Source organism: Bombina bombina, chromosome 4, assembly GCF_027579735.1.
Source record: "Bombina bombina isolate aBomBom1 chromosome 4, aBomBom1.pri, whole genome shotgun sequence".
NCBI lineage: Eukaryota > Metazoa > Chordata > Amphibia > Anura > Bombinatoridae > Bombina > Bombina bombina.
In genome coordinates this window covers 878235689-878379867 of record NC_069502.1, presented here as the reverse complement: position 1 = coordinate 878379867, position 144179 = coordinate 878235689, and the positions used below count along the sequence as shown (strand labels likewise).

At 38.6% G+C, this 144179-nt stretch overlaps 2 protein-coding genes across 4 annotated transcripts; one reads left to right on the top strand and one right to left on the bottom strand.

Moving 5' to 3' along the window:
- Positions 1-35827: 35827 nt before the first annotated feature.
- Positions 35828-75064, bottom strand: LOC128657410 (zinc finger protein OZF-like). 2 transcript variants are annotated; one of them, XM_053711749.1, is made up of 7 exons: positions 75003-75064; positions 71773-71933; positions 60329-60436; positions 59927-60031; positions 57244-57354; positions 41532-41615; positions 35828-37606 (listed from the first exon to the last, which is right to left on the bottom strand). In XM_053711749.1, the coding sequence occupies exons 2-7, from the start codon at positions 71822-71824 to the stop codon at positions 36687-36689; spliced, it is 1380 nt and encodes a 459-aa protein (XP_053567724.1). In that variant the 5' UTR covers positions 71825-71933; positions 75003-75064; the 3' UTR covers positions 35828-36686. The 2 variants fall into 2 exon arrangements, with proteins under 2 accessions (XP_053567724.1, XP_053567725.1); XM_053711750.1 differs by having other exon boundaries at positions 75007-75063.
- An 82-nt stretch (positions 75065-75146) lies between these two features.
- LOC128657408 (gastrula zinc finger protein XlCGF26.1-like) lies at positions 75147-138327 on the top strand. 2 transcript variants are annotated; one of them, XM_053711747.1, is made up of 5 exons: positions 75147-75238; positions 91350-91496; positions 91733-91859; positions 92930-93013; positions 136245-138327. In XM_053711747.1, exons 2-5 carry the CDS (start codon positions 91482-91484, stop codon positions 137945-137947), a joined length of 1929 nt encoding a protein of 642 aa, XP_053567722.1. In that variant the 5' UTR covers positions 75147-75238; positions 91350-91481; the 3' UTR covers positions 137948-138327. The 2 variants fall into 2 exon arrangements, with proteins under 2 accessions (XP_053567722.1, XP_053567721.1); XM_053711746.1 differs by having other exon boundaries at positions 75151-75234.
- The last annotated feature ends 5852 nt before the right edge of the window (positions 138328-144179 follow it).

Genomic DNA, 144179 nt, shown 5'->3' with positions numbered 1-144179 from the left:
AGAGTCCATGAGCTAGTGACGTATGGGATATACATTCCTACCAGGAGGGGCAAAGTTTCCCAAACCTTAAAATGCCTATAAATACACCCCTCACCACACCCACAATTCAGTTTTTACAAACTTTGCCTCTGATGGAGGTGGTGAAGTAAGTTTGTGCTAGATTCTACGTTGATATGCGCTCCGCAGCAAGTTGGAGCCCGGTTTTCCTCTCAGCGTGCAGTGAATGTCAGAGGGATGTGAGGAGAGTATTGCCTATTTGAATGCAGTGATCTCCTTCTACGGGGTCTATTTCATAGGTTCTCTGTTATCGGTCGTAGAGATTCATCTCTTACCTCCCTTTTCAGATCGACGATATACTCTTATATATACCATTACCTCTGCTGATTCTCGTTTCAGTACTGGTTTGGCTTTCTACAAACATGTAGATGAGTGTCCTGGGGTAAGTAAATCTTATTTTCTGTGACACTCTAAGCTATGGTTGGGCACTTTGTTTATAAAGTTCTAAATATATGTATTCAAACATTTATTTGCCTTGACTCAGAATGTTCAACATTCCTTATTTTTCAGACAGTCAGTTTCATATTTGGGATAAATGCATTTGTTTCAATCATTTTTTCTTACCTTAAAAAATTTGACTTTTTCCCTGTGGGCTGTTAGGCTCGCGGGGGCAGAAAATGCTTCATTTTATTGCGTCATTCTTGGCGCGGACTTTTTTGGCGCAAAAATTTTTTTCTGTTTCCGGCGTCATACGTGTCGCCGGAAGTTGCTTCATTTTTTTGACGTTTTTTTGTGTCAAAAATGTCGGCGTTCCGGATGTGGCGTCATTTTTGGTGCCATAAGCATTTAGGCGCCAAATAATGTGGGCGTCTTTTTTGGCGCTAAAAAATATGGGCGTCATTTTTGTCTCCACATTATTTAAGTCTCATTATTTATTGATTCTGGTTGCTAGAAGCTTGTTCACTCGCATTTTTTTCCCATTCCTGAAACTGTCATTTAAGGAATTTGATCAATTTTGCTTTATATGTTGTTTTTTTCTTTTACATATTGCAAGATGTTCCACGTTGCAACTGAGTCAGAAGATACTTCAGGAAAATCACTGCCCAGTGCTGGAGCTACCAAGCTAAGTGTATCTGCTATAAACTTTTGGTATCTGTTTCTCCAGCTGTTGTTTGTATTGCATGTCATGTCAAACTTATTAATGCAGATAAAATTTCCTTTAGTACTGTTACATTACCTGTTGCTGTTCCGTCAACATCTAATTTTCAGAGTGTTCCTGATAACATAAGAGATTTTATTTTTTTAAATCCATTAAGAAGGCTATGTCTGTTATTTCTCCTTCTAGTATACATAAAAGTCTTTTAAAACTTCTCTTTTTTCAGATGAATTTTTAAATGAACATCATCATTCTGATACTGATAATGGTTCTTCTGGTTCAGAGGTTTCTGTCTCAGAGGTTGATGCTGATAAATCTTTGTATTTGTTCAAGATGGAATTTATTCGTTCTTTACTTAAAGAAGTATTATTTGCATTAGAAATAGAGGATTCTGGTCCTCTTGATACTAAATGTAAACGTTTAAATAAGGTTTTAAATCTCCTGTAGTTATTCCAGAAGTGTTTAATCTCCCTGATGCTATTCTGAAGTAATTTCCAGGGAATGGAATAATTTGGGTAATTCATTTACTCCTTCTAAACGTTTAAGCAATTATATCCTGTGCCATCTGACAGATTAGAGTTTTTTGGGACAAAAATCCCTAAGGTTATGGGGCTGTCTCTACTCCTGCTAATGTACTACTATTCCTATGGCAGATAGTACTTCATTTAAGGATCCTTTAGATAGGAAAATTGAATCTTTTCTAAGAAAAGCTTACTTATGTTCAGGTAATCTTCTTAGACCTGCTATATTTTTAGCGGATGTTGCTGCAGCTTCAACTTTTTGGTTAGAAGCTTTAGCGCAACAAGTAACAGATCATAATTTTATAGCATTATTATTATTCTATAACATGCTAATAATTTTATTGGTGATACCATCTTTTGATATCATTAGAGTTGATATCAGGTATATGTCTCTAGCTATTTTAGCTAGAAAAGCTTTATGGATTAAACTTGGAATGCTGATATGTCTTCTAAGTTAACTTTGCTTTCCCTTTCTTTCCAGGGTAAATAATCATTTTCGTTCCTTTCCTCGCAATAAGGAACAAAAGCCTGATCCTTCATCCTCAGGAGCGGTATCAGTTTGGAAACTATTTCCAGTTTGGAATATATCCAAGCCTTATAGAAACCTATAGCCAGCTCCTAAGTACCTATGAAGGTGCGGCCTTTATTCCAGCTCAGCTGGTATGGGGCAGATTACGTTTTCTTCAAAGAAATTTGGATCAATTCCGTTCTCAATCTCTGGTTTCAGAACATTGTTTCAGAAAGGTACAGAATTGGCTTCAAGTTAAGGCCTCCTGCTAAGAGATTTTTTTCTTTCCCGTGTCCCAGGTAACACAGCAAAGGCTCAGCATTTCTGAAATGTGTTTCAGATCTAGAGTTGGCTGGAGTAATTATGCCAGTTCCAGTTCTGGAACAGGGGCTGGGGTTTTATTTTATCTCTTCATTGTACCAAAGAAGGTCAATTCCTTCAGACCAGTTCCGGATCTATCAATATTGAATCGTTATGTTAGGATACCAACATTCAAGATGGTTACTGTAGGACTATCCTGCCTTTTGTTTAGCAAGGGCATTATATGTCTACAATAGATTTACAGGATGTGTATCTGCATATTCCGATTCATCCAGATCACTTTTAGTGTCTGAGATTCTCTTTTTAGACAAGCATTACCAGTTTTGTGGCTCTACCGTTTGGCCTAGCCTCAGTTCCAAGAATTTTTTTCAAAGGTTCTCGGTGCCCTTCTTTCTGTAATCAGAGAACAGGGTTTTGGTATTTCCTTATTTGGATGATATCTTGGTACTTGCTCAGTCTTCTCATTTTCGAAGAATCTCATACGAATCGACTTGTGTTGTTTCTTCAAGTTCATGGTTGGAGGATCAATTTACCATTCAGTTCATTGATTCCTCAGACAAGGGTAACCTTTTTAGGTTTCTAGATAGATTCAGTGTCTATGACTCCTTGTCAGACAAGAGAAGTTTAACATTGATATCAGCTTGTCAAAACCTTCAGTCACAATCATTCCCTTTGGTAGCCTTATGCATGGAAATGTTAGGTCTTAGGACTGCCGCATCAGATGCGATCTCCTTTGCTCGTTTTCACATGCGACCTCTTCAGCTCTATATGCTGAACCAATGGTGCAGGGATTACTCAAAGATATCTCAATTAATATCTTTAAACCGATTTTACGACACTCTCTGACATGGTGGACAGATCACCATCGTTTAGTTCAGGGGGCTTCTTTGTTCTTCCGACCTGGACTATAATCTCAACAGATGCAAGTCTTACAGGTTGGGGAGCTGTGTGGGGGTATCTGACGGCACAAGGGGTTTGGGAATCTCAGGAGGTGAGATTTCCGATCAATATTTTGGAACTCCGTGCAATTTTCAGAGCTCTTCAGTCTTGGCCTCTTCTGAAGAGAGAGTTGTTCATTTGTTTTCAGATAGACAATGTCACAACTGTGGCATACATCAATCATCAAGGAGGGACTCACAGTCCTCTGGCTATGAAAGAAGTATCTCGAATTTTGGTTTGGGCGGAATCCAGCTCCTGTCTAATCTCTGCGGTTCATATCCCAGGTATGGACAATTGGAAAGCGGATTATCTCAGTCGCCAAACGTTGCACCTGGGCGAATGGTCTCTTCACCCAGAGGTATTTCCTCAGATTGTTCAAATGTGGGAATTCCCAGAAATAGATCTGATGGCTTCTCATTTAAACAAGAAACTTCCCAGGTATCTGTCCGGATCCCGGGATCCTCGGGCGGAGGCAGTGGATGCATTATCACTTCCTTGGAAGTATCATCCTGCCTATATCTTTCCGCCTCTAGTTTTTCTTCCAAGAGTAATCTCCAAGATTCTGGAGGAATGCTCGTTTGTTCTGCTGGTAGCTCCGGCATGGCCTCACAGGTTTTGGTATGCGGATCTGGTCCGGATGGCCTCTTGCCAACCGTGGACTCTTCCGTTAAGACCAGACCTTCTGTCGCAAGGTCCTTTTTTCCATTAGGATCTGAAATCCTTAAATTTAAAGGTATGGAGATTGAACGCTTGATTCTTGGTCAAAGAGGTTTCTCTGACTCTGTGATTAATACTATGTTACAGGCGCGTAAATCTGTATCTAGAGAGATATATTATAGAAAGAATGCGGTTCTAGCACTCACTGTCTTAACCTCATATGCGGCGTTAACTTCCAGAGTATAAAACTTAACTTTTATTTATTTAACTAAAATAATTGGAGAAGGGGGGAAGACAAGGGGGAAAAAACATAAACAGTTAAAAGCCTAGGATAAAGTAGTCCTGTATAGATTTTATTATATGTAATAATGTGTCTAAATAGGCCTTTGGGGTATGATAGCCCAGATAATAATATTACAATATAATCTATACAGAAATCAATGTGGCACACCGGCTCAATTAAATAAAGCTATGTTGATGTGGTGTAGATTGTTATACCGATACCCAGTGTGGGATTATTTCAGATCAACTGAGTTAAGGATTCTAAATTATAAGCCGTAGCCTGGATGTCTTATGCAATAAGTGGTCAGTTTAATGCTGGTATAATATGTTTATGTGTACATATTGCTGTCATCCATACTCTAAGGCTGTTATTCCTTTACAGTGATCTGTTACATATAGGATAATCTACACAAGAGATGTTGGTTTTATATTGGTTGTCCAGTGGGGGAAACTGAACTTATATTAAAGTGCTGGGCTAATTCTGTTCTCTAAGGTATATGAGATAAGACAGCTGCCAGTTTTGTCTTTCAGTTATTCACTGTTGTATCAATATAAATCACTTGATAGTGATATTGTTGTTACTGCTGTTATCTATCCATTCACTCACTTTTGTATTCACTTATCGTAGGGTTAATGTTAAATAGATTGGTTTGTATGCATTATACTATCCCAATACCACTTATATATTTGTGTTTGATCCTCTGGTCTGGGATGATTTTATGTAGAGAATCAGCTAGGGTATTATATAATCAAGCTGTTATTCTTTCAAGTTTAAGTGTAACTTGTTCAATCTGTATTCTTATTGTATTTCCTAATAGCTTAGTATGTATTGGAAAAGCCCTAGATATTCTGTATTCCCATGTAGTAATAGTAGTGTGGTATTAAACATACAGAGGTAACTTTATTTTAGTGCAGCAGTGATTTTATTACTGTATTGTTCTTATGTAGGTCCCAGTAAAATGTTAAATACTATTACTGATTATTGGTCTGATTAAATCAGAGTATTCTAGTGCAGTAATGCCACTGCACAGTATTAAGTATTCAGGTATTAGTTTGTACACCAGTTATGCACCTATGATGAGTATTATAGTGAGTTATGATTGTTGAGTTTGATTTCACTGAGCAAGGGTAGTATCACTTTAATGCAATCTCGGTTATTATTTCAAATATAAAATTGTGTTCCACAGGTAAACCGTAATATGGTTCTTTTTGATGTTTTGAACAACAGTAGTGTGCCTGCAGGGAGATCGCTACATGTAACTCGATAACCTCTTAGTGTTTGCCCTTTGGCACGCTTTTGTAGTATAGTAAGATTTTTATTGTGAATACTATTTTCTTATACACAGAAAAATATCAAGCTGCCAGCATGCAGTTTGTTATAATACTCTGCTGTTGTGAATCTAACTCCTGATTGTTAGTCTGGATTAGCAGTAATTTGCGCTGTAACTGGTTTAGCTTATACTCTAAGTTGGCTTAGTTACCCATGTAAATATCCCATACCGGTTATAGCCTTATTGTAATGGTTAATCGTAACCTTATTACTGGTTATGCCATACAGGAGTTATAAATATAGGTTACTGGTATAAGCGATATTAGTCAGTGGGTGTCCCTCTAAGGAGTTTCCTAAAATAGTGTACCGCGCTGACACCCTATTGATGCCGGTGAGCCATAGTCTAACGTAACCGACTACTTTATCCTAATTTTTTAAAAAAAGAGCTTAACAATGCTCTGTCTCTACACCTAACGCGTTTCGCCCGTATAGGGCTTTATCAAAGGCGGCGGGCCGCCCGTCTCTGAGAAATTTAAACCCGGTATGAACCGGAAGTTCCGCCTTAGAAATTTTCTGGTTGGGCAAATCTATATGTCAATCTAGGTTCCTGTGTTTTCATGTTGTGGGTCCCGGATGTTGTTAAGGAGGATTTTAACTTATTCACTTAAGGTGGAATGTATGTAAATAAAGTCTATTGGGTGTCTATTTATTATTATGTGTATACACAGATTTGACATTACATTCCAGTATGATGTCCTCCATGGCAAATTTGTTAAGTTATATTTTGGATAATTTAAATTACTTATATTATTGCAATGTAATAATATGTATATATTCTCTTTGTTGAGCTATATGTACTAAGTTTGAGATAAGGTCTTTGGATCGTATATCTTTTCCCATGTTTATAGTATTTTGATGAGGGTACTATTTCAAAAGTTGACTCGTTTAGTGATATGCCATCCTGAAATATGTCCTAAAATAATCGTATCTATATTGATTGTTTGCCTATTTGTGAGTCCACAGGATTCTTCTAAAACTAGGTATGTAGGTATGTAGATATAGAGATCTTGGGTGGCTAGTCAGATGATGATTTTAACTTTAAAATCAACTGTTCGTATTTGTGGTATTCTCATACTTGCCTCCGGTGTTCTGAAAGATTTATATCAGGAAATTAATTATTAAAATGGAGTCGGAGCAAGTGACAAGAGAAACTATGTTAGAATAGGAGAATCAATGGTGTTTTATGTTGTTTTATTGTTGTATTTTTTTGTTTTTTATTCATTATTTATTTCCCTTATTCTATGAGGACATTTAACTGCTGATTTAATGAAACGTAATAAATTATAAGAGATGTAGTGACTATGCGTGCTATTAATAACCTAATGTTATGTGGTTGGGTGTAAATTGTGAACAGTGTAATGTGTCTTAAACTCTAAAAAGTCACAAAAAGAAAACTTGGGTCCCATGTGCCCACAGAGGGAACCCTCAAAATAACAAAAAACAATTTCTAAGTGAAAAGTGAGGTAAGTGAGAGTATTCTGTTAAGAATTATTTTCTTTTATTATTCAAAAAAAATTTTTATGTTTTTTTGTGTTTTATACTAGTGAAGTGTAGCGTGTTTCGACGTGTTGTGACAAATGTCTGTATTCTGTGGTTAGTGAATGATATAGTGATATGAAGTGATAAAAAGATTTTTATATTGTTCTCCAATTCTTATTTTGAGAAGAGAGAAGGTGAAAATCCTATACTTGTGTAGCATAAGTTAAAGTGATAATGAATTAATATACACAATGTTCCCTTATTGGTGGTTACTTCTAAGGAAATTAACGGTTGGGTGTTAGTGGTGGTTTAGTGCATAATGTGACAATACTCAGTTTGTTGTCATTGTAGTAAAAAGGTTTTTATTCTCATAGAGTGTCTTGTGTAAATTTTTATCGAATCCTTCTAGCATGATAACTCTCATTTTAGTTTCCTTCCAGATAGTTTGTTTATTTATATTAATGTATCTTGTAATCTCGACATAGTTGTGGTTTGTTTTGGAAAAATGATAACTTTTTATCATTTCTGTGTAGTTTGTTTTATGGATATTTCACCATTGTTGATTAGATTGCAGTTTTTCAGAAGATATTTGCCTAAGATAGTTTTTGGCAATAAAAAATTTTTTGTTCATCTCTCCATATCTATAAAAATGTGAAATAATTATTTTGTTCATTAAGGCCTATTGGATATATTGAGTTGAGTAAGTATATCCATCTACTCTCTGCTCTTAATAGGGCAGTTTCAAGATCTCCTCCTCTTATCCCTAGGCTCACTTTTTCTATTCCCCAGCAAACCAAATCTTCTTGTCTTGAGTTGTGGTGTTCCAAAAAGTGTGTTGCTACACTGGTGATGGCTTTACCATCCAATTTATCTTTTCCTGCATTTTTGATGTTCCTTAGGTGTTCCATTAATCTGGTTCTTAGTTTTCTAGTCGACATGCCGACGTAGTATTTGTCACATGTGCATCGAAGTACATAGATTATGCCTTCACTTTGGCAGCTGATATATCTCCTAATTTTATGTATTGTGCCAAAACGGTCCGTGATGTTCGTGGTTTTCTTGATGTATTTACAAGTGCTGCAGTTTCCACATTTGTGACATCCTGGATTAAATGCAGTTTTTGTTTTCTTTGGTTGGAAATGACTGCTGGTTAGTAAATCTTTTAGATTTTTAGTTCGTCTGTAACTTATAGCAGGTCTATTTCCTAAGCATCTTTTCAGTGTGGGATCAGTCATTAGAATATCCCAGTGTTTTGATATGATTTGTACAACCTCAGAGGTTTGTGAATTATATGTGAGAACCAGCCTAGGTTTATTGTCATTGGTTTTCGTCTTTTTATGTAATAGATCTTGTCTTTTGGTTCTCTGGGCTCTATATTTGGCTTGTTTGATCTTCCTTTTACTGTAGCCTCTTTCTATTAGCCGGGAGGATACTTGTTTCGCTCGTATTTGAAATGTCGCATCTTCCGAGCAGTTCCTTCTAGTTCTGAGGAATTCACCTGTTGGTAAACCTCGGATGGTACCTGGTGCATGCGCACTTGTACTATGTAGGATGCTGTTGGTTGCTGTATGTTTTCTGTACAGATCTGTTTGAATGTTGCCTTCAGAATCTTTTTTAATAGTCAGGTCTAAGAAATTTATTTCACTTTGACTTGCTTCATGCGTGAGTTTTATATTTAAGTTGTTCCTGTTCAATATGTTTAAAAATGTCAGAAGTTCCTCTTGGGTTCCCTCCCAGATGAAAAAGATGTCATCTATGTACCTTATCCACATGGGTATAAGGTCTGTGTATATGTTGTTTGTATCAGAGAACACTTCTTCTGCCTCCCACCATCCTAAAAAGAGATTGGCATAGGTCGGGGCACAGGCTGTGCCCATGGCAGTGCCCCGGACCTGTAGATAGTGTTGGTTGTCAAAGATGAATGTGTTGTTGGTTAGTACAAATTCCAGTAGGCTAAGGATGAAATCATCATGAGGTCTTCCCTCTCCAGATTTTTGTTCTAAGAAGTAGCGAACTGCTTGTAAACCATCTTTATGTTGGATTGATGTATATAATGACTCAACATCCGTTGTTACCAGCCACGTTGATTTGTTCAAAGAGATATTGTTGAGTCTTTGAAGAACCTGCATGGTGTCTTGAACGTATGAGGGGAGCTCTGCAACATACTCTCTTAAGCGGAAATCTATATATTCGCTTGCTCTTTCAGTAAGGCAGCCTATTCCGGAGACAATGGGTCTTCCTGGTGGAGTTTCTTGATTCTTGTGGATCTTCGGTATTAGATAGAATGTTGCAGTCTTTGGTTTTGTTACGTTGAGGTATTTTTTCTCTTTTTCATTGATAATTCCTTCATATGCAGCTTCCGTAATCAGCTTATTATATTTCTTGTGGATGTTAGTTATTGGGTTGTTAAACAGTTTCACATAGCAACTTGTATCTTTTAGTTGTTTGTATACTTCTTTTAAGTATAATGTGAGGGGCCAAATTACGATGTTGCCGCCCTTGTCTGAATTTCTAATGACTACTTCATCCCAATTTTGCATCTCTTGCAGTGCTTGTCTCTCCTTGTAGGTTAGATTATTGATTTTAGGAGGTATATTCAAACTGGTAATTTCATTGCAGACCATCTCATTGAATATGTCCAATTGTGGGGCATTTACGTTTTGCGGTACAAAGGTAGATTTGTTATGGATTTTATTTCTCCATTTTTTGTTCATACTTGGATCATTTTCATCCAATAAGCTCTGTAAATCTTGAATTGTTTGTATTTCTTCTGAGTTCCAGCCCCATTCTGGTTCTTTGTCTGTAAAGAATTTTTTTAGGAGCAGTTTCCGTATGTATAGTTGAATGTCTTTTATGACTTCAAATTTGTCTATTGTTTGTGATGGACAAAATGAGAGTCCCTTTGATAATAAACAGATATGGCTTTCTGAGAGTTGGATGTCAGACAGATTGATAATTCTTAGTGATTCAGACGTATTTGGGAGAATGGACTGGGGGTCCTCTTGTATTGATTCCCATTCTTCTGATGGTTCGATTGTTGAAATGTCCTCCCTCTGGCTGGCTTTTTGTTTTTTCCTCCCCCCTCTTCTGGTTTGTCTTCTTCCCCGCCTGATTCTAAAAAATCCTTCCTCTTATTACGACTGGATGATCTTGGGGCTAATGTTGTTGTTCTGTTGGGGATCGGAGTAGCTGTACCAGAGCTGCCTTCCTCTCCATCTGTGTCTGATACGTCACTCTCTACAATGGTTACCTTTGGATTTTTGTTTGGCTGTCTGTAAAACGATCTATTACGCCATTTATATACTCTGTTGTTGCTGAAGTCATTGATGTCTCTATTCAATTTACCTTGTTTGGTATTTTTTAGTTCTAATTCATATTTGTCCAGTTCTTTCTGGTAGGCTTTATATGATTTTTCAAATTCTGAGTTGTCTTGGAATTGTTTCAGTATTTCATTTTGTTCTTTTATTTTAGCTTCCAATAGGTCATATTCTGATTGGTCATTTTTCATGAGTATTTTCATTAGTTTTGTGGTTATAGCCTTATTGTAATGGTTAATCGTAACCTTATTACTGGTTATGCCATACAGGAGTTATAAATATAGGTTACTGGTATAAGCGATATTAGTCAGTGGGTGTCCCTCTAAGGAGTTTCCTAAAATAGTGTACCGCGCTGACACCCTATTGATGCCGGTGAGCCATAGTCTAACGTAACCGACTACTTTATCCTAATTTTTTAAAAAAAGAGCTTAACAATGCTCTGTCTCTACACCTAACGCGTTTCGCCCGTATAGGGCTTTATCAAAGTGAATACAAAAGTGAGTGAATGGATAGATAACAGCAGTAACAACAATATCACTATCAAGTGATTTATATTGATACAACAGTGAATAACTGAAAGACAAAACTGGCAGCTGTCTTATCTCATATACCTTAGAGAACAGAATTAGCCCAGCACTTTAATATAAGTTCAGTTTCCCCCACTGGACAACCAATATAAAACCAACATCTCTTGTGTAGATTATCCTATATGTAACAGATCACTGTAAAGGAATAACAGCCTTAGAGTATGGATGACAGCAATATGTACACATAAACATATTATACCAGCATTAAACTGACCACTTATTGCATAAGACATCCAGGCTACGGCTTATAATTTAGAATCCTTAACTCAGTTGATCTGAAATAATCCCACACTGGGTATCGGTATAACAATCTACACCACATCAACATAGCTTTATTTAATTGAGCCGGTGTGCCACATTGATTTCTGTATAGATTATATTGTAATATTATTATCTGGGCTATCATACCCCAAAGGCCTATTTAGACACATTATTACATATAATAAAATCTATACAGGACTACTTTATCCTAGGCTTTTAACTGTTTATGTTTTTTCCCCCTTGTCTTCCCCCCTTCTCCAATTATTTTAGTTAAATAAATAAAAGTTAAGTTTTATACTCTGGAAGTTAACGCCGCATATGAGGTTAAGACAGTGAGTGCTAGAACCGCATTCTTTCGTGGAAGTGACTTTATCACCTCCACTCTTTGTGTGAATGCTATTGTTGTGCGGTAGCACCCCTCCCTTTAACAGCATAGATTGATTACACAATAACCAACTAACATTGACCACTATAGAGATACTGGGGAGCGTGTCGAAGTGTAGTGCCATTGCTCAAATTCGTTTCTAATAATCTTAGCTATCTGGGTTATCCAGAAATCTCGAGCAATAGAGCACACAGACCTCTATAGAAATAATCAGGAACATGGCATTCCCGTGGGACCTAGATAGACAAAATAGACAGCAGAAAAGAGCAGCTGATCTAGAAGAAATCTTTGAGGATGGCAATATCTCTAAACCACACAATACAGTAACCTCACTGGATGGGGCCCTCAGAGAATTACATAAGACCATGTTTAAACAAGATAAAGTATGGTGGAACCGTCATTTTTTCGAAAAATATATTCAAAAGAAACTTATACCCAGAGGTCTAAGAATTCAGTTGTTCCCGGCATATGAATTTAAAAATCAACAACTGAGCATAGAATGGGAGGAAGCACTCTCAGAATGTTCCACAAAACTAATGAAAATACTCATGAAAAATGACCAATCAGAATATGACCTATTGGAAGCTAAAATAAAAGAACAAAATGAAATACTGAAACAATTCCAAGACAACTCAGAATTTGAAAAATCATATAAAGCCTACCAGAAAGAACTGGACAAATATGAATTAGAACTAAAAAATACCAAACAAGGTAAATTGAATAGAGACATCAATGACTTCAGCAACAACAGAGTATATAAATGGCGTAATAGATCGTTTTACAGACAGCCAAACAAAAATCCAAAGGTAACCATTGTAGAGAGTGACGTATCAGACACAGATGGAGAGGAAGGCAGCTCTGGTACAGCTACTCCGATCCCCAACAGAACAACAACATTAGCCCCAAGATCATCCAGTCGTAATAAGAGGAAGGATTTTTTAGAATCAGGCGGGGAAGAAGACAAACCAGAAGAGGGGGGAGGAAAAAACAAAAAGCCAGCCAGAGGGAGGACATTTCAACAATCGAACCATCAGAAGAATGGGAATCAATACAAGAGGACCCCCAGTCCATTCTCCCAAATACGTCTGAATCACTAAGAATTATCAATCTGTCTGACATCCAACTCTCAGAAAGCCATATCTGTTTATTATCAAAGGGACTCTCATTTTGTCCATCACAAACAATAGACAAATTTGAAGTCATAAAAGACATTCAACTATACATACGGAAACTGCTCCTAAAAAAATTCTTTACAGACAAAGAACCAGAATGGGGCTGGAACTCAGAAGAAATACAAACAATTCAAGATTTACAGAGCTTATTGGATGAAAATGATCCAAGTATGAACAAAAAATGGAGAAATAAAATCCATAACAAATCTACCTTTGTACCGCAAAACGTAAATGCCCCACAATTGGACATATTCAATGAGATGGTCTGCAATGAAATTACCAGTTTGAATATACCTCCTAAAATCAATAATCTAACCTACAAGGAGAGACAAGCACTGCAAGAGATGCAAAATTGGGATGAAGTAGTCATTAGAAATTCAGACAAGGGCGGCAACATCGTAATTTGGCCCCTCACATTATACTTAAAAGAAGTATACAAACAACTAAAAGATACAAGTTGCTATGTGAAACTGTTTAACAACCCAATAACTAACATCCACAAGAAATATAATAAGCTGATTACGGAAGCTGCATATGAAGGAATTATCAATGAAAAAGAGAAAAAATACCTCAACGTAACAAAACCAAAGACTGCAACATTCTATCTAATACCGAAGATCCACAAGAATCAAGAAACTCCACCAGGAAGACCCATTGTCTCCGGAATAGGCTGCCTTACTGAAAGAGCAAGCGAATATATAGATTTCCGCTTAAGAGAGTATGTTGCAGAGCTCCCCTCATACGTTCAAGACACCATGCAGGTTCTTCAAAGACTCAACAATATCTCTTTGAACAAATCAACGTGGCTGGTAACAACGGATGTTGAGTCATTATATACATCAATCCAACATAAAGATGGTTTACAAGCAGTTCGCTACTTCTTAGAACAAAAATCTGGAGAGGGAAGACCTCATGATGATTTCATCCTTAGCCTACTGGAATTTGTACTAACCAACAACACATTCATCTTTGACAACCAACACTATCTACAGGTCCGGGGCACTGCCATGGGCACAGCCTGTGCCCCGACCTATGCCAATCTCTTTTTAGGATGGTGGGAGGCAGAAGAAGTGTTCTCTGATACAAACAACATATACACAGACCTTATACCCATGTGGATAAGGTACATAGATGACATCTTTTTCATCTGGGAGGGAACCCAAGAGGAACTTCTGACATTTTTAAACATATTGAACAGGAACAACTTAAATATAAAACTCACGCATGAAGCAAGTCAAAGTGAAATAAATTTCTTAGACCTGACTATTAAAAAAGATTCTGAAGGCAACATTCAAACAGATCTGTACAGAAAACATACAGCAACCAACAGCATCCTACATAGTACAAGTGCGCATGCACCAGGTACCATCCGAGGTTTACCAACAGGTGAATTCCTCAGAACTAGAAGGAACTGCTCGGAAGATGCGACATTTCAAATACGAGCGAAACAAGTATCCTCCCGGCTAATAGAAAGAGGCTACAGTAAAAGGAAGATCAAACAAGCCAAATATAGAGCCCAGAGAACCAAAAGACAAGATCTATTACATAAAAAGACGAAAACCAATGACAATAAACCTAGGCTGGTTCTCACATATAATTCACAAACCTCTGAGGTTGTACAAATCATATCAAAACACTGGGATATTCTAATGACTGATCCCACACTGAAAAGATGCTTAGGAAATAGACCTGCTATAAGTTACAGACGAACTAAAAATCTAAAAGATTTACTAACCAGCAGTCATTTCCAACCAAAGAAAACAAAAACTGCATTTAATCCAGGATGTCACAAATGTGGAAACTGCAGCACTTGTAAATACATCAAGAAAACCACGAACATCACGGACCGTTTTGGCACAATACATAAAATTAGGAGATATATCAGCTGCCAAAGTGAAGGCATAATCTATGTACTTCGATGCACATGTGACAAATACTACGTCGGCATGTCGACTAGAAAACTAAGAACCAGATTAATGGAACACCTAAGGAACATCAAAAATGCAGGAAAAGATAAATTGGATGGTAAAGCCATCACCAGTGTAGCAACACACTTTTTGGAACACCACAACTCAAGACAAGAAGATTTGGTTTGCTGGGGAATAGAAAAAGTGAGCCTAGGGATAAGAGGAGGAGATCTTGAAACTGCCCTATTAAGAGCAGAGAGTAGATGGATATACTTACTCAACTCAATATATCCAATAGGCCTTAATGAACAAAATAATTATTTCACATTTTTATAGATATGGAGAGATGAACAAAAAATTTTTTATTGCCAAAAACTATCTTAGGCAAATATCTTCTGAAAAACTGCAATCTAATCAACAATGGTGAAATATCCATAAAACAAACTACACAGAAATGATAAAAAGTTATCATTTTTCCAAAACAAACCACAACTATGTCGAGATTACAAGATACATTAATATAAATAAACAAACTATCTGGAAGGAAACTAAAATGAGAGTTATCATGCTAGAAGGATTCGATAAAAATTTACACAAGACACTCTATGAGAATAAAAACCTTTTTACTACAATGACAACAAACTGAGTATTGTCACATTATGCACTAAACCACCACTAACACCCAACCGTTAATTTCCTTAGAAGTAACCACCAATAAGGGAACATTGTGTATATTAATTCATTATCACTTTAACTTATGCTACACAAGTATAGGATTTTCACCTTCTCTCTTCTCAAAATAAGAATTGGAGAACAATATAAAAATCTTTTTATCACTTCATATCACTATATCATTCACTAACCACAGAATACAGACATTTGTCACAACACGTCGAAACACGCTACACTTCACTAGTATAAAACACAAAAAAACATAAAAAATTTTTTTGAATAATAAAAGAAAATAATTCTTAACAGAATACTCTCACTTACCTCACTTTTCACTTAGAAATTGTTTTTTGTTATTTTGAGGGTTCCCTCTGTGGGCACATGGGACCCAAGTTTTCTTTTTGTGACTTTTTAGAGTTTAAGACACATTACACTGTTCACAATTTACACCCAACCACATAACATTAGGTTATTAATAGCACGCATAGTCACTACATCTCTTATAATTTATTACGTTTCATTAAATCAGCAGTTAAATGTCCTCATAGAATAAGGGAAATAAATAATGAATAAAAAACAAAAAAATACAACAATAAAACAACATAAAACACCATTGATTCTCCTATTCTAACATAGTTTCTCTTGTCACTTGCTCCGACTCCATTTTAATAATTAATTTCCTGATATAAATCTTTCAGAACACCGGAGGCAAGTATGAGAATACCACAAATACGAACAGTTGATTTTAAAGTTAAAATCATCATCTGACTAGCCACCCAAGATCTCTATATCTACATACCTACATACCTAGTTTTAGAAGAATCCTGTGGACTCACAAATAGGCAAACAATCAATATAGATACGATTATTTTAGGACATATTTCAGGATGGCATATCACTAAACGAGTCAACTTTTGAAATAGTACCCTCATCAAAATACTATAAACATGGGAAAAGATATACGATCCAAAGACCTTATCTCAAACTTAGTACATATAGCTCAACAAAGAGAATATATACATATTATTACATTGCAATAATATAAGTAATTTAAATTATCCAAAATATAACTTAACAAATTTGCCATGGAGGACATCATACTGGAATGTAATGTCAAATCTGTGTATACACATAATAATAAATAGACACCCAATAGACTTTATTTACATACATTCCACCTTAAGTGAATAAGTTAAAATCCTCCTTAACAACATCCGGGACCCACAACATGAAAACACAGGAACCTAGATTGACATATAGATTTGCCCAACCAGAAAATTTCTAAGGCGGAACTTCCGGTTCATACCGGGTTTAAATTTCTCAGAGACGGGCGGCCCGCCGCCTTTGATAAAGCCCTATACGGGCGAAACGCGTTAGGTGTAGAGACAGAGCATTGTTAAGCTCTTTTTTTAAAAAATTAGGATAAAGTAGTCGGTTACGTTAGACTATGGCTCACCGGCATCAATAGGGTGTCAGCGCGGTACACTATTTTAGGAAACTCCTTAGAGGGACACCCACTGACTAATATCGCTTATACCAGTAACCTATATTTATAACTCCTGTATGGCATAACCAGTAATAAGGTTACGATTAACCATTACAATAAGGCTATAACCGGTATGGGATATTTACATGGGTAACTAAGCCAACTTAGAGTATAAGCTAAACCAGTTACAGCGCAAATTACTGCTAATCCAGACTAACAATCAGGAGTTAGATTCACAACAGCAGAGTAATATAACAAACTGCATGCTGGCAGCTTGATATTTTTCTGTGTATAAGAAAATAGTATTCACAATAAAAATCTTACTATACTACAAAAGCGTGCCAAAGGGCAAACACTAAGAGGTTATCGAGTTACATGTAGCGATCTCCCTGCAGGCACACTACTGTTGTTCAAAACATCAAAAAGAACCATATTACGGTTTACCTGTGGAACACAATTTTATATTTGAAATAATAACCGAGATTGCATTAAAGTGATACTACCCTTGCTCAGTGAAATCAAACTCAACAATCATAACTCACTATAATACTCATCATAGGTGCATAACTGGTGTACAAACTAATACCTGAATACTTAATACTGTGCAGTGGCATTACTGCACTAGAATACTCTGATTTAATCAGACCAATAATCAGTAATAGTATTTAACATTTTACTGGGACCTACATAAGAACAATACAGTAATAAAATCACTGCTGCACTAAAATAAAGTTACCTCTGTATGTTTAATACCACACTACTATTACTACATGGGAATACAGAATATCTAGGGCTTTTCCAATACATACTAAGCTATTAGGAAATACAATAAGAATACAGATTGAACAAGTTACACTTAAACTTGAAAGAATAACAGCTTGATTATATAATACCCTAGCTGATTCTCTACATAAAATCATCCCAGACCAGAGGATCAAACACAAATATATAAGTGGTATTGGGATAGTATAATGCATACAAACCAATCTATTTAACATTAACCCTACGATAAGTGAATACAAAAGTGAGTGAATGGATAGATAACAGCAGTAACAACAATATCACTATCAAGTGATTTATATTGATACAACAGTGAATAACTGAAAGACAAAACTGGCAGCTGTCTTATCTCATATACCTTAGAGAACAGAATTAGCCCAGCACTTTAATATAAGTTCAGTTTCCCCCACTGGACAACCAATATAAAACCAACATCTCTTGTGTAGATTATCCTATATGTAACAGATCACTGTAAAGGAATAACAGCCTTAGAGTATGGATGACAGCAATATGTACACATAAACATATTATACCAGCATTAAACTGACCACTTATTGCATAAGACATCCAGGCTACGGCTTATAATTTAGAATCCTTAACTCAGTTGATCTGAAATAATCCCACACTGGGTATCGGTATAACAATCTACACCACATCAACATAGCTTTATTTAATTGAGCCGGTGTGCCACATTGATTTCTGTATAGATTATATTGTAATATTATTATCTGGGCTATCATACCCCAAAGGCCTATTTAGACACATTATTACATATAATAAAATCTATACAGGACTACTTTATCCTAGGCTTTTAACTGTTTATGTTTTTTCCCCCTTGTCTTCCCCCCTTCTCCAATTATTTTAGTTAAATAAATAAAAGTTAAGTTTTATACTCTGGAAGTTAACGCCGCATATGAGGTTAAGACAGTGAGTGCTAGAACCGCATTCTTTCGTGGAAGTGACTTTATCACCTCCACTCTTTGTGTGAATGCTATTGTTGTGCGGTAGCACCCCTCCCTTTAACAGCATAGATTGATTACACAATAACCAACTAACATTGACCACTATAGAGATACTGGGGAGCGTGTCGAAGTGTAGTGCCATTGCTCAAATTCGTTTCTAAAGATATATTATAGAGTCTGGAAGACTTATATTTCTTGGTGTCTTTCTCATCATTTTTTGGCATTCTTTTAGAATACCGAGAATTTTACAGTTTCTTCAGGATGGTTTAGATAAGGGTTGTCCGCAAGTTCCTTGAAAGGTCAAATCTCTGCTCTTTCTGTTCTTTTTCATAGAAAGATTGCTATTCTTCCTGATATTCATTGTTTTGTACAAGCTTTGGTTCGTATAAAACCTGTCATTAAGTAAATTTCTCCTCTTTGGAGTTTGAATTTGGTTCTGGGGGCTCTTCAAGCTCCTCCGTTTGAACCTATGCATTCATTGGACATTAAATTACTTTCTTGGAAAGTTTTGTTCCTTTTGGCAATCTCTTCTGCCAGAAGAGTTTCTGAATTATCTGCTCTTTCTTGTGAGTCTTCTTTTCTGATTTTTCATCAGGATAAGGCGGTGTTGCGAACTTCTTTTGATTTTTTACCTAAAGTTGTGAATTCCAACAACATTAGTAGAGAAATTGTGGTTCCTTCATTATGTCCTAATCCTAAGAATTCTAGGGAGAAATCGTTGCATTCTTTGGATGTTGTTAGAGCTTTGAAATATTATGTTGAAGCTACTAAGTCTTTCCGTAAGACTTCTAGTTTATTTGTTATCTTTTCCGGTTCTAGAAAAGGCCAGAAAGCTTCTGCCATTTCTTTGGCATCTTGGTTGAAATCTTTATTTCATCATGCTTATGTCGAGTCGGGTAAAACTCCACCTCTAAGGATTACAGTTCATTCTACTAGTTCAGTTTCTACTTCCTGGGCGTTTAGGAATGAAGCTTCGATTGATCAGATTTGCAAAGCAGCAACTTGGTCCTCTTTGCATACTTTTACTAAATTCTACCATTTTGATGTATTTTCTTCTTCTGAAGCAGTTTTTGGTAGAAAAGTACTTCTGGCAGTGGTTTCAGTTTGAATCTTCTGCTTATGTTTTTCATTAAACTTTATTTTGGGTGTGGATTATTTTCAGCAGGAATTGGCTGTCTTTATTTTATCCCTCCCTCTCTAGTGACTCTTGTGTGGAAAGATCCACATCTTGGGTAGTCATTATCCCATACGTCAGTAGCTCATGGACTCTTGCTAATTACATGAAAGAAACTTTATGTAAGAACTTACCTGATAAATTCATTTCTTTCATATTAGCAAGAGTCCATGAGGCCCGCCCTTTTTTGTGGTGGTTATGATTTTTTTGTATAAAGCACAATTATTCCAATTCCTTATTTTATATGCTTTCGCACTTTTTTCTTATCACCCCACTTCTTGGCTATTCGTTAAACTGAATTGTGGGTGTGGTGAGGGGTGTATTTATAGGCATTTTAAGGTTTGGGAAACTTTGCCCCTCCTGGTAGGAATGTATATCCCATACGTCACTAGCTCATGGACTCTTGCTAATATGAAAGAAATGAATTTATCAGGTAAGTTCTTACATAAATTATGTTTTTTAAAAGCCCATGTGGAAGCCACCGCTCTAGTAGAGTGAGCTGTAATTCGTTCATGAGGCTGCTGTCCAGCAGTCTCGTATGCCAAACGGATGATGTTTTTCAGCCAAAAAGAAAGAGAGGTAGCCATAGCTTTTTGACCTCTACGCTTTCCAGAATAGACAACAAACAGAGAAGATGTTTGACGGAAATCTTTGGTCGCTTGCAAGTAAAAATTCAAAGCACGAACCACGTCCAAGTTGTGATACAGACGCTCCTTCTTAGAGGAAGGATTAGGACACAGGGAAGGAACAACAATTTCCTGATTAATGTTCTTATTAGTAACAACCTTAGGAAGGAATCCAGGTTTGGTATGCAAAACCACCTTATCAGAATGGAAAACAAGATAAGGCGAGTCGCATTGCAATGCAGATAGTTCAGAAACTCTTTGAGCCGAAGAGATAGCAACTAAAAATAGAACTTTCCAAGATAGAAGCTTAATATCTATGGAATGCATAGGTTCAAACGGGACCCCTTGAAGAACTTTAAGAACTAAATTTAAACTCCATGGCGGAGCAACAGGTTTAAACACAGGCTTAATTCTAACCAAAGCCTGACAAAACGACTGAACGTCTGGAACATCTGCCAGATGCTTGTGCAGCAAAATTTACAAAGCACATATCTGTCCCTTTAAGGAACTAGCTGATAACCCTTTCTCCAATCCTTCTTGGAGAAAGGAAAAATCCTAGGAATCCTGATCTTACTCCATGAGTAGCCTTTGGATTCACACCAATAAAGATATTTACGCCATATCTTATGGTAAATCTTCCTAGTGAAAGGCTTTCGAGCCTGAATCAAGGTATCTATGACAGAGAAACTAGATTTGGATGCTGGAATGGACCTTGAATGAGAAGGTCCTGTCTCTGTGGCAGTGTCCACGGTGGTAGAGATGACATTTCCACCAGGTCTGCATACCAAGTCCTGCGTGGCCACGCAGGTGCTATCAAAATCACCAAAGCCCTCTCCTGTTTGATTCTAGCGATCTGACGAGGAAGGAGAGGAAATGGTGGAAACACATAAGCCAGGTTGAACGACCAAGGTACTGCTAGAGCATCTATCAGTACTGCTTGGGGATCCCTTGATCTGGACCCGTAACAAGGAAGTTTGGCATTCTGATGAGATGCCATCAGATCCAATTCTGGTGTGCCCCATTGATGAATCAATTGTGCAAACACCTCCGGATGGAGCTCCCACTCCCCCGGATGAAAAGTCTGACGACTTAGAAAATCCGCTTCCCAGTTCTCCACTCCTGGGATATAGATTGCTGATAGATGGCAAGAGTGAGTCTCTGGCCATCGAATTATTTTGGAAACCTCTATCATCGCTAGAGAACTCTTTGTTCCCCCTTGATAATTGATATATGCCACAGTTGTGATATTGTCAGACTGGAATCTTATGAATCTGGCTGAAGCCAGCTGAGGCCACGCCTGAAGCGCGTTGAATATCGCTCTCAGTTCTAGAATATTTATTGGAAGGAGAGCCTCCTCCTGAGTCCACACACCCTGTGCTTTCAGGGAATTCCAGACTGCACCCCAGCCCAATAGGCTGGCGTCCGTCGTCACTATGACTCATGCTGACCTGCGGAAACACATTCCCTGGGACAGATGATCCTGTGACAACCACCAAAGAAGAGAGTCTCTGGTCTCTTGATCCAGATTTATGTGAGGAGATAAATTTGCATAGTCCCCATTCCACTGTCTGAGCATGCATAGTTGCAGTGGTCTGAGATGCAAGTGAGCAAACGGAACTATGTCCATTGCCGCTACCATTAGTCCAATTACCTCCATACACTGAGCCACTGACGGCTGAGGAATGAAGTGCTCAGCAGGTGGTTAAAATATTTGATTTTCTGACCTCCGTCAGGAAAATTTTCATGTCTACCGAGTCTATTAGAGTTCCCAGGAATGGAACTCTTGTGAGAGGGATAAGTGAACTCTTCTTTATGTTCACCTTCCACCCGTGAGATCTTAGAAAAGCCAACACGATTTGGCTAGTTAGTAAGTTGACGCCTGAATTAAGATATCATCCAGATAAGGCACCACTGCTATGCCCCGAGGCCTTAGAACCGCCAAAAGGGAGCACTTTTGTGAAAATTCTGGGAGCTGTGGCTAACCCGAAGGGAAGAGCCACAAACTGGTAATGCTTGTCCAGGAAGGCGAACCTGAGGAACTGGTGATGATCTTTGTGGATAGGAACGCATCCTTCAAATCCACGGTGGTCATATATTGACCCTCCTGGATCATTGGTAAAATAGTTCGAATGGTCTCCATCTTGAAGGACAGGAAAATTTGTTTAGGATCTTGAGATCTTAAATCGGTCTGAATGTTCCCTCTTTTTTGGGAACCACGAACAGATTGGAGTAAAACCCCTGCCCCTGTTCTGCTTTTGGAATTGGGCAGATTACTCCCATAGTATATAGGTCTTCTACACAGCGTAAGAACGCCTCTCTTTTTGTCTGGTTTACAGACAACCGTGAAAGGTGAAAGATGAAATCTCCCCCTTGGAGAAGAATCTTTGAATTCTAGAAGATACCCCTGGGTAGCGATTTCTAAATCCCAGGAGTCCTGAACGTCTCTTGCCCAAGCCTGAGCAAAGAGAGAAAGTCTGAACCCTACTAGATCCAGTCCCGGATCGGGGCTGCCTCTTCATGCTGTCTTGGTGGCAGCAGCGGGCTTCTTGGCCTGTTTACCCTTATTCCAAGTCTGGTTAGGTCTCCAGACTGACTTGGATTGAGCAAAATTCCCCTCCTGCTTTGCGGCAGAGGAGGAGGTAGGGGGACCACCTTTGAAGTTTCAAAAGGAACGAAAATTATTATGTTTGGTCCTCATATTATTTGTCTTATCCTGAGGAAGGGCATGGCCTTTTCCTCCAGTGATGTCGGAAATTATCTCTTTCAGTTCAGGTCCGAATAGGGTCTTACCCTTGAAAGGAATAGCTAAAAGCTTAGATTTTGATGACACATCAGCAGACCAGGACTTAAGCCATAACGCTCTACGCGCTAAAATGGCAAAACCTGAATTCTTTGCCGCTAATTTAGCCAGTTGAAAAGCGGCATCTGTAATGAAAGAATTAGCTAGCTTGAGAGCCTTAATTCTGTCCAGAATATCATCTAATGGGGTCTCAACCTTAAGAGCCTCCTTTAGAGCCTCGAACCAAAAAGCAGCTGCAGTAGTTACAGGAACAATGCATGCTATAGGTTGCAGAAGAAAACCCTGATGAATAAATATTTTCTTTAGAAGACCCTCTAATTTTTTATCCATAGGATCTTTGAAAGCCCAACTGTCCTCAATAGGTATAGTTGTATGCTTAGCCAGGGTAGAAATAGCTCCCTCCACCTTAGGGACCGTTTGCCACGAATCCCGAATGGTGTCAGATATGGGAAACATTTTCTTAAAAGTAGGAGGGGGAGAGAACGGAATACCTGGTCTATCCCACTCCTTAGTAACAATGTCCGAAATCCTCTTAGGGACCGGAAAAACATTAGTGTAAGTAGGAACCTCTAGATATCTATCCATTTTACACAATACGATCGTCTGGGGTTGTCATGTTCCTTGTTCAGAGGAGAATTGCCTGGTATTTCGGGGCTGGACTGACCTTACTTGGCAGGATCAGACTGATATACTTCAGGAAAGTTTTCTTCTGTGAAAAGCACACTGGTCTAAAAGAGGCTGCTTCCGGGTGGTTAATCGCCATAGAACAAGCCACTGAGCTGTTGTTCGTTCCTGGTAGAGCGCTTCTCTCTTTGTATGCAAATTATTATGACCCTGGGGAAGTCTCCCTATGGGTGATGGGGGAAACCAGACGTGGACTCCTTGCCCAGTGTGCTTAGAGGAATGTGGCTGCACCTCACTGACGAGGCCCATAGAAGGCCGTAACGATCATCTGGGGTTGTCATGTTCCTTGTTCAGAGGAGAATTGCCTGGTATTTCGGGGCTGGACTGACCTTACTTGGCGGGATCAGACTGATATACTTCAGGAAAGTTTTCTTCTGTGAAAAGCACACTGGTCTAAAAGAGGCTGCTTCCGGGTGGTAAATCGCCATAGAACAAGCCACTGAGCTGTTGTTCGTTCCTGGTAGAGTGCTTCTCTCTTTGTATGCACATTTTACACAATATCTCTGGTGGAACTACAATAGGGTCACAATCATCCAGAGTCGCCAAAACCTCCCTGAGCAACAAGCGGAGGTGTTCTAGCTTAAACTTAAAAGCCGTCATATCTGAGTCTGTTTGAGGGAACATCTTTCCTGAATCAGAAAGCTCTCCCTCAGACAGCAATTCCCTCACCCCCAACTCAGAACATTGTGAGGGTACATCGGAGATGGCTAATAAAGCGTCAGAGGGCTCAGCATTTACTCTCACACCGGACCTACTGCGCTTCCCCTGCAACCCAGGCAGTTTAGATAAAACCTCTGTGAGGGTAGTAGACATAACTGTGGCCATATCTTGCAGGGTGAAAGAATTAGACGCACTAGTATTTGGCATCGCTTGTGCGGGCATTAACGGTTGTGACACTTGGGGAGAATTAGATGGCATAACCTGATTCTCTTCTGACTGAGAATCATCCTGCAACATACTTTTATCAGCTAAAATATGTTCTTTGCAATTTAAGGCCCTTTCAGTACATGAGGGACACATTTTAAGTGGGGTTTCCACAATGGCTTCTAAACACATGGAACATTGGCTTTCCTCAATGTCAGACATGTTAAACAGGCTAGTAATGACCACAAACTGGCTTGAAAACACTTTATTTAGTGAAAAAATAACAATCTTAAAAAACGGTACTGCGTCTTTAAGAGAAAAAAAAAGCATACAAGTTTTGCAAAACTGCTTTAAAACAATCAAATCTTTTCAATTTTATGATATAAGCATCCAAACTATGCAGCTAAGTTTGCCCCACAAGGAAAGGAACACTTAACCCTTACTAGAAAAAACGGATAATTAATAAACATTTAAATCAAGAAAAAACACCCCCTGCACCTCGCCACAGCCCTGCTGTGGCGCCTACCTGCCCTCAGGGGTCTGTAAAACCGGGTTAAAGCTTCGATTTGGCCCAATACAGCTCACAAGGGCCCACCGGAGTTGGAGCTTGCTGCTTGCCTGTCAAAAACAACTGCGCAACTGAGGCGCAAAAATAGGCCCCGCCCATCTCACTCGATGTCTCTCAGCCCAAATGAACCGCACCAGAGCGGTCTAAAACTAGCCATGTGGGTTCCTAAACCCAAAAAGAAGCCATGTGTACCCTCTCATTAAGCATGAAAAACGTTCCTCATAAAAACGTTAGCCCATATATGCAAGCTTAGTAATACCCCTCTATATCTTTTAGGATTACTGCTTACCCTTTCCCTCATGGGGATACTGTCAGCTAATTCTGAAATACCACAGTCTCTCCAGAAAAAAATGACTGAACATACCTCACTGCTTATATGAAAAACGTTCCTCACACTGAAGTTTCTTAAGTACTCTTCAACCATTCTGTGGGAACTGCTCTGGATCTTAGTGACAACTGCTAAGATCATCAGCCTCCAGGCAGAAGTCTTTATCCATCTGCTGCCTGAGGGAAAATAGTACACACCGGTACCATTTAAAATAAAAAGTAGGCGAAGAGAATGACTGGGGGGTGGAGTCAAGGGAGGGGCTATATAGACAGCTCTGCTGTGGTGCTCTTTGCCACTTCCTGTTAGCAGGAGGATCATATCCCACAAGTAAAGGATGAATCCGTGGACTTGTACAAGTCTATTGGCGAGAATGCAGTATGTGGCTGAGCCTATTTCCAGTTATAAGTATAGCTGCCATTGGCGGATTATACTGTATGTTTAGTAAAAAATAATACCAATCTGCCTAGGATGTGAGAAGGTAGGGGTAGGAAAACAGAGAGGGCCATATTTAGGGGTTTCTGTAAGGCATAGTTATCCTTATGTCAAACTAGGTCCTCCATATTGTATTTGTGGGAGCTGAGTAGAATCTGTGTTTAAGTGATAGGTATTTGATAAAAGATATAATATTAGGGTACAGCCAACATCCTTTTTAAAATACTTTTCCCAAGCCGCTTTTGCTAGGCCCACATCCTTATGTCGGATACAAGGTATATCCTACTTATGTCTGCCTCCCAACCTCGGCCGCAGGCCACAAGGGAGATGTCAGTGTTATGGCGGTGTATATATGATTGTGTAGGTGTCAAATTACAAAATGTGCTGCCCTTATCAAAAGCATCCCCCCTTCAGGGGCCCCCACTTACCCCCAACATGGTCACCCAGGCAAAAGGGGGCAACATTGGTACATCACTAGTGCCTACAATATGAAGATTGGCAATTGGATAAGAATAGCAGCTGCACAGTCTATATATTATGGTAAGAGAGAGCTTTGGAAAATTAGTGTAGCTCAGTCACTAGGCTTATAATGAAATATTAAACATATATTCTCTCTCAAACGAACCATCTAACATATAAAAACAAAGCTATGGTGAATATCACCTACAAAGTTAATAAAGGTGTTGGTATTCTGTTCATAAATGTAGTCGATACGCTGCCTTAATTAAACAGATATCCAGAAGGGCCCCCCACAAACCCCACACGAAGCCTTGAAATAAATGAAAAGACAGCAAATGTATCATATAGCCCACATTCTGACTAGCATAGATACTGCAATATATAAAATCAATGGCGAGATTATAAGTAGAGGTCTGATGAACGGAGAGTAGGCTTAAACAGGGTATAGATTTTGACAATGGTTCTCTCATGATATGACCGAATCTGGCAGTCTCTATGGGGGTAAAATTGCACCGAGAAAATATAATCTTATATAGCCATAAAGAAACTGTTAGTTGTAGGAGTTTTTGACAGGGTATTTTGTGTATACAAATTGCCTATGCGGTGCTAGGGCTTCAACCGATACCGGTCTTGTTGCAGTGACTCACTTGAGAGGTATTAGACAGTTCCTTTATGCCGTGAAAGATACCAATAGGGGAAACATAATGATCCGCCATTACACTGGATCGCCACACTGACAGTTCAGAGGACCAGTTCTGAGCCATAAAAAGACCATTTAGGACCAGTTGTTTCTGTCTCATACCATAATGCTCTATCACTTAAAGTATAAAGTTGTCGCCAGACCAGTGTACCTTTGCCGGTATAGATCGGTCTTCTGAAGATAGTCGTATTCTTCCAGGATTATCTCTCTGATTCTCCCCGGTTCTGAGACATCGAACTCAATACAACCCATTCGACACCCCATATCCAAACCAATATAGCACCAGTCGCTTGAAACATTGGAAAGTCAATTTTTTAAAATAGCAGTTTCCATGTTGAACCTAGACCCATGATTTACAGATAGGTACTGATTAGGGGACCTAGTCCCTAGGCTTAAAGTATATAGGTATATACTTTCCAAAGCGACCGAGAAGGTCGGATCCCACAAACAGTACAAAAGCGACACAACGAATCCCCTTCCCGATCTACGACCCACCTACTACTAATCGATAGCACAGATTAGGTAACAGTTTGACATAACCCACTAAGGCACTAGCCACGCTATTCTAAACCTTATCTACGCCTCTGGGCGACGACTTTAGTTCGTCCATGCATCTGACGTTGTTAAGTCATCAAATAATACCTTAGGCTCACATCTATTAACACCCTTTAGACAACCTGGGTTTTAAGCATACAATGAGCAGTGTAAGCCGCACACTGGACACCCTAACGACAGACTGCTCTATATGCTCTGTGCCAACCACCAGTTTGGATTAATATTTTATTAATATTAATATTTTATCCGACTACTATTAGTTAACTACTTTTTATGTAACATCTCCGTCTACCCACCCCTGTGATTTTGATACAACTCCTAATTGTCCATAATAAGACCTAGATCCTCATTTTATTCACACTAAGACTTTGCATTAGTGTTTACACGTCTGACGAATTTGGCCACCTTTCGTACACAACACACTAATCATGTTTATGAATAAGATGACAATTGCCCACAAGAACTTTAGAAAGGTATCCCAAAAGTATTCCAGAAAGGTATGCACCAAGCGCATTACCGGCTAGAGCGGAATTAGCTGCGACAATATAGACACCGGATGTTTACGACATCAACTTCCGGTAATAACGAAACCGGAAGTGATGTAGATGAAACCGGATGTGATACAGATCAGAATATTACTAGCCAATAACCCCTAGACCCGGAAGTGGGGCAAAAACCGGAAAACAAATAATATTATAATCATGCCACAAGCGTACAAATAAAGAAAGAAATAAAATTGATAAACACAACATGTACTATATATATATTAAACACGGCTAAAACTATTATCTGATCATGTAAAATAAGAACTAAGATTGGTAGCAGTCATTTTCCCAGGCACCAATGGGCTAAACAGGAAAGGGCGGATCCAATATTTTTGGCGCCAAAACTGACCCAATCATCACAGTGACCACACTATAAAAGCTCCCAGAGAATCACTAACAGTATAGTCTTGATAAAGGCCAGGAAGGCCGAAACGCGTTGACATACTGGTGAGCTTAATTCTTATCACTATTTGGATTGTAAAAACGTTATTGCACCATTATTTCTCTTGTTTTCACAGGTTTTGAAGATATTTTTTGACCCTTTTTTGGAACTGTTTTGGATCTTGCTTTTATCATTGATCATGGTTTCTCCATAAACGTTTTTCTACATTTCTTCACATATTTTTTGCTTCTAAGGAACTGTTTTTTGGTACCACACGTTTATTATCCACACTGGATACATGTAATTTGGAACTTTGATTGGACACTTATTTTTGACATCCACCTATATATATATTTTTTCCTTTTTCATTTTTTCACTTGTTCACCACACCATATTTTTTCACTCTTTCACTACACCATTTGTTAAGTTTTCCACGTGTAATCATACACACGTTGTAACACTTGTCTATATTATATCCTACCTATGTGATCAGCGCCCATCCAACGAAAGTTGATGGATTTGTGACTGTATTCATTCATTTTTTATTGTGTCATTCTTATTGTGTCATTTTTTATATTGTGATAATTTACGCCGTTCTGAACGCACATTGTATTTTTGTATGTTGCTATATGTTCTACATGGATCCATGCTTATTTTAGAACTGTTTTTACTGTATTCCTGTATTATTATATTGTTATAATACCTGTATTAAATTGCTTTTTTACTCATCCCACCCCAATTGCTTTTTTACTCATCCCACCCCATAGACTACTTAGCCTTTTAAGCTGTAAGCGCTCACTCACTCAGTCCAGTAAATCTTTCTTCCCAAGCCCACTAGGGGGCTCTTGCCAGTGAGCTTAAGGCACCGTATTACTAGCGCTCAGTCTACAACATCTGATTTTTCTCCCCGGTTCTGAGTTTGTTGCAATTCTCCACTATGGAGTTAGGCATTTGAAGTGTACAGGAATTCTCTCCTTTAGTGTTCACTAGATCTGCAGTATGGTTTGCATCTGCTATCGGTGTAGATTTAGAGTTGAACAGGTTCTTATCGATAGCTGTACAGACATTCTGGGACTCCATGGGCTGTTGCTTGACTTCACCAGCTGTATTATAGTGCAATTGCATAGGTACAAGAAGACAGCTTTACAAGCTGTTATACCCGGGTTCGCCCGGGGGGGTGTTAGATGAAGGTACGGCTCTTTCTAGGCTGTTACTGCGTACCTCCTCGTTCCAAATGTTCAGCAGAATCTGTGGTTGAAAAATATATCCCACACGATCATATATGGTGCTATAGTCAAGCTATATGCAGCAGAAATATAAGCCCAACTCCTCAGCCTCTAAAATAAGCGACCATCATGGCCGCCACCCGGAAGCACCTCCCGGGTGAATTGAATTTTGAAATTACTTTTTTTTTTTTGCATCTTCCATACTGTCCCAACTTTTTTAGAATTGGGGTTGTATATATTTATATATATATATATATATATATATATATATACACACACACACACACACAGTATCTCACAAAAGTTCACTCCCCACATTTTTGTAAATATTTTATTATAACTTTTCATGTGACAACACTGAAGAAATGACACTTTGATACAATGTAAAGTAGTGAGTGTACAGCCTGTATAACAGTGTACATTTGCTGTCCCCTCAAAATAACATAACACACAGCCATTAATGTTTTAACCGTTAGCAACAAAAGTGAGTACACCACTAAGTGGAAATGTCCAAATTGGGCCCAATTAGCCATTTTCCCTCCTTGGTGTCAGGTGACTTGTTAGTGTTACAAGGTCTCAGGTGTGAATGGGGAGCAGGTGTGTTAAATTTGGTGTTATCGCTCTCACACTGGTTACTGGAAGTTCAACATGGCACCTCATGGCAAAGAAATCTCTGAGGATCTGAAAAAAAGAATTGTTGCTCTACATAAAGATGACCTAGGCTATAAGAAGATTGCCAAGACCCTGAAACTGAGCTGCAGCACGGTGAGCAAGACCATACAGCGGTTTCACAGGACAGGTTCCACTCAGAACAGGCCTCGCCATGGTCGACCAAAGAAGTTGAGTGCATATGCTCAGCGTCATATCTAGAGGATGTATTTGGGAAATAGACGTATGAGTGCTGCCAGCATTGCTGCAGAGGTTGAAGGGGTGGAGGGTCAGCCTTTCAGTGCTCAGGCCATATGCCCCACACTGCATCAAATTGGTCTGCATGACTGTCGTCCCAGAAGGAAACCTCTTCTTAAGATGATGCACAAGAAAGCCCGCAAACAGTTTGCTGAAGACAATCAGACTTAGGACATGGATTACTGGAACCATGTCCTGTGGTCCGATGAGACCAAGATAAACTTATTTGGTTCAGATGGTGTCAAGCGTGTGTGGTGGCAACCAGGTGAGGAGTACAAAGACAAGTGTGTCTTGTATACAGTCAAGCATTGTGGTGGGAGTGTCATGGTCTGGGCCTGCATGAGTGCTGCCGGCACTGGGGAGCTACAGTTCATTGAGAATGCCAACATGTACTGTAACATACTGAAGCAGAGCATGATCCCCTCCCTTTGGAGACTGGGCCGCAGAGCAGTATTCTAACATGATAACTACCCCATACACACCTCAAGACGACCACTGCCTTGCTAATGAAGCGGAGGGTAAAGGTGATGGACTGGCCAAGCATGTCTCCAGACCTAAACCCAACTTCTATATAGACCTAAACTATACCGACAAAGTCACAGGTGAAGGACTCATGTGCAAACAATGTCTTTATACAATTGGCGACTGTTTATTCTAAGAACTTGTCATAGAACATTAAATGCCTAACACCTTATGAGTTTTTGTGCCTTATGAGTTATATATAAAAGTTTAGATATTTCTGTTTTAGTTTCACTTTTATTATATATTTGTAATCATAACTGTCTTTCCTGTATTGTTACCTTTCCTATTAAAGCTTAATGAAATAACTCCTGGCAGATTGATTGGAAGCTCATGTGGTTAGTGAAACTGTATTGTCCCTCCTCGAGTAGTAGGTTGAATTGTTCAACATATTTTCCATTTTATTTAAAGGGACACTGAACCCAATTTTTTTCTTTCGTGATTCAGATAGAGCATGCAATTTCCATCTAAATGGGAGAAGAGTCCACGGCTTCATTCATTACTGTTGGGAATAAAGAACCTGGCCTCAAGGAGGAGGCAAAGACACCCCAGCCAAAAGCTTAAATACATCCCCCGCTTCCCTCATCCCCCAGTCATTCTTTGCCTTTCGTCACAGGAGGATGGCAGAGGAGTGCCGGAGTTTTCGGAGTAGTCTGTTATGGAGGGTAGTACTCTTCGCAGTGGGACTGGAGTTTTAAGTAGTCCTGTCAGCCTCTCAGTGAGAGCTTGGGCAAAAGTTAGAGTCCGGAGATGCAGGGAGAGTCTTTCTGCAAAAGAATCCTGACTCAGGTCCATAACCAATCAGCGTTGACGAGTTTTGCTGCCTGCTTTCTTCACTCAAGTCCATGTCAGGAGTGAGGCTACTAACCTGTCACACTTGAAGGGCCGTGTTCCTGTTCCACGGTGTAGATTCTGGTAAGATTGTTTAAATTTTATTAATAATAATAACATAAAAAGACAGGGTCATAGTGTGGCGCCTTTTTATCTTTACAGAATCAAGGGTTAATATTCCTGGAAGGGGGATTATTGAACAGGGAGGGTTTATACATGATATTGTTTATTGTATCATTGCTGCGTTATGTGTGAGATGAGGCTCTGGCAATTTGTGGAACTTTCAGGTTACTGGTGGAAACTTTGCGTGGCCATTTTTTGGCACGTTTTCCCTAGTGCAGGGGCGGTCCTGCCAGGCATTACATGTGACTGGGTGTGGCTATCTATCCTTTCCTGTTGATCTGTGGCGCAGGAGACGTAGCGGTTTCTGTAGTCCGGGTCCTAGGAGGTGGTGAGTGCCCCGGCCATTGGTGGTATAAAGGTGCCCTTTTAATAAATAAAGTTAGTCTAACCAAACTCGCAAGCAAGGTTTTAGCGATTCACATTCTGGGTGTGGACAACTGGGAAGCGGACTTTCTCAGTAGACAGTCCTTCCATCCGGGGGAATGGTCTCCTCACCCTGAAGTGTTTGCAGAGATTTGTCACAGATGGGGAACGCCGAAGATAGATCTCATGGTGTCCAGACTCAATTGCAAACTACCTCGATATGGGTCGAGGTCCAGGGATCCCCAGGCAGAGCTGATATATGCCTTAGTGGTTCCTTGGGGATTCAGCCTAGCTTACTTTTTTTACCTCCGTTACCACTTCTACCTTGCATAGTGGCATGCATCAAACAGGAGGGGGCCTCGGCCATTCTGATTGCTCCTTCGTGGCCGCGGAGGACGTGGTTTGCGGATCTGGTGGGGATGTCATCCTCTCCGCCGTGGAGGTTAGATTCTCTGAGGTTGACTGCGTGGAGATTGAACACCTAGTCTTGGCCAAGAGAGGCTTTTCTGAAAGGGTGATTGATACACTAATTCAGGCAAGGAAGCTAGTCACTCGCCGCATCTACCATAAGGTGTGGAGGACTTACTTGTCCTGGTGTGAGAAGCATGGATATCCTTGGCATAAGGTGAAGGTATCCAGGATTCTGTCCTTTCTCCAAGATGGTTTGAAGAAGGGTCTTGCCGCTAGTTCCTTAAAAGGATAGATTTCGGCATTATCAGTCTTGTTGCATAGGAGGCTCACTGAGCTCCCTGACATCCAATCATTTATTCAGGCTCTGTCTAGAATCAGACCTGTCTTTAGGCAGTTGCCTCCGCCTTGGAGCTTGAACCCAATTTTTTTCTTTTGTGATTCAGATAGAGCATGCAATTTTAAGCAACTTTCTAATTTACTCCTATTATCAATTTTTCTTCGTTCACTTGCTATCTTTATTTGAAAAAGAAGGCATCTAAGCTTCTTTTTTGTTTAAGAACTCTGGACAGCACTTTTTATTGGTGGATGAATTTATCCACCAATTAGCAAGAATAACCCAGGTTATTCACCAAAAATGGGCCGGCATCTACACTTACATTCTTGCATTTCAAATAAAGATACCAAGAGAAGGAAGAAAATTTGATAATAGGAGTAAATTAGAAAGTTGCTTAAAATTGCATGCTCTATCTAAATCCCGAAAGAAAAAATTTGGGTTCAGTGTCCCTTTAAGGTTTTGCAGAGGGTTCTGTTTGAACCTATGCATTCCATAGACATTAAGATTTTGTCCTGGAAGGTTCTCTTCCTGTTGGCTATTGCATCGGCACACAGAGTATCTGAGCTAGCTGCCTTGCAAGGTGACCCTCCTTATCTGGTGTTTCATGCGGATAAGGCTGTACTGCGCACTGGGTTGGGGTTTCTCCCCAAGGTGGTGTCTAACCGTAACATCAATAAGGAAATAATTGTTCCTTCTTTGTGTCCTAACCCTTCTTCTTCTTCAAAGGAGAGGTTACTTCATAACCTGGATGTGGCTCGTGCCTTGAAGTTTTCAGGCTACCAAGGTTTTCAGACAGTCTACCTCTCTTTTTGTGGTGTATACTGGGAAGTGCAAGGGGCAAAGGGCCTCTGCTACTTCCTTGTCTTTTTGGTTGAAGAGTATGGTTCGCTTGGCTTATGAGACAGCGGGACATAAGCCTCCTCAGAGGATTACGGCTCATTCAACTAGAGCTGTGGCTTCCTCTTGGGCCTTCAAGAATGAGGCCTATATGGAGCAAATTTGTAAGGCGGCTACCTGGTCCTCCTTACACACTTTTACAAAGATTTACAAGTTTGACATTTTTGCTTCTGCAGAAGCTGTTTTTGGGAGAAAGGTTTTGCAGGCTGTGGTGCCCTCTGATTAGGGTCTGCCTTTTTACCCTCCCGGTTTCATTCAGTGTCCTCTAGAGCTTGGGTATTGGTTCCCAACAGTAATGAATGAAGCCGTGGACTCTCCTCCCCTTTAGATGGAAAACATAAATTATGCTTACCTGATAATTTAATTTCCATCGAGGGAGAAGAGTCCACGGCTCCCGCCCATATCTCCGATGGGCGGACCTAAATGTAATACTCTTCTGGCACCATTTATACCCTGATATTTCTCCTACTGTTCCTGGTTCCCTCGGCAGAATGACTGGGGGATGAGGGAAGTGGGAGAGGTATTTAAGCCTTAGGCTGGGGTGTCTTTGCCTCCTCCTGGTGGCCAGGTTCTTAATTCCCAACAGTAATGAATGAAGCCGTGGACTCTCCTCCCCTCAATGGAAATTAAATTGTCAGGTAAGCATAATTTATGTTTTTAAGCAACTTTCTAATTTACTCTTATCAATTTTTCTTCGTTCTCTTGCTATCTTTATTTGAAAAAGGCATCTAAGCTAAGAAGCCAGACAATTTTGGTTCAGTACCATGGACAGCACTTGTTTTTTGGTGGGTGAATTTATCCACCAATCAGCAAGAACCCAGGTTTTTCACCAAAAATTGGCCGGCATCTAAACTTACATTCTTGCCTTTTAAATAAAGATACCAAGAGAATGAAGAAAATTTGATGAGTAAATTAGAAAGTTGCTTAAAATTGCATCCTCTATCTGAATCACGAAAGAAAAAATTTGGGTTCAGTGTCCCTTTAAGTAAATATTATTATCAGAGGGGAAAAGAACACAGTCCATCACACACATGTTTTGCATTATGCTGATGTATCATATGTTTGCTAATGGCTCATTTATTACCATAATTATTGTATTATAACTAATTTCATTTTTTCTATCCTTTCTATTATTGGTTAAGTATTAATAAATTATATTTTCACTTGTAATTTATGACTGTACCTGATAATATTTTTGTAGTACAAACCAGCTCAGGAAGATTTCTATTCAGAGTGTTGTTTAGAATGCGCAGATACGGGTAGCGCTCAGTTTACACCGGGGTTAGGTTCCAGGAGGAATGGTTGTAAATCGAAACCGTTGTAAATTGAAACCCAGTTTATAATGTAAACATCACCTAATAAAATAATTACACAACAGACTGCCTCATCATCAAACTAAGTTTAATGAACAAAAACGTTTTTTTACTTGCATTTTTCTGCAATCAGTTCTCTGCATTGTTAGCATGCTAGATAATATTGGATCTGCACCTATTCTATGCATTTCAATCTGCAGTGATTAATAAGCAGTTAGGCACCCTCACCTCAGGCTGCTGGACAGGAAGATAATATTGAAGTGCCTGCTAAATTTTGCTCGATAGATCTGGTCTGATCTGTGTACACAGATCAATTTAAGGCTGTTAAGTTGCATAACTTTGCTGCAAAACAAGCGGGCAGCTCCACCTCCTGGCTATTTTAATTAGTGTACTTTGCTTTCCAAAGCTTTTCAATAGCAGTCACATGACTAAAAAAAAGGTTGTTATTCTGAAACGTCGCAAATTGAACTGGCGTAAACCGAGGGCCACCTGTATATGTTTTTCTCATTAAAAATTATTTCTATGTTGTGGACTTTTAATACCCTAATAAAATTATTGTATTGTTTGTGCAATCATGTTATGTACAAACATATCTAACTGTGTCAGTATAGTATAAAATTGTAATAAAGTACGCTAGTTTGGCCCTATTTAAATCCATCAGACTTTATGTACATAGCGCCTCAAATTACTTTTTGCAGGTATATCAAATACATAAGCATCCAAATCAATATTAATACTCCACTATAACCAACTTCCCACAAAGGTTTTCTAATGCTTTCATAAAGCAATAACATCCCCTATATCTTACAAGAGGATAAATGGATAGCAGCCATTACAAAACAACTTTGAAACAGATTTTTAATAAGTGAACGTTTCAAAAGTCATTTTGGATTTCTTCAGTCTTTCACATCTGGGATTTTTTTCTGGAGCTCAAAATGATTTCTTTCCTATATGAAGTTTCTGATGTCTAATAAGATGCGATTTCTGACTAAAACAGCTCCCACATTCAGAACACGAAAATGCTTTCTCTCCTGTATGGATTTTCTGGTGTCTTATAAGATGGGATTTCAGAGTAAAACATTTCCCACATTCAGTACACGAAAATGTTTTCTCTCCTGTATGACTTGCCTGATGAGTAATAAGATGTGATTTTCGAGTAAAACATTTTCCACATTCAGAACAAGAAAATTTTCTCTCTCCTGTATGAATTTTCTGATGAGTAATAAGTTGTGATTTTTGAGTAAAGCATTTCCCACATTCAGAACATGTAAAACCTTTCTCTCCTGTGTGAATTTTCTGATGTCCAATAAGACTTGATTTCTGAGTAAAACACTTCCCACATTCAGAACAAGAAAATGCTTTCTCTCCTGTATGACTTGTCAGATGTCTAAGAAGATGAAATTTCTGAGTAAAACATTTTCCACATTCAGAACAAGAAAATTGTTTCTCTCCTGAATGAATTGTCTGATGTACAATAAGATAGGATTTCAGACTAAAACATTTCCCACATTCCAAACATGAAAATTCTTTCTCTTCTGTATGAATCTTCTTATGCCTAATGAGATCTGATTTCCGAGTAAAACATTTTCCACATTTAGAACATAAAAATACTTTCTCTCCTGTATGAATTTTCAGATGAGTAATAAGATTTGATTTCCGAGTAAAACATTTACCACAGTCAGAACAGGAAAATGCTTTCTCTCCTGTATGAATGTGCTGATGCCTCATAAGATCTGATTTCAGAGTAAAACATTTTCCACATTCAGAACATACATTTTTCACATGATTTCTTTGATTTGGAAAAAGTCTTAAATAAGTATCTGCACTCTGGTCACAGTCTCTGAATGTACCTGTTGGAAAGAAACACAATAGGAGCAATGTTAATTATCAATGTCGCAAATGTTTTTTAAACATTTTAACTGGTCTCTCTAACTGGAGTAAGTAAGAAAAAATACAGCAATAACTTTTTTAATTAAGTGTCTACTACAAGAGAAGGGACTATGACCCATACTCCTTTTCCTAGCCACCATGCTAAGGCTTAAGGGCAAATTACTGGCCAAAGGAGGTTTCTTAAGGACTCTTTGGCATCTCATAATTGTTAATCAGTAAAATAACAATAATATTGTACAGTTGCAAGAAAAAGTTTGTGAACCCTTTTAATTTACCTGGATTTCTGCATTGATTATTCACAAAATGTGGTCTGATCTTCATTTGTCACAATTATAGACAAACACAATCTGACAAAGCTAAAAACACACAGTTGTACTTTTTTATTGAAGACAATAATTATTCACAGTGCAGGCTGGAAAAAGTAAGTGAATCTCAGTGTTGACAACTTCACTAAAAGCTGAACTTTTAATGGGGACATCAAATAGTAATTGTATCATTTATTGTAACCATGGGAAGGGGAATAGTGAAATGGGTGTTAGAAAAAGTTACCAGGGAAGGCAGGAGCTGCAACACTAATAAAACAGAAAGTCCCCTAAATCTCCTGGTATTTTTGCATTAAGAGCATGTGGGGATTAACAAGAATCTGCAGCCAGGCAAACTCAAAGTTAAACTTCATAGGAAATAGGCACTCCTCTGGCCGGGATACATACATTTGATTGGTTTTGTTCTAGCCATTCAGGAGTAAAGTTAATAACCAATCAGAAGCTGTTGCAGTAGACTTTCTATTATTAGCTGGCTTACTATCAGACTGCGAGTTGATCAATGCATAAGAAAAGGGGAGTTTTTATTGTTTTATGCCATCTTGAGTTTGCTCAATTTAACAGACTTCCCAGAATAAAAGTTTTGGCTGTGTCACTGGGGCGAATGGGCTAATATCACAATGTCTGCCTGAGCTACTAACATATAAGGATCCTGGTACATTGAGAAGGCTGTGACCCACAGGTCTGTGCTACAGACCCTGTCCCCTGGAGTGGTGCAGAAGATTGCTGGAGTCTACTTGCTGGAAGCTGGTTCTTTTCAGGACCCAAGAAGGACATTCTGACTGCAAGACTGACCCCTCCTCCCTCCAGTAACAGCCACCCCATTAAAGTCTGCAAATTTAGGATTATTGCTACTCCTCCTAGGAGTAGGCGCCCTGCAAAGATCACTTCAACAGCACAAGGATAAATTCTGAAAGCGGTAAAAAGAACCCCAAGGGTAACTGCAAAAGACCTCTAGAAATCTCAAACTGTGTAAATCTTTGTTCATTTGTCCACTATCAGAAAAATGCTACAAATGTGTCCCAGTTGCCTCTATTTGGCCTTTTTCTATAGTTAACCATTATAGCAATATGTTTATGCTGATGCCATAGGGGGGTCTTTGGTTAGGTATTAGTTAAGCCCCTATAAAGATTAAACTGCTAGTCTATATTCTCACTGGTTGTGTTAAAGTGTCACATAAGGGTTAAATATGTCATCTAAACTTTAAGATGTTCTTTTAAGCATTAACTGAAAACAGGAAAGATTATAGACATAAGGCTGACACCCTGACAGAGGGGTGCTGAGAGGTGAGCTAACCACAAGAGCTGCAGAGATATGGGGCATGATAAGCGTTTTACCAATGTATGAGTGTTTTTCCATTTCTTTTTTTTTGCAATTAGTAAATGTTTCTGTTAGCAAAATAATAATATTGTTCACGTCTATCTTTGCTATATTATATATTGTGATGTAAGCAGACAGACGGGGGTTAAGATTTCTATCAGATTGAAAAACTGGCAGTGTCCTAAAACTGGATTAATCCATTGTTATTAATACATTTAAATACAGATATATCAGTATAGTTACCTTTACTTTGGGGAATAAAAGCCAGAAACCACATTTATTTTGTAATTCTACTGTCTGTGTTTAAAGTGATAGTAAACTTTCCCCTTTGTATAAATAGATTTGGAATGTAAGCAATATTTTAAATGGAGTTGAATTAATCAGTTGTAATGAAGATGTGCTATAAATTACTTTTTAATGTAGCGTTGAAATTCCAATTCTCCCGCTGCCCACTTCAAAAGTAATTTTTTGTTGAACTAACGGTTTGAAATATTCTCCAATCAGCACTTTAGCCATATGGAGAATATTTCAAACTATTGGTTCAACAAAAAAAAAAAACTACTTTTGAAGTAGGCGGCACGAGCGTAGGGTATTTAAAATCTCAGCGCTATATTAAAAAGTAAGTTATAGCGCATCTTCATAACAACTGATGAATTAAAGGGACAGTAAAAATACAAAATAATGTTATATAATTCTGTGCATAGTGCAGAATTACATAACATTATCTTAGTGGCACCTTTATACATCTAAAGCATTTCCTGATTTTTTTATCCCAAAGTTGGACTTCGCTCAAGGTTCTACTGAGCGGGTCTTGTTTTTAAAATGTGCTTTGTGGGCGTGCTGTCTAGTCACAGCGGGCCCGATCGTGCCATTAAAGTGAATGTAGCTTGCTCCCGCTCTGATCTGGTAGCGGAAACGTGCTACATTCACTTCAATGGCACAAACGGGCGCGCTGTGATTAGACAGCGCGCCCACGAAGTGCATTTGAAAAACAAGACCCGCTCAGTAGAACCTTGAGCAGAGTCCAACTTTGGGATAAAAAAATCAGGAAATGCTTTAAATGTATAAAGGTGATGCTAAGATAATGCTATATAATTCTGCACTATGTGCAGAATTATATATAATTATTTTGAATGTGTACTGTCCCTTTAAATGCCATCTAAAATATCACTAACATTCCAGACCTGTTTAGACAAAGGGGAACGTTTACCATCACTTTAAGGGTCCTTTAATGTGCTATAAGAAAGCTATTCTTTTAAAGGAACATGAGCATTAAAATATTGTGGTCTGTAATGATAAATTGCTACATTTTGACAAACGAGATCCTGATCAGTTAAAACAGTGTGCTCAGGTATTTATCAGCCACAGTCTTTCCAAAAATATGACCACAAATAACCCATTAGATGTGGATGACACCCCATTTTCATTATGTCCATCTATTCTCTAGTATGGATAACGACCACTTATCATCCTGGGGGCCCCCCTTCCATTCCAAATCCTGAAGAGTCTCTTTCAAATGCATCAACATAGTAATAATATACAGCAGCCTTCAAAAGTCCCCATATCAACCCCTGTTTGTGCTAAAGGGAAAGTGACCAATAATTTGAAATTGAAAACTCTCTCAAATGAGGGGTCCCTTATCTCTCTAACAAAAACATGGAGGGATAAGGTCACCCACCTTTAGTACTTTAAATGCGCTGAAAGTTATTGCTATTTTATAGCCGGATTATGCCCTTAAAAACACGGAGTCTCTTGTACCTGTAAGTGGTCTGTTGGCTGGGATATGGGCTTTTAACGCCCTCCCCACAGCCACACACTAACAAGGAAATATCTACATCTGCAGGGATTTTCCTGTTACCTATGACGTTATCATGGACACATTTCATGACATCACAGATAGCTAATGGAAAAAAAAGAAAAAAAGATGATGCTATCCTTTGTTGAAAAGCATACCTAAGTAGACTCAGGAGCAGCAATGCACTACTGTAAGCTAGCTGTTGATTGGTGGCTGCACATATTTGCTTGTTATCATTGACTCACCAGATGTGTTCAGCTAGCTCCCAGTAGTGAATTGCTGCTCCTTCAGCAAAGGAAACAAAGAGAATGAAGCCAATTTGATAATAGAAGTAGATTGGAAATGTGTTAAAAAGTGTATGCTCTGTCTGAATCATGAAAGATCAATGTTGGGTTTCATGTACCTTTAAGACCTACTGCTATAAAATATATTTATTATTACATTACTTACCATCGGCAACTGGAAAACCGTACACATGTGGCTCTTCGTTCCACTCAGTCTTTGTAAAAAGTGAAGGTTTAACATTGATATATCCTGTGTGGACATGAATGACTGGTTATGTGAGAAAGATACCTTAATAGCTGGTGACTCATGTCAGTTATATGCAGACACACAGTATTATGAATACAAGGTGTGATTATTTCTTTTAAACACATAGACAAAATTTGTATTTTGAAATCTTATAATTATCTCTCAGGAAAAGGGAACATTTATGTTTATTTTGAGAAAAAACTTAAAGGGACAGTTTACTCAAAAAATATTCTCTCCTTTAATTTGTTCCCAATAAGTCACTTTACCTGTTGAAGTATATTAAATTGTATACAAGTTTTTCCATTACCCTTATATTGGCATTTGAAATAGTTGATTTAGCCTGTGGTATCCCCACCTATCCTGAAAGTTTTTGGCCTTAAGGCCAAGCTGTGTAAACACAGCCAGCAGAAAAAATTACACTCCCAGTGGGTTATAGAAGAGATAAGGTAATAAGATTTTAATTTTCCATTGTTCTCTCCAAGTATTGCTCTTTGGTTTACGGACAGATATAAGATAAAGAAGCATGTATATGTACACAATGTGATAAAGTAATGAGATCTGATTAGATCTACAAGCTCAACCCATTTTATTAGGTTGTGGCTTCAAAACACAAAACAAGCTAATTAATATACACAAATAAACCTTAAAAAGCAAATCTCATACATTTTATACTCTACAGCTGGTAAAAAAAGTAATTGGAAACACATTAAGGGAAAAACAATTTTAAAGTATACTCTCCCTTTAAGCCTATACTGGTCTAAGATACACACAAGAAACAGATAATCACTGGGAGTAACGGATTCATTTAATTAGATTTATACATAAATAAATATGTGTGTGTGTTGGTCTAGATTTGCATATAGAGGATTCTGGTTGGTTATTTCAAAAAAATAAAAAGGGTTTAGAGGTACAAATATATAATTATAGGTAGGACAACTGACATGAATTACAATGTGTGCATAATGTAGTTAAAGGGACAGTTTACCCAACAAATGTATTCACTTTAAAGTGTTCCCAATAATCCATTTACCTGCTGGAGTGTATTCAATTGTTTACAAGTAAATCCTTTACTCCGGATTTAGCCTGTGGTATCCCCACCTATACTGAAAGTTTCTATTCTGAAGTCTAGGCTATTGACAAGCCTATGTAAACACAGCCAGCAGAAGAAATTACACTCCCAGTGGGATGCAGGATAGTAATAAGCTGTTGATTTTCCAGCTTTGGTTTACTGACAAATATAAGTTAGGAAACAAGTGTGTGTACAGAGAGTGATAACATAATGAGATCTGATATTACCTGCAAACTCATTGTACCCATTGTAATAGGCTGTGGTTTAAAAGCACAAAACAGATAATTCATATATACAAATAAACCTAAAAATGTCATTTCTTTCTAATTACACGGTGAGTCCACGGATCATCTAATTACTATTGGGAATATCACTCCTGCCCAGCAGGAGGCGACAAAGAGCAAAACAGCAAATCTGTTAAATATCACCTCCCTTCCTTCCCACCCCAGTCATTCACTTTGCCTACGTTAGAGCAAGGAAGTCTGGAAGATTCTTCAAATCAAGATTTTTTATTTTTTTTTAACAGTACAATCTTGTGCTGTTTTTCTACTAGGGTATAGCCGTAATTCACATCAGTCTCTTCAGTAGAGCAGTGGTGGCTTTTAAGCAATGGGAACTTGTGGGGTACAATCCTCACTGCGCCTCCCATGTAGTTAATGCTGCCCTAATATTAAAAGCCTGAGTAAGATTACTCAGTCTTTATCTCTGTTTCCACAGGTCCATGTGAGGGAGAGGACCTCTCAAACCTAGTGAGCTGCGTTGCTGCCAGGCAGACTCTATTAAGGTAAGTGCTATTTTTATTTTTTCTGGTGCTGCTTCAGGAAAAAGATGCAACTTTACTATTCATTTTAACGGGACACTGAATATGGCTCATAGCGAGTTAATGGGCTTATTTTAGGCAGTGGTGCAGGCACTGGGGACGAGGAGATGGGCTCAGTTTTATGGTGGTTGTTTTTACTTGCTCCCGGCTGTGTTTTTACCTCGGTGTAATCATACCGATCGGGAGATAAGTTCATTACGCTCACGATGGGCGGGGCTAGCTGACGCGCTAAAAATTTCCTTTTCGCTCTCTTTTCTGCTCTTCCTGTGTACGGAGGTGAGAAATTTCACTGCGGTTACAGTCCTGTGTCTTACAAGTGACGGACCTTATGTACAATGCTCCAGTTTGAGTCTGGAATCCATCGGAGATCTATTGGCTCCAGTTTTCCAGCAGGGCAGGTAGGCACCTCAGCAAGAGCTACCTGAGGTGTAGAGGCTGTCCGGGTTATTAAAGTATTTTTGCTACAACAGTAGACTAAAGTTTTTGCTGTAAAAATAAAGCAGTTTCCTTTTTTATATTTAAAGAAACAGTAACTTTTTTTGTGTGTGATCTTGTGATTAAAAATGTAGTACTTTTATTTTTAATTCTGGGTAAAGATGGACCAGGAGGCTTTACAAGATGTTACATGTTCTTTATGTTTGGATGCTAATGTTGAACAACCAATCCCTTTTTGTTCCTCATGTATTGAGAGAACATTAAATTAAAGGGATAGACTTTTTGATTCTGAGCCAACATTGTCTAGGAAGGATGCTGTTCAGGAGTCTTCTGACAATGTTCAAGATATGCCGCAGCTTTCTCCTCAGGTGTCCCAAATACTATCGTCCACACATACAGTGCCCTGCGCTTCCTCTCAAGCTCCACCTGGAGTGACCTTGCAAGACATCGCTTCCCTCATATATTCTGCGGTATCTGATGCGTTGTCTGCTTTTCGCATGCTGCAGGGAAAGCGCAAGAGGAAATGTAAAGAATCAGTGCATAAGGTTTTTGACACGGTCGTGGCTATTCCAAATGTTCCCTCCCAAAAATCTGAGGAGGAGAATACTTTGGTAGCATCTGAGGGTGAAATCTCAGACTCAGACAGTGTAGTTCCTTCTTCTGATGCTGAAGTTGTATCCTTCAAGTTTAAGCTGGAACACCTCCGTTTACTACTTAAGGAGGTTTTGGCTACCTTGGATGACTCTGACACTACTGTCGTAGTCAAACCTAAGAAGTCTAGTAAACTTAACAAGTATTTTGATGTACCTTCCATGGTGGAGGTTTTTCCCGTACCAGATCGGGCTACAGAGATTATTGCTAGGGAATGGGAAAGACCGGGTATCCCTTTTTCTCCATCCCCTATTTTTAAGAAGAGGTTTCCTATTGCTTACTCTATCAAGGAGTCCTGACAGACAGTCCCCAAGGTGGAAGGGGCAATTTCCACCTTAGCTAAGAGAACCACTATTCCCATAGAGGATAGCTGTTCTTTTAAATATCCTATGGATAAGAAGTTGGAGTGGTTGCTCAAAAAGATGTATGTACAGCAGGGCTAACAATGGCAACCTGCGGTGTGTATTGCTACCGTCACTAGTGTGGCGGCATACTGGTTTGATGCGTTGTCTGATTCTTTTCAGACAGACACTCCTCTTGAAGAGATCCAGGATAGGATCAAAGCCCTTAAGTTGGCCAATTCTTTTATTACGGATGCTTCCCTACAGGTTATCAAGCTGGGAGCAAAAATTTCTTATGGTTGAAATCCTGGTCTGCGGATGTGTCGTCTAGGTCTAAGCTTTTGGCGATCCCTTACAAGGGTAAGACCTTGTTTGGTACAGGATTGGTGGAAATTATTTCTGACATTACAGGAGGAAAGGGTCATTTCCTTTCTCAGGATAAGAGGAATAAGGAGAAGGGACGTCAGAGTAATTTTCGTTCCTTTCGAAACTTCAAGGTTAAGCCTTCCTCTCCCTCTACCAAGCAGGAACAGTCCAAGCCTTCCTGGAGGCCTAACCAGTTTTGGAACAAGGGAAAGCAATCTAAGAATCCCGCTAATGACTCAAAGTCAGCATGAAGGGCCTGCCCCCGATCCGGGACCGGATCTTGGGGGGGGGGGGGGAGGCAGATTTTCTTTCTTTGCTCAGGCTTGGGTTCGGGATGTTCAGGATCCCTTGGCGGTGGACATCATGTCCCAAGGATACAAACTAGAGTTCAAGACCTTTCCTCCCAGGGGCAGGTTTCTGTTTTCAAGATTATCTGTAGACCTTTTCGACCTGGGAGTGATAGGAACAAGGTCTGGGATTTTACTCCAATCTGTTTGTGGTTCCCAAAAAAGAGGGAACTTTCAGACCAATTTTAGATCTCAAAAGTCTAAACAAATTCCTCAGAGTACTGTCCTTCAAGATGGAAACTATTTGTTCCATTCTTCCCTTGGTTCAAGAGGGTCAATTTATGACAACGGTAGATTTAAAGGACGCGTACCTACATGTTACCATCCACAGGGATCATCACAGGTTTCTGAGGTTCGCATTCCTAGACAAACACAGTTTGTGGCTCTTCAATTCGGCCTTGCCACGGCTCCTAGAATTTTTTCAAAGGTGCTGGGATCCCTGTTGGCGGTGCTCCGGTTGCGGGGCATTGCAGTGGCTCCTTATCTGGACGACATCCTGATTCAGGCGCCATCCTTTCAACAAGCAAACTCCCACACGGAGATGCTGTTATCCTTCCTGCAATCTAACGGATGGAAGGTGAATTTGGAAAAGAGTTACTTAATTCCAACTACAAGGGTAGTTTTCTTGGGAACCATAATAGATTCCCTATCAATGAAAAAATTTCTGTCAGAAGTCAGGAAAGCAAAGATTTTCGATTCTTGTCTGGCGCTTCAGTTCTCTCCTCGGCCATCAGTGGCTCAATGTATGGAGGTAATCGGTCTGATGGTAGCTGCCATGTACATCATTCCGTTTGCCCGTTTCCACCTCAGACCTCTGCAGTTATGCATGCTCAGGCAATGGAACGGAGATTATGCGGATATGTCTCCATGATTACATCTGGATCAAGAGACAAGGGATTCTCTTCTTTAGTGGTTGTCTCAGGATCATCTCTCCCAGGGAACCTGCTTCCGCAGATCCACCTGGGTGATTGTGACAACGGACGCCAGCCTGTTGGGATGGGGAGCAGTCTGGGGCTCTCTAAAGGCTCAGGGGACTTGGAGGGAGTCGGTTCTACCCATAAATATTCTGGAGCTTAGAGCAATTTTCAATGCTCTCCTGGCCTGGCCTCAGTTGGCATCGGCCCAGGTTATCAGGTTCCAGTCGGACAACATAACTTCAGTGGCTTACATCAACCAACAGGGGGGAACTCGGAGTTCCTTGGCCATGACAGAGGTAGCCAAGATTATTCAGTGGGCGGAGACCCACAACTGCTGTCTGTCTGTGATCCACATTCCAGGAGTGGACAATTGGGAAGCGGATTTTCTGAGCAGACAGACCTTTCACCCGGGGGAGTGGGAACTCCATCCAGAAGTGTTTTCCAGCTTGATTCTCAAATGGGGACAGCCGGAACTGGATCTCATAGCATCTCGGCAGAATGCCAAGCTCCCGAGGTCAAGGGATCCTCAGGCTGTACTGATAGATGCTCTGGCGGTACCTTGGAATTTCAGTCTTGCATACCTATTTCCCCGGTTCGCTCTCCTTCCTCGGGTCATTGCTTTAATCAAACAGTAGAGGGTGTCGGTGATCCTCATCGCACCGGCGTGGCCTCGTAGGATCTGGTATGCAGATCTAATGGAGATGCCATCTCTTCCACCTTGGAGATTTCCATTGAGGAAGGACCTTCTACTTCAAGGGCCCTTCCTTCATCCAAATCTAGTTTCTCTGAAGCTGACTGCTTGGAGATTGAACGCTTAATTTGATCTAAGCGTGGTTTTTCTGAGTCAGTCATTGAGACCATGATTCAGGCTCGTAAGCCTGTGACTAGAAAGATTTACCATAAGATATGGCGTAAATATCTGCATTGGTGTGAATCCAGAGGCTACTCTTGGAGTAGAGTTTGGATTCCTAGAATTTTGTCTTTTCTCCAAGAGGGTTTGGAGAAGGGTTTATCGGCAAGTTCCTTAAAGAGTCAAATATCTTCCTAATCTATATTGTTACATAAACGTCTGGCGGATGTACCAGACTTGCAATCGTTTTGTCAGGCCTTGGTCAGGATCAGGCCTCTGTTTAAGCTGGTTACTCCTCCTTGGAGTCTTAACCTTGTTCTTAAAGTTCTTCAGCAGGCTCCGTTTGAGCCTATGCATTCCTTAGATATTAAATTGTTATCATGGAAGGTTTTGTTTCTTGTTGCCATTTCATCTGCTCGTAGAGTTTCAGAGCTCTCGGCATTACAGTATGAGTCTCTTTATCTTATTTTTCATTCGGATAAGGTAGTTTTGCGTACTAAGTTAGGGTTCCTCCCTAAAGTGGTTTCAGATCGGAACATTAATCAGGAGATTGTTGTTCCTTCTTTATGTCCTAACCCTTCTTCTCATAAGGAACGTCTACTGCACAACCTAGACGTGGTGCATGCTTTGAAATTCTAGTTTTAGGCGACTAAGGATTTTCGCCAGTTGTCTGCTCTGTTTGTAATTTTCTCTGAGAAACGTAAAGGGCAGAAAGCTACAGCTACTTCGCTTTCCTTGTGTCTAAAGAGTATCATTCACTTGGCCTATGAAACTGCTGGACAGCAGCCTTCTGAGAGAGTTACGGCTCATTCTACAAGAGCTGTTTCCTCTTCCTGGGCATTCAAAAACGAAGCTTCAGTTGAACAGATTTGCAAGGCTGCAACTTGGTCCTTTCTACAAACTTTTTCCAAATTCTAGAAATTTGATACTTTTGCCTCGGCTGATTCTTCCTTAGGGAGAAAGGTTCTTCAAGCAGTGGTGCCTTCTGTTTAGGTTCCCTGTCTTGTCCCTCCCTTATCATCTGTGTCCTCTAGCTTGGGTATTGATTCCCAATAGTAATTAGATGATCCGTGGACTCACCGTGTCATTAGAAAGAAAACTAAATTTAGGCTTACCTGATAAATTTATTTATTTCTTGACACGGTGAGTCCATGGCCCGCCCTGTTTTTTAAGACAGGTTTTTTGTTATGTTATAAACCTCAGGCACCTCTGCACTGTGTTGCTTCCTTTCTTTCCTTTTACTTCGGTCGAATGACTGGGGTGGGAAGGAAGGGAGGTGATATTTAACAGCTTTGCTGTGGTGCTCTTTGCTGCCTCCTGCTGGGCAGGAGTGATATTCCCAATAGTAATTAGATGATCCGTGGATTCACCGTGTCAAGAAATAAATAAATTTATCAGGTAAGCATAAATTTTCGTTTTCTCATACATTTTATACTCTGCAGCTGCCAGCTGGTATAGAAAGTCATTGAAAATACATTAATGGAAAAACAATTTTACGGTGTACTGTCCCTTAAATATATGTGTGCCAGATAGTTACATAAAATGTGATACAGCATTTGTTTGTTTTTTATCAACAAAAAGATTGTGCCGATTTTGATAATCGAAGTGAATTGTAAAGTCATAAAGTGTGTAATCATGAAAGTTTAATTTTGATGGTAGTATTCTTTTAAATAGACAGTAAAGACCTTGAGATTTTTTTATCTAAAATGTTTATTTATGCATAACGAAACAACTGTGCAATATATTTACATTATTTATTTAGCCCCCGTTTCACGTAATATAGAATTTCTAATTCTCAGAACTTCAAATGCACCTGAAGACTTATCAAGGCTAAATCTGCTACGTATATGCCCCTAATTGGCTTTAACTGATAACAATTGCAAAACAATTTACTTTATACTAACTTTCCAAAAGTGGCTAGGCCTTGTTGTCTGTGGACTAAAGTCCAGATTGGCTCCTCCATATATGGCAAATGGTGGATGGTGTTTGGCTATTGAAAACGAATTGCAATAAAAAGGATGTTAATGTCATGAATTCACCGTTCATCGCCGTGTCGCCGCGGCTCCCGGATCTCTTCTGGGTTCCTACGTCACGTTGCTAGGCAACGTGACGCATTCTCTGACAACCCCTATGACGTGGCGGCCTCTCTCTGCCTTTAAATCTCGGCGGGAGATTTACTCGGTGCCCGTTTGTTCTCTCTTCTGCCGGTCCCTGTCTGAGTGAGTACAATCTTATGAAATCTGACCCTATCCTCCTTGACATTGTTTTGCCAATGCCTCTTGCTTCCAAATCTTGTTTGCCTGCTAACCTGCCTAAAGGACATTATCATTTGTTTGCGGACACCTGCTTAAAGGGACATTATCTTTGTTTGCTTTAATCCTGCTAATAAGGACATTATCATTTGTTTGCTTACAATCTTGCTTAAAAGGACATTATCATTTGTTTGCTTACAATCTTGCTTAAAAGGACATTATCATTTGTTTGCTGACACCTGCTTAAAGGGACATTATCTTTGTTTGCTTTAATCCTGCTAATAAGGACATTATCATTTGCTTGCTTACAATCTTGCTTGAAAGGACATTATCATTTGTTTGCTTACAATCTTGCTTAAAAGGACATTATCATTTGTTTGCGGACACTTGCTTAAAGGGACTTTATCTTTGTTTGCTTTAATCCTGCTAATAAGGACATTATCATTTCTTTGCTGACAATCCTGCTTAAAAGGACATTAACATTTGTTTGCGGACACCTGCTTAAAGGGACTTTATTTTTGTTTGCTTTATTTCTGCTAAAAGGACATTATTATTTTGTTTGCTAACAACCTGCTTAAAGGGACATTCTTAGTTTGTTGCAAACCTGCAAGAAAGAAGCATATTCATTTATCCACTATCAACCTGCTTAAAGGGACATAAGCTTTGTTTGTTTCTATTTTCCTGAGAAAGGAACGCTATCTCCTGTAAATCAATTCTATCCTCAAGAAGATATTTTGAATTACTATTCTTTTGGGAAGTTCTGATACCCTGCTTATTTTGTTTCCTGAGTGGGTCACGTCCTGGATATTTCTCAGTGTGCTAGCGTGTGTTTTAATATCCACGCTAGCAGTTGGGTTAAATCCTGAACTGACTAAATACGGCTGACATTACAAACGGGCCATAAATGGACCCCACTGAATTATCCATGGCCGTGACTCACCAGGGACAGTTACTGGGATCTCATGCTACCCACTTGCAATCCTTGGATACTAAGCTGGATCAAATCACTACATTATTACAGAGCTTGGTTGCTCCTATCCCTCCCAATCCTAACATTGAGGCATCTCCTCCTCCTATTCCCAACAACCAATCACAAGGACATTTGAGTCCTAGGATTCCTCTTCCAGATAAATATGATGGGAATCCTGAAGATTGTAGGGGTTTTTTGAATCAATGTCGACTTCACTTTCGTAACAGTCCTACCCTTTTTGCTACTCCCTCATCTCGGATTACATTCCTTATTTCCTTAATGAAAGGAAGAGCTTTGGCCTGGGTATCACCTCTGTTAGAAAAAGATGATCTTATACTTCAGGATGTGGATGCTTTTCTTTCTGTTTTTTCTAACGTGTTTGACAAACCTGGAAGGACTTCCGCTGCTGAAGCTTCTCTATTAGACCTACGTCAGGGTGGTCAATCAGTGTCTCAATATGCCATTGAGTTCCGCACTCTTGCATCTGAAACTAATTGGAATCAGGGAGCTCTTAGAGCAGCTTTTCGCAAAGGACTTTCAGAACGTCTCAAAGATGAATTGGTGTATCGGGAACTTCCAGACTCCCTAGAAGCCTTAATAAATCTTTGCATCAGTCTTGATTCTAGATATCGTGAACGCCAACAAGAAAGAGAAAGAAATCAGAGGTCCTCAACTCGAACTCCTTTTCGTCTGGCTCCTCGTTTTTCTAACCCGGTAACAACTGCCTCTCCTTCTGATCAAGCTGAACCTATGGAAGTAGGAACCATAAAATTAACCGAAACTGAGTGTTTGAGAAGACGTTCTCTTGGCCTGTGTCTATACTGTGGCCTTAAAGGGCATTTATTAAGGGATTGTCCTACCAGGCCAGTAAAAGCCAGGGCTTAACTTCTGTCCAGGGAACTAAGTTAAGCCAAAAACAAGTTCATTCCCTCTATAATAAACTCTTTGTTCCTGTAACCCTTCAATTGGGTGATAACAAGATTCATACCCAAGCTCTTATTGATTCTGGTGCTGGAGGAGTGTTCATTGACTCCACTTTTGTGTCTACTCACACTATTCCCTTACTAAGAAAGAAGTTTTCAGTTTCCGTCTCTACTGTTAGTGGAGATCCTTTGGGTTCCGGACTCATCCAGTTTACTACTATACCCATACTTTTTTCTGTCAGAGTACTTCATTGTGAGAGGATATGTTTTGATGTGATTACTACTCCTCAATTTCCCATAATCCTGGGTCTTCCTTGGCTTCAGTTACATAATCCTACCTTTTCTTGGACCCATGGTGAACTCACCTCCTGGGGATTATCTTGCCATACTAACTGTCTTCAACCACTTACTAAAATACCACTCACTATTGCTCTTACTACCGACACTTCTGGTCCTCTACCTACGCAGTATCAAGATTTTGTCGATGTCTTTTCTAAAAAAGAAGCAGAACGTCTTCCTCCTCATCGTTCATTTGATTGCCCTATTGATCTTCTCCCTGGAGCTCCTTATCCTCGAGGCAAAACTTACCCACTTTCCAGGCCTGAAAATGTAGCCTTGGAAGAATATATCAAAGATAATTTGGCCAGAGGATTCATTCGACCCTCCTCTTCTCCTGTAGGGGCTGGGTTCTTCTTTGTGGGAAAGAAGGATGGCGGACTGCGACCTTGTATCGATTACAGAGGGTTAAATCAAATTACCATCAAGAACAGTTATCCTTTACCCCTAATACCTGAATTATTCACATATCTTCAAGGTTCCACCATTTTTACCAAGCTCGATCTCCGTGGAGCATACAATCTTATCCGTATGCGCAAGGGTGATGAGTGGAAGACAGCCTTTAACACTCGATTTGGGCATTATGAGTATCTTGTCATGCCGTTTGGGCTGTGTAATGCCCCTGCTGTTTTTCAACACTTCGTGAATGAGATTTTTCGGGATTTCTTGAATATTTTTGTTATCATTTACCTTGACGATATATTAATTTTTTCTCAAAACTACCAAGATCATATACATCACGTCAGGAAAGTACTTCAACGTTTAAGAGATAACCATCTATTTGCCAAACTGGAGAAATGTTCTTTTCATCAAAGGTCCATTCCCTTTTTGGGTTATGTAATCTCTGAATCAGGATTTGAAATGGATCCAACTAAACTCTCTGCCATTTTGGAGTGGCCTAAACCTGATTCTCTTAAAGCTCTGCAACGTTTCCTGGGATTTGCCAGTTATTACAGGAAATTCATCAAAGGTTTTGCTACTATAACATCACCTCTTTCGTCTCTCACCAGGAAAGGACAAAACTGTAAAGATTGGCCTCCTGAAGCTGTTGAAGCTTTTGATTCTCTCAAAAAAGCTTTCTCTTCTGCACCTATTCTGCGTCACCCAAATCCGGATTTTCAATTTATTCTTGAAGTGGATGCTTCTTCAGTTGCTGCTGGGGCTGTTCTTTCCCAACGTATACCTGACACAGGAAAGATCCACCCTGTGGGATTCTTCTCCAAGAAATTTTCTCCTTCTGAATTAAATTATGATGTAGGTAATAAGGAGTTACTTGCTATTAAAATGGCACTGGATGAATGGAGGCATTGGTTGGAAGGCACTTCTTTGCCGTTTACTATACTCACAGATCATAAAAACCTTCTCTATCTTCAAACGGCCAAACGACTGAACTCCAGACAAGCACGTTGGTCTTTGTTCTTCTCACGTTTTCATTACAATCTGTCTTATATTCCCGGTTCTAAGAACATCAAGGCTGACGCCCTTTCCAGACAATTTCAAGATACTTCAACTCCTGAATCTGGTACCATACTTCAACCTCATAAAGTCTTAGCCCAGTTATCAACCTCGTGGTTACATGACAATCTGCTCAAAAGGATCTTCCTTTGTCTTGCAAACCTCCTGATGGCCTACTCTTTGTTCCTAAACGTCTTCGTTCCAAGATTCTATATTGGGCTCACGACAGTCCTCTCTCTGGACATCCTGGCATCAGTAACACCGCTCGAAGGCTCAAGCAACATGTCTGGTGGCCTACTCTGTCTCAAGATGTTACAGATTATGTCTCAGTATGTACACAGTGTGCCAGCAATAAGACTCCTCGTCAACTTCCCTCCGGTTTGCTTCAACCGTTACCCATTCCTCATCAGCCTTGGACCCATTTATCCATGGATTTTATTACCGATCTTCCTCTTTCAGCTGGAAACAACACTATCTGGGTGGTTGTTGACAGGTTCACTAAGACAGCTCACTTCATTCCTTTACCTGGTTTACCATCTGCCAAAAGACTTTCCGAACTTTTTCTCTTACACATTGTGAGATTACATGGCTTCCCTCTGAACATTGTTTCGGATAGAGGAGTACAATTTGTTTCTCGGTTTTGGAGATCACTCTGCAAACACTTTGGAACAACTATCTCTTTGTCTACTTCACATCATCCGGAGTCTAATGGCCAAACCGAAAGGGTTAACCAGTGCCTTGAAACTTATTTGAGGCATTATGTGGATCATCATCATTCTAATTGGACTGGTTACCTTCCACTAGCAGAATTGGCTCATAACACACGTTACAACTCCTCTCTTCGGACCTCTCCTTTTCATGCAGCCTATGGATTTCAACCCAGAACGTTTCCTCTACACACCTCTTCCACTGAAAATCCTGCTTCTGATCTATCCGCCAGGAGGTTAATTCGTCATTGGAAGAAGATACGCCTTCTTCTTTCCAAGGCTTCTGAACGTTATAAGTTCTATTCTGATCTTCGGCGACGGAGGGCTCCCAAATATCGGCCTGGCGATAAGGTTTGGGTTTCTTCACGTCATCACGATATGTGGGTCCTTTCCGAATACTGGGTCAAGTATGTCCTACTGCTTACCGAATTGCTCTGCCCAAGACCCTCAAAGCCCATCCGGTATTTCACGTATCTCTTTTGAAACCTGTATTATCTAATAGGTATTCTAAACCTCTGCTCAAACCTCCACCTCTTTTAATTCATGGCCAACCTGAATTTGAGGTCAGTCACATCCTGGATTCCAAACTTCGTGGTAAGAAACTGTATTATCTCATTCATTGGAAAGGTTATCCTGTTACAGAACGATCCTGGGAACCTGCCCGGCAGGTGCGTGCCCCTGCCTTAATTAAGGCCTTTCACAAGTTCCACCCTACTAGGCCTGGTCCTTGAGGGGGGGGTGATGTCATGAATTCACCGTTCATCGCCGTGGCTCCCGGATCTCTTCTGGGTTCCTACGTCACGTTGCTAGGCAACGTGACGCATTCTCTGACAACCCCTATGCTGTGGTGCTCTTTGCTGCCTCCTGCTGGGCAGGAGTGATATTCCCAATAGTAATTAGATGATCCGTGGATTCACCGTGTCAAGAAATAAATAAATTTATCAGGTAAGCATAAATTTTCGTTTTCTCATACATTTTATACTCTGCAGCTGCCAGCTGGTATAGAAAGTCATTGAAAATACATTAATGGAAAAACAATTTTACGGTGTACTGTCCCTTAAATATATGTGTGCCAGATAGTTACATAAAATGTGATACAGCATTTGTTTGTTTTTTATCAACAAAAAGATTGTGCCGATTTTGATAATCGAAGTGAATTGTAAAGTCATAAAGTGTGTAATCATGAAAGTTTAATTTTGATGGTAGTATTCTTTTAAATAGACAGTAAAGACCTTGAGATTTTTTTATCTAAAATGTTTATTTATGCATAACGAAACAACTGTGCAATATATTTACATTATTTATTTAGCCCCCGTTTCACGTAATATAGAATTTCTAATTCTCAGAACTTCAAATGCACCTGCAGACTTATCAAGGCTAAATCTGCTACGTATATGCCCCTAATTGGCTTTAACTGATAACAATTGCAAAACAATTTACTTTATACTAACTTTCCAAAAGTGGCTAGGCCTTGTTGTCTGTGGACTAAAGTCCAGATTGGCTCCTCCATATATGGCAAATGGTGGATGGTGTTTGGCTATTGAAAACGAATTGCAATAAAAAGGATGTTAATGTCATGAATTCACCGTTCATCGCCGTGTCGCCGCGGCTCCCGGATCTCTTCTGGGTTCCTACATCACGTTGCTAGGCAACGTGACGCATTCTCTGACAACCCCTATGACGTGGCGGCCTCTCTCTGCCTTTAAATCTCGGCGGGAGATTTACTCGGTGCCCGTTTGTTCTCTCTTCTGCCGGTCCCTGTCTGAGTGAGTACAATCTTATGAAATCTGACCCTATCCTCCTTGACATTGTTTTGCCAATGCCTCTTGCTTCCAAATCTTGTTTGCCTGCTAACCTGCCTAAAGGACATTATCATTTGTTTGCGGACACCTGCTTAAAGGGACATTATCTTTGTTTGCTTTAATCCTGCTAATAAGGACATTATCATTTGTTTGCTTACAATCTTGCTTAAAAGGACATTATCATTTGTTTGCTTACAATCTTGCTTAAAAGGACATTATCATTTGTTTGCTGACACCTGCTTAAAGGGACATTATCTTTGTTTGCTTTAATCCTGCTAATAAGGACATTATCATTTGCTTGCTTACAATCTTGCTTGAAAGGACATTATCATTTGTTTGCTTACAATCTTGCTTAAAAGGACATTATCATTTGTTTGCGGACACTTGCTTAAAGGGACTTTATCTTTGTTTGCTTTAATCCTGCTAATAAGGACATTATCATTTCTTTGCTGACAATCCTGCTTAAAAGGACATTAACATTTGTTTGCGGACACCTGCTTAAAGGGACTTTATTTTTGTTTGCTTTATTTCTGCTAAAAGGACATTATTATTTTGTTTGCTAACAACCTGCTTAAAGGGACATTCTTAGTTTGTTGCAAACCTGCAAGAAAGAAGCATATTCATTTATCCACTATCAACCTGCTTAAAGGGACATAAGCTTTGTTTGTTTCTATTTTCCTGAGAAAGGAACGCTATCTCCTGTAAATCAATTCTATCCTCAAGAAGATATTTTGAATTACTATTCTTTTGGGAAGTTCTGATACCCTGCTTATTTTGTTTCCTGAGTGGGTCACGTCCTGGATATTTCTCAGTGTGCTAGCGTGTGTTTTAATATCCACGCTAGCAGTTGGGTTAAATCCTGAACTGACTAAATACGGCTGACAGTTAATGTGTTTTAAAAACATTAAAGGGACATGAAACCAAAATGTTTTCTTTCATGACTTGGAAAGAGCCTGTTATTTTAAACAACTTTCCAATTTACTTATATTATTTAATTTGCTACCATCTCTTGTTATATTTGCTGAAAGGTTTATCCAGGTAAGCCCAGGAGCAGCAAATAATCTAGGCTCTAGCTGCTGATTGGTGGCTGCAAATATATATCGATTGTCATTGGCTCACCCATGTGTTCAATTAGAAACCAGTAGTGCATTGCTGTTCCCAAGAGAATGAAGCAAATTTGATCATTGAAGTAAACTGGAAAGCTGTTCTACTTACATCATGAAAGAAAATTGTGGGTTTCATGTCCCTTTAACACAACAGTAATGTCTTGTAATTACAAGGTGTGTACGGTGCCATGAGCTATGCACTAATATCTGTCTGCTGTGTAACCATCTATAACTGTTATTTACATGAGACAAAATGATACTGTCACAGAATCTTCCCTAATCACCTGTAGACTTATTTATAGGATCTTCACCCTCCTCAGTCTTCAGCTGATCACACACATACGGTTCTCTGTGCTCTATCGCTGAGCCATCTGAAGGCGTCACATCCATACGGCCTGTACAGTGAGAATGTATAAGTTGCTTGTAACATTTTGTCTCATTCTTTATATATAAATCAAATTATACAGACCACCCACAAGAGATAATTGTCACGGATGCCCAATTTCAAAATAATAAATGTGGATACAAAATGGACATTTTAACTGACTGCACTAAAGGCAAATATGATTGTAAATTCTGTATTGTATAATGTTACTAGGGAAGGTAGGAGCTGCAATACTAACAATACGTCCAGCAAGCTCCCTACCTCCCCTGGCTGTTTTGTGTATTGAGAGCAGGTGGAATGAACAAGAATCTGCAGCCAGGCAAATCCTATGTTCAAACTAATTAAAAATAGTCACTCCTCTTACCATCAGGCTGCTAATAGGTCACTATTCCACAATTCTAGGTTTCCTAACTGTTAAAAAGGGACAGTCTTCTCCAGAATTTTTATTGTTTAAAATGCCAGATAATCCCTTTATTACTCATTCCCCAGTTTTACATAACCAACACGGTTCTATTAATATACTTTTCACCTCAGTGATTACCATGTATTTAAGCCTCTGCAGAATGCCCCCTTATTTAAGTTCTTTTGACAGACTTGCATTTTAGCCACGGGTATAAGCACAATGTTATCTATATGTCACACATGAACTAACGCCCTCTAGTTGTGAAACAATGTCAAAATGCATTCAGATAAGAGACGGCCTTCAAGGGCCTAGAAATTACCATATGAACCTCCTAGCTTTAGCATTCAACTAAGAATACCAAAATAACAAAGCAAAATGGATGATAAAAGTAAACTGGAAAGTTGTTTAAAATTACATGCCCTATCTGAATCCTGAAAATGTATTTTTGACTAGACTGTCCCTTTAAATATAGAAGTGCTGCAAAGCGGCAGCGCATTAATTGATGACTGTCTCTCTGGAATTTTTTCAACCCCACCCCCTTGCCTTTCACGGCTCCGATGTTCTTCTGAGCAATGCACCTTATTTATTACTACATTTTTATCTTATAACTATATGGTGTTAGACAAAGAAAACAAATGTATTCAAGAGACTTAAAAACTTGACAAGATTTATTTTTTCCTCTTCAGCTAATTTGCAATGCAATTTTTAACTCTGCAATATATAATAAAACTTTTAAAAATGCTTTGTTTTTCTGTTAATCAAGACATTGCAATTGATGTGATGCTTTAGTGGAACTGCCTAATTTAAAACTGAAAAAAAATCTCATTGCAGAAAGTTAAGAAACGTTCTGCCTCTGGTAAAACGTTCTGCCTCTGGGAATCTAAGGTTTTGGTTAAAAAACAAACAAACAAAAAAAACAAGCTCTCTCAAATACAAAAATAAACTTAAAGGGACACTAAATCCAAAAAATAGATAGATAGAGCATGCAATTTTAAGCAACTTTCTAATTTACTTCTATTATCAATTTTTCTTCGTTCTCTTGCTATCTTTATTTAAAAAGCAGGACCCGTGTACCTCAGACAACAAGACATAGTTGCACACTCATCTGTAACCCGTGTATCTCAGACAAGACATAGTTGCACACTCATCCGTAACCCGTGTACATCAGACAAGACATAGTTGCACAATCATCCGTAACCCGAGTACTTAAGACAAGACATAGTTGCACATTCATCCGTAACCCGAGTACTTAAGACAAGACATAGTTGCACATTCATCCGTAACCCGAGTACTTAAGACAAGACATAGTTGCACACTCATCCGTAACCCGTGTACATCAGACAAGACATAGTTGCACAATCATCCGTAACCCGTGTACATCAGACAAGACATAGTTGCACAATCATCCGTAACCCGAGTACTTAAGACAAGACATAGTTGCACATTCATCCGTAACCCGTGTACCTCAGACAAGACATAGTTGCACCGTCACTCATCTGTAACCCGTGTACCTCAGACAAGACATAGTTGGACCGTCACTCATCTGTAACCCGTGTACCTCAGACAAGACATAGTTGCATACTCATCCGTAATCCGTGTACCTCAGACAAGACATAGTTGCACACTCATCCGTAATCCGTGTACCTCAAACAAGACATGGTTGCACACTCATCTGTAACCCGTGTACTTAAGACAAGACATAGTTGCACACTCATCTGTAACCTGTGTACTTAAGACAAGACATAGTTGCACACTCATCTGTAACCTGTGTACAAGACATAGTTGCACACTCATCTGTAACCCGTGTACCTCAGACAAGACATAGTTGCAAACTCATCCATAACTTGTGTAGTTAAGACAAGACATAGTTGCACACTCATCTGTAACCCGTGTACCTCAGACAAGACATAGTTGCACATGCATCTGTAACCAGTGCAACTCTCACACACAATATGTGCATACTCATTTGTAAACCACGTACCTCAGACACAACATAAGTCCACAAACACCTGTAGCTTACAATACGTACAAAAAAAAAACCTGTACCCAACTGTAATCTGCATCCTTCGGACACAACATGCGTGCACACTCACCTGTAATCTGCATCCTTCTGACACAACATGCATGCACACTCACCTATAACCTGTGTACCTCAGTCACAACACACGTGCACACTCACCTGGGCTGACACTATCACTGGTTTTCTCATCTGCGGCTCCCAGCTGAGGCCTCAAACAAAGATCTTCTGTTATCTCCACTTTCACTATATCAGCGTTATCTTCATCTGTACAAATAAGGCAGATTCAGTTTTTATAATATTACCATAAAACGGTTTGTGTATTTTCCAGACAGCAACAAATACATACACTTGTCCTTTCCCTCTGTTCTTTTACTTTTTAGCTTATGGTCTTTATTCTTTTGCTGTGAGCCACTATATTCCAGTATAAAAATACAACATGAATTAAACAAGGGTTAAACTCATTTTGTTCTCTGCGCTTATAAACCAGACAGTAAACTACAAGGGAGAGCAATAAGTAATTGTGTGCACTTCCCCGGCAGACTCTCACGTATTACTACTCACCGGCAGGGAGGGACCAATGTATTTCAGTCTGATGACTATTCATGTCATCGGTCTCATCCTCTTCCTTCACATTTAATAGCCCAGTGCCTAGGTTTTCCTCTAGACGTCCTGTAATTACAGCAGGAAGTTACCCAATAGTACACAGTAAAGGGTATAAAATAGATTTCTCCAACATAGGTGTGTCCGGTCCACGGCGTCATCCTTACTTGTGGGATATTCTCTTCCCCAACAGGAAATGGCAAAGAGCCCAGCAAAGCTGGTCACATGATCCCTCCTAGGCTCCGCCTACCCCAGTCATTCTCTTTGCCGTTGCACAGGCAACATCTCCACGGAGATGGCTAAGAGTTTTTTGGTGTTTAAATGTAGTTTTTATTCTTCAATCAAGTGTTTGTTATTTTAAAATAGTGCTGGTATGTACTATTTACTCTGAAACAGAAAAGAGAAGAAGATTTCTGTTTGTAAGAGGAAGATGATTTTAGCAAACGTTACTAAAATCGATTGCTGTTTCCACACAGGACTGTTGAGATGAAGTAACTTCAGTTGGGGGAAGCAGTTGGCAGACTTTTCTGCCTGAGGTATGACTGGCCACATTTCTAACAACACTTTGTAATGCTGGAAGGCTGTCATTTTCCCTATGGGGACCGGTAAGCCATTTTCTTAGATTAAGTAAAAGAATAAAGGGCTTTATAAGGGCTTAAAAAACTGGTAGACATTTTTCTGGGCTAAAACGATTACTTTGCTAAGCATATTTGGCAGATTATAACTCTTTATAGTTATTATAATCTTGGGGATTGTTGTTAAAAAACGGCAGGCACTGTATGGACACCTTTTTCAGATGGGGGCCTTCTCTAGTCATAGGCAGAGCCTCATTTTCGTGCCACTAATGCGCAGTTGTTTTTGGAAAGCAAGGCATGCAGATGCATGTGTGAGGAGCTAAGAACCACTGAAAAAGCTTATAGAAGGCGTCATTTGGTATCGTATTCCCCTCTGGGCTTGGTTGGGTCTCAGCAAAGCAGATACCTGGGACTGTATAGGGGTTAAATGTAAAAACGGCTCCGGTTCCGTTATTTTAAGGGTTAAAGCTTTCAAATTTGGTGTGCAATACTTTTAAGGCTTTAAGACACTGTGGTGAAATTTTGGTGAATTTTGAACAATTGCTTCATGCTTTTTCGCATATTCAGTAATAAAGTGTGTTCTGTTTAAAATTTAAAGTGACAGTAACGGTTTTATTTTAAAACGTTTTTTGTGCTTTGTTGACAAGTTTAAGCCTGTTTAACATGTCTGAACCATCAGATAAGCGATGTTCTATATGTATGAAAGCCAATGTGTCTCCCCATTTAAATATATGTGATAATTGTGACATAGTGTCCAAACAAAGTAGGGACAATGATGCCACAGATAATAATATTGCCCAAGATGATTCTTCAGATAAGGGGAGTAAGCATGGTACTGCATCATCCCCTTCTGTGTCTACACCAGTTTTGCCCACACAAGAGGCCCCTAGTACATCTAGCGCGCCAATACTTATTACCATGCAACAATTAACGGCTGTTATGGATAATTCTATTGCAAATATTTTATCTAAAATGCCTACTTATCAGAGAAAGCGCGATTGCTCTGTTTTAAACACTGAAGAGCAAGAGGACGCTGATGATAACGTTTCTGACATACCCTCACACCAATCTGAAGGGGCCAGGAGGGAGGTTTTGTCTGAGGGAGAAATTTCAGATTCAGGAAAAATTTCTCAACAAGCTGAACCTGATGTTGTAACATTTAAATTTAAATTAGAACATCTCCGCGCACTGCTTAAGGAGGTATTATCTACTCTGGATGATTGTGACAATTTGGTCATTCCAGAGAAATTATGTAAGATGGACAAGTTCCTAGAGGTTCCGGTGCCCCCCGATGCTTTTCCTATACCCAAGCGGGTGGCGGACATAGTAAATAAGGAATGGGAAAGGCCCGGCATACCTTTTGTTCCTCCCCCTATATTTAAGAAATTATTTCCTATAGTCGACCCCAGAAAGGACTTATGGCAGACAGTCCCTAAGGTCGAGGGGGCGGTCTCTACTCTAAACAAACGCACTACTATTCCCATAGAAGATAGTTGGGCTTTCAAAGATCCTATGGATAAAAAATTAGAGGGTTTGCTTAAAAAGATGTTTGTTCAGCAAGGTTACCTTCTACAACCAATTTCATGCATTGTTCCTGTCACTACGGCAGCGTGTTTCTGGTTCGAAGAACTAGAAAAGTCGCTCAATAAAGAATCTTCGTATGAGGAGGTTATGGACAGAGTTCAAGCACTTAAATTGGCTAACTCTTTTATTCTAGATGCCGCTTTGCAATTAGCTAGATTAGCGGCGAAAAATTCAGGGTTTGCTATCGTGGCGCGCAGAGCGCTTTGGCTAAAGTCTTGGTCAGCGGATGTGTCTTCCAAGACAAAATTGCTTAACATCCCTTTCAAGGGTAAAACACTGTTTGGTCCTGATTTGAAAGAGATTATTTCAGACATCACCGGGGGAAAGGGCCACGCCCTTCCTCAGGATAGGTCTTTTAAGGCTAGAAATAAGCCTAATTTTCGTCCCTTTCGCAGAAACGGACCAGCCTCTACTTCTACATCCTCTAAGCAAGAGGGTAATACTTCTCAACCCAAACCAGCCTGGAGACCGATGCAAGGCTGGAACAAGGGTAAGCAGGCCAAGAAGCCTGCCACTGCTACCAAAACAGCATGAAGGGATGGCCCCCGATCCGGGACCGGATCTGGTGGGGGGCAGACTTTCTCTCTTTGCTCAGGCCTGGGCAAGAGATGTTCAGGATCCTTGGGCACTAGAAATAGTTTCTCAAGGTTATCTCCTAGAATTCAAGGAACTACCCCCAAGGGGAAGGTTCCACAGGTCTCAATTATCTTCAAACCAAATAAAAAGACAGGCATTCTTACATTGTGTAGAAGACCTGTTAAAGATGGGAGTAATTCATCCAGTTCCAATAGGAGAACAAGGGATGGGGTTTTACTCCAACCTGTTCATAGTTCCCAAAAAAGAGGGAACATTCAGACCAATTTTAGATCTCAAGATCCTAAACAAATTTCTCAGGGTTCCATCGTTCAAAATGGAAACCATTCGAACGATCCTTCCTACCATCCAGGAAGGTCAATTTATGACCACGGTGGATTTAAAGGATGCGTACCTACATATTCCTATCCACAAGGAACATCATCAGTTCCTAAGGTTCGCTTTTCTGGACAAGCATTACCAGTTTGTGGCACTTCCATTCGGATTAGCCACTGCTCCGAGAATTTTCACAAAGGTACTAGGGTCCCTTCTAGCGGTTCTAAGACCAAGGGGCATTGCAGTAGTACCGTACTTGGACGACATCCTGATTCAAGCGTCGTCTCTGTCAAAAGCAAAGGCTCATACGGACATCGTCCTAGCCTTTCTCAGATCTCACGGATGGAAAGTGAACATAGAAAAAAGTTCTCTTTCCCCGTCAACAAGAGTTCCCTTCTTGGGAACAATAATAGACTCCTTAGAAATGAGGATTTTTCTGACAGAGGTCAGAAAATCAAAACTTCTAAGCTCTTGTCAAGTACTTCATTCTGTTCTTCGTCCTTCCATAGCGTAGTGCATGGAAGTAATAGGATTAATGGTTGCAGCAATGGACATAGTTCCTTTTGCACGAATTCATCTAAGACCATTACAACTGTGCATGACAGACAGTGGAATGGGGATTATACAGACTTGTCTCCGACGATTCAAGTAGATCAAAGGACCAGAGATTCACTCCGTTGGTGGCTGATCCTGGACAACCTGTCACAGGGAATGAGCTTCCGCAGACCAGAGTGGGTCATCGTCACGACCGACGCCAGTCTGGTTGGCTGGGGCGCGGTCTGGGAACCCCTGAAAGCTCAGGGTCTATGGTCTCGGGAAGAATCTCTTCTCCCGATAAACATTCTGGAACTGAGAGCGATATTCAATGCTCTCAAAGCTTGGCCTCATCTAGCAAAGGCCAAATTCATAAGGTTTCAATCAGACAACATGACGACAGTTGCATATATCAACCATCAGGGGGGAACAAGGAGTTCCCTGGCGATGGAGGAAGTGACCAAGATAATTCAATGGGCGGAGGATCACTCCTGCCACTTGTCTGCAATCCACATCCCAGGAGTGGAAAATTGGGAAGCGGATTTTCTGAGTCGTCAGACATTCCATCCGGGGGAGTGGGAACTCCATCCGGAAACCTTTGCCCAAATAACTCGATTATGGGGCATTCCAGACATGGATCTGATGGCCTCTCGTCAGAACTTCAAGGTTCCTTGTTACGGGTCCAGATCCAGGGATCCCAAGGCGACTCTAGTAGATGCACTAGTAGCACCTTGGACCTTCAACCTAGCTTATGTATTCCCACCGTTTCCTCTCATTCCCAGGCTGGTAGCCAGGATCAATCAGGAGAGGGCTTCGGTGATCTTGATAGCTCCTGCGTGGCCACGCAGGACTTGGTATGCAGACCTGGTGAATATGTCATCGGCTCCACCATGGAAGCTACCTTTGAGACAGGACCTTCTTGTTCAAGGTCCATTCGAACATCCGAATCTGGTTTCCCTCCAACTGACTGCTTGGAGATTGAACGCTTGATTTTATCAAAGCGTGGGTTTTCAGATTCTGTAATAGATACTCTGATTCAGGCTAGAAAGCCTGTAACTAGAAAAATTTACCATAAGATATGGAAAAAATATATCTGTTGGTGTGAATCTAAAGGATTCCCATGGAACAAGATAAAAATTCCTAAGATTCTATCCTTTCTACAAGAAGGTTTGGAGAAAGGATTATCTGCAAGTTCTCTGAAGGGACAGATCTCTGCTTTATCTGTTTTACTTCACAAAAGGCTGGCAGCTGTGCCAGACGTTCAAGCGTTTGTTCAGGCTCTGGTTAGAATCAAGCCTGTTTACAGACCTTTGACTCCTCCCTGGAGTCTTAATCTAGTTCTTTCAGTTCTTCAAGGGGTTCCGTTTGAACCCTTACATTCCGTAGATATTAAGTTATTATCTTGGAAAGTTTTGTTTTTGGTTGCAATTTCTTCTGCTAGAAGAGTTTCTTGAGTTATCTGCTCTGCAGTGTTCTCCGCCCTATCTGGTGTTCCATGCAGATAAGGTGGTTTTGCGTACTAAGCCTGGTTTTCTTCCGAAAGTTGTTTCCAACAAGAATATTAACCAGGAGATAGTTGTACCTTCTTTGTGTCCGAATCCAGTTTCAAAGAAGGAACGTTTGTTACACAATTTGGACGTAGTCCGTGCTCTAAAATTCTATTTAGAGGCCACTAAAGATTTCAGACAAACATCTTCTTTGTTTGTTGTTTATTCTGGTAAAAGGAGAGGTCAAAAGGCAACTTCTACCTCTCTTTCTTTTTGGCTTAAAAGCATTATCCGATTGGCTTATGAGACTGCCGGACGGCAGCCTCCTGAAAGAATCACAGCTCATTCCACTAGGGCTGTGGCTTCCACATGGGCCTTCAAGAACGAGGCTTCTGTTGACCAGATATGTAAGGCAGCGACTTGGTCTTCACTGCACACTTTTGCCAAATTTTACAAATTTGATACTTTTGCTTCTTCAGAGGCTATTTTTGGGAGAAAGGTTTTGCAAGCCGTGGTGCCTTCCATTTAGGTAACCTGATTTGCTCCCTCCCTTCATCCGTGTCCTAAAGCTTTGGTATTGGTTCCCACAAGTAAGGATGACGCCGTGGACCGGACACACCTATGTTGGAGAAAACAGAATTTATGCTTACCTGATAAATTACTTTCTCCAACGGTGTGTCCGGTCCACGGCCCGCCCTGGTTTTTTTAATCAGGTCTGATGAATTATTTTCTCTAACTACAGTCACCACGGTATCATATGGTTTCTCCTATGCATATTTCCTCCTGTACGTCGGTCGAATGACTGGGGTAGGCGGAGCCTAGGAGGGATCATGTGACCAGCTTTGCTGGGCTCTTTGCCATTTCCTGTTGGGGAAGAGAATATCCCACAAGTAAGGATGACGCCGTGGACCGGACACACCGTTGGAGAAAGTAATTTATCAGGTAAGCATAAATTCTGTTTTATATAAAAGTTTTAAGATAACACACTTTTCTCCCATTCCTTTTTTTCTTGTTTTAAACTAAATGATCTAGATAATAGTATCACATTTTTGTATTAATTGCATATTTTGTAATTATTACACTTATAGTAATCAGTAATATTAATTCACTTTATATTTGGAAAGAAAAACAATTAACACAAATAAAAAAGCATAGTAGCACAACTAAAAAAAGAAATGAATTCCACCTTAAGCCGGTGAGGTAGCTCAGTTGGTAAATGCCCTGACTACAAAAAAAGCCTGTTTAAAAGATCCAAGGTCACAGGTTCAAATCCCGGCAGGGCCGACTCAGCCCTTCATCCTTCCGAGGTAGATAAAATGAGTACCATTAAATTGGGTAATAATAACAACTATTACTATTCAGCTGCTGATTTGGTTAATTCCGAGAGCGTGCGCTGAAAAAGCGCTTTGAGTCCCACTGGGAGAAAATAGGTCTATATAAACCAGCAGCTTTGAACATTGTATGTATCTAACTCTTTTATCCACCTTGACTAAGAAGAGTGAGGTAGGTGATCCTAACAGAGGTGTCAGCGTACATTAAACATGGGTGGCTGAATAGCTAATAACACTGCATGAAAATTGTTCAATATTAGTGCCATACAAAAAAGGGAAAGGCCAGCCCAGAACTACTCATAACTGGCAAATAGGAAGCAGTGTGCTGTGTGCAACAGGATAGATCGAACAGACAAGCAGATACCAGTGAGAGGAAGTACCGGCTAGACACCATCACAATACAAACGTCACCAAAAGGTAAGAACACTGGGAAATAGAGCAGAATACCTCCAGCTCTGCACATGCTTCTGTCCCCAGCTACACACTCAAGAGCAGCACCATATTGTATATAATAAGTTTATGTAACCAGCGGTAACAGAATATTAGATGCCTCAGTGCTGCACACAATTACGTTGTCTGTAGACGCACACAGCTAGAGTAAAAACAAGCAATGCTTCATCGGTTATTATTTACCTTTTTCTCTTTGTATCCTTTGTTCAAATGTAGCTCTTTTACATGTAATAATACCTCAGTATGCTCAGGAATGTGCACATGCCTTAAGCACTGTATGTATAATGTAGTTACAAACACTGCTGCCATATATAGAGCACACTCCTGAGTCTACCTCAGTATGCTCCCATGACAAGCACTGCTGCCTTATATAGAGAGTGCTCCTGGGCCTACTTTCATGGAAAAAAGCTAAGTTTCAAGCGACTAAAAGAAAGTAGTAATTGTGATAACAGAAGTAAATTATTTTAATTTAATTTAAAAAAACAGATAAAGTTTAAATTTGACGTCTATGTCGCTAAAACAGGTTTAGCTGCCACTGTGTCATAACACGTACACATTATAGTAACTACATAGCTCTGTGTCTATAAACCTTATTAACCCCCTGATTTAGTGTTCCCTGTATGTGACCAACAATACCACATACACATTATAGTAACTACACAGCTCTGTGCCTATAAACCTTATTATTAAACCCCTAATTTAGTGCTCCCTGTATGTGACCAACAACACCACATACACATTATAGTAACTACACAGCTCTGTGCCTATAAACCTTATTAAACCCCTGATTTAGTGCTCTCTGTATGTGACCAACAACACCACATACACATTATAGTAACTACACAGCTCTGTGCCTATAAACCTTATTAAACCCCTGATTTAGTGCTCCCTGTATATGCCAACAACACCATATACACATTATAGTAACTACACAGATCTGTGCCTATAAACCTTATTATTAAACCTCTAATTTAGTGCTCCCTATATGTGACCAACAACACCACATACACATTATAGTAACTACACAGCTCTGTGCCTATAAACCTTATTAAACCCCTGATTTAGTGCTCTCTGTATGTGACCAACAACACTGCATACACATTACAATAACTACACAGCTCTGTGCCTATAAACCTTATTAAAGCCCTGATTTAGTTACCCCTGTATGTGACCAACAACACCACATACACATTATAGTAACTACACAGCTCTGTGCCTATAAACCTTATTGATGCTCTAATTTAGTGCTCCTTGTATGTGACCAACAACACAACATACACATTATAGTAACTACACAGCTCTGTGCCTATAAACCTTATTAAACCCCTGATTTAGTGCTCCCTGTATGTGACCAACAACACCAAATACACATTATAGTAACTACACAGCTCTATGCTTATAAACCTTATTAAAGCCCTGATTTAGTGTTCCCTGTATGTAACCAACAACACCACATACAATGTCGTAGATACCAGGCTGCCAAGGCTACCTCCACCCCCCTCCTACCTGAATTACTGTGCTTTGCCCTGTTTTCTGGCCCATTGTGGATTACTGTGTTTCCCAAATCCCTCCCTCTTGTGTTCTCACTGCTTATACTTCATCTTGAAAAAGAGCTGATCTCTTGCCGCCTGGCTCCTTCCCGGCTGGCCGTACTACTAGCCAGTCGGGCTACCCAGGAATCCCGTTGAACTTTACCCTAGGTCGCTCCAGTGGCCCTTTGTCCCAGAGCTCCGCTCTTTTGGGAATTTGTTGTGCCATTGGTGGACAAGGGTTGGGGTGATTGCTGAGGGGGAGCTCACCCAGGAACCGGCGGTTTTGGACACCCCCCACCTCAATAACTTTGCCAGGCTGCCGCTCCGGTCCCCAGTAATGAATCATGTCGCTTTTTGGACTGTGGCATCTGGGGACCGAGGGCTTTCTAACCACACCCTGAAAGGGCCGCCGCTCCCCCGGGATCACCCTGAAACCGCAACCTAGATACTGTGGGGGTCTCTATATGACTATGGCTCCTATGGAGGTGCCAGCCTGTCTGGAGAAGCGCGAATGGTAGGATCAAATAAGGCTCTTATTAAGATGAGAATGTGTATATAAGCTGTGTGGTTTTCCCAATAAAGTCTTTTTGTGTTTCACCTTAATACTGGTCTTGTCTGGTTATTAGGGTGGGCTCTTACTAAAATCACTTACTCCGCTCTAGAGCTACAAGTTCCAGGTACAGGAAGGACCCTTTTGGTGGAGCTACCCAGTATACTTAAAAACCATTGGTCAGTGACCAAGAACACCACATACACATTAAAATAACTACACAGCTGTGTCTATAAACCTTATTAAACCCCTGATTTAGTGCTCCCTGTATGTGATTAACAACACCCCATACACATTATAGTAAATGCACAGCTATGTGCCTTTTAACTTTAGTAAACCAGCAAATAATAAGTTAATTAAACAGATATAGAAGCCAGTAGTATGCTGGTGCTGTACAATCCAAGCACACTTGTGCAAGACATAATAAAATGGAAAGTGACAAAGTTAAAAATAAACCTGCTTTATCTAAAAAAAAAATTAAGCTGAAATTGGGACCATGCCCAAGTGCTGATTGGTAGGTACACTGTTTCCACTGAATATATTTATGTGTTAATATGTGTAAATACACATATTAAAAGTTACCTACCAATCAGAAACTATTTAAGAACAGAGACTGATACTGCGTGTGAGGACTTGATGACAATCTCAAAATTAACAAGACGATAGCGAGTTTTTAAACTCTTAAAGGGACAGTTTACTCAAAAATATTATCCACTTTAATTTGCTCCCAATGATCAACTTTACCTGCTGGAGTGTATTACATGTTTTACAAGTATTTCCTTTACCCTTATATTGGCATTTGAAATACTTTATTTAGCCTGTGGTATCCCCACCTATTCTGAAAGTGTCTGGCCCTAAATCCAAGCTATAAATAAGCTTTGAAAACACAGCCAGCAGAAGAAATTACACTTGCAGTGGGGTACAGTAGATATAAGGTAATACAATGTTAATTTTCCATTGTTCTCTCCAAGTATTGGTCTTTGGTTTATGGACTCATATAAGATAAATAAGCTTGTATATGTACACAATGTGATAAAGTAATGAGATCTGATTATACCTACAAATTCAACCCATTTTATTAGGTTGTGGCTTCAAAACACAAAACCAGCTCATTCATATACACAAATGAACCTTATACAGCAAATTATCATACATTTTATACTCTGCAGATGGTAAAAAAAGTAATTGGACATTAAACTGCTGTGTACAACTATAGTAACATGGTTACTTTTTACCATACTATCACATTTCCTTCTGTACTAGTCCTGCAGCTATCTTTAAAGCCAATTCTCTTATTTTAACTCATTAGAGAATCCAGCTGCTAAAGCTCTGCATTTTATACTGGGTGCCGCCATCTTGTAGCTTGTGTATAGTTGCATCCTGTGACAGAATCAATGCACTTTCTCGGATCTGGCTTTTTGACAGCTGTATTTTGCATTTCAAGTGAATGTAAATTTTCATGAATTAGTGCCGGTTTTTAAAAATACTATTAAAAATAGGGGCACTTTCATTCATGAAAGTTTACATTGCAGCGGTTTTGTTAAAATACTTAACTTTTTCTTCTTCCAAGCCGGACCAGCGATCCCCCCGCCCGCAGCTCCTCTGTATTGACGTCAGAAATGACAAATCCAGATTTCTTCAATCATGGCTTCCCCCCAGAGCAAACATTTCCTGAGGCCACACCGTGATTGGAGGAAGTCGGTTTTGTCATTGTTGTGCTAAGTACAGCATGAGAAGCGGGCGGGGGATCGCTGGTCCGGCTTGGAAGTAGAGAAAGGTAAGTATTTTAATAAAACAGCTGCAATGTAAACTTTCATGAATGAAAGTGCCCCTATTTTAAATAGTATTTATAAAAACCGGGAACTCATTTATGAAAATGTACATTCACTTTCAGTTTTGCTGACATAATAGAGGGTGTAAGCATTAAGGATGTGACACACTGCAAGTGATGCGTTGCAAGGCGAAGCAGCTGCTTTGCGCTGCACTGTTTCTGAAGTTGAAATATTTCAACTCTGAGCACTCAGCTACGCGACCTGACGCGTCTAAGTGCACGTGGATGAAAAGGCAGGACACACTGAGCCCTCACAGCCGCATCATCACGCTGCGTGCCGCATCGCTTGCAGTGTGTCACAGCCTTTACATTTTTTTTTTTGCACAGTTTAAAATTTACACAACAAATAAAAGCTCCAAGATAGTGGTACCCAGTGTGAAGATGCAGCGCTTCACTAACTGATACTTGTAAGGGGTTAAAATAAGAGAACAATTTGCTGCAGGCACAGCAGGAAAGCAGGAAGAACAATAACATGGTGACTAGTAACCACTACTGTAGTTCTACCCAAAAGTTTACTGTCCCTTTAATGTGATCAGATCACTGAGATATCTGGATGGTTACTTTAAATATTATCCCATTCTGATGACAAAACCAGGTGACATGCATGTGACATCCTGCTTACCTCTGTGTGTATCAGAAAGGTCTGAGGTTTGGTTCTCGGTCTTGTCAGACATTGTCTTGTTGAGCACAACTGAATTTGTCAGATATTCTTATAATGTTTCTTCTTTTACTGGCAAACACAGTTTGATGTGTATTGTATGTGATCTTCACAGTAACAGCAGCCTAAGATAGATAGAGAGATAGAAGTCTTATGTACAGTTCATTGTCATAGTGGAATTATTGACGTCAAACACCTGTATCTGAGCATCATAAACAGACCAGGATTCAAGAATTGCTCTGTTGGTCACAAAGGGATAAAGTGAATAAAACTAATTAACCAATCAGAGGACAGTGAGTATAATACATAATTAAACTATTCTAACAGTATATATATATATATATATCACTAATTACTTTTGACATTTGACACCTTTGTGTTGAAACTTTTTCTAATGATTTACACATCTTTGTATTTAAACATTCCATTCCAGTATTTGTTTAATGTGAATTATCCACACAAATTATATGCTGCTTTTCAGCAGACCAAATACTTTTAGAAACAAACTTTAGTTTGCATTACTCAATATGAAAAAAGCAATCATATGAAATGCAAAAAGATTTGTCATTCTTCTACAACCTACGTGACAGAATTCAACAGTACTGTATGTGAATGTCATCTTTAAAAATGGCAATACCCACACCATATTTCTATATTCCCTGAATCTGTCTCACCCACATGCATCCTCCCCTCCGCTTTATTTACAGACACTATACACAGAACCTATAGAGATCCCCTCTGCATCACATACACCACCACCTGCTATAGCACTTCATGCAGAGATATACAGTACTACAGAGAGGGTCCATATGTCTTAAAGGGACATTCAACTCCAAAAATATGTATTGTTTAAAAAGATAGATAATCCCTTTATTACCCATTCTCCAGTTTTGCACAGCCAACATGGTTATTTTTGTGATTACATTGTATCTAAGCCTCTTTTGACAGCCTCCTGATTACATGGCTATTTATTAATTATCTATTGACTTGCATTTTAGCTAATAAGTGCAGTGTCATGCACAACGTCTCGGGAGGGAGCACAATGTTATCTATTTGGTAACATACTAAAAAGGGGGGGTAGTAAGGGCGCTAGAAGCTAAAGATCTTAGGGGTATTTTGTGTGTATCGTTATACTGCTAAAATTGCAATATTATTTGTAGTGCATTAAGTGTTAACAGATAAGTCCCAAGTGATTCTACACATACACTCTTAACGTGTGTTTAAAAACTTGTATGTGTAGAATGTATGTGTAGAATCACTTGGGACTTATCTGTTAACACTTAATGCACTACAAATAATATTGCAATTTTAGCAGTATAAGGATACACACAAAATACCCCTAAGATCTTTAGCTTCTAGCGCCCTTACTACCCCCCCCCCCTTTTTAGTATATTAACATTGCTGCTTAGATTGAAGGATCTAAGCATATCCAGTAAGGTGTTTGATCTTCCCCCCCTGACACTAGCGCACTATTTCACTCACTCTCCAAACTACACGTTATCTATTTGGTACACATGAATTAGCAGTCTCTTGTTGTGAAAACTAGAAGATAAGAACACAAAGCGCATCCATGATTCAAGGTAAAAAAGTTTAACATTTATTTGGTGCACACAATCTATTGCACTTACAAAAAGTAGATAATAAAATGCCTTGGTTAAAATGCCATGGTAAAAACAATTGAAGTACAGCTCCACGTAATTTAGCAGGTAGCGACCACTGCTCTTACTGTGTTACAATCTTTCACCTCAGCAATTTGCGAATTGATAATGAAAGTCCTTTCTTTTCAAAAGTGCAGTCAATAGTAGGCCATCCTGTCTACGCGTTTCGTTTATCCTTTGCAAACTTTTTCAACGTCCTTAGTGCTCAGTGAATGTGGAAGCTGCACCAACGATTTACAGCAAAAGGGAGAGCTATCCATCCTATAGGAGCTGAAACGTTATATCTATAAAATCTACCTATACGCCCAGAGTCACAAAAGTAAGTTTTATAAAGTGGGTCTTTATTATAAGATTATTATTATTATAATAAGATTTCCAGAAGGATTTTATGATTGAGATACCTATCTCGTTTACGTATTAATGCACTCAAGATCGTATATTGTGTAATTTATACCCATTAAGGGAATATAGTATTGATCAAATATACATTTGTGTCTATTATTGTACTTGTCTGTGCGCAGCTTATATTTCTGTGAGATTTGTTATGAAAAGCTAAAAAAAAACATGATAAGAGGCTGTCTGTAGTCGCTTAGAAATAGGCAGAAATTTAGAGGTTTAAATATTATAAAGTATATTAATATAACAATGTTGGTTGTGAAAAAGCTGGGGAATGGGAAGTAAAAGTGTTATATATCTTCTTAAACAATAACAATTTTGGTGTTGACGGTCCCTTTAAGTGACAGTACACTCTCCCCAGTACCTTATATATAAACATGTAACACTTTATGTTCCCTCAGGCTCACACATAACAACCTAATCACTGCCTTATAAACAGGAATATAATATTACAGAAAGTCTCCCTCTGACTCACATGCAGCCCCCTCCCAAATACCTTATATATAAATCTATATTATTATAGGCTCTGTCGCACACACACACAGCCCCTTAGATATAGAGAGATTGTCTCTGTCTCACACACACACACACACTACCCCTTCCTAGTACCTTATATACAGAATAATATTATTATAGAGAGGTTTCCTCTGTCTCCCAAACATAGAGCCTCCCCAGTACCTTATATACAGATTTATTTTATTATAGAGAGGTTTCCCATGTCTCATATACACAACCACTCCCCAGTAACTTATATAAAGATCTAGATTATCCTTCATTCTCAGCACCAAAGTTTGGTAGGTAGAGGGGTTCCCTGGGTCTCACACTCACAGCCCCCTCCCCTGCACCTTATATACAGATCTAAAGCATTAAATAGATGTTCCCACTGTCTCACACACACCAAGCCCGATCCCTATTATTACCTTATATACAGATGTGAGTTACATTTATGGCCTCACACACACACATGCAGCTCCTTACCCAGTACCTTAATATAAACATATATAATTCTAGAGAGGCTCTATCTGCCTCACAAACACACAACCAGGTCCCTCCCAAGAGCCTGAACACACGCAATCTTCCTTTAGTACAGCAGAGGCAGGTACATAACACTAATACAACGGGGGCTTTGTTTGTGTTTACCTACGTGAATCAGCCATGTTGAATACTGATAGTGTTGCAGCTACTTCCCTTCCAGCAGAAGGACCTTTGCTCTCACAAGAAAGAGGACTACAGGAAATAGCTGGGCGGGGAAACTACAATTCATTCAGCTTCCTGTAGCTGTTTGTAAATTTTGAGCGCTGCAGTCATGTAGATAGTTACTATTGTATGGATCAAACTTCTGCCGTCTCAGCACTCGTTACGGTGGTTTCGTGTAGGTAACTTTCTAGTTGGTGATGTGCCTGTGTATAAAGCTCTGGGTAGCTGTGTGTCACAAGCTCACAGCGAACCCCTCTTTAATAGTGACTCTATATATGCTACGGCAGAGGACTTTATATGAGAGGCAGAGAGAACCATAATATTATGTATCTGTGTATAAGGTAATGGGGAACGGGTTAGGTGTGTGAGATAGAGTGAACCTCTCTATAATATGTGCCTGTGTGAGGGGTGTGTTTGTGAGGCACAGGGGGCCACCATATTATATATCTTTGTATAAGGAACTGGGGAGGGGAATAATGTGAGTGTGAGGCATAGGCAACCTCTCTTATATTATATCTATATATCTTAATTTGAGGTACTGAAGGGGGGGGGGGGGCTGTGATATGAGGCAGAGGGAACCTCTCTATAATATTATGTAGTATTCTAAGGAGGGGGCTGTGTGTGTGTGTGGGGGGGGAGCACAGGGGACCTCAATGTTATATATCTATATATAAGGTACTTAGGAGGGGATGTGTGTGAGGCACAGGGGACCACAGTGTTATGTATCTGTATATAAGGTATTGGGTAGGGGGCTGTGTGTGTGAGGCACATGGGATCACAATATTATATTTCTTTATATAAGGTACTGGGGAGGGAGATGTGTGAGGCAGAGGTAACCTTTCCTGTATATAATGTACTGGGGAGGGGGTTGTGTTTGTGAGTCAGAGGGACGCTATAATATTATACATCTCTATATCTTGGCCTTCCCTGGCTGGTAATACTTACCAGTGAAAGACCCCTCCCCAAAGGGGCGTGGACAGAACCACCACTCCCCTGATTTACCTATAAAAGTAATTCTCAGGCATCTCCCTTTCCTCTTCCTAGTTGTGTTCAGCCACAAGATGGAGTGGGCTTGGAAACTCTCCCCAAGCAAGGCTTTTGAGGATGTTCCTTTTTGGTAGTAATTTATGGCACCAGAGCATTTTGCCATTTTATGCATGTATCTGCATTTATGCACCCTAGGTTGGCTCAGACCATTTGTTTGGTGTGCAGCTTTCCTACTGCTTCCCTGCAGCTGCTGCTTCAGTCTTTAGGCGTGTGCTGCCTATATTTAAATGGGCCTTGTACTAATTATAGGAACTCCCACCTGAAAGACTCAGGTGTGGGAGTTTCTATAAAAACTCCCCCAGCACATCACTTTGGGTTGAGTTATATTGCATTACCTACCTTGCTCTTGTGACCAAAGTATACTTACCCGATTCCTGTGTATGCTCACCTTGCTTCTGAGACCAAGCATACTTGCCTTGCATCTACGTGTTTTCCCCTTGCTCCAACCACCATGCATACTTGCCTGATACTTGCATATGCTTACCTTGCTCCAGAGACCAAGTATTTGCCTTGCACCTATGTACGCTCACCTGGTGCCTGGGAATCAAACAGAATAGGATAAATGAATACAGCACCCACTACTCACAGGAGCACGGAGGAGGCTTACCAAGCCCAAACTGATCCAAATAAAAAGGTGATCTCCAGCTGTGGTGAATAAAGTGACCTTTATTTTAACATACAGGGTCCAATACAGCAAAGCAACGTTTCAGGCTAACAATAAGCCCTTTCTCAAGCTTGACATTAACTGAGTATAATAGTGTTTAAATAGCCCTAAAGGCGCCAATTGTGATAAATGCATCAATATCGCCCACTAGTGGTCAACCAAAAATACTACACATAAAAAAATAGTTTCTATACAAAAAATAGTTACAAAATGTATATTGCAAATTTCAACAGTATATCCACTAAAGGATACAATGCTAAGTGATCCTAGAAAGGCAAGTCAAATTGTGAAAAACATCATAATATAACATAAAGATAAATTGTGTGAATTTAATATTTAAAAATAACTTAAATTTATAATGGTGACAAATACTCATTATATTATAATTTCATCTATACTACCTTCATATTCATAAGAACACAATCGCATGTATGGATTTATTAAAAAGATTAGGTATATGAGAATCCTCCAAATTAGAATCCCCTATACCTTATTAAGTCAAAAAATTAAAAACAATGGATACTCAGTATATCAGTGGGTTAATAATAAATCTATACTAAATATTATTGCATAATTAAACATTACCCATGAAAGTGCAAACTCAACAAAATTATTCAAAATTAAACACATAAGTAAAGTAGATGCATAAACGGCAAACCTGCCAAAAAATAGAGCATTGAATCTTTAAATCTTAAATGTTGTCCAATTGCATTCCCTATTAAGGCCTTTAGGCCATAAGGTGTTTAATTCATTAATCCAAAAAGCCTCCCTTTTATTTAATAAGGCTTCCCTGTCGCCACCTCTTCTAGGCATATGTATTTGTTCCAAAATTTGGAAACAAAGTTGGCTGATATTATGGCCAGCCTGTAGAAAATGTGAGGAAACTGGAGCATCCTTATTACATCTAATATTTGACTTGTGCTCAGAGATTCTCTCACATGCTTCTCTGGTCGATTGTCCAATATATAACAACGAATATGGACACTTAATTGCATAAATAATAAACTCTGATCTACAAGTCAAATATTCCCTAATGATGTCTTTTTTACCTGTATATGGATGGAAAATTGTATCACCTTTTATCATAGAGTTGCAATTGAAACATGAAAGGCAGGGATAATATCCTGTGCGTCGCTTACCAGTTATAGTTCTTTGAGTATATTTGCAGCTGCCAACATCTGCTCTAACTAACTGATCTTTAATGTTAGGGCTTCTTTTATAGGCTGGCATAGGTGGCTCTGAAAATGCATTAATGTCAGAATGGCATTTCTGTAGAATATGCCAATACTTACGTATAATTTTATTTATCTGACTACTTCTAGTATTGTACTGTGATACAAAAATCAACCTGTTTTTTTCTTTTCTTTATTTTTTGTAATGGGCCTAGTATCAGATCTTAAAATAATATTTTGTTTTTCTTTTTGTACACGATCAGCAGGATAACCCCTTTGTATGAATTTTTCGGACATTTATTCCAACCGTGTTATTTTTAAATCAGTATTGGACACAATGCGGTCTACTCGCAGTACCTGACTTTTGGGTATAGCTCTAAAGGTGGAAGGTGGATGAAAGCTATTAAACAACAAAGTGTTGTTTTTATCTGTTGGTTTTGAATAAATATCGGTCTTCAATCCATATTCCCCCTTATAGATACACGTATCGAAAAATTGGACAGATTGTTCATTCCATGTCAAGTTAAATTTAATTCCATTAACTGATCTATTAAGATCATCAACAAAGGAAAATAGGGATCCAATGTCGCCATACCATATGCCAAACACATCGTCAATGAACCTCCACCAGGTGGCACCAAATTTCTTAAACAATACATGTTCATAAACAAATAATTCTTCAAAATTGTTCATGAAGATGTTGGCATAGGTTGGGGCGACATTGGATCCCATGGCGGTACCCTTTTTCTGGAAGAAAAAATCATCCTTAAAAAGAAAATAATTCATAGAAAGTATAACTTCCAACAACTCCAGAAAAAATTGTATTTGAGCTTGATTATACTTGTTATCACATCTTAGAACTTTGGCTACTGACTCAATCCCACTCGTATGCTTGATAGACGTGTACAAGCTAGATACACCAAGTGTAAATAAAATTACTTTATTGCTCTCTAAATTAAGCTGCTCAAGCTTTTTCAGAAAATCATAAGTATCTTTGATGTAGGATGAGGATTTGATTACCTAAGGTTTCAAAAGTCTGTCCAAGAAAACAGAAATATTAGTAAAAATAGACCCTGAACCTGCCACTATGGGTCTGCCTGAAGGTTTCAATTCATTTTTATGGATCTTTGGCAGACAATATATGACTGGTCTAACAGGATGTTTAATATTTAAAAAATAATTCAAACCTTTTGAGATCAATCCATTATTCATAGCTTGACACAGAATATTAGCAATTTCCTTTTGAATCTTGTGTGTGGGATCAAAACCAATCATGGCATACACTGAAGTGTCACTTAACTGTTGTTCTATCTCAGATATATAGGCCTCCTGACTCATTACTACCAAGGCGCCGCCCTTATCAGCCGCTTTAATAGCCAATTCCTTTCTTGATTTCAAGGTCTTTAGTGATGCTGAGTCATTTTTATGTTCCATGAATCTTTTCTGAAACATAAAGTCAGGTTTCTTAAATAGTTGCTCAACATCCCTAAGTACCAAATCAAAAATGTGTTAGCACCATTGTCAGTAGTTACAGGGTTAAACTTGCTAATATTTCTAAGTCCTACTTTCTCACAAGTGAGTGTTTCATTTCCCTTAGTATACATTTCTTTATCTTGGATTTAAATTTTTTTATTTAAAAAATAATTTCAATTTAATCGTACGAAAAAATGTATGTAATTCATGTTTAACTTGGAATAAATCTCCTTTATTAATGGGAGGAGAGAAATTTCAGCATCAGTTAAATTAACCCCTGAGATATTATGTAAGATATTAACATCATTACCCTTACTGGTCTCAGTTTTACCATTATTACAACTCATAACTGAATACAAGGGGTCTGCGTATAAACTTTTATCTGCAAAGTCCGTTACACTGCCTATAGAGGCACAATAGACAAAAGAGTCCTCTGTCATCGATAAATCATTGCCTGGAGAAATAAGTCACCTGATTGTGTGGATTTACTAGATTATTTACCGCACATCGTGTCGTGGTTAATTGTAACCCCGGCCTCTGCCTCGGCTGTTCCACCGGGTCTGTCTGTTTAAGAAATTTGGTGCCACCTGGTGGCGGTTCATTGACGATGTGTTTGACATATGGTATGGCGACATTGGATCCCTATTTTCCTTTGTTGATGATCTTAATAGATCAGTTAATGGAATTAAATTTAACTTGACATGGAATGAACAATCTGTCCAATTTTTGGATACGTGTATCTATAAGGGGGAATATGGATTGAAGGCTGATATTTATTCGAAACCAACAGATAAAAACAACACTTTGTTGTTCAATAGCTTTATCCACCTTCCACCTTTAGAGCTATACCCAAAAGTCAGTTACTGCGAGTAGACCGCATTGTGTCCGATACTGATTTAAAAATAACACGGTTGGAAGAAATGTCCGAAAAATTCATACAAAGGGGTTATCCTTCTGATCTTGTACACAAAGAAAAACAAAATATTATTTTAAGATCTGATACTAGGCCCATTACAACAAATAAAAAAAATAAAAAACAGGTTGATTTTTGTATCACAGTACAATACTAGAAGTAGTCAGATAAATAAAATTATACGTAAGTATTGGCATATTCTACAGAAATGCCATTCTGACATTAATGCATTTTCAGAGCCACCTATGCCAGCCTATAAAAGAAGCCCTAACATAAAAGATCAGTTAGTTAGAGCAGATGTTGGCAGCTGCAAATATACTCAAAGAACCATAACTGGTAAGCGGCGCACAGGATGTTATCCCTGCCTGTCATGTGTCAATTGCATCATTAGGAAATATTTGACTTGTAGATCAGAGTTTATTATTTATGCAATTAAGTGTCCATGTTCGTTGTTATATATTGGACAATCGACCAGAGAAGCACGTGAGAGAATCTCTGAGCACAAGTCAAATATTAGATGTAATAAGGATGCTCCAGTTTCCTCACATTTTCTACAGGCTGGCCATAATATCAGCCAACTTCGTTTCCAAATTTTGAAACAAATACATATGCCTAGAAGAGGTGGTGACAGGGAAGCCTTATTAAATAAAAGGGAGGCTTTTTGGATTAATGAATTAAACACCTTATGGCCTAAAGGCCTTAATAGGGAATGCAATTGGACAACATTTAAGATTTAAAGATTCAATGCTCTATTTTTTGGCTGTTTTTGGTAGGTTTACTGTTTATGCATCTACTTTACCTATGTGTTTAATTTTGAATAATTTTGTTGAGTTTGCACTTTCATGGGTAATGTTTAATTATGCAATAATATTTAGTATAGATTTATTATTAACCCACTGATATACTGAGTATCCATTGTTTTTAATTTTTTTACTTAATAAGGTATAGGGGATTCTAATTTGGAGGATTCTCATATACCTAATCTTTTTAATAAATCCATACATGTGATTGTGTTCTTATGAATATGAAGGTAGTATAGATTAAATTATAATATGAGTATTTGTCACCATTTTAAATGTAAGTTATTTTTAAATATTAAATTCACACAATTTATGTTTATGTTATATTATGATGTTTTTCACAATTTGACTTGCCTTTCTAGGATCACTTAGCATTGTATCCTTTAGTGGATATACTGTTGAAATTTGCAATATACATTTTGTAACTATTTTTTGTATAGAAACTATTTTTTTATGTGTAGTATTTTTGGTTAACCACTAGAGGGCGATATTGATGCATTTATCACAATTGTTTGGCGCCATTAGGGCTATTTAAACACTGTTATACTCACTTAAAGGGCCACTGTAAGTAAATATTTTCTATGCCTGTTACTAACTAACTACCCCAAATACGCTTTTTATCAATAGCATTTCATTAACATATCTCTACCGTATATCAGAAATCTTGTCTGCAAATTTAATTGTTTTCCAAACCCACTCCATGGGTATCCTTTGCTCTGTACCAATCCGTTTATAATACCTAGGTTTCAAAATGGCGCTTTAAACACAAAGTTATTGGTTTAAGTATTTTGAACATGCAGTGCTGAAAATAGTGGGCAGGATAACGTGACATCATCAGTGAATAAAAGATATAACTTTTAGAACGTTATGAAACTTCGTTTTGGAGAAAATATAGGTCAGTAGGTTTTAATTAATGTTTATTAACTTTAATATGTTAGTTGTTTAGCTTAAAAATTATAACAGAAAGTAATCCTTTAATGTCAAGCTTGAGAAAGGGCTTATTGTTAGCCTGAAACGTTGCTTTGCTGTAATGGACCCTGTATGTTAAAATAAAGGTCACTTTATTCACCACAGCTGGAGATCACCTTTTTATTTGAATCAAACAGAATAACCTGATATCGGTGTATGCTTATCTTGTTCCTGAAATTGTGCCTGCTGTACCTATCTGGTATTCCGTGACATACCCACTGGGTATTCTGTGCCTGCTGAGAAACCAGTGTCTACTATACCAGTGACAGCCTTCCTCAAACTAGCTGTGCCTGCTGTAACTGTCTGGTATTCTGTGACGTCTCACTAACAGTACCCCATGGGTATTCTGTGCCTGCTGAGAAACCTGTGTCTACCATACCAGTTACAGCGTTCCTCAAACCAGCTGCGCCTGCTATACCTATCTGGTATCCGGTGACAGTCTCGCCAACATTATCTGCTTGCTATCCTGTACCTGTTGAGAAACCTGTGTCTTCCTTATCTGTGCCAATCATAGCCAATCATAGACTAGTATACATCTATCCTGTGAGCTTGTGCACATGCTCAGTAGGATCGTGTTCCCCATGAAGTGTGTATTTAAAAAGACTGTGCAAAATTTGATAATGGAAGTAAATTGGAAAGTCTCTTAAAACTGCATGTCCTTTCTGAATCATAAAAGTTTATTTTGACTTTAGTGTCCCTTTTTTAAAGGGTCAGGTTTCTGCCCCTTTTAGTTATGTTCCATAAGAATATCACTAACCTTCCTGACATTCGTGGTTTAGTTATAGCCTGGCCTAGAATTAAGCCTGTTATTTTTTTCCTCCTTTGAACCTTAATTTGGTCTTGAGGATTTTGCAGGTTCCTCCTTTTGGGCCTATGTATCAGGTGGATATTAAACATCTTTCTGGACTTTTTGTTTTTTTGTAGTTACTTCATCTGCTAGAAGAGATTCTTCTCCTTATTTTTCTTTAGGATAAGGTTGTGTTATCTGGCAATATAATTTTGGACATTGTTGTTCCCTCTTTATGTCTTTAATCTTTAGAATTATTTACAGTGATCTCTTCATGTTTTGGATTCTGCTTTGTAGTGTGATGTTGACACTACTAAGGTATTCAGATAAGCTTTTAGTTTGTTTCCTTTTGCTGGTTCTATGAAGGGGCATTAAAATTATACTGTTTCTTTAGCTTCTTGGATGAATCTTCTGTTCCATAGAGCTTTCTTGGAGACAGATCAGCCTCCTCATAGATAACTGGTTTTCAAGCCTGTCCTCAGACCTCCCTAACAGGCCATATTTTGTGGTTATCTGAACAAGTGATTAATTAACATGGTTATTTTGCCTCATATGAAAACACACGTGTGTGTGATGTGATAAAAGTGAAAAATTATATGTTATTATTGGATGCAGATTATATCAAATACCAGGCAACAATGGCAAAATAAAGAAACAAAGAAACAAATGGTGTCTATATGCTCATGGTAACACTGTGTTCATGGTAACAATGTGAAAATGAAAAGAACAATCTAAAAACAGCAGGACAACAACAGTATTAAAAATGAATATATTTATTATAGTATTTACACTATTTATAAGACAATATCATTGATAAAGGAGGCCAAAATATATAAGGATCTAGGAATTGAACACCGGTGTTCTGACCAAATAAAAAATATTAAAAAACATTGCTAATAGATATAATAACCTATATTAATGGTTATTTACTAAAAAATGATGAGGAAAAGTATCATAAAGAAAAAATAAAAATCAATGTGTCGACCAAAAATGTAGCAGCTGTTGTAGATCAATTGTGAACTCAGTTGATAATTATGTCCAAAAGTCACACTTAGTTTATGTAATATTTAACAACTTTGTGTAGAATCGGTCCGATACCTTAAGAAATTAGGATATCTATGGCAGTTCTTAAATTTGACTGGCACAATGTGTCTATTAGGTATAAAAGTCAATGAGTGAAATACGGTCCTTCTAGATGACAATGTGCAGCCCTGTGTTTAGGGCAATCGCTTACCCGATTAGTCTTCTTGAGCTCTACGGGTTATCGGAGAATGCAAATGCCTTACCATGAACGTCTGGGCTCACTCGTGATAATTACACCATCCTCGGGATTAGCCGAAACCAACAGATCTTGTAAGAACCAATCCCTACAGCTCCTCCTTGGAGCACGTTAATTAAAATTCCCTTGTTAGAAAGAGAAGAAATGCCTGATGGCTTCGACACTCCTACCGCTCACTCGAAGACGATTGCACATCTATCTGCTTTTACAGTACTTCAAGCTTCCAACAGTGGCGGTTCTGGGAGTCCAGTAGTTCACGTCTACTGGCCAGTGAATACGTGTTGTTTGGAACTGGTTTCCTTTCTCTACGCGTTTCGGCTCTGACGAATAATTATAACTGAACACAGTTATAATTATACACGTTTTACCTCTGTAATTATCTTGTATCTAAGCCTCAGCAGACTGCCCCCTTATTTCAGTTCTTTTGACAGACTTGCATTTTAGCCAATCAGAGCTGTCTCCATGGTAAATTCACGTATATGAGCTCAATGTTATCTATATGAAACACATGAACTAATGCCCTCTAGTGGTGAAACACTATCAAAATGCATTTAGATTAGAGGCGGCCTTCAAGGTCTAAGAAATTAGCATATGAACCTCCTAGGTTTAGCTTTCAACGAAGAATACCAAGAGAACAAAGCAAAATTGGTAAACAAAAAAATAATAATTTGGAAAGTTGTTTAAAATTACATGCCCTATTTGAAACATGAAAGTTTTTTTTGGACTTGACTGTCCCTATAAGAAGACATTGTTGGTTCTGATGGTTTTTAGAACAACTGGAATTTACATATTATAACTCAGGTGCTATTGACAGAAGCATTTCCAATCTTACAGTGCACATTATTGTGCTAGCTCTAGTCATCATTCATGATTCATGCTCAAAAATTTCAGGTTAGATTTTTTTATTTTAGATGGAATGGCAGGTAAGTATGGATTTTTTATCATTTGATCGAAATTTCTGTAGTTTTTGACATTTTTACAGTCATAGGGATAAAAAAATTCCAGGAATTAAATGTTACCAACCTTCATCTGCAGTTAACAATTGAGAGGGAAGAAAACAGTTTTTATTAGTCATTTTGTAGTAGTTCCTTTATGACCATTATTTCTGAATTTTAAGAATGTTTTTTAGAATCACTAATTCATCTGAATTACAGTTTTTCTTTTCAATTTGACGATACGATTACTTGGATTTCATGTGTGCAGTATAATTTTTTTCTGCACTTGTAAGTTCTATGCAAGATGTTTTAGTTTTCTTTATGATGGATATTTTCAGAGATTTTGAAAATCCAGGTGTTTGTAGTTCCACCTACTTCTGGTATAGTGGGCTCAAGGGCCCTTACAGTTACAATCCTTATTTTTCTGTCTTGGCTTATATCCTATACTTACCATAGAATAATTGTACGTTCTGTAGACCTTCCTTTAGATTTAGTAGCGTTGATTGTAACATCACTTTAACCACTCTGGGGCGTCTCTTACTGTTTAGACTGTTCATTTCTAGTGATCATCATGTCCAGATAGATGTGTTCTGAATTTCAAATTATTCCTGTGCACTGTTCTAGACTCTGTCTAGAATTGTTTTGGATTTTTTAATATACTTTTTATAGGGGTATAGGGTAACTACCTGCATTGCGTGATATTGTCTGTTCTTTTCATATATTGGTAAGAAATAGGGAAATTCTACTTTTGAAGTTTCTTATACCCAGCTATTTCTTAATGACTATTCATTTATTTAGTCTTTAGGTAGAAGATGATCAAGTTTTGAAGTGTGTTTTTATGAGAGTAGTCGCTGTATCTTGGTGTATTGAGATAGAGATTTTACTTGGAGGGATTTCTTAAACAGTAGTTTGACATACCATCATACATTCGTTTCCTTTTAGGCTTGACAAATGCCGATCTGCTGCTGCTTAATGTTGATTGTAAAATGTTGTTTAACATGTAATCTTATATTTGTATTTTTCCCACCCATCTTTTATAGTGTATTGTTTTATACTCTATTCACTGGAAAGTATTACCAGGGAAGGCCAAGATAACTAGAAATTAATAATGAAATATATGCAATTTCTATATCTTGGCCTATATCCCTGGGTAATACTTACAAGGCTCCCTAACTCCTTTCCTAGTCCACCTTTTTTGACCAGACATCTCTAGGAAGAGGAAAGGGAGGTGCCCGAGGATTACCTTTTATAGGTAAATTAGGGGAGTAGTGGTTCTGTCCACATCCCCTGGGAAGGGGTTTTTCACTGGTAAGTATTACCCAGGGATAAAGGCCAATATATAGAACTGGTGTGCTAGCTGGAGGCGCTGGTTCAGCTTGTATCAGTTGTTTGGTATCTTCCTTTCCTTTCCTTCCTCAGTTGTATAAGTCTAGGTGCAAAATAGTGGTGCTGAAATATCAGACAATACACCATACAAAGGTGAATATCTACTCACAGTGTATATTGCAGGTTACCGGCTCCTTCCCAATATGAAAAGACAATATCACAGATTCAGTAAAAAAGTTTGTCTTTATTTGGCTCAACGCAAAAGCGTTTCAACGGTCCCAGCCGTCTTTCTCAAGAGCAATAAAAGTGCTTTACAAACCAAAGCATACCTTTCCGCTGCACAGGCGGCCTTTAAATACATGTCAGTTACGCTACCTGCTTCCCCATTGGAGGAGAGCAGGTTTACACCCGATTCAAAATTTCAATTGTAAATTTAAAATAAACATCTAAAAAAACATAAAAAACAATATTAATTATATTAGAAACTATAAGTTTGTTTTAAAATATAAGATTTCTGTAGATATCATCATTTTTGCCGGTTTTGTAGTTCCCTTTCAGGTAGTTTTCTGTTTCAAGTTCCCTTTCAGGTCCGGTATGTCAGTGAAGATCACATGTTATAGGTTGTCCAATGAAATTCAGTTTCTGGTATAGTGATGTTTTGTAGTTCCCTTTCAGGTAGTTCTCTATTTTAGGTTCCCATTCAGGTCTGATATGTCAGTGGGTATCACATGTTATCGAATGTCCAATGAAAAACAGTTTCTGATTTTCTCAAAATAAAAAGACATAAGTGTTATTCACAGATACAAAGTTTCTTATATGAATTCTGCTTATCCAAATATTTAGAGGAGGTAGAATAAATTGCCACTTAGAAGTATATTACAAGTTGGAATAGATACTTTTCATAATTAAACATTCATATTATAAATAGACTTCTATATTTATTGAATGTTAGATATTGACTCAGCGACTTGTGTGTTGCATATAATTTCTTGAAATTAAGTGTGAGAATTATATTCTTTTGTACAATATGTGTATATATAAACATTAAGTGTGATGATATGACATGAACTGTCTGTATAAATACATATTTATTTTGCCCCCTTTTTTTTTTTTTTTTTTTTTTTTCTGTGTGTGTCCTTATAATCGTATTCACCTCAACAGGAACAAAAAATGTTACTGATTTATTTAGGCCCCATATTTTCATCTTTTTCAACACACAAGTCGCTGAGTCAATATCTAACATTCAATAAATATAGAAGTCTATTTATAATATGAATGTTTAATTATGAAAAGTATCTATTCCAACTTGTAATATACTTCTAAGTGGCAATTTATTCTACCTCCTCTAAATATTTGGATAAGCAGAATTCATATAAGAAACTTTGTATCTGTGAATAACACTTATGTCTTTTTATTTTGAGAAAATCAGAAACTGTTTTTCATTGGACATTCGATAACATGTGATACCCACTGACATATCAGACCTGAAAGGGAACTTGAAACAGAAAACTACCTGAAAGGGAACTACAAAACCGGCAAAAATGATGATATCTACAGAAATTTTATATTTTAAAACAAACTTATAGTTTCTAATATAATTAATATTGTTTTTTATGTTTTTTTAGATGTTTATTTTAAATTTACAATTGAAATTTTGAATCGGGTGTAAACCTGCTCTCCTCCAATGGGGAAGCAGGTAGCGTAACTGACATGTATTTAAAGGCCACCTGTGCAGCGGAAAGGTATGCTTTGGTTTGTAAAGCACTTTTATTGCTCTTGAGAAAGACGGCTGGGACCTTTGAAACGCTTTTGCGTTGAGCCAAATAAAGACAAACTTTTTTACTGAATCTGTGATATTGTCTTTTCATATTGGGAAGGAGCCGGTAACCTGCAATATACACTGTGAGTAGATATTCACCTTTGTATGGTGTATTGTCTGATATTTCAGCACCACTATTTTGCACCTAGACTTATACAACTGAGGAAGGAAAGGAAAGGAAGATACCAACGACTGATACAAGCTGAACCAGCGCCTCCAGCTAGCACACCTGATATATTCACACAGACCTTGGGAGAGACTGTGGGACGGCTGCGGTTCACCAGAAGGGGAAAGTATTAATACATATTATACACCTGTTTGCATCAATATATAGAACTAGCTTATATTTGGTTAATTTCTATTTATATATGTATTGAAACTGGCTGACAATGCAAATTTCTGCACAACTGATACTGAAGTTTTGAAGTCTCACTGTCTGGGAGGGATAACTCCTACAACTTGGTTATTTAGGACAGGCCTTTTCAAGTGTAAACTTAAAAATTAGTTTGATTAAATAGAACATTCATATTAAGAATGCATTTTAAAATATCCTCTTTCAAATGTAAAATATTCACTTAAAGGGGCAATCTAGTTGATTATTTTTTTTTTATTGTTTAAAAAGATAGAAAATGCCTTTACAACCCATTCCCCATCTTTGCATAACCAGCATTGTTATATTAATATACTTTATAACCTCTAAATATCTGCCTGTTTCTAAGCCCCTACAGGCCGCCTCTTATCTCAGTGAATTTTATTTGATTTTCACAGCCAAACAGTGCTAAGCACTAAGGGTCTAAAATGCAAGTTTATAAAAAGCACTGAGATAAGGAGGCAATCTCCAGTGGCTTAGAAACAACGTAATCACAGAGGTAAAAATTATATTAATATCCGTGTTGGTTATGAAAAACTGTGGAATGGTAAATAAAGGGATTATCTATCTTTTTAAACAATACAAATTTTCAAGTAGACTTTCCCTTTAACACAATTGTTTTCATTAGACAATTTTGTCAGTTATGGGACTTATTTTCCACTTGTTTTTCTATTTAATATGCTGTTTATAATGGCTTGACATATACTGGATACCACTGAACACCAGGAGGTAGGATAAACATACCCACAAGCCTTTTCAAGGAGTATTTTCCTGCACTTAAAAACAATGCTAATATAGATAGGAAAACTAATACATTATTTGAAACTATTCATCTTCTCTGTAGAGACCATTTTGTAATGTAATGGTTAATTGGCGGACAGGAAAGACGACACATCCTACTTGGCTGTAACTGGGTTAATGTACAATACTGAATGATATCATACTACTGGCATAAAGCAGCCAAAGTAGCAATCAGAGCTAGCCCAAATGTATTGGGCACTGCTGCCATAGTGATACCTCTAGATTAGTGGTAGCCCTTCACCCTGTGATGGAGTCAGCTTTCCCCATGGGCAGTCCTGCTCAGAAGACTAGGGGATAAAATTGGGTACGGCTTAGTCCATCAGCCAGGTGATCTGCAGCAATTTGTCATTGGGTAACCTTGAAGCTATTACGTAAGTTAGGGAAACTGAACAACTTATCCGAATCACCAGTCTCAAGCTATCTAGACACTGAGTGGTGATAGGGGATAAACTAGATTCTGGTGATGTGCTAGTGAGTTTTCTGAGAGGGTCCATCTGGCTGTGCAGAGTCTCTGCTGGTAGATGCACATCTCAGTGCCCGTAGCACTTGTACTAACAACCATACTACTCAGCATACCTGCAGATGCCAGATGCTACTAACCTACCATTAGGTATCAGGCTGTGCGCAAAATCCGCTGGAGAACAAAGCACAGATCCTCATTAGTTACATTCCCCAGGATGCCATATAAATTTATCACAAACATTATGCGTCTGCAGGTGCAAACTTTCTAATTCTGACTGTGGCAAGCAGAATAGCTGCATGCAAATACCACCAGCAGCAGCATAATAGTTTGTTCTGTTTTACTGTTGTATTTATGTGTTTGTAGGTGTGTGTGTATGTGTATATATGTATATATATATATATATATATATATATATATATATATATATATATATATATATATATATATATATATATATGTGTGTTTTGTGTAACTTTTTTTTTGTTTTGCGAAACGGTTAACCAGAGCTCTGAAGTCGCGGTAATCATCCTATATTATAAAAGGCCAAATATGTTTCTCTGATGCAGTCATGCGCAATAGAGAATGCACGAGGACAAACATATCTGGCCTTAACCGCTGGTGCCAGAAAGCTCCAGCACTCTCAGCTGTTAAGTTACAAACGAGAGCTGAAGCTCCAGGCATCTGCCGCATATGGAGAGGGAGCGCTCGCGGCGCTCCGACTCTATATGAGGGCAGATGCCTGATCGTTGACACGATCACCGTCTGTAACGATCTTCTGATGGTGCAGGCGGGAGGTGTGGGCGGCTCAGCAGGTGAGGGAGTGCGAGGGCCCTACACTAGAGAAATTATATTTTTAAAGGAACAGGGAGGGATGGAGCAGCTTCACTAGAGAAAAGGGGTTTTGGGGGTGCAGGGGGGTACTAATGGTGAACGAGGGAGAGGGGGAGGTGGTGGGACCACTACACTACAGAAAAAAAATGTAAACATTTTTAATAAAAAAAGAGGTTTATAGACAGCTGCCAGTACCTAAGATGGCAGCAATAGTTAGAGGGGGGGAGGGTTAGAGAGCTGTTTGATGGGGATCAGGGAGGTTGGAGGGTTAGGGGGATCCTAAACTGCAAAAAAATAAAGGGATAGCGGTAGAGAGGGATAGGTATATTTCTTTCCTTAACCATTTTGACACTAGTTCTAGCATAAATCGTGATTGCGCTCAAGCAAAAGCATTTACTTTCAATTTCTAATACCATTGGTAAGCCTGGTGAGGGCAAACACCTTTGATAAACCCTTTATCGCTTGCAAGCAAATGTTTGCACTCCACTCGTAATCAGGCCCTAAATTTGTAATAAATGTCCGTTCAAGCAAAATATGTAACTAATACTTCCAGAATATTTTCTTGAAATTGCTATTTCTGTAATGATATGTCTTCTTTTGTCTTTATTTTAGCATTTACACATCCTCCCTCTCTTGTTTAGATTGTTACTGCGGGTCACAAGGTGGGCACCTGTTACTCAGTGTCACACACTTCACTGAAAGACCACAGCCAGGCTGACTGACTTGTGACCAACAAGACGGCAACTGAGTAAAACCAAACCTTAGAGATCTGCATGATGACTAGGGAGGTGAGGACAACTAGTCATATTGTTACTTATCTGCTGTTGAGTTTGATGTCTGGGTCTGATACAACACACACTGAGCACAAACCCAGGGAGAGTGAGCACACTGACCATATGGACTGTTCATGGTTACTGGCTAAGCTCTGGGTTTGTTCATGGTCATTGTCACAGTTTGCTCTATGTGGTTTACACTTTACAAATTAAATTCTGTTTTATGGTTTTTTTATTTTTTTTATTTTAAGGAACAAATGGAGTTTCATGAAGTTGCAGTTTATTTCTCGGAGGAGGAGTGGGGCTGTTTAACTGAGGAACAAAAAGAGCTTTATAAGGATGTGATGCTGGAGAATTACAAGATCCTCAGTTCTCTAGGTAATAATTTATATAACTCTTCAGGTAATGGGACAAGAGGAAAACACATATAAGTGACACATAATCTGGTCTTGTGTTAAACAGGTATAAAATCTGTGTGTTGGTTATTACAGACATTTGTTACTTAATAAAATCATTCATGTGATATACGACCCTGTGCACCCTTCCCTTGCACTGCTTTCTGCTTGGTTATATAGCTAAGGTCCCACCACCATTTATACATCACACACTGTGCTACTGGCCCATAGTGATCCTGTCATATGTGTGTGTGATGCCATAACACACATTTGAGTGCCCAGAGTCATAGGCTCTTCATCATAGTTTTAAATAAAGGAAAGCAGAGGCTCTAGTGGGGCTTAGTATCTGGCTACGGTCACCACTCAGAGGGGCAGGTAACCCTTATGTCCAATGCAGGATCTCATGTCACTGTAAGCTGCAAGTGATAGCCATAGAAACCAGCACCCCTTGCAGCACTGTACACCAGGGGATATATTATATGAGGGACAGAGACTGTAATAGAAACCTTATTATCTGTTTATATGTGTAATATTTACCTTTTATCAATGTTCAGTGAAACGCTTTATATCCCTATGAGAGCCAGGTGCTTTAAATGGCAAAAGAGCCCCAAATAACGTGCGCACACAGTGCTAATTATGTAAAAAATATATATAACTTTGTCAGAAGATGGATCTTGTGTATTTTAAATACAAACCTGTTACATTAAAATAGGGATTATATAAATATCAAAATGAGAAATTAAAATTTCGTTATATAACATGTTTATTTTTATACTTGGTTTAAAGGCATATACAATACACTGCAATGCATTTCAGATTTTATTATAAGAATGTTTACAATATACTTTATAATTGCAACTGTTTTTGTTTTGCTTTAAAATATATATTTTTTTTTACTCTAAAGTCAAGTTATTTATTATTTGTGATGAAGTTAAAATAACTTTCAGCAGCAGGACCTGTGAATCTTCGTTTTACCAGCTAATTGTGATTATTTAATTTTGGCATCGTATAGTTTTTTTTTCTCACATAGCCTGTAAATTTATGTCCGCACAGGATATGTTCATGTGAAACCTTTACTGGTTACAAAGATTGAGCATAGAGAGGAGCCGTATGTGAGCAATTTTCTAAATACCAATGGTGAGTAATAAATTCCTATGTGATAGTTAACCATACAGTAACTTTTATTGTTTAGTAAATTGATCTGCTGTAGATCATCATATATCTTGTCTCACCTAAAAAGTACTCACTAACAAAGAGTTGTTCCCTTTTAATGAGGATGGACAGAAACACAGAGGCTCTTCTGATATTATCCTTTTTGTTTTGCTCTTCTAATAAGAATGGCAGTCACTCAGGACTATTATGTGGCAAATGTATTTATTTACTGGTGCAAATATCTGGGCACTTTGTTTATGTGTTACTTGTAGTAATTGGAGTTGCCTGCTTTCTATTTATATGGAACCTGGATCGTGTTTTCTTTCATGTAATTAACAAGAGTCCATGAGCTAGTGACGTATGGGATATACATTCCTACCAGGAGGGGCAAAGTTTCCCAAACCTTAAAATGCCTATAAATACACCCCTCACCACACCCACAAATCAGTTTTACAAACTTTGCCTCCAAGGGAGGTGGTGAAGTAAGTTTGTGCTAGATTCTACGTTGATATGCGCTCCGCAGCAAGTTGGAGCCCGGTTTTCCTCTCAGCGTGCAGTGAATGTCAGAGGGATGTGAGGAGAGTATTGCCTATTGAATGCAGTGATCTCCTTCTACGGGGTCTATTTCATAAGGTTCTCTGTTATCGGTCGTAGAGATTCATCTCTTACCTCCCTTTTCAGATCGACGATATACTCTTATATTTACCATTTCCTCTACTGATTCTCGTTTCAGTACTGGTTTGGCTTTCTACAAACATGTAGATGAGTGTCCTGGGGTAAGTAAGTCTTATTTTCTGTGACACTCTAAGCTATGGTTGGGCACTTTATTTATAAAGTTCTAAATATATGTATTCAAACATTTATTTGCCTTGACTCAGAATGTTCAACTTTCCTTATTTCCAGACAGTCAGTTTCATATTTGGGATTATGCTTTAAATTATCATATTTTGTCTTACCTCAAAAATTTGACTTTTTTCCCTGTGGGCTGTTAGGCTCGCGGGGGCTGAAAATGCTTCATTTTATTGCGTCATTTTTGGCGCGGATTTTTTTGGCGCAAAAATTCATTTCCGTTTCCGGCGTCATACGTGTCGCCGGAAGTTGCGTCATTTTTTGACGTTATTTTGCGCCAAAAATGTCGGCGTTCCGGATGTGGCGTCATTTTTGACGCCAAAAGCATTTAGGCGCCAAATAATGTGGGCGTCTTATTTGGCGCCAAAAAATATGGGCGTCGCTTTTGTCTCCACATTATTTCAGTCTCATTTTCATTTGCTTCTGGTTGCTAGAAGCTTGATGTTTGGCATTTTTTTTTCCCATTCCTGAAACTGTCTTATAAGGAATTTGATTTATTTTGCTTTATATGTTGTTTTTTCTCTTACATATTGCAAGATGTCTCACGTTGCATCTGAGCCAGAAGATACTACAGGAAAACCACTGCCTGCTGGATCTACCAAAGCTAAGTGTATCTGCTGTAAACTTTTGGTAGCTATTTCTCCAGCTGTTGTTTGTATTAATTGTCATGACAAACTTGTTAAAGCAGATAATATTTCCTTTAGTGATGTACCATTGCCTGTTGCAGTTCCCTCAACATCTAAGGTGCAGAATGTTCCTGATAACATAAGAGATTTTGTTTCTGAATCCATAAAGAAGGCTTTGTCTGTTATTTCTCCTTCTAGTAAACGTAAAAAGTCTTTTAAATCTTCTCTCTCTACAGATGAATTTTTAAATGAACACCATCATTCTGATTCTTTGGACTCTTCTAGTTCAGAGGATTCTGTCTCAGAGATTGATGCTGATAAATCTTCATATTTATTTAAGATGGAATTTATTCGCTCTTTACTTAAAGAAGTACTAATTGCTTTAGAAATAGAGGATTCTAGTCCTCTTGATACTAATTCTATACGTTTGGATAAGGTTTTTAAAGCTCCTGCGGTTATTCCAGAAGTCTTTCCTGTTCCTAATGCTATTTCTGCAGTAATTGCTAAGGAATGGGATAAATTGGGTAATTCATTTACTCCTTCTAAACGTTTTAAGCAATTATATCCTGTTCCGCCTGACAGGTTAGAATTTTGGGACAAAATCCCTAAAGTTGATGGGGCTATTTCTACCCTTGCTAAACGTACTACCATTCCTACGTCAGATGGTACCTCGTTTAAGGATCCTTTAGATAGAAAAATTGAATCTTTTCTAAGAAAAGCTTATCTATGTTCAGGTAATCTTCTTAGACCTGCTATATCATTGGCTGATGTTGCTGCAGCTTCAACTTTTTGGTTGGAAACTCTAGCGCAACAAGTAACAAATCGTGATTCTCATGATATTATTATTCTTCTCCAGCATGCTAATAATTTCATCTGTGATGCCATTTTTGATATTATTAGAGTTGATGTTAGATTTATGTCTCTGGCTATCTTAGCCAGAAGAGCTTTATGGCTTAAGACTTGGAATGCTGATATGGCTTCTAAATCAACTCTACTTTCCATTTCTTTCCAGGGAAACAAATTATTTGGTTCTCAGTTGGATTCTATTATTTCAACTGTTACTGGTGGGAAAGGAACTTTTTTACCACAGGATAAAAAATCTAAAGGTAAAAACAGGGCTAACAATCGTTTTCGTTCCTTTCGTTTCAACAAAGAACAAAAGCCTGATCCTTCGTCCTCAGGAGCAGTTTCAGTTTGGAAACCATCTCCAGTCTGGAATAAATCCAAGCCTGCTAGAAAGGCAAAGCCTGCTTCTAAGTTCACATGAAGGTACGGCCCTCATTCCAGTTCAGCTGGTAGGGGGCAGGTTACGTTTTTTCAAAGAAATTTGGATCAAATCTGTTCACAATCTTTGGATTCAGAACATTGTTTCAGAAGGGTACAGAATTGGTTTCAAGATGAGACCTCCTGCAAAGAGATTTTTTCTTTCCCATGTCCCAGTAAATCCAGTGAAAGCTCAAGCATTTCTGGATTGTGTTTCAGATCTAGAGTTGGCTGGAGTAATTATGCCAGTTCCAGTTCCGGAACAGGGGATGGGGTTTTATTCAAATCTCTTCATTGTACCAAAGAAGGAGAATTCCTTCAGACCAGTTCTGGATCTAAAATTATTGAATCGTTATGTAAGGATACCAACGTTCAAGATGGTAACTGTAAGGACTATATTGCCTTTTGTTCAGCAAGGGAATTATATGTCCACAATAGATTTACAGGATGCATATCTGCATATTCCGATTCATCCAGATCATTATCAGTTCCTGAGATTCTCTTTTCTAGACAAGCATTACCAATTTGTGGCTCTACCGTTTGGCCTTGCTACAGCTCCAAGAATTTTCACAAAGATTCTCGGTGCCCTTCTGTCTGTAATCAGAGAACAGGGTATTGTGGTATTTCCTTATTTGGACGATATCTTGGTACTTGCTCCGTCTTTACATTTAGCAGAGTCTCATACGAATCGACTTGTGTTGTTTCTTCAAGATCATGGTTGGAGGATCAATTTACCAAAAAGTTCTTTGATTCCTCAAACAAGGGTAACCTTTCTGGGTTTCCAGATAGATTCAGTGTCCATGACTCTGTCTTTAACAGACAAGAGACGTCTAAAATTGATTACAGCTTGTCGAAACCTTCAGTCACAATCATTTCCTTCGGTAGCCTTATGCATGGAAATTCTAGGTCTTATGACTGCTGCATCGGACGCGATCCCCTTTGCTCGTTTTCACATGCGACCTCTTCAGCTCTGTATGCTGAACCAATGGTGCAGGGATTACACGAAGATATCTCAATTAATATCTTTAAAACCGATTGTTCGACACTCTCTAACGTGGTGGACAAATCACCATCGTTTAATTCAGGGGGCTTCTTTTGTTCTTCCGACCTGGACTGTAATTTCAACAGATGCAAGTCTCACAGGTTGGGGAGCTGTGTGGGGATCTCTGACGGCACAAGGAGTTTGGGAATCTCAGGAGGTGAGATTACCGATCAATATTTTGGAACTCCGTGCAATTTTCAGAGCTCTTCAGTTTTGGCCTCTTCTGAAGAGAGAATCGTTCATTTGTTTTCAGACAGACAATGTCACAACTGTGGCATACATCAATCATCAAGGAGGGACTCACAGTCCTCTGGCTATGAAAGAAGTATCTCGAATTTTGGTTTGGGCGGAATCCAGCTCCTGTCTAATCTCTGCGGTTCATATCCCAGGTGTAGACAATTGGGAAGCGGATTATCTCAGTCGCCAAACGTTGCATCCGGGCGAATGGTCTCTTCACCCAGAGGTATTTCTTCAGATTGTTCAATTGTGGGGGCTCCCAGAGATAGATCTGATGGCCTCTCATCTAAACAAGAAACTTCCCAGGTATCTGTCCAGATCCCGGGATCCTCAGGCGGAGGCAGTGGATGCATTATCACTTCCTTGGAAGTATCATCCTGCCTATATCTTTCCGCCTCTAGTTCTTCTTCCAAGAGTAATCTCCAGATTCTGAGGGAATGCTCGTTTGTTCTGCTAATAGCTCCGGCATGGCCTCACAGGTTTTGGTATGCGGATCTTGTCCGGATGGCATCTTGCCAGCCATGGACTCTTCCGTTAAGACCAGACCTTCTGTCACAAGGTCCTTTTTTCCATCCGGATCTGAAATCCTTAAATTTAAAGGTATGGAGATTGAACGCTTGATTCTTGGTCATAGAGGTTTCTCTGACTCCGTGATTAATACTATGTTACAGGCTCGTAAATCTGTATCTCGAGAGATATATTATAGAGTCTGGAAGACTTATATTTCATGGTGTCTTTCTCATCATTTTTCTTGGCATTCTTTTAGAATACCGAGAATTTTACAATTTCTTCAGGATGGTTTGGATAAGGGTTTGTCCGCAAGTTCTTTGAAAGGACAAATCTCTGCTCTTTCTGTTCTTTTTCACAGAAAGATTGCTATTCTTCCTGATATTCATTGTTTTGTACAAGCTTTGGTTCGTATAAAACCTGTCATTAAGTCAATTTCTCCTCCTTGGAGTTTGAATTTGGTTCTGGGAGCTCTTCAAGCTCCTCCGTTTGAACCTATGCATTCATTGGACATTAAATTACTTTCTTGGAAAGTTTTGTTCCTTTTGGCCATCTCTTCTGCTAGAAGAGTTTCTGAATTATCTGCTCTTTCGTGTGAGTCTCCTTTTCTGATTTTTCATCAGGATAAGGCGGTGTTGCGAACTTCTTTTGAATTTTTACCTAAAGTTGTGAATTCCAACAACATTAGTAGAGAAATTGTGGTTCCTTCATTATGTCCTAATCCTAAGAATTCTAAGGAGAAATCATTGCATTCTTTGGATGTTATTAGAGCTTTGAAATATTATGTTGAAGCTACGAAATCTTTCCGTAAGACTTCTAGTCTATTTGTTATCTTTTCCGGTTCTAGGAAAGGCCAGAAAGCTTCTGCCATTTCTTTGGCATCTTGGTTGAAATCTTTAATTCATCTTGCCTATGTTGAGTCGGGTAAAACTCCGCCTCAAAGAATTACAGCTCATTCTACTAGGTCAGTATCTACTTCCTGGGCGTTTAGGAATGAAGCTTCGGTTGACCAGATCTGCAAAGCAGCAACTTGGTCTTCTTTGCATACTTTTACTAAATTCTACCATTTTGATGTATTTTCTTCTTCTGAAGCAGTTTTTGGTAGAAAAGTTCTTCAGGCAGCGGTTTCAGTTTGAATCTTCTGCTTATGTTTTTTGTTAAACTTTATTTTGGGTGTGGATTATTCTCAGCAGGAATTGGCTGTCTTTATTTTATCCCTCCCTCTCTAGTGACTCTTGTGTGGAAAGATCCACATCTTGGGTAGTCATTATCCCATACGTCACTAGCTCATGGACTCTTGTTAATTACATGAAAGAAAACATAATTTATGTAAGAACTTACCTGATAAATTCATTTCTTTCATATTAACAAGAGTCCATGAGGCCCACCCTTTTTTGTGGTGGTTATGATTTTTTTGTATAAAGCACAATTATTCCAATTCCTTATTTTATATGCTTCGCACTTTTTCTTATCACCCCACTTCTTGGCTATTCGTTAAACTGATTTGTGGGTGTGGTGAGGGGTGTATTTATAGGCATTTTAAGGTTTGGGAAACTTTGCCCCTCCTGGTAGGAATGTATATCCCATACGTCACTAGCTCATGGACTCTTGTTAATATGAAAGAAATGAATTTATCAGGTAAGTTCTTACATAAATTATGTTTTTTTTACTACCGCTATTATTATCCACATTTATCAGACGTTTATTTTGCTTTTGGTCTATATGTCTAAAAGTTTTTTGGGAAAATAGGTGTTTAACGTTAAATGCATGTCTTACTCATTACAATCCTTAGAAGGCCAAGTGCCTTAACTACTAAAATAGAGGGCATTGTAGTTTTTTATTAAAAACAACTGCACAAGGCGTTTTTGGAGTCTAAAGTTGGTGGGAGTGGGGAGAAAACATGCCTTTACATTGTTGTCTATGGCAGAGGTTGACAAATCTGTTTAAAATCTACGAGCCAGTAAGAATATTTAGGAGCCAGACAGTGGTATTTCTATATAGATATATGGAGAATAACCCCAAAAGTTAGGAGAAAGGGGTAAAATTCTAGGAGCCAGTGGCTCTCTGGCTCCTGGGTTTGTTGAGCCCTGTACACCACAATGTCACTTGTATGTACACATATTAACACATAAATATATTTGTATATAATCATATAGATATATATTTAAAAATGCTGCCCATCGCTGCACTGCTTACCCCATTCCCTGAGCGAGGTTCTGATGTCGTTTGTGACGGCATCAGAACGAGGCTGAAGCCCAAGCCCGCTGTCGTGAGCGCAATGCTTCCTCGCAATGAGAACGTAAGCTTGTGTTCGCACTGCGCTTAACTTGTGATATTGCTTTCTCCTAAGTGATATTTAGCGCTCTCACTTGTAATCTGGCCCTTTGTGGGGTAGTCCCAGTGGTACTTAATGTTAGCGTTTCTCAGAACTGACATCACTGGAGAGTAAAATCTTCTCTGCTGTAAAGGGTGTGAAGAGAAGTTCGGCAACAGTTGGATTCCTTTGAATCTCTCTGATAGTATTGGCTTTCAAAATGCTGCTTGCAACAATGTATTCTTTAACCCTTTCCGGTCCTATTCATTTTTATTTAGTGCGCCAGCAGATCTTAATTTTAGTGGAAAAAAACACCTACTTTAAGGTTTACTTTCTTATAAACCTATGTTCTTAGTTTAGTTCTAAACAGCTGCTTCTCTCTCTTTCTCTCTCTCTCTCTCTCTCTCTCTCTCTCTCTCTCTCTCTCTCTCTCTCTTTCTTTCTTTCTTTCTTTCTTTCTTTCTCTTTCTTTCTCTCTCTTTCTCTCTCTTTCTCTCTCTCTCTCTCTTTCTCTCTTTCTCTCTCTCTTTCTCTCTCTCTCTCTCTCTCTCTCTCTCTTTTTCTCTCTCTGTCTCTGTGTGTCTCTGTGTCTCTGTCTCTCTCTCGTTCCGTGAGACATTCCAAAAAGGAAAGTAGATTGGCATGATCAGTGGCCAAGTTGTCTTATTTCTGCTCTAAAGCATCCACTCTTTCTCCTATTTTAGATATATCTTTTCCGAATTTGTCTGAATTGCGTTGTATTTTTTGTGTAACAGACATAGTCTGCTCCACCAACACTTTCTTTAGAGTAGATTCAGTGATTAAGTGCTGGGAATGCGGTCAAGAGTGCGTACTCAATTAGGATTCCTTGTCTTGAGATTCTGGTTCACTATGATCCCTGCAGGAGACAGCTGAAGGGTATTTATTAGCATCAGAGAAGTGATCTAGAACAGTTTTTTTTTTTTTTTTTTTTCATGTCCATCTGCATTTTAGGTTGTTTGCAGGAGGAATGCAGAATATTGGAAATCAGTCACAGAGGAGATAACTGCAGTAAAGTCTAGGACAAGATCCAGTTGAAGCACTATATGTAGAGAGAGCAACATTCCCCAGGAACTTAACAAGTATTATAGCCTGAACGGTTGAGGATGGCAGTGGGGTATTTACTTCAGGAGGTTACTTAGGGCATCTTAAAGTAAATGTCAACTTTAGCTTAATATAATTATAGTACTGATGTATCAACATGTACCAAGCTCAGCCGCTAATTTTTTTATTTATTTTTTAAATTAATACTTTGGTTATAATTGATTTACAAAAAATCTATCCGTTCGAAACAGGACTCCTCCTACCTGCTACTTCCTGTATTTGAACACTGACGTATAGAGCAGTCCCACACGCTCTATACGTATACCTAAAGCGCGGACCCATGGGGATATTATTAAGATTATAATCCATCTGCACGTTTTCTCCCTTGAAGCAGTAATCAGTTGTGTAGAAAATGTGCGTCGCATGGACACGCATCGCTTCTTAGGAAGAATATTTTCCCCTAACACATGCGCAGGAGAAACGCATGGCATCGAAAAAAGGGGTTGAACGCCCTGGGGGGGGGGGGGGGGGGAGTTTATTGGAAATCCCGGTTGTCGATCAAGCTTAGAAAGTGGGACAAAATGGCGGGTGGAGGAAACGAGCAATAAAATTACATATAAAAAGGTAAATATGTGATTTATAAATAAGAATTAAAAAAACGATAAATTATAGTCACCCTGATTTTTGAAGATTGTTAATATGACGGTTAGGAATATGGGTGACTTTTACATTCACTTTAAAGTAACACAAAAACAGAAGCATGAAGTGTATTTATGAAGCATGATGTATTCAATGTCCCCAAGGTTTAATACTGATTAAGAGTTACAAAAGGGGAGAGGACTGACTGATGCTGCTTGCAAGGAGACAATATATAGGGAGGAGAAGGGGGACCTGACACAATGCTCCAAGTTCAAGACAAATATAAGGCTCAATATAGTTGTAAGGGAGCAGCTTACTGTATTATTTGTAAGATTAGAGGTAGGTGAGGCGCCAGAAAAATATCTTGCTCCTGGTGTTGATTACAAACTGTTTAGTGTGAGATTTAACCCACTTAATGGCGGCAGAGTGCTACATATCTCAAAATAAGGAAGATGTGTGAAAGTGATATCCAATATTGCACACTTTTTGTTAGGAGTTTATTGTATTTCAACCACCTAATGGCAGCAAATAACTTTTTAGAAGACACTCCAGGTGGTGACACTATATTTTTAAAATATCAAAATCCCACAAGCAGAGTGGATTAAGTATTGAAGAGGTATTTTAAATCTTATAGAGATAGTTGTTGCTGAAGAGCGATATTAGGTTAAGTAATAAACAGCATTTAACTCTAGCTGATCCTTCGTGTGTGTAGTTGGAGAAGATTTGTAAACTTTCTTGAGGCTGTCTATAGATAGATACTGACCAGCTGCCATTCTAAATAGTTCAAACATACTCTTTGAATCAGGGTACAATTTTATTAAACAGGTTAGCTGGTATATTATGTAGGTAGGTAATGTTTTTTTTGTTTTGTTTTTTTTAATTTTTATTTGAAAAAATAAAAAGGTGGTTACAAAACATCAATAGAAATATTTCCATAATATAACAATGAAGTACTGCATTAAGGCACTTTAGGGCAAAGGTCCATATAGCATTTCTGAGGTCACATCTCTTCCATTTCCATTGTATTGCTCTTTGTGCGGTTTCCACAATAATAATTTAAGTTCATGTGTGACTAGTGAGCCAGATTGTAGATGGTGATATCTTTCTAAGTGTAGGAAACTCTCCACCTGGTCCTCCCATTCTGTTGGGGCTGTTTCAGATTTCCAATGTTTTGGAATTAGAGATTTGGCGCTATTTAGCATGAGTATCAGTAGGTCCCTGGCTGTGCTGTCATTCACTTTAGGTAGAGATAAGAATAGTAGAATCTGTGGGTCGTTTGGTATCTGCTTACCTATTGCGTCTGACATGTGCTTGAGGACTGCTGTCCAAAATGCGTCCAGTTTATTACAATGCCACCATATGTGTGCTGGATTACTTACTTCTCCGTGAATGTAAATTTTCTCTCATTTGAACATATATATTCATTGCTTGTTAGTATATAAATCAAACCGCAATTTTATTTATTTTTAAAAATGTAAAAGAAATATTATATTTATATTACCAATTTTCCTCCGTTTTATGTACCAGCTCCTCCCACCCGTAACTTCCTGATTTCATTCAATCTTACGTAGACAGCAGTCCCACCCGCTGTTTACATAGAGGCAATGCACGCTCCCGGTTATGAGAACCACCGTGCATGTGTTACACTCCAATGCAGATGACTAGCAACATAGTATTCACTGAATGAATACATTCACTGAATACTATTGTTAAATACAGTACAGCAGCATTACATCATCCCTATGCTGTATTGAAACTACTTGAATTTCAAATATTTTTTATTTTAAGTATGCTTTTACATTTTTGCCTCAATTAGTATGTTCCTTACTATGTTAAAACTACTTTTATTTTTATATATCTCTGATGAAGCGCATGTGAGCATGCGTGAAACGCGTCAGATCTAGCACCCCTTGCACACCTGTGTTAGTGCTACTCACTCTGTATATCGAATAAAGTCACCTGGCTTCAAGTTCCTGAGTCCTCGCCTTCTTTCTTGTATTATATATATATATATATATATATATATATATATATATATATATATATATATATATATATATATATATATATATATATAATCATTTTACAACCAAAAAAAAAACCGAAACGATCTTTACTTAAAACGATCATCACTATAAACTATATTTACATGTAATTATGTTAGATTTGGGCCTCAATTATTATTTTCATTATTATGTTAAAACTACACTATATATATATATATATATATATATATATATATATATATATATATATATATATATATATATATATATATATATATATATATATATAATTTTAACACTCCAAAAACAAAAAAGTAAACAATCTTTAAAAATTAATTATCGATATTGCTAAATCACATAATCTTTAATTTTTATCATGCCCAATAACGTTTACTCTGTTATGCTTACATACGAATTATATTATTTTTCAAAACGGAGCCCATGTCTGATCGATACTTACCTAGCACTACTAAAGTTGTGGAATAAATGACTAAGTACAACAAATGTTAAATAGCGCATGCGTGAAATGTGAACGTGCGTCAGAGATCATTGTTATACCAGCTTTCTAACGCAAGCGCATTACGGACACGTGAGGTCAGCAAAAGGGGTTTGGTCCCCCCGGGTGGATTCAATTATTGGTTGACGAGATCAAGCCTACAATGTTAATCAATAATGCAAGATGGCGGGCGGGGGATGAAAATTACGATAGCATTGAAAGAAACTAAAAATAATCGTTAAAGGGACAGTCTAGTCCAAAAAAAAGTTTCATGATTCAGATAGGGCATGTCATTTTAAACAATTTTCCAATTTACTTTTATCACCAATTTTTCTTTGTTCTCTTGGTATTCTTAGTTGAAAGCTTAACTTAGGAGGTTCATATGCTAATTTCTTAGATCTGCAGAGGCTTAGATACAAGATAATCACAGAGGTAAAAAATATATAAATATAACTGTGTTGGTTATGCAAAACTAGGGAATGGGTAAACAAGAGATTATCTATCTTTTAAAACAATAACAATTCTGTTGTAGACTGTCCCTTTAATGATAAATTTGTAAAAACAAATGATGAATTAAAGTGCAGCTATTTTAACTTCAATTTTAATGCTGTGTTTAAAATGCAGACTGACTTTACATTCACTTTCAAGTTGGTTTCAAAAACTCTTGTGGATACTGACGATCGTTTTGTGGTTTTAAAAGCAATCAAATAACAGAACGAAATCCGAGGAGAGTAAAATCAAATCTTCTTTATTCCACATACGTTAAAACAGGAAAATGGCAGCAAATACATGCAGAAAGCAGGTGTGGCACTAATGGCTTACGCGTTTTGGCATAGAGCCGTAATCATAGCCTGTAGTGCTAAGTGTCACACCTAGTTAAATAATCACACAAAAATTATCATTGGTTAATAAAAATTGAAGCACACCTGCTCCCTAGCAAATATACAATATAAACAATAACCCTTAACTCGCCTTATGTAATCAGATAAAGACAATCTATCATATGTATATAATGAAATGCAGCTCAAACTCTCCAATATACTGGCAACAATACAGTAATAGACTGCATATGGTAACCATTACGGGATGAAACTAAGAAACAATGCAGTAATAGTACATAAACTGGATATAGTTGCTAACTAAGAATGTATATAGTCATGTATGATTGAAAATAATATTTTAACGCTAGTTCTCTCTTGATAGCACTGGTGACAAAGATAAATACTATACATTATGCCAAATATAACCGGTATACGAACCATCAGCATCTAAGATATGAAGGACATACCTATATATAGCAGATTCTGTAATATAAGCAGAAGTGAATTAAATTTAATTCCATTATGGTATATTCTATACAAAAAAATAACACAACATAAGCAAATCAAATATGAAGCGATGACTGTAAGCCCTGGCAACAATTAACTAATGCTACACAGAGCATGTATGCAAAACATATTAGGTACACATTGAAAGACACAGTTTGTTATCTATTACCAGAAGTTCATAATATCATATTTGGAGTTGAGGCCATTAGGAATCCTAGTTCCCAATGTGAATATCCAAAATGCTTCCCTCCACTCCAAAATACGATCAATAGAGCCTCTCCTTTTGGGTTTCACAACCTTCTCTATAGCACACCACGAGAAACTGGCAAGATTGCCACCATGATAGACTCCAAAGTGCTGTACCACAGGGGTGGTTGACCTGGCTACCTTAAATGACGAGAGGTGTTCTCTAATTCTGGTATTGACATCCCTTGAAGTGTGTCCCACATATTGAATTTTACATTGGGAACAATCAAGTAGGTAGATGACATATTTGAAGGTACAATTGAGGCAGGATTTGATGCTATATGTTTTACCTGTGACATGGCTAGAGAAGGTATTACAAGTGTTAACATTCGCAGGGTTTACACCTGCTGTGACCACATCTGTACATGCCCTGATGTTTAATCCATGAACTGGAATTATTGGTGTATGTAGGCAGCATAGTAGGAGACAGAAGGGACCCTAAAGTGGGACCCTTTTTATATGATCACCTCAATCCATTATCTACTGTTTCTACCAGTCTGTCGTCTGCTTTAAGAATTTGAAAATGTTTGCAAACAATTGAGCATATTTGTTTATATTGACTGCTGTGTGTAGTGATAAAGGTGACCCCTTTGTGTTGATTGGTAGTGTTATTATGACTTATCTGTCCATGTGAATGATGAAGACTATCTCTGGTTTTCCCACTCACTGCTTGTTTGGTCCTAAGAATAGCGTTCTTGGGATATTTCCTCTGATGTAGTCTAGCTTCCAAATCTGTAGCAAGTACCCTGAAATCATTATCATCTGAGCAATTTCGTTTCAATCTAATCATTTCCCCTTTAGCTATAGCCTGGGGAACATGTTTTGGGTGGCAACTAGTACCAAACAATACAGAGTTGCCTGAGATGGATTTCCTGTATGCTGTCGTTTTCACTTTTCCATTAGAGAGACCTATCAACGTCAAATCCAAATAGTTAATGGTACACTCATTATATTCAGATGTAAAATTGAGATTCATCTCATTGAGATTTAGATAGGAGCAGAATTCTCCAGCTTGTAACTGAGAGCCAGTCCATACAAATATCAGGTCATCTATGTACCTCTCGTAAAGAGATACATAGCAACAATAAGGATTATTATCCCCAAAAATGTGGAAAAATTCCCAATATCCAAGGAATAGATTCGCATACGATGGGGCAAATTTAGCCCCCATCGCTGTTCCACATTTTTTAAAATAATAGACCCCCTCAAACATGAAATAATTATGAGTGAGGAGGAAGCCCACTACCTTCACAATGAAGATCTTAAATGGTTCAGTATACTCTGTGAAATTCTCAAGAAAAAAGCATATGGCCTCAAGGCCCTTCTCATAGGGGTATGCAAGAGTATAGAGAGACTGCATCTACAGTTAACCACTTGGATTCTGATGTCCAATGTACCCCTTCAATGAGTTGTAAAACATGCTTAGTGTCACGTATGTAAGATGGTAAAGAGGTCACAAGTGGCTGTAGAATGCAGTCAATCCACTCTGAGAGGTTGCACAGTAATGAGTCAACCCCACTGACGATTGGGTGACCTTTAACCTTGATGAGGGACTTATGGACCTTGGGGAAGTGGTGGAACAGGGGGATCTTCGGAAAATCCGGTAACAGATATGTTGAGGTAGCTGTATCAATGAACCCCTGTTCATTATGTACATATGATAGATTGTCTTTAGCTGATTACATAAGGCGAGTTAAGGGTTAACGTTTATATTGTATATTTTTGCTAGGGAGCAGGTGTGCTTCAATTTTTATTAACCAATGAGAATTTTTGTGTGATTATTTAACTAGGTGTGACACTTAGCACTACAGGCTATGATAACGGCTCTATGCCGAAACGCGTGAGCCGTTAGTGCCACATCTGCTTTCTGCATGTATTTGCTGCCATTTTACTCTCCTCGGATTTCGTTCTGTTATTTGAATTCTGTGCGAGTCTAACGTGGAGATACGCTGTGGGGAAGTGTGAGCTGCAACCTGACAAGCCATAGGAGGAATAGGACCGCTGATGCGTCAAAGGGGCGTGACAGAGTGACGCTGCGGTTACGGAGCACATCCACGAGGACGCAGAGCCATTCCGGTGTAGACGGACGAGCACTTGGAGAGGTACAAGGTATTACCCGTGCATCGCCATTACTACAGATGATCCGGAAAGACAAAAGGCTTAGGCAGCAGTGGATCTACATGAGTTTACCGTGTTACCCAGTACTGTATTTTCTATGATTGATATAGAAGTCCACCAGTAATTGACTTGTGGCAGGCTGTGTAGCTTGTAAGCTTAACTTTGTAAGCCATAAACTGAACTGTGAATCAGAGTATTTGGTGCGTATGTGTGTATTTAAAAGCAATCAGTCAATCTTTGAAAGCGATGCTTGAACACAGTTCCTTGTCCCACGATTTAGTGTATGAGGGCAAGAATTGTGGGTCTTATAATAGTAATAATTTGTACAATTGGCATATGGCGTGTTTTGGGGTGTTTTCTAGGTGGCATAGGGACTCAAATGGAGTGAGATTTCTGGTTAAGTGATGCTTTTTGGGGTGTGTCTACATAATGACAAATTTTAGATAAAGCATACCAGGTCAGGGGTATTTCAGGGTGTTTCTCTTGAATAGAGGAGAGGGGTCTGTGTGTTTTCTTTTTGCGGAAGAGTGATAATATTCTACCTTTAATGTGGCAGCCGTGCTCTGATGGGGTATCTCTGTGATTCCAGGGCAAGTCTGGGTTGTGGCATATAGAAGACATGGGTGATAGGATGTTGGAAATGTTAGTGGATGTGTTTATTAATTTATCCCAAGTTGTGAAAAAGTCCGATAGGAGTGGGTATTGTGCGATATTAGGAGGTCTATGTTTGTTGCGTATCCAGGCTGCTAATCCTGCGTTACATAGTCCCAGTAAGTGTCTGTCTATCTGAACCCATTGTTTTTTTGTTTGTGCACCAGTCTAGTAGTTTGTGCAGCATTTTTGCCTCTTTGTAAATAAGAATATTTGGGACACCCAGTCCTCTCCTATCCCTTGGCAAGTACATGTTTTTTCCTTGCAATTTTAGGCCTAGAACCCTTCCAGATATATTGTCCTATCAGTGATTGTATTTTGTCAAGGTATTGCATGGGCAGATATATAGGTGTGGTTTGTAGCAGGTAGAGGAGTCTTGGCAAGATGTTCATTTTTACCACATTTATTCTTCCGATCCAAGATATGGATTTGTTTTTCCAGCTTGATAAATCTATAATTAACGTTTTTTTCCATTATTTTATAGTTAGCTGAGTAAATTGTTTGGAGATCGGGTGCCAGGTAGATACCCAAATATTTTATCTTGGCTTTTTGCTTTTTAAGAGGGCAGTTTTGGATTATTTGGTTGAGTTCTCTTCCCCCGTAATTTATGTTTAAATACTCTGATTTTGTTAAATTTAGGAGAAAGCCGGAAACCTGATCGAATTTCTCGAAAGTCTCCAGTGCATTTGGTAACGAAGACTCTATCTGGGTGAGAGTGAGGAGAACATCGTCGGCATATAACACCATATAACTCCTGAGATAAGTTTATTGTTTCTGATTTTCTGTGCCAGTGCTTCGATGGATAATGCAAACAGGGCGGGTGAGAGAGGACAGCCTTGCCTTGTACCGTTATTTATATTAAATTTATATGACAGAAGGCCATTAACTTTGACCTTGGCAGTGGGGTAGGAGTACAGAGAAAAAACTAGGTCTAGGAATTTGTCGCCAAAATTCATTTTCTGCATTACTGATTTTAGAAAAAGCCAATTAACTTGATCAAAAGCTTTCTCTGCATCTGTAGATACTAGGATGGTGGGAGTGCGTGTAGTTTGTACATGGGAAATAATCTGTAGTGTTTTCAGGTTGTTATCCCTGGCCTCTCTGCCCAGTATGAAGCCCACCTGGTCGGTGTTTATTAATTTAGGTAAGAGTCTATTCAATCTTGTGGCAAGTATCTTAGCGAAAATCTTTGTCAGAATTTAAGAGTAATATGGGGCGAAAGTTCTCGTGTCTATTTGGTGTTTTCCCTGGTTTGGGGAGAACTGTGAAATGGGCTTCTAGTAGGTTGCCTGAGAAACCTCCTGTGTGCATTAATGAGTTAAAGGTATTTGGAAGAGGAATGGTAAGGTGATGAATGTATGTCTTGTAATATTTCATGTTAAACCCGTTGGGGCCCGGGCTTTTACCTCCAGGCATGTCTCTAATTGCTTTTTGTGTTTCTTCCGTCGAAATAGGGGAGTTCAATCTGTCTGTTTCCTCTCTGTCTAAAGTCGGTAAGTCCAGGTCGTTATGGTAATTTTCTGTATCTTGTTGTTTGGATGTGTTATGTAAATTGTACAATGCTGCGTAGTACTGTCTGAAAACCTCAGCTATGCTTTTACTATCTTTTTGAAGATCTCCCTGCTTGTTTATTATGGAGTGTAAATGTGTATTTAGTTTGTTTCTTTTGAATGCTTTGGCAAGTGATGTTCTTTAATATCGAAATATTTTTGTTTTAACAGAGCTGCCTTCTTTTGATGTTCTTTTAAGAGGTAGTCTTTGAGGTTTTTTCTGGATTATGTTAGGGATTCTAATATGCTGTTGGAGTTTGGGGTTTTCTTATGCTACTTTTCCCAGTAACTAATTTGGGACATGGTGGATTTTATAAATTGTCTGTTTCTTTTTTTCCCTAGCTTTATGCGCTATCAGCTCACCTCTTATAACGCACTTGTGTGCCTCCCATAGAGTGGATCAAGTAATATTGTCAGTATTTTCTCTAAAATAATTTTCTATGGACTGGTCTACGGCCTGTCTGATTATGGTGTTCCCTAGTAGAGGGTCATCCAACCTCCAAATGAAGGGGCGCTTGGGTATGTCTGGCCACGCTATCGTGCAGTGTTCTGGGGCATGGTCAGACCAGGTGATTGGTAGGATATGTGAGTCGGTGATCATGGAGAGACCAATCTGATCCGTGTGAATGTAATCTATTCTGGTGTATGTGTTGTGTGGATGGGAGTAAAAAGTGTAGTACCTAGTGTTAGGATTAATGGTTCTCCAAATGTTGTGTAGCTTTAATTGGTGTAAATTATTGGATACTGATTTTAAAACTCACTTAGGGGTGTTAGTGATACCAGTAGAGGTATCTGTTGCAGGGTCCAATCATAAATTGAAGTCTCCTCCCAGAAATATTGTCCCTTGTGTATGTTCCAGCAGAAGATTAGTGACATTTCTAAAGAGGAGATGCTGTTCTTTGTTTGGTAGATATATGTTGGCTAGTGTGATCGGCTTGTTGTATAACAAGCCCACCAGGATTAGGTACCTGACATTTTTGTCTTTTTCTGTGTGGGTCGCTTGAAAGTGTAGAGATTTTTTGAGTAGTATACCCACTCCCCCCCCCCCCCCCCATCTTGGAGCTACCCGAGGCCAAGTAACCTGTTTTGTATTTGTGGCTCAGGATTTTAGGTTCGTGACCTCTCTTGAAATGCATTTCCTGTATAAATAGTTTGTCGCTAGATGTTTTGTGTAGGTCCCTAAAGACCATGGACCTCTTTTCCGGGCTATTTAGCCCTTTCGCATTTATAGTGGTGAAAGAAATCGTGTGCGTTGTTTCGGGCATGATATATGTGAGGATGTGCGTGTAGTCTGGAGGTGAGCTTGCCTTTGTGTGTTGTTTTTCACTGTATATGGTGTAGCACAAAACCAAAGTGTTACTGTTGTTCAACAAACAATATCAATATAAATAATTCAACTGTAAATATACAACTCTTCCTGAAAGGTGCAATAACAATTAAATATATTGTATTCACAAATTATTAACATGTGTAATAGTAAATATAAGTTCTTATAACTGAAAAGTTCAATTATCAGTGAATTAAGTCCTGCAACACTGAGTAATCAAATAGGGTAGTATCCCCACTACCAAACCTATAGAATTATGAAAAAAGAAAGTGCGTTACATTCGACCTGTAGCTGCAGTGGCTCGATTGGAAAGTTCAGTCCAGATTAGGTGACGCTGTTGGTCTGGTGGGTACCTAAACCTGGGCCATAGATCTGGTTGGGGATTGAGGTCTTGGGCTTGCAGACTGAGGGGCTTCATATGGAGGATTGTTTGTCATCTGAATGTTTCTCTGGTGAAGAGGTGTCGATCCTCTGGATGGGGGATGTTGAGTTGAAGCGTTTTATTAAATCTTGGCAGGTCCTCCAGTGATTTAAATGTGGCGGTTGTGTCCCCTTTAGAAGCGGTGATACTGACCGGGAATCCCCACCAGTATGGATCTTCTGCTCCCTCAGAACTGTAGTAATGAAGTTCAAATCCCTCCTCTTCTGTAAAGTGGCCGGGCTTAGGTCCGCGAATATCTGAATATGAATTGCTGCGTGCATGACCTTTTGTTTCTGTCTGGCCTGCCGTAGGATTTATTCTCTGTCCTTGTAATCCAGTAGTTTCACTATTATGTCCCGGGGAGGTGCTTTTGGGGGTGGTTTAGACCTTAGGGCCCTGTGCGCTCTTTCAGTGGGTACATCTGCAGTGCTTTTTGGGCCTTTGAGAGTCCTAAACAAGTCCTGGAGGCAGCCTTCTATGGCATTGGGCTGGATTGACTCTGGAATCACGCGTATACGCAGGTTGTTTCGCCTGTCTCTGTTATCCAGGTCCTCTACTTTCTCCATTAGTTGGTGTATGGTTTCTTCCTGGTCATAAGCAACTTTGGAGATGTGCTGTATATCATTATTGACAGTATTATGGCTCTCCTCAAGCACAGAGACTCTTTGGGTGATTTTGGATAGGTCTCGCTTAAGCTCCCCATACCAATTTTTGACTTCTCCTATTATGTCTTTGATGTCATCTTCTGTGCATAAGGTTTGTAAGTCCTCTTTCGTGAGAGCAGAAGTGCTTGTGGTTTCTTTTGTGTTATAGAAACATAGAAACATAGATATTGACGGCAGATAAGAGCCATAGGCCCAGCAAGTCTGCCCCACCTTACCTAACAGTATAAACTTATCTAGTTCGTAGGATAGCCCTATGCTTGTCCCATGCATTTTTAAAGTCCCCCACAGTGTTTGTTGCTACTACCTCTTGAGGAAGTTTATTCCATAAATCAATCACTCTTTCTGTAAAGAAGTGCTTCCTCAAATTACTCCTGAATCTACTACCCTTTAGCTTGAGCTCATGACCCCTTGTTCTTGAATTTTCCATTTTATGTAAAATACCCACAGCCTCAGTTTTACTAAACCCTTTAATGTACTTGAAAGTTGCTATCATATCACCTCTTTCCCTTCTCTCCTCTAAGCTATACATATTTAGGTCATTGAGCCTATCCTGGTAAGTTTTATTTTTTAGACCATGTACCATTTTGGTAGCCCTCCTTTGCACAGATTCAAGTTTGTTAATATCCTTCTGAAGATATGGCCTCCAGAACTGCACACAATACTCAAGATGAGGCCTAACTAATGATCTATAAAGTGGCATAAGAACCTTACTATTTCTGCTGCAAATACCTCTACCAATACATCCAAGCATTCTGCTAGCCTTACTCGCTGCCTTACTACATTGTTTACTAAGTTTTAAATCATCCATGATATTCTAATTGGCCAGAGAATTTTACTAAGCTTTAATAGCCACATCAGTATTGTCTTCTTTCCTCTGAGTACTATATGTTTTTGTACTTTGATATCCTTTCAGTAGATCTAGCGTTGCTAATGTATCTTAGAAAGAACATATTCTATACATGGTGAAGAGTATTTAAAACTTGAGCTCGTCCGGGATTTGAACCCGGGACCTCTCGCACCCACAGCGAGAATCATACCCCTAGACCAACGAGCCACAAAGGCTCGTTGGATGAAAGGTAGCTAGTTCACTTTCGGATCCATGGATATGAGGCTGGAGGTTTTGTTGTCCATTTAAAGCATTGTTTTATTTAGTAGACTTGCTGTGTTAGCCACGGACATTGGTCAGCTGAGAAGCCTTTCGGTATCTTAGTGGTACGGTCTAGGCTTATAGTTCTGCAGTGGCAGTTTCAAATGATGTGTTCCTCCAAACCCTAGCTTCTGGTTTTTCCCTTTTTAAGTATGAGACCTTGTTTGGACTTGGTCTGGCAGATTTATTGTCTGACTTTTTGGGAGAAAATTGGTTTTTCTACCTCACGACAAGAGAATGAGTCTAAAGGACAGTTTTCCTTTTTTCTTCTCTTATGCAGAGTTAGTCAGATCTTCTAGAGTCCATTTTAAAGGTTTCCTCTCTAAAACAGATTTGTTCTTTTGAGAGTATCTGCAATCCAGGTATGATGAGACATTCCTTGAACTGGGTTTGTACATTCCTCTCTGGGGGTGATAGTTTCCATTCCAGTCTGGGAACGGGACCTAGGTGTTTTTCTCTAGTTTCTCCGGCTCTGACCTTCAAAATAGTACCCTTTTTCTTTGTTTCAGGACGGTCTATTCATATCGAATTTAGACCTGGCGGAGGTGTTCTTATCGTTCCCATGGTTCGGGATCTTTTTAAGTTTCTCAGTTTTGTCAATCTAGGAAGAGGGTGCTCTTCTAGACAATATATGAGTCGGTATCATCCTTCTTTGAGTAAGATCTCTTCTGGAGGTCGGGTCTAATCTGCTTTTTTATGGATGGCAGATGAATTCAGAGAAGTTTTTCTATTTATCTATCTATCTATTGGGTTCTTGTAAAGCGCGGCTATTCACCTGTAAGGGTCTCAAGGCGCTGAGGGTTGCGGTTCAGTCGAAGAGCCAAGCCTTGAGGTCCATTCTGAACTTAGTTAGGGCGGTAGCTTGTCTGAGGTGCAGCGGGAGGGTGTTCAAAGTCTTGGCTGCCAGGTGAGAGAAGCATCTGCCTCCCGCTGTGGTTTTCCTGATGCGGTGGATGACTGCGAGGGCTTGGTCGGCCGATTGAAGTTGTCTGGCAGGGGTGTAGAAGGTAACGTGGTGGTTCAAGTATTCGGGACCGATGTTGTGGAGGGCCTTGAATGCGTGGGTGAGAAGCTTGAAGGTTATTCTTTTGTTGATGGGGAGCCAGTGCAGGTCCCGCAGGTGTTTGGTGATGTGGCATTGACGAGGGATGTCAAGGATTAGTCTGGCCGAGGCGTTCTGGATGCGCTGTAGTCTCTTTTGGAGCTTGATGGTGGTGCCTGCGTTGAGTGCATTACCATAGTCCAGTCGGCTGCTGACGAGGGCATGAGTGACAGTCTTCCTGGTCTCGGTTGGGATCTATTTGAAGATCTTTCGCAGCAGGTCAAGTGTGTGGAAGCATGCAGAAGAGACGGCATTGGTTTGCCGGTCCATGGAGAGCGATGAGTCCAGGATGACGCCTAGATTTCGTGCATGGTCGGTGGGGGTTGGAGGGTGTCTGAGGGCTGTGGGCCACCAGGAGTTATTCCAAGCGGATGTGGTGGGACCGAGGAGGAGGACTTCGGTCTTGTCTGCGTTTAGCTTTAGGCAGTTTCAGCTCATCCAGGTGGCGACTGCTGTCAGCCCTTCGTGGACGTTTCTCTTGGCGGTGGTGGGGTCACTGGTGAGTGAGATGATTAGCTGGGTGTCGTCGACGTAGGAGACAATGTTGAGGTTGTGTTGTCGGGCGATGGTGGCGAGAGGGGCCATGTAAATGTTGAATAGGGTGGGGCTCAGCGAAGAGCCTTGGGGTACACCGCAGCTGATTTCTGTGGGCTTGGAGGTGAAGGGTGGGAGTCTAACTTTCTGGGTTCTGCCGGTGAGGAAGGAGGTGATCCATTCCAGGGCTTTGTCGCGTATGCCGGCATCGTGTAGTCGGTTGCGGAGGGTGAGGTGGGAGACAGGGTCGAATGCTGCTGAGAAGTCTAGGAGAATGAGGGCGGCGGTCTCTCCTCGGTCGAGTAGGGCGAGGATGTCATCTGTGGCGGCAAGGTGGAATTTGTTGGCTTAATAGTTTCTCTATATAGGAGAAGATTTCTGACAAGAGTCAGATATTGAGGATTTATTCCTTTTCCGCTAAGCTATCAGCGAATAACTTACCCATTTTACATCCTGAAGATTGGGATCTTCCTGAAGTTGATTTTATCTCACTTTCAGTGACTGAAATTTAGAGAGCTTGTGGTCAGCTAAAGCTCCTGGTTCTTTAAAAAAAAGTCCCTCTGGTATAGCTTAGTGGTTAGCACACCTAGCTGGGAAACCAGGGGTCAAGAGTTCGAATCCACCCACAGGTGATGTTTCTTTGTGTTGTGGCTTATTCGGTCATCAATTCCTTTGCTATTTCCATGAAATGTAGAGGATAAATATACACTCTCTTCCATGGTGTTTTTTCTCTTTTATCTGTCTTGGGGCACATGTTTCTAGAGACATTTCTGGGTGATGTGACCGTGGAAGCCAACGATCTGGGCTGGGAAAATGTCTGTTTTTTGGCACAGAAGCGTCTGCTCTCCTACTTAACAGGAGTGGACAACTGGGTAGCATCATGGGGAGTGGGAACTCTCCAGAGGTGTCCTCCAACTTAACCCTCAAATTGGAGTGTTGGAGTTGGCTCTGACGTCTCGGTAGATTGCCAAGTTGCAGAGGTATGGTGTGCGAGATCCTCAGGTCACTTTGATGGATGCTCTGACGGTCCTCGGGGTTCAGGCTGACATGCCTGTTCCTCCGGCTGTCCTCCTTCCACAAGTCATTGCTTGTATCAATCAGGAGAGAGCGTTGGTGATCTATTTGTCCCTGCGTGGCCTTTGCAGGACCTGGTATACAGACCTAGAGGAGATTTAATCTCTTCCGGTTTGGAGTCTGCCTCTGAGTAGGGACCTTTTTTGTTCAGGGTCCTTTACATTCAAATTTTGTTGCTCTGAAGCTGTCTATTTGGAGATGAACGCTTAGTCCTCTCTAAGCGTGTTTTTCTGAGTCGATTATTGTGACCATGGTTCAGGCTTACAAACCTGTTACGGAGGATTTACCATAAGTTATGGCGTTAACATCTTTATTGATGTAAATCCAGGGCTACTCTTGAAGTAGGATCAGGATTTTAGCCTTAGTCCTTTCTACACAAAATGGTCAGATTTCTCCATTTCTTTTTTGCTGCATAAGCGTCTGGCGGACATGCCAGATGTGCAATCTTTTGGTCAGGCCTAGGCAGGCCTGTGCTTTTAAATCTGTTGCTCCTCCTGGGAGTTTTAACTTTGTTCTTAAAGTTTTGCAGCAAGCTCATTTGAGCCATTGTGTTCCTTAGATAATAAGTTGTTATCTTGGAAGGTTTTGTTTTTTTATGGTTTTCTCTTCTGCTCGGAGAGTGTTGGAACTCTCAGTTTTGCAGTGTGGTTCGCCTTATCTTCTTTTTCTTGCAGATGAGGCGGTTCTTCGTTCTGAACTAGGTTCCTTCCTAAAGTGGTTTCGGACAGAAAATTTAATCAGGAAATTGTTTTTCCTTCTCTTCGTCATAGTTATTCTTTTCGGAAGAACATTTGTTATACAACTTGGAGGTTGTGCCTGCTTCAAATGTTATTTTCAGGCGACTAAGGTAGGGAGATGTGGTGTAGTGGTTCGCTCCACCGCTCCTGAAGCAGGAGGTTGTGGGTTTGAATTCAGGCAGAGTTCCTGTTTTCTCATCCTTTTTTTTTTCCCCCGCTAGTTTTCTGCCCCAAGGCAGAACATAGAGTGATCTGAGATGTCATCTCAGAAAATGCAGCATGTCTGCAGAAAGAACAGGAACTGTTAGCACTTTAACTTTTCAGTGGTGCTCCACATTAGGCTGTTCTTTTTAAACAGAGCTGTTCTCTGGCTGCATTGTAGAAGTTTTCCTTAACACAGTGCATCCAGAGCAAAGTGCTGCAAAGCAGCAGTGCATTGATTGTTGTCTGGCTCTGAGATTTTTGCAAGCTCGTTCCCTAGCTTTTCACAGTCTGCAAAGCTGTTTTCCTCTGAATGTAAGATGTTCGTATGAGCAATGCACCTTTTTTATTACTACATTTCTATGTTAGACTAAGAGAAAAGGAAACAAATTAATTTGATTCTTTTTTTGTCTGCAGCTAATTTGTAATTCAATTTTAAACTACTGCACTAGATTATACAACTTTAAATATTGCTTTATTCTCCAGTTAACCAACACTTTGCAATTGATCTGGTGCTTTAGTGTAACTGACAAATTTACAATTTTATTTTATTTAAAAATGACCTGCAGAAAAATTTTCACTAAAAAAATCTCATTGCAGAAAGTAAAAAAAAGTTCTGTGGGGTTTTCTGCCCTCTCTGTTTGTTTCTCTGAGAAACGTTTAGGTGTGAAAGCTTCTGCTTCTTTTCCTTCTTTCTGGTTGAGAAGTATTATGGTTTTGCTTATGAGACTGCTGGGCAGCAGTCTCCTGAGAGAATTACATCTTTCTTCTAGGACTATCTCTTCTTCGTGGGTTTCAAAAATAAAACTTCTCTGGAGCGGTTTCTCAAGGCGGCAACTTGGTTTTCTCTGCATGTCCTGTCCTACTTTTTCAATTTGGATTTTTTGCCTCGGCTGAGGTTCTTTTGGGAGAAAGGTTCTTCAAGGAGTGGTGCCTTCTTTTTAGGTTATCTGTCTTGTCCCTCCCTTATCATCTGTGTCCTCTAGCTTGGGTATTGATTCCCAACAGTAATTAAGATGATTCCGTGGACTCACCGTGTCATTAGAAAGAAAACAAAATTTATACTTACCTGATAAATGTATTTCTTTCTTGACACGATGAGTCCACGGACCTCCCTGTTTTTCAGACAGTTCTTTTTATATATATATCTATCTATATATATATATATCTATATATATATATATATATATATATATATATATATATATAAATCTCAGGCGCCTCTGCACCTTGTGTTATTTCCTTTTCTCTCCCTTTCCTTCGGTCGAATGACTGGGGTTTATGGGAAGGGAAGTGATACTTAACAGCTCTGCTGTGGTGCTATTTGCCTCCTCCTGCTGGCCAGGAGTGATATTCCCAACAGTAATTAAGATGATTCCGTGGACTCACCGTGTCAAGAAATAAATCAATTTATCAGGTAAGCATACATTTTTATTTTATTATTTTTTTTTTTTTTTTCATTTTGTGACTTCCTAAACTAACCCAGAACCAATTAGAATGCCCCAATAACCCCAGAGGAGATTAATCATACTATGTCCACACTAGCCAATAGCAAAGTGGCAGGCCCAGGTGGATTACCCATAAAATTTTACAAACTACTTAAACCTCAGATAGTCCCTACACTTAATAACCTTTTTCAAGAAGGCCTTAGACCGACACAAACTTTTACCACTGCTCATATATTCCTTATCCCCAAACCAGGGAAAAATTAAGAGTTTCCTGAGTCTTAACGCCCAATTTCCTTGCTTAATTCGGACTATAGAATATTAATGAAAATTCTAGCAGATAGATTGAAATTGCTTCTTCCTAATCTCATTCACTCTGACAAGACAGGCTTTATACATAAAAGACCTCAGTAACGAACCTAAGGCGTGTTGTACACGTCGTATCCCAATTCTGGGCATGCTCAGGGAGCAGTAGGGGATGGGGTCTGTGGGAAGCCTTCCTGCTGTCCTTGAATGGGGAGAAGGCCTTCAATAGATATGGTCTCATCTACTTGACACCCTGGCACGTTTTAACTTCAGTGTAACCATCCACAAAGCCACCAGACACTTGGTTGTAAAACTGCGCCTTACCATCCCTGGAATAGCAATTGGAAACACGTCACTTTATCTAGCTCTTTTATACGGATGACATGATGCTTTTCGTTTAAAATCCCTCACAACATATCCCTAATATTCTGCAAGTAATCTCTAATTTTGGTGATTTCTCTGGGTACAAGGTGAATATGTGCACATCAGAGATATTGTGGCTCCACAAATCTGTCCACTCTGCCCAAGCATTTCCATTTCAAGAGGTTTATTCCCCTCTTGTTTAGGTATGTGACTATGTAGGGACCCCAATCTATTGTATGATTTGAACCAGACTCTGCACAGGATTAGTCTCAATGTTAGAGAACTGGCTGCTTCTACCAGTTTCCTTGACTGGACAAGTCTTGTTAAGATGGTTATACTCCCTAAATTTTTCTATCCTTATGCTTTTGTTTTTGATTAGTAAGAAAGATCTAAAACGACTTAACAAGACAACCTTACATTTTCTTTGGAAGAGAAAAAAACCTCTGATTGCATTTGGGAAACTCTACTCCTACTACTCTAACTGTGGCTTAGGCCTCCCAGATCTTAAGTTGTGTAATTGGGCAGCCCTACTTCGCATAGTACTAGACTGGCAATTAAACACAAAACATTTTTAGACGGAGGATGTGGAGAAGTCTGTCCTGAGGGAGTGGTAACTCATTTCTCCCATATGTATCCATTAAAGAATTACCTACAAATCTTTAATCTCATGTTCTATACAGAGATGCATTGTGTGCCTGGTATATGGTTTATAAATACTTGGATCCTGCACACCCCTGCCCTAAATTCGTCCCTTTATTAGGTAATGCACACTTTCCAGCAGGCATAGACACTGGTCCTTTTTAAGATATGGTAAACAGGGGAATGGTTGGAGATAGGGTTGCACCGATACCGATACTAGTATCGGTATCGGTGCCGATACCAAGTATTTGCATGAGTACTTGTACTCGTGCAAATGCACCGATACTTAAACCGATACCTCCAATTCCTATCCATACGCCATCTTGTGGCGTTTTTCAAACTGCATGTTCCCATTTCATTTTAAGCTGGAGTGGAGACTTAACTAAAAATTGTTCACTTCTGTTCTGCCAATACAAATTGCTGTTATTTGTATTATTGTACGTCAGGGCAGTGCTCCAAAAGCTGCTACTTTACAGCTGGAAGCCTACCTGGGAGAGATCATTGTACCTCATTCAGACAAACCCCTGAAGTACTGGTCAGTTAATAAACTGAGATTTAATGGCCCAAAAATATCTTTCTGACCGATGCAGTAGTGTGAAAAGTGAAAGACTGTTCAGCTTAGCGTCAAACGTCCTTACTGATAGCAGAAACAGACTTATAGCTGAACATGCAGAGATGCTTCTGTTCCTTAATAAGAACTTGCCACTAACTTTTGAAAAATTATTCTAATTGATAGATTGCCTGTTATACTGCTAGTTCTCATCCTAAACAATTGTGCTCAAAACATACTGTACTCTGAGGAACATCCTTAGCCAGGGCTGGACTGGGAATAAAAAGCAGCCCTGGAAAAATATGAAGACCAGCCCTATTTTCTGTTGAGTCAGTAGAATGCTAATGCCCCATTTTTCTCAAAGGGGATTACTGGGTACTCCTTCCCCAATATTATTTTCAGAATTAAATTATATAACTTTTTATTAAGTACAAATGTCAGATTGATGAGTTATATAGGCACCCTACAACCCAATTGCATCCAGTAATCACCCCTTTAAATTGTAGCTTCCCAGCCTGTCAGGGTTTATGTCTTGCCGTATCCTGTAAGGCAAGGAATTTATTTTCAAGAACCTCAACTGCTGAGTTAAAAGGAAAAAACTTTAAATAGTATGTGTGTTGTTCAAAGAATACTGGGAATTATCATTAATTACTATCAGAGTAAAAGATAATCCCAGACATCATAGTTCAGTTATTAGCAGGGGTTAATGGTGACTACACTACAGCTGCCACCTGTGAGTAAACACTAAACAATTGCAGCAGTGTAACACATAGAAACCCCAGTATGGATACATAGAAAAATATATTTACAAACTAGTTTGGAATTTCAGTAGTACTGGCAATAAAAAGAGATCAGGCAAAAGGCTAAATAATAAGTAACTAACTTTAGTGAGCATTATTAAGATAGCTAGTTAAAGTTGGCTCAGATCGATTTAGCAATTGCATATACATTTGATAAACAAAAGTCAGGTATGCTCATATATTATTTGAGTCACAGGAGAGTGAATGTTAAGAGCAGGTCTTACTTGAGAAATTATTTGAGGGTCCGCAGGAATTAGGAGCTTGCAAGTCCTGGCAGTCTGGGAGACAGTGCAGCTGAACAGTGTGTTGCTGCTGTGTGAAGCAGAATGGCGTGTGACGTCACCGCTCTTTGAAATCCGGTACTGACAGGCAAAAAAGGCAGAGGCAGACTTGTTTTGCAGAGAAAGTAGGCTTGGCTGTAGCAGTCCTATAGCGAAAGACTCCAATACTAAGCAACTAGGAGAGTGTGGTAAGGAGTTATATAGAGCTGAAGCAGGATAGACACTCCCATATTTAAAGGGACATGACACAGCCCCAGCTGTTGCAGCTGTTATTTATTGTTGTTATTATTAATATATATTATTGTAATATTTTTATTTATAAACATGTTCTGTGAACTTTGTGACAACAAGCACATAAAACCGTTTAATTATTTCAAAATGTCTTTTGAGTTACAGTTCATAATTATAAAGAAGCAATCTTAAATCATTAGTCTGTATTGTGCTTGGTAAACTGTCATGACATAAAAAAAAAGTATCGGTAATTGGTATCGGTGAGTATTTGAAAAAAAGTATCAGTACTTGTATTGGTATCGGTGCAACCCTAGTTGGAGATGTACTTGATCATACCTATCAAGGAGTCTGATCTTTTCAAGATTTGCAAACTCAGTTTGAGATTCCACATAGGCACTTTTATGTGTATCTGCAAGCTCAACACTATATTAATGGATTAATCAGAGAAGATCTACATTTTTGGGACCCTGCCATTTTTGCTATTCCCCAAATTATCTTTTATAATGGGATCCTTCTCACTCTCTGAGCTATATAGAATTCTTCTCCGCAGGGGAGAACAGGAATCACTTACTAAACTGACTGTAGTATGGGAAGCGAAAGTTCCATAATTGAGAGTCTGGAACAGGTCAGGAGATCCACCCTCTTAATGCCCCTTAGGTAAGCCCACCTGAGACTGCTAAACTGATTATATCACCCCTTATAGACTTTCTAAGTGGAGAACTGATATCTCTAATAAATGTAATAAATGCTGCTCAGGAAATGCAGACTTTTTACACTATTTTATTTCATGTCCAATTATGAGACATTTCTTGTCTAAGGTACAGTATTGGTTAAATGTGCTGTCTTCCCTCAATATTGAACTCGCCATTTTACAAATTTGCTTTCTACACTGGGATAAGCGCCTGTCCAAGATTCACTCTCTGCTCACTATTATTGTAATGTTAGCCCGCAAATGTATCCTTGAAATATGGACTAGTAGGACAACCCCTACAATCCCTTAGACTATTATTTATAGAACAAACAGATAAACTAGATAGAAGGAAAGAAGGTGCTTCAATGGCATAGTAACTCAGGGTAATGTCTCCACAGATTAGAAATTCCCTAGTGTGCAGGATACTCACAATGTAGCAGCACTTATCACAAAGTGCAAAATAGTGCAGCCTGGGTCCTTAGGAGCTCCCCAGCTAGCTCACAACCGGTCACAGTCAGCAGCCAATATATCACCAAATCCCAAAGCAAAATCAAATACCAGACAGGATAAATGTCAGGCTGGATAAATAGACCAAGCTTAACTTGGATATGGTATTAAAATTGATTAAAAACGGATTAAAACCATATAAATGCTGGACGTGTTTTGCAAGTGAACTGTGCTTCCTCAAGCGAACTAGATAGCCAGGACAGATTGAAAAGTTTTGTGAAAAAATGACTCAATATAAGATAAACATTTAACTCTGTTATCTACTGTCATTTTGTATATGTCATACACATACATTTGTATCTCACTTATAATGTGTCTCTAATAAATACTACTTTAAAAAAATGGATACTGTCGGAATCCATTTGAATTCCTAGAGTTCTTGAGTTTCTACAGGATAGCTTATCAGCCAGTTCTCTAAGTCAGATTTTGGTCATGTCTGTTCAGTATCACAAGACAATTGCAAATATCCCTGATATTTAGACCTTTTTTTCAGGCCTTGATTAGAATTAAGCTTGTAATTAAGCCAGTTACTCATTTTTGGAGTATTAAACTGGGTTTGGGGATTTTCTGAACTCCTCCACTTGAACCTAATTAAGAAATTGGAGTTCTCTTCATGTGCCCAACTACTAGTAATACTAGAAGTGACTTCTTCACAATCTTGATGTAGTGAGTAATCTAATCTAAAGTTCTGTGTAGAAGCCACAACATCCTGCAGACTCTTCTTCTTTGTTTGTCCATTTTTCTGGACTGTGCAGGAGTCTCAAAGCTATTGCAGTTACTTTAGCCATTTGGCTTTAGCCTTAATTCATAGTAGTCTTGTGTACTTCAATGCTTGGGTATAAGATCCCATATGTGATGATCTTGTTGACTTTAACCATGTTATGAATGAACACAAAATTTATACTTAAATGATCATTTCTTTCATGATGATGAGAGTCCACGAGCATCACCCTTGTTTGTTATTCTCTACAGCTGGTGGCATATACAGTATCTCACAAAAGTGAGTAAACCGCTCACATTTTTGTAAATATTTTATTATATCTTTTCATGTGACAACATTGAAGAAATGACACTTTGCTACAATGTAAAGTAGTGAGTGTACAGCCTTTATAACAGTGTAAATTTGCTGTCTCCTCAAAATAGCTCAGCACACAGCCATTAATGTCTAAACCATTGGCAACAAAAGTGAGTACACCCCTAAGTGGAAATGTCCAAATTGGGCCCAAAGTGTCAATATTTTGTGTGGCCACAATTATTTTCCAGCACTGCCTTAACCCTCTTGGGCATGGAGTTCACCAGAGCTTCACAGGCTGCCACTGGAGTTCTCTTCCACTCCATGATGACATCACAGAGCTGATGTATGTTAGAGACCTTGCGCTCCCCCACCTTTCGTTTAAGGATGCCCCACAGATGCTTAAAGTGTAAGTAAAGTTAATCTGACAGTTCGCTACCACTGCAAAGTACATCAAAAATAAAGTATAGTTTCATTCATGGTTTTTTTCTAAATACCGTTTTCACTATTGTAATTTAGTTATTTATTGTCCCGTAGCATAACCTCCTTCCTCCACCCGCTTAAAAAAATGTTTTAAGTTAGTAGTGACGTTATCATCCGTATCTAACGGATTGGGTCCCCCACTGGCGTCTACATAGGAATTGAAGACTCCCACTTCCTGTATTGCGCATGCGTTAGAGATTAATCTCTACTACTCTCGATCTGCGCGTTCACATCTCCCGCATGCGCACTTTGAGCAATATTGAGCAATCGATCGACATCGGACTAAAACATTGTTATTTCTGAGATCGGGTTTTCAAAGTAATTTTATATATTATAAAAATTATATGTATATATATTAACTCCCACTAAATAAATATTACCATACTTTAAGAAGCCATAATTATTGTTTAAACAATAATTTGATAATGATAGAATTTTTTTTAATACAATACAAAATTTGAAATAAGATTTAATATTTAAAATACATGAAAGATTAGCGCAACTTTCATTGATAATTTCAATCTATGTAAATATAATTGTCTCCTAAAACTAATAATTGCATTTGCAATTTTTTCTGTCTTAGTTTCACATTATTTATTACTGTTTTTATCAGCAATTAATTTATTTCTTCTAATAAGCTAGGTATGCAGAACATAACATTGATTTCAATCGCAAATTAATATTTTAATGGAATGAAATACTGAAAAACAAGCATTTCTATCTTCTATTCAACTCAACCTAAAAATAAATAAATACTTTGCCATGTTTTTTGTTCATAGCTTTATATTATTTAATTGATATCACCAATGAATTAATAATTTATAAAAATAAAAGGGTGCATATAAAGCACATTGCTTTGAATCAATAATAACGATGTTTTCAAAATGAAATGGTTATAATAAAATGCAATTCTATATTACAGGCTATTCAAGCGAAAACCAAATAAATCTTTGTAAAAATGTTTCTTTCCCTTGCAAGAAATTCTTCATTGCTTGTTATCAGCAATGCATTAAAAAGGACTTATAACTAGGAATAAAGAATGTCTTGCTAAGAAACAAAAAATTTAACAATTTTTTCTTTCGTTTTTGCTTGAATAGACTATAATATATAATTGTTTTTCTTATTTTATTTTGTAAACTTCGTTAGTATTGATGAAAAGCAATGTGATTTATAGGCATTCTATGGCCTAGATTTGGAGTTCGGCGGTAGCCGTCAAAACCAGCGTTAGAGGCTCCTAACGCTGGTTTTGGCCGCCCGCTGGTATTTGGAGTCAGTGATTAAAGGGTCTAACGCTCACTTTTCAGCCGCGACTTTTCCATACCGCAGATCCCCCTACGCCATTTGCGTAGCCTATCTTTTCAATGGGATCTTTCTAACGCTGGTATTTAGAGTCGTTTCTGAAGTGAGCGTTAGAGCTCTAACGACAAGATTCCAGCCGCCTGAAAATAGCAGGAGTTAAGAGCTTTCTGGCTAACGCCGGTTCATAAAGCTCTTAACTACTGTACCCTAAAGTACACTAACACCCATAAACTACCTATGTACCCCTAAACCGAGCTCCCCCCACATCGCCGCCACTCGATTAAAATTTTTAACCCCTAATCTGCCGACCGCCACCTACGTTATACTTATGTACCCCTAATCTGCTGCCCCTAACCCCGCCGACCCCTGTATTACATTTATTAACCCCTAACCTGCCCCCCACAACGTCGCCGCCAGCTACTTAAAATAATTAACCCCTAATCTTCCGACCGCAAAGCGCCGCCACCTACGTTATCCCTATGTACCCCTAATCTGCTACCCCTAACACCGCCGACCCCTATATTATATTTATTAACCCCTAATCTGTCCCCCTCAACGTCGCCGACACCTGCCTACACTTATTAACCCCTAATCTGCCGAGCGGACCTGAGCGCTACTATAATAAAGTTATTAACCCCTAATCCGCATCACTAACCCTATCATAAATAGTATTAACCCCTAATCTGCCCTCCCTAACATCGCCGACAGCTACCTTCAATTATTAACCCCTAATCTGCCGAGCGGACCTCACCGCTATTCTAATAAATGGATTAACCCCTAAAGCTAAGTCTAACCCTAACACTAACACCCCCCTAAGTTAAATATAATTTACATCTAACGAAATAAATTAACTCTTATTAAATAAATTATTCCTATTTAAAGCTAAATACTTACCTGTAAAATAAATCCTAATATAGCTACAATATAAATTATAATTATATTATAGCTATTTTAGGATTAATATTTATTTTACAGGCAACTTTGTAATTATTTTAACCAGGTACAATAGCTATTAAATAGTTAAGAACTATTTAATAGTTACCTAGTTAAAATAATAACAAATTTACCTGTAAAATAAATCCTAACCTAAGTTATAATTAAACCTAACACTACCCTATCAATAAAATAATTAAATAAACTACCTACAATTACCTACAATTAACCTAACACTACACTATCAATAAATTAATTAAACACAATTCCTACAAATAAATACAATTAAATAAACTAGCTAAAGTACAAAAAATAAAAAAGAACTAAGTTACAGAAAATAAAAAAATATTTACAAACATAAGAAAAATATTACAACATTTTTAAACTAATTACACCTACTCTAAGCCCCCTAATAAAATAACAAAGCCCCCCAAAATAAAAAATTCCCTACCCTATTCTAAATTAAAAAAGTTACAAGCTCTTTTACCTTACCAGCCCTGAACAGGGCCCTTTGCGGGGCATGCCCCAAGAATTTCAGCTCTTTTGCCTGTAAAAAAAAACATACAATACCCCCCCACCCCAACCTTACAACCCACCACCCACATACCCCTAATCTAACCCAAACCCCCCTTAAATAAACCTAACACTAAGCCCCTGAAGATCTTCCTACCTTGTCTTCACCATCCAGGTATCACCGATCCGTCCTGGCTCCAAGATCTTCATCCAACCCAAGCGGGGGTTGGCGATCCATAATCCGGTCCAGAAGAGGCTCCAAAGTCTTCCTCCTATCCGGCAAGAAGAGGACATCCGGACCGGCAAACATCTTCTCCAAGCGGCATCTTCGATCTTCTTCCATCCGGAGCGAAGCGGCAGGATCCTGAAGACATCCAGCGCGGAACATCCATCCGGACCGACGACTGAACGACGAATGACTGTTCCTTTAAGGGACGTCATCCAAGATGGCGTCCCTCGAATTCCGATTGGCTGATAGGATTCTATCAGCCAATCGGAATTAAGGTAGGAATTTTCTGATTGGCTGATGGAATCAGCCAATCAGAATCTAGTTCAATCCGATTGGCCGATCCAATCAGATTGAGCTCGCATTCTATTGGCTGATCGGAACAGCCAATAGAATGCGAGCTCAATCTGATTGGCTGATTGGATCAGCCAATCGGATTGAACTTGATTCTGATTGGCTGATTCCATCAGCCAATCAGAAAATTCCTACCTTAATTCCGATTGGCTGATAGAATCCTATCAGCCAATCGGAATTCGAGGGACGCCATCTTGGATGACGTCCCTTAAAGGAACAGTCATTCGTCGTTCAGTCGTCGGTCCGGATGGATGTTCCGCGCTGGATGTCTTCAGGATCCTGCCGCTTCGCTCCGGATGGAAGAAGATCGAAGATGCCGCTTGGAGAAGATGTTTGCCGGTCCGGATGTCCTCTTCTTGCCGGATAGGAGGAAGACTTTGGAGCCTCTTCTGGACCGGATTATGGATCGCCAACCCCCGCTTGGGTTGGATGAAGATCTTGGAGCCAGGACGGATCGGTGATACCTGGATGGTGAAGACAAGGTAGGAAGATCTTCAGGGGCTTAGTGTTAGGTTTATTTAAGGGGGGTTTGGGTTAGATTAGGGGTATGTGGGTGGTGGGTTGTAATGTTGGGGTGGGGGGGTATTGTATGTTTTTTTTTACAGGCAAAAGAGCTGAAATTCTTGGGGCATGCCCCGCAAAGGGCCCTGTTCAGGGCTGGTAAGGTAAAAGAGCTTGTAACTTTTTTAATTTAGAATAGGGTAGGGAATTTTTTATTTTGGGGGGCTTTGTTATTTTATTAGGGGGCTTAGAGTAGGTGTAATTAGTTTAAAATTGTTGTAATATTTTTCTTATGTTTGTAAATATTTTTTTATTTTCTGTAACTTAGTTCTTTTTTATTTTTTGTACTTTAGCTAGTTTATTTAATTGTATTTATTTGTAGGAATTGTGTTTAATTAATTTATTGATAGTGTAGTGTTAGGTTAATTGTAGGTAATTGTAGGTAGTTTATTTAATTATTTTATTGATAGGGTAGTGTTAGGTTTAATTATAACTTAGGTTAGGATTTATTTTACAGGTAAATTTGTTATTATTTTAACTAGGTAACTATTAAATAGTTCTTAACTATTTAATAGCTATTGTACCTGGTTAAAATAATTACAAAGTTGCCTGTAAAATAAATATTAATCCTAAAATAGCTATAATATAATTATAATTTATATTGTAGCTATATTAGGATTTATTTTACAGGTAAGTATTTAGCTTTAAATAGGAATAATTTATTTAATAAGAGTTAATTTATTTCGTTAGATGTAAATTATATTTAACTTAGGGGGGTGTTAGTGTTAGGGTTAGACTTAGCTTTAGGGGTTAATCCATTTATTAGAATAGCGGTGAGGTCCGCTCGGCAGATTAGGGGTTAATAATTGAAGGTAGCTGTCGGCGATGTTAGGGAGGGCAGATTAGGGGTTAATACTATTTATGATAGGGTTAGTGATGCGGATTAGGGGTTAATAACTTTATTATAGTAGCGCTCAGGTCCGCTCGGCAGATTAGGGGTTAATAAGTGTAGGCAGGTGTCGGCGACGTTGAGGGGGGCAGGTTAGGGGTTAATAAATATAATATAGGGGTCGGCGGTGTTAGGGGTAGCAGATTAGGGGTACATAGGGAGAACGTAGGTTGCGGCGGTTTACGGAGCGGCAGATTAGGGGTTTAAAAAAATATGCAGGGGTCAGCGATAGCGGGGGCGGCAGATTAGGGGTTAATAAGTGTAAGGGTAGGGGTGTTTAGACTCGGGGTACATGTTAGGGTGTTAGGTGCAGACGTAGGAAGTGTTTCCCCATAGGAAACAATGGGGCTGCGTTAGGAGCTGAACGCTGCTTTTTTGCAGGTGTTATTTTTTTTTTCAGGTCAAACAGTCCCATTGTTTCCTATGGGAGAATCGTGCACGAGCACGTTTTTGAGGCCGGCCGCGTCCGTAAGCAACTCTGGTATCGAGAGTTGCATTTGCGGTAAAAATTCTCTACGCTCCTTTTTTGGAGCCTAACGCAGCATTTGTTTGAACTCTCGATACCAGAGTTAATTTTATGGTGCGGCCAGAAAAAAGCCCGCAGAGCGTTAACAGCCCTTTTACCGCCGAACTCCAAATCTAGGCCTATGTTTTTTAGCAACTTTAAATTCATAGCTGATATCATGTCAAAACATTTATAAAGCTAAGAAATAAAACTTTGCAAATGATATATTTCCTTTTAGGTTGACTTTACTATAATCAACAATTGTTTTTCTTATAAGCTTTTCATCTTGCAAACTTCGTTATTATTTAGGGCAAACAATGTGTTTTCTCTTCATCCTTTTTCTTTTTAGAACTTTTAACTTCATTGCTGACAACAAGTAATAAAGAAAGTCTTGCTAAGAAAGATAACAATTAACAACTATTTATTTCCTTTGAGCTTGACTAGATTATAATATAGAATATCTTTTCTTATCATCAATTCATTTTGCTGAAACCTTTATTATTGATGCAAACGAATCTGATTTATCTTTCTTTTTTGCTTATAAGAAAATTTAACTTCATTGCAGAAAAACAAACGATGCAGATAAATAACATTGCTTTCCATCCATACTAACAAAGTTTTCAAAATGAAATGCTGATAATAAAAGCTATTCTATTTTATAGTCTATTCAAGCAAAAAGCCAATAAATCTTTTTCAAATGTTTTCTTTCTTAGCAAGACATTCTCTATTCCTTGGTATCATAAACTTTTACTTCATTGCTGATAAGTTATAAAGAATGTCTCGCGAAGAAGGAAAACATCTTACAAAGATTTATAGCTTTTTTGCTTGACTATACTATAAACTAGAATAGCTTTACTGATCATCATTTTATGTTGCAAACTTCGTTAGTATTGATTATTATTATCGGTTATTTGTAGAGCGCCAACAGATTCCGCAGCGCTAATTGATGTAAAGCTATTTGATTTTTCTTCATCCTTTGTTTTTTAACTAATTTAAATTCATAGCTGATATCAATTAAAAAAATTATTGCAAAAAAATAAAAGTAAGCAAATGATATATTTCCTTCTTGGTTGACTTTACTATAATACACAATTGTTTTTCTTAGCAGCTTTTCATTTTGCAAACTTCGTTATCATTTATGCAAAGCAAAGTGTTTTCTCTGCATCCTTTTCTTTTTATAAAGTTTAACTTCATTGCTAATAGCAAGTAAAAAAGAATGTATGTCTAAGAAATAAAAGATTTTACAAAGATTTATTTAGTTTTAACTTGAATAGACTGTAATATAGAATTGATTTTATTGTCAGCATTTCATTTTGAAAACATCGTTATTGATGGAAAGCAATCTGCTTTATCTTCATCCTTTAATTTTTATAAACTGTAACTTCGTTTCTTAAAAACACAAGATGCAGATAAATCACATTGATTTCCATCAATACTAATTAAGTTTGCAAAATCAAATGCTGATAAGAAAAGCTATTCTATGTTATAGTCTAGTCAAGAAAAAACGCAATAAATCTTTGTAAAATCTTTACTTTCTTAGAAATATATTCTTTATACCTTGTTATCAGCAATGAAGTTAAAGTTTATGATACCAATGAATAAATAATATCTTGCTAAGAATGAAAAAAGTTTACAAAGATTTATTGCGTTTTTGCTTGAATTTAATATAATATACAATTGCTTTACTTGTCAACATTTTATTTTGCAAAATTCGTTAGTATTGATTGAAAGCAATATGATTTATCAGCATCCTTTATTTTGTAGCAAATTAAATTCAAAGCTGATATCAAGCAAAAAATAATTGAAAGATAAGAAATAAAAGTTATCAATATATATATTTCCTTTTTTGTTGACTTGAATATAATATACAATTTTTTTTATAATCAGTTTTTCATCTTGCAAACTTTATTATTTATGCAAAGCAAAGTGTTTTCTCTGCATCATACTTTATCATATTCTATTCTAATGCTTACCAATAATAATACATTTTGCTCGTTGTTGTCTATGGGGATTCTATGAAAGACGCGATGCAGTGAATAAACTGAATCATTGATATAATGTATCGGAGGAGAGATGGTACAATTGCGCATGCGCATAGTTTTTTCAGATCAAGAACGCGCACGCTTACGCGAACGGAGGTTGGGAGCGCATCAATCATTTTCAGAGACAAAGCCGGAAGAAAGCGAGGGGGAGGAGGAACCAGCGAAAAAACGGTCAGAATAAAAATAAGATTTATTTGAAAGCAATTTTATTTTTGTAAAAACAAAGTTAGCGACTATAATGTTGGTCACATTATATGATAAAAAATGCATTCAACAACCAAAAACTTTACTTTCACTTTAAAGGGACATTATACACTATTTTTTTCTTTGCCTGAATGTTTTGTAGATGATCTATTTATATAGCCCATAAAGTTGTTATTTTTTTTTTTTTTTTAAAATGTATAGTTTTGCTTATTTTTAAATAACATTGCTCTGATTTTCAGACTCCTAACCAAGCCCCAAAGTTTTATGAGAATACCGTCAGCTACCTTCTCCAGCTTGCTCCTGTTTGTGTAAAGGGTCTTTTCATATGCAAAAGAAGGGGCAGGGGGAGTGACTTATTTGTCACTTGCAGTGGGCTTTCCAGCTACCTTTTCAACAGAGCTAAACTGAGAACTTCTAAGTAAGTTTTTAAACAGTTTTATACTGGATTTTTATATCAGTATCTGTGCATCTTATTCTTTATAGTAGTGTCTATTACATACAGTTATATGAAAATGAGTGTATACTGTCCCTTTAATAGGGTTTAGGTCTGGAGACATGCTTGGCCAGTCCATCACCTTTACCCTCAGCTTCTTTAGCAAGGCAGTGGTTGTCTTCGAGGTGTGTTTGGGGTTGTTATCATGTTGGAATACTGCCCTGTGGCCCAGTCTCCGAAGGGAGGGGATCATGCTCTGCTTCAGTATGTCACAGTTCTTGTTGGCATTCATAGTTCCCTCAATAAACTGTAGCTCCCCAGTGCCAGCAGCACTCATGCAGGCCCAGACCATGACACTCCCACCACCATGCTTGACTGTAGGCAAGACACACTTGTCTTTGTACTCCTCACCTGGTTGTCGCCACACACGCTTGACACCATCTGAACCAAATAAGTTTATCTTGGTCTCATTGGACCACAGGTTATGGTTCCAGTAATCCATGTCCTTAGTCTGTCTTCAGCAAACTGTTTGTGGGCTTTCTTGTGCATCATCTTTAGAAGAGGCTTCCTTTTGGGACGACAGCCATGCAGACCAATTTCATGCAGTGTATGGTCTGAGCACTTACAGGCTGACCCCCCCATTCAACCTCTGCAGCAATGCTGGCAGCACTCATACGTCTATTTCCCAAAGACAACCTCTGGATATGACGCTGAGCACGTGCACTCAACTTCTTTGGTCGACCATGGCGAGGCCTGTTCCGAGTGGAACCTGTCCTGTGAAATCGCTGTATAATCTTGCCCACCGTGCTGCAGCTCAGTTTCAGGGTCTTGGCAATCTTCTTATAGCCTAGGCCATCTTTATGTAGAGCAACAATTCTTTTTTTCAGATCCTCAGAAAGTTCTTTGCCATGAAGTGCCATGTTGAACTTCCAGTGACCTGTATAAGAGGGTGTGAGAGCGATAACACCAAATTTAACACACCTGCTCCCCATTTACACCTTGTAACACTTAACAAGTCACATGACACTGGAGAGGCAAAATAGCTAATTGGGCCCAATTTGGATATTTCCACTTAGGGGTGTACTCACTTTTGTTGCCAACGGTTTAGACATTAATGTCTTTGTGTTATTTTGAGGGGACAGAAAATTTACACTGTTATACAGGCTGTACACTCACTACTTTACATTGTAGCAAAGTGTCATTTCTTCAGTGTTTTCACATGAAATGATATAATAAAATATTTAAATAAAATGTGAGGGGTGTACTCCCTTATGTGATATACTGTATGTATGACAGGGATTGTGGGAGAGTCTGAGTTATTAAAGCTTTGGTTTGTAGGGTTGTTGTTGTTGTTTTGCTTCCTTCTACTGAACTAGAGTGTAATCCCACATGTTATGATCTTGTGGACTCCTGCCATCATGGTACCTGGTAATTTCTTTCATGATGGTAAGAGTCCACGAGCCGCACTCTTGTTCATTACAGCTGTTGGCAGGGCATGTTATGCACTTCATTTGCCCTGCTTTTCTAGGTTTTATTCTCTCTACTTGGCCATATATATGACTAAGAATTTGTGGGGGAGCCGGAGAAATTAAAGCTCTGGTTTGTAGGTGTGTTCTTGCCTCCGTGGAGTGGAGTGTAATCCCACATGTGGTGATCTTGTGGACTCTTGCCATCATGGTACCTGGTAATTTCTTTCATGATGGTAAGAGTCCACGAGCCGCACTCTTGTTCATTATAGCTGTTGGCAGGGCATTTATGCACTTCATTTGCCCTGCTTTTCTAGGTTTTATTCTCTCTACTTGGCCATATATATGACTGAGAATTTGTGGGGGAGCCGAAGGAATTTAAGCTCTGGTTTGTAGGTGTGTTCTTGCCTCTGTGGAGTGAAGTGTAATCCCACATGTGGTGATCTTGTGGACTCTTGCTATCATGAAAGAAATTAATTTATCAAGTATGCAAAACCTAGGTTACAATATGGCACGCCCTGCAGAAGTGACAGGCAGCTTGGCTGTAAAATTCATTATGCTAGATATCTGATATAGTATTATTTTACCTTCTGTATTTATTACTCACATTCTTGTTTTAATTTACCTCTTAAATGATGCATGTTTTATGAGATTGGTCTACAGTTTGAGGTCTGTTTAAACCCTTTTTTGGGCAATTAAAGGTCAAGTCATCAGTGGATTCTTCGAAATTACTGGCTTCTAAATTTTCTGTGCTGCCTCTTTGTTTTAAACAAATTTGTCAGCACTAAAGTACCCTATACAGAAAAGAACAGTAATTTATATAAAATCTAATAAGGAGAAACGGTCTGAGGGATTAGATGACATTGAAGTAATTCTATTATTTAGTTTTATTGCATTTTAAAGATTACGTTTTCTATGCATTAAAGGGACATATTTTGTATTTTAAAATGTGATTATAAAAAATAAATAAAGCAGTACTGACCTGTCTGAAAAATACAGCCTTGCTTTTTTTTCATGCTTGTGGCCAACCCATAGCTGATATGGGGTAATCATTACTGGCAGTGGTCTTTTGGGGGCAGTGTGCTTTTTTTTAAAGGCAGTGGAACTCTCCAAATGCATAGATGACTTTGGAGTTTTGGAATTAAAGTGAATGTAAATTTAGAAGATAAAGTGCCCGGTTTATAAAAATCTGATTAAAAACAGGGGCACTTTAATTTATCAAAAATTACATTTCATTTGTGTTGTGAAAATACTTACCTTTTAATCTTGACAGCCGCTCCAGTGATTCCCCCGGTCGTCGCAAGTCTCTTCATACGTCAGAAATGACGAATTGGTCATCCTCCAATCACGGCCCCCCTCCCGGGGAATCAGTGTCGGATTCAATGCTGTGATTGGAGGAAGCCGTATTCCTCATTTTAGAGCCGGGAAGAGGCTTTGCGACAGGCGGGGGAAGTGATGCAGCGGCTGTCAAGATTAAAAGGCAAGTATTTTCACAACATGAGTGAAATGTAAATTTTGATGAATTAAAGTGCCCCTGTTTGTAATCGGATTTTTAAAAACCGGGCACTTTATCATCTTAATTTACATTCACTTTAAATTTGAATTTTGCCTTATTTCAGGAAAAACTGCTTAAAAATGTAAATTTCACTACACTAAAGATCCAACAGCATGTATTGAAAAGGCATCAAGCTTTACAATTAAAGAGGCATTATGAGAGCAAAAAGCTAAAAGATAAAACACTAAAGCAACATTTATTCACACAAACAATAATTTATAAAACGTTTTGTGACTGTCATTTTATTAATGACATTTTTTAATTGCAATAGAAAAAAGTTAATAGAAAATGTGCATTCAGAAATCTTTGTTTATGTTCACTACAATGTTATTTGAAATAATATGTATTACTTTTGTTAATGTTAATCTGAAAAATCTGTAGAAAATTTTCATTACAAGTAAAGGACGTGGTATAATTGCAACATTCTAAAAAAAATAAAGCTGAATGCTTTATGCACATAAAGCAACAGCTATAAAAGTAGTTTTGGATCTGAAATAATGGTTACTAACACTGTCTATGAACATAAAAGCTCTACATACATTTAAGTAAAATAATAGCTTTTATTTTAGTAATTAACAAATATGGAATGCAGAGACATCCTTAAAAATAGTCCCTAATGTCCAGTAAACTGCCCTTAAGACTTAGCATGGTGCTGGGAAAAGGTCTAGAGGTCATAACCTGTCTTTTACCCTTGTGGAAGGAACTTATTCAGAACAGTTAAAATGTTCTCAAAAGAAAATAATTATGCCAATAATAAATAACATTATTCTCATTTTGTATCAACAGGTGAATTTACAAACTGCACTTATCCTAGTCATGGTCAGACTGCAAATGCCTCTTTCAGTCTTTTAAAAAATCAAAGAAGCCATATAGGAAATGTATGTTCTGAATGTGGAACATTTTTCACAGAAAAATCATTTCTTTTTGAACATTTGAAATCTCATACAGGAAATAAAGCATTTTCATGTTCTGACTGTGGGAAATGTTTTTCTCGGAAACCACATCTTATTAATCATCAGAAAATTCACACAGGAGAAAAAGCATTTTCATGTTCTGTCTGTGGGAAATGTTTTATTCGAAAATCATTTTTTGTCGATCATCAGAAAAAAAAACACACAGGAGAAAAAGCATTTTCATGTTCTGAATGTGGGAAATGTTTTAATCGAAAATCACACCTTATTGATCATCAGAAAATTCACACAGGAGAAAAAGCATTTTCATGTTCTGACTGTGGAAAATGTTTTACTCGGAAATCAAATCTTTTTGATCATCAGAAAATTCATATAGGTGAGAGAGCATTTTCATGTTCAGAATGTGGGAAATGTTTTACTCGAAAATCATCTCTTATAATGCATAACAAAATTCACACAGGAGAAAAAGCATTTTCATGTTCTGAATGTGAGAAATGTTTTACTTGGAAATCAGCTCTTATTACGCATCAGAAAATTCACACAGGAGAAAAACCATTTTCATGTTCTGAGTGTGGGAAATGTTTTATTCAGACTTCATCTCTTATTATGCATCAGAGATATCACACAGGAGAAAAAGCATTTTCATGTTCTGACTGTGGGAAATGTTTTACTCGAAAATCAGATCTTATCAAGCATCACAAAATTCACACAGGAGAAAAAGCATTTTCATGTTCTGAGTGTGGGAAATGTTTTGTTCAGAATTCATCTCTTATTATGCATCAGAAAATTCACACAGGAGAAAAAGCATTTTCATGTTCTGTCTGTGGGAAATGTTTTACGCAGAAATCATATCTTAATAGGCATCACAAATTTCACACAGGAGAAAAACCTTTTTCGTGTTCTGAGTGTGGGAAATGTTTCTTTCAGAATTCATCTCTTATTAAGCATCAGAAAATTCACACAGGAGAAAAGGCAATTTCCTGTTCTGACTGTGGAAAATGTTTTAATCGTAAATCAAGTTTTATTGATCATCAGAAAATCCATACAGGAGAGAAAGTATTTTCAAGTTCTGACTGTGGAAAAGGTTTAACTCTGAAATCACATTTTACTACGCATCAGAAAATGCATACAGGAGAGAAAGTATTTTCATGTTTTGACTGTGGAAAAAAGTTTACTCGGAAATCCAGTTTTCTTGATCATCAGAAAATCCATACAGGAGAGAAAGCATTTTCATGTTCTGAATGTGGCAAATGTTTTACTCTGAAATCACAGCTTAGAACGCATCAGAAAATTCATACTGGAGAAAAAGCAATTTCATGTACTGAGTGTGGGAAATGGTTTACTCGGAAATCAACTCTTATTGATCATCAGAAAATCCATACAGGAGAGAAAGCATTTTCATGTTCTGATTGTGGAAAACGTTTTACTGTGAAATCAAATCTTACTATGCATCAGAAAATACATACAGGAGTAAAAGCATTTTCATGTTCTTACTGTGGAAAATATTTTACTCTGAAATCAAATCTTATTACTCATCAAAAAATTCATATTAAAGAAAATCAGAGCGTAACCTCTTAAGTGCAGACACAAAGTCATCATTCATAGAATGTCTAGAGTTCTGGTCTTGACTACATGTGATCCTCTGGTGGGCTTTTTGTAGCTGTTTGAGCATCCCTCTGCATCTCAAGTGGTTTTATATATATATATATATATTTATATATATTCGAATAGCCAAGTGATTACCTGGCACAAATAAAATGGGATTTATTTGAGTTTCATGGGAGGGAGCCCCTATGTGTAGATTAAAGATATATAACTATACCCAAAGGCCCTTATTTATATGTTGATAAACCCTTCTTTGTTATGTCCCAACTTTTTTGAAACATGTAGTCATCAGATTTGAAATGAGTGTATATTTTCAAAAATACATTAAATTCACAATGTGAAACATCAAATAATGTGTTAATAATGTTTTCAATATAGTACAGGGTGAATTGAATTATCAAATTATTCTTTCTGTTAGTTTTTTTTTTGCATTTTCCATACTGTCCCAACTTTTTCGGAATTGGGGTTGTGCGTATGTATGTATATGTGTGTGTATATATATATATATATATATATATATATATATATATATATATATATATATATTCTTTAGAAAAACACTGAATTAATATGTATTTCTAAAAATAAAAAGTATTATAGGGGGCGCCCTTACTATGAGGTATATAGTCATATAATCCCCACTCTACTAAATATTTGTTGGTGGGTGATAAAATTGGTATATATAACCAGAATGTTAAGAGTGGAAAGAATATATATAAAAGATAGTGTGTGTACTTGCAAAGATACTAGATATTGCTAGATGTTAACATATATCTACACTAGTATTGGAAAAGTATAAATGTATGATCAGAGATAGCATTTATACGAGAGTCTCTTTTGTAGATGATGGTATCAATGGAGGCAGCCATCTGTAAAGGACCAAGGCCAGGATTAGTGATCTTAAGGCAGTATAAGAAGACAGATGCGCCACATGGCCCAATATTGTTTGGTACAGAAAAACAATTGTTATATGTGTCAAATACACTCACATTCAGTAAAGCACTTCCAGTAGTGCATATGAAACAGTCTGGGATCAATAACAGTCACCCAGAAGACTGGCCTTCCGATAGTATCTGGAGATCTGTGAATAGTGGTAGAAAACACAAGGTGCCTATATGGCCTAGTACTGTTTAACCCACAAGGAATGATATTAAGTGTTAAAAAGCACTCACATTTGTTGAAGCATCTCCTTTGATGCTATTGGAGCAGGCTGGGATCAATATAGTCATCCAACAGACTTAATCACAGGTAGTCAGGAGACTCCAGAAATCCAGCGAAGAAAAAATGGTAACCCAATATAATGTTTCCAAATGATTATATATAGTGGCAGCAAGTGGTAAAAGTAATCAAATTACTTCATTAAAAATATTAAAAACAAGTAACAACGCGTTTCTCAGCCACCAGTGGCTGTTTCATCAGGCTTAATCTATTAAGCCTGATGAAACAGCCACTGGTGGCTGAGAAATGTGTTGCTACTTGTTTTTAATATTTTTAATAAAGTAATTTGATGTGGCGCATCTGTCTTCTTATATTGTAATATGTAGGGTTGCACCGATACCATTTTTTTATGACCGAGTACAAGTACCGATACTTGTTTTCAAATACTCGCCGATACCAATTACTGATTTTTTTTTAATGTCATGTGACAGTTTACCAAGCACAATACAGACTAATTATTTAAGATTCCTTCTTTATAATTATAAAGGACTGTAATTCAAAAGACATAATGAAATAATAAAAGTTTTATTTGTCAAAAGTTTACTGAACATGTTTATAAATAAATATTACAATAAAATATTACATTTAAAGGGGTGATGCAATTGGGTTGTAGGGCTGTTATATAACATCAATCTGACATTTGTATGGAGGTTTGACTCTAAGTTGAACAGTCTTTCACTTTCCACCATACTGCATGGGGCAGAAAGATATTTTTGGGCCATTTTAGCCAGAGCTGGAAATCTGTTTAACTGCCCAGTACTTCAGGGGTTTGTCTGAACGAGGTACAGTGATCTCTCCTACAATAATACAAATAACAGCAATTTGTATTGGCAGAACAGTAGTAAACAATTTTTAGTTTAGTCTCCACTCCAGTTTAAAATGAAATGGGAACATGCAGTTTGAAAAAACGCCACAAGGTAGCATATGGGTAGGAAGTGGAGGTATTGGTTTAAATATTGGTGCATTTGCATGAGTACAAGTACTCATGCAAATACTTGGTATCGGTACCGATACTAGTATCGGTATCGGTGCAACCCTAGTAATATGTATGTCTGCTTATATTAGAAAGATCACCTAATACAATTATAGATCCACAAAAGTTTGGACTATACAGATCAGAAAAAAACATTGTATTGTTTACAACTATGTTTAATTAAAATTTTAATTAAGCTATACATTTATTCAAACCTTTTGAACTAGATTTCTCACATCATAGAATATACATAAAATAATGGTATAGTTTTAAATCTGCTGGGGAAAAAACAATATGTAGTTTGTGTGGGTTTCTCACTTAAAGGGACATTAAACTCAACATTTTTCTTTCATTATTCAGAGAATACAATTTTAAACAACATTCCAATTTACTTCTATTATCTAATTTGCTTCATTCTTTAGATATCCTTTGTTTAAGAAATAGCAATGCACATGAGTGAGCCAATCACACGAGACATCTATGTGCAGCCACCAATCAGCAGCTTCTGAGCCTATCTAGATATGCTTTTCAGCACAGGATATCAAGAGAATGATGCAAATGAGATAATAGAAGTAAATTGGAATGTTGTTTAAAATTGTATTCTCTGAATAATGAAAGAAAAATGTTGAGTAAATTAGAAAGTTGTTTAAAAATACATTTTCTTTCTAAATCATGAAAGAAAAATTTGGGCTTAATGTCCCTTTAATGACTTCCAGTAGTGCTTTAATGTAAACAGCATCGAAGAACTCAGTAACAATTCAGCCCAGGGTGTGAAATGGTTCAGCAGCTTAGGTGTGAAAAGGACATTAAACACTAAAATGTTAAATTATGTGAATTAAAACTATTTTGTAATATGCATGCTTTATTTATTTTGTGAGGTAACTCTGAAAATTGTTGACTTTCCAAATCCCATGTGTTTCTTTAAAGAAATGCGAACTCCCATGTTGAAATCCATATCACTCTTATTTAAAGTGACAGTTTAGCCTCAATGTTTCTGCTCCTTAATTTGTTTACAATGATCCATTTTACCTGCTAGAGTGTATTACATTGTTTACAAATAGTTTATTTACCTTTCTTTCATGTAATTAGCAAGAGTCCATGAGCTAGTGACGTATGGGATATACATTCCTACCAGGAGGGGCAAAGTTTCCCAAACCTTAAAATGCCTATAAATACACCCCTCACCACACCCACAAATCAGTTTTACAAACTTTGCCTCCTATGGAGGTGGTGAAGTAAGTTTGTGCTAGATTCTACGTTGATATGCGCTCCGCAGCAGGTTGGAGCCCGGTTTTCCTCTCAGCGTGCAGTGAATGTCAGAGGGATGTGAGGAGAGTATTGCCTATTTGAATGCAATGATCTCCTTCTACGGGGTCTATTTCATAGGTTCTCTGTTATCGGTCGTAGAGATTCATCTCTTACCTCCCTTTTCAGATCGACGATATACTCTTATATATATATACCATTACCTCTGCTGATTTTCGTTTCAGTACTGGTTTGGCTTTCTACAACATGTAGATGAGTGTCCTGGGGTAAGTAAGTAAGCTTATTTTCTGTGACACTCTAAGCTATGGTTAGGCACTTTTTTATAAAGTTCTAAATATATGTATTCAAACATTTATTTGCCTTGACTCAGGATGTTCAACATTCCTTATTTTCAGACAGTCAGTTTCATATTTGGGATAATGCATTTGAATCAATCATTTGTTTCTTACCTTAAAAAATGTGACTTTTTCCCTGTGGGCTGTTAGGCTCGCGGGGGCTGAAAATGCTTCATTTTATTGCGTCATTCTTGGCGCTGACTTTTTTGGCGCAAAATTTTTTTTCTGTTTCCGGCGTCATACGTGTCGCCGGAAGTTGCGTCATTTTTTGACGTTTTTTGCGTCAAAAGTGTCAGCGTTCCGGATGTGGCGTCATTTTTTGGCGCCAAAAGCATTTAGGCGCCAAATAATGTGGGCGTCTTATTTGGCGCTAAAAAATATGGGCGTCTTTTTTGTCTCCACATTATTTAAGTCTCATTATTTATTGCTTCTGGTTGCTAGAAGCTTGTTCTCTGGCATTTTTTTCCCATTCCTGAAACTGTCATTTAAGGAATTTGATCAATTTTGCTTTATATGTTGTTTTTTTCTATTACATATTGCAAGATGTTCCACGTTGCAACTGAGTCAGAAGATACTTCAGGAAAATCGCTGCCCGGTGCTGGAGCTACCAAAGCTAAGTGTATCTACTATAAACTTTTGGTATCTGTTCCTCCAGCTGTTGTTTGTATTGAATGTCATGACAAACTTGTTAATGCAGATAAAATTTCCTTTAGTACTATTACATTACCTGTTGCTGTTCCGTCAACATCTAATTTTCAGAGTGTTCCTGATAACATAAGAGATTTTATTTTTAAATCCATTAAGAAGGCTATGTCTGTTATTTCTCCTTCTAGTATACATTAAAGTCTTTTAAAACTTCTCTTTTTTCAGATGAATTTTTAAATGAACATCATCATTCTGATACTGATAATGGTTCTTCTGGTTCAGAGGTTTCTGTCTCAGAGGTTGATGTTGATAAATCTTCGTATTTATTCAAGATGGAATTTATTCGTTCTTTACTTAAAGAAGTATTAATTGCATTAGAAATAGAGGATTCTGGTCCTCTTGATACTAAATCTAAACGTTTAAATAAGGTTTTTAAATCTCCTGTAGTTATTCCAGAAGTGTTTTCTCTCCCTGATGCTATTTCTGAAGTAATTTCCAGGGAATGGAATAATTTGGGTAATTCATTTACTCCTTCTAAAACGTTTTAAGCAATTATATCCTGTGCCATCTGACAGATTAGAGTTTTAGGACAAAATCCCTAAGGTTAATGGGGCTGTCTCTACTCTTGCTATATATTTAGCGGATGTTGCTGCAGCTTCAACTTTTTTGGTTAGAAGCTTTAGCGCATCAAGTACAAGATCATAATTCTTTTAGCATTATTATTATTCTATAACATGCTAATAATTTTATTTATGATACCATCTTTTGATATCATTAGAGTTGATGTCAGGTATATGTCTCTAGCTATTTTAGCTAGAAGAGCTTTATGGCTTAAAACTTGGAATGCTGATATGTCTTCTTAGTTAAACTTTGCTTCCCTTTCTTTCCTGGGTAATAAATTATTCGGTTCTCAGTTGGATTCTATTATCTCAACTGTTACTGAAGGGAAGGGAACTTTTTTACCAAAGGATAAAAAATCTAAAGGTAAATTTAGGTCTAATAATCGTTTTTCGTTCCTTTCCTCACAACAAGGAACAAAAGCCTGATCCTTCATCCTCAGGAGCGGTATCAGTTTGGAAACCATTTCCAGTTTGGAATATATCCAAGCCTTATAGAAATCCAAAGCCAGCTCCTAAGTACCCATGAAGGTGCGGCCCTCATTCCAGCTCAGCTGGTATGGGGCAGATTACGTTTTCTTCAAGAAATTTGGATAAATTCCATTCACAATCTCTGGTTTCAGAACATTGTTTCAGAAAGGTACAGAATTGGCTTCAAGTTAGGCCTCCTGCAAAGAGATTTTTTTCTTTCCCGTGTCCCAGTAAACCCAGCAAAGGCTCAGCATTTCTGAAATGTGTTTCAGATCTAGAGTTGGCTGGAGTAATTATGCCAGTTCCAATTCTGGAACAGGGGCTGGGGTTTTATTCTATCTCTTCATTGTACCACAGAAGGTCAATTCCTTCAGACCAGTTCCGGTTCTATCAATATTGAATTGTTATGTAGGATACCAACATTCAAGATGGTAACTGTAAGGACTGTCCTGCCTTTTGTTCAGCAAGGGCATTATATGTCTACAATAGATTTACAGGATGCATATCTGCATATTCCGATTCATTCAGATCACTTTTAGTTTCTGAGATACTCTTTTTAGACAAGCATTACCAGTTTTTTGGCTCTACCGTTTGGCCTAGCATCAGCTCCAAGAATTTTTTCAAAGGTTCTCGGTGCCCTTCTGTCTGTAATCAGAGAACAGGGTATTGGTATTTCCTTA

Bases quoted from the DNA above. Each gene is read 5' to 3' on its own strand.
- LOC128657410 (XM_053711749.1), bottom strand. From the start codon at position 71,824: ATGTCTGACAAGACCGAGAACCAAACCTCAGACCTTTCTGATACACAC. The intron at 60,032-60,328 runs GTGAGTAGTAAT...TTATTTGTACAG, and splicing joins ACATTGGTCCCTCCCTGCCG to ATGAAGATAACGCTGATATA. The intron at 41,616-57,243 runs GTGATTAGGGAA...ATGTCCACACAG, and splicing joins TCCTATAAATAAGTCTACAG to GATATATCAATGTTAAACCT.
- LOC128657408 (XM_053711747.1), top strand. The intron at 91,860-92,929 runs GTAATAATTTAT...ATGTCCGCACAG, and splicing joins CAAGATCCTCAGTTCTCTAG to GATATGTTCATGTGAAACCT. The intron at 93,014-136,244 runs GTGAGTAATAAA...TTGTATCAACAG, and splicing joins CAATTTTCTAAATACCAATG to GTGAATTTACAAACTGCACT.